The 144,179-nt window shown below is 44.1% G+C and overlaps 1 protein-coding gene across 1 annotated transcript; it reads right to left on the reverse strand.

Moving 5' to 3' along the window:
- Nucleotides 1-4,696: 4,696 nt before the first annotated feature.
- Nucleotides 4,697-80,678, reverse strand: TMEM254 (transmembrane protein 254). Its single transcript, XM_069240193.1, has 4 exons — nt 80,462-80,678; nt 54,314-54,417; nt 36,167-36,226; nt 4,697-6,359 (listed from the first exon to the last, which is right to left on the reverse strand). Exons 1-4 carry the CDS (start codon nt 80,546-80,548, stop codon nt 6,236-6,238), a joined length of 375 nt encoding a protein of 124 aa, XP_069096294.1. The 5' UTR covers nt 80,549-80,678; the 3' UTR covers nt 4,697-6,235.
- Nucleotides 80,679-144,179: the final 63,501 nt, after the last annotated feature.

Raw genomic sequence — 144,179 nt, forward strand, 5'->3', positions numbered from 1 at the left:
TGCATCCTGGCTCGTCACTTCCAGTGCGGAATGATATTGTTGTGAAGCCACACAACACCAGGAGTACAGCTTTGAATTTTTAGATTTGGTCTGACAATTGGAGAATATTCACAAGATGAAGAATCTGTGGTTAGAAATATTCATCAGAAATAGAATGTCTGCTTTACTCTGTGATTAGTTAGGGTTGTTAAATACAGTGGGTGTAAGAAACTTAAGAGTCACTTGAAGCATAATGGAGTGAGTGTTTGACAGTGCAACAAGGATAACTGTACATTTGCCCTGCATTTTTCAATTTCTTTGGACACCTCTATGTACACCTCATCTTTCATTTGTTATCTTTCATATAACTAAAAGAACAGTTCATACATACCCACCTAACCTCACTACCATTGGAAATCAGCCCTACCATTTTGGCACGTATACTTCTCCAGGGATTCAAGATTAATACATGTGACTCTAAATGGAATTCCTGCACAATGATCTGCGCCCAATTCAACATGCATGCAGAGGCAAAGGGGAACCCTAACAGGAGGTGGATGAGGTCTATTTGGAAGATGGGGGCTTCAGGTTCCAATATGTCTTTGTCCTTGCTTTTGTGGCCATATATGGTGTTTGTGTCATACTTCATTAGGTGGAGTATAACCCAATATGTTTCAGCATGCCACTAGAACTGGCATAACGTAGACAAAAAGCAAGTATTGGCAAAGCCAATTTTATTAAACAAGGTAATAAATCACACCAAATCAATGAGCAAATCGACCTTTACTGAGATGAATTTTGGTTCTCAATTCATCCCCTTACGAAGGGAAGTAAGGAAAACAGGTTTAGTGATATTGATAGGAAATTAAGTGACATAATGGATAAACACCATAAGAAAAGGAGTAGCATGGAATGCTATGGGGGCAACAGAGTCTACATCTTTCACTCCAAAAATGGAAACATTTGAATTCTATGGAAGGGAACTTATGCCACGGAACCAGGAATTCAGTATATACTCACCTTCATAGGGAACCAGACAGCATGTTAGACTCTGATTACCAAGGACGAGTAAATTCCAGTCCCTAAGGACAAGTCCTGTTTTCACAGGGATCAGAATTCCAAAAGCTGCTGTAAACTGCACACCTCTCACAATGTTCTTGTGATGAATGTCGGGAGGATAAAGATGCTGACACTTACTAAAAGAAATGCATTTGGTATATTTCAATTGGTGTGGTAAACACCAAATTCTACATAGAATTCCTTATTTTCAAGACTAATACTAGACTAGGATGTAATTACAGCATCCATAATATGCTCCATTCTTTCCAACCCATTAGAAATCACGGCCTTTGTCACTATAGGAACGCCGTACTGCAGATAACCTAAGAAAGACTTATTCCTCCGTTTGTATATTTCATAAGACGCTTCTGGTTGTAGGGTTCCTACTCAGATTTTGAAGTTAACTTCAGTTCCAAAGGCTGTAGTGTGTCCTACAACCCATGTGTCCCTTAATTTAGTTTGGACTAGCTGCAGTGTGTAAGCAGTTTCGACCGACCCTCCTTCTTGCAGAAGTTCTGCAGGTGGTTGATACAGCTAAAGAGCTGGACAAGCCAATGTCTACGTTCGACCACCGTCAGAGGAGCAATGTGTTGAAATGCTACGAGGAGATTTTTCGGCCCTCATCCTTCTTGCGAAGACCAAATTCCAAACCAGCAGTTAACTCTTCAGATAAAATGGGAGCTCTCTGGGGCTTCTGTGAAATGTCTGAAAGCCAGTCTCTACCTCCCCTGCCCCTAAACACTACACTCAGAAGCGCCCCTTTTGATCCTTTCATTTCGATGCGACCACAGAATTGTTTGGGGTCTGGAGGCTCTTTCTAGTTATATAAGGGACAAAATAACAGTAATTTTGTAAGGATAAAGGCTGGGTGTATGGAAAGTAGTCGCTTAAGAAACAGACTTGGTGCCTGTTGAAAGACATATGTACAATATACGGATTGCATTATGTAAATCAGTGGATTGAATACGAAGGAAAATGAAAAATCTTAGCACTGAGCAGACAAGTTAATCTCTGTCTTTCCATATGACTTAGTGATAACATTTTCGCAAAACGCATGTATGATTGACTTATGAATTTCAAATTAATGAGCATCTGAATTGTCAGGCTGAAATATTGACTACTAGTACCATAATTCCTGGCAAGGTATAAAAGCATTACAATGGAGATCACATGGATTTCAGACTCAGCTACCATGAGCAATGCTGTAATGGTTGAAATGCATTGGTGATATGCTGATGTCAATTAAACCAATTTGAAATTCAAAGCCCCCGAGAGTGCAGCGTTATTGACTTTGGTGGTCATTTATTTGGGGATACTGGTCATATCCCCACAACTGCAACAACAGCAAGAGTGCGCCGTTTTTCATGACCAGTTTGCTTTGAAATATATATGTATATATATATATACATATATATATATATATATATAAACACACACACACACACACACGAAGTGGCACTCCACGAATGGCAAGACCCTCCAGCAGCAATTCTTTACACTGTAGTAGTTAAGTAAACAAGAGCTCTCAAAGTGGTGGGAGAGAAAGACACTGCAAACGTATATAGAAGTTGGAAGGGTTGCTTTGAATAAAATTTGCCGGTTTGGAAAGCACAGAGCATGATTGCGAGGAGTGGATGCAGGGATTGTTGGCTGTCACTCTGTAGCTGGCACCAGTGATGGTGAGGTGCACGCAGTCACTGCCGACTTTGTGGGATGATAATATATATATATATATATATATATATATATATATATATATATATATATATATATATATGTACACACACACACACACACACACACACATATACATATACATGCGTACCAAAAACAAATCACCTCAGCCTCACAAGCCATTAGGAGGCTGCACTGGCTACCCGTAAAGAAGCACATAGTCTTCAAGGGCCTTTGTACGGCCCTTAAAGCACTTCATGGCATTTTTCCCATTTATCTTCGGGAAAAGTTTAGATGGTATCAGCCCGGCAGGACTCTCCACTCTAGCTCTGCCAGAGGTCTGGTAGTTCCCACTTGCAAATTGTCCACTTGGGGGAGCCAGGGGTTTTCTCAGCTACACTGCCCACATTAGGAATTGTCTGCCTCTGGAGCTAAAAGCGGCCACCTCTCTATTAAGGTTCAGGAAAGCTCTGAAAACCTTGCTTTTTAGGTATGATTAGCCATTATTTTGGTCATCAACTCACCTGTCACTGGTAGTGCCAAGATGCCACTAGGTATACGATGCACTTTATAAATTATAAAATCAAATCAAATTATCTCATGTCTGGCCTATTCCAGTTTTGCTTCTCTTATTCTGGTCACTCTACTCTACTCAGAGAGGAACCAGCCATATGCAAATCTGTCTTGTACCTGCTATGACAGGAACAGGTCAGCCTAAACTCTCAGGCAAGACCCCTCTCCCCTTCCCCCAAAACATGAATATAAGCTACCCAAGGTTATGGATGGAAGAAATGCTTAAATTAATCTCAGCCACAGGCAATCACTTGCACTGTATCCCTGTCCATCATTTTCACCCCTGTCACTACAGTTTTGACCCTACCATAGGCAAATTAATATTGACTTTGATCCAGTGGGAACAGTCAATTCCAAACTGCCAAACTAGGCCCTACCTCACCCAAAATACAAGCAATCTAGGACCGGTTTCACTATAATAAAGGCTCACCAGGTAGGCATAGCTTTGATTCCAGTGGCACAGTGAGCACGAGACCCAACCTGGTACCAAGCTACACCTGGCTGAAGAGTTCTAACTAGGGCGAAACTGATCCTAGATATCTTGTGTCGTAGTTCAATGAGGACCTGGCCTGGCGGTTTAGGCTGAGCAGTTCACATGAAGGGCAGGGTCAAGACTGATTCACACAAGCTATTCCCCGTCAATGAGCCTTATCAGGGAAAAACCGGTCCCTGGCTGCTTTTATTCAGAGAGGACCTGGATTTTCCTTGATATCAGAGACTGGAACAGCTTTCGAAGCCTACTCCGGTTTGTGAATTCCAAAAACTAGTACATTTCCACCTATTCAAGGAGTTCTTCTATGAATGCATATTCACTATTGTTTTGATAAACCAGCAATATATACATTTACGTTTCTGCGCCAAACAAATGAACAGGTTTAAAGCTCATAGAAAAATGAGAACCACAAGAAAAACAGACATAGCAAATACAACTCAATGCCCCCAAACCAAACTACCAAGCAAAGAATGCATTTGGAGGGTGTCACACCACAGACCCCACATTAGCCCCCAAGCCCGCCTCAACATGGTATTTGTCCCTGGGAACTCATGACTAAGGTCACGTACAACACAATGTCCTGGGTCCCTGCCCCTCGATCACTTATTTCAAAAGTATTCTCACTGCACGTATTCTTCTTTATCTTTGTTGTGAGAAGCCTTGACAGTAAAGTTGAGAAATCGGGGCATCAATGTTTCCAGTCCCCCCCCTCTTACAAATCAATTTAATCAAGTGACTAACGGACTCATGCACTAAGCCTAAGTTGCAAATAGAGGTGGTTGTGCCTGCAGATTAATAGGGAGAGTTGAGTAGGAGCCGAGCCACAGGACTGGGAGCTCTAGGAGTCTATGCACGAGCCAAGCCATGAAAATGTTTAGCATGTATATCGTGCAAACATAATGTAAAACTATGAAAGCCTTTTCAAAGTTCAAAAAAAGTGTATTTCTTCAACATAAGGGCGTGTTACACATCAATATATCAAATTATATCACTAGATAGACATTTATTAAAAGCTTTTAACTATGAATTCAGAAACATTAATGGTTCTCCCTCAATAACAATGCCATTAATGGACTAAGAGGTAAGTAAGTGATCATGTAACCTTAAACATGGCCTAGAATCGGATTATAAATGGAACAACATTAAATTCAATTAAATCAAACAAGATAGGTGTTTGGTCAGTTCACATCTTGTACTCAAGTATTTAGCCCACAGCCCGATCTACCAAGCCAAGAATGCATTTATCAGCGGGGGATAACACCCCAAATACACCCCCCCCCCTTTAAAGCTACGTCCCTGTTGCCATTAGCAGGTAGTACTGTAACTAAACCACAACCTTTGTTCAATACATAAAAAAATACTACCACGATGTTACAGTCAGACATTTAAAGATGCATCTTTTAAAAATGTGTTTAATAAATAAAAAAGAACCACCACGATGTTTACAGCCACGTATTTCCAGACGCTTTTTTTTTTTTTATTTATTTTTTTAAGAGGAACGCTTACAAGTCTATGCTTAAAGTAATACATGCATTGTCTAGACACTTCCAGCAACCCAAAATGGCAGCCGCTTCCTGGGTACTGTGGCCCTGAAACACTCAATGAAGACTCTGCTTAGTTGTCTCAGTCACAGTGGAGTGTGACGCCCATAACACCATAATAACGAACACTGCAGAGGAATGTACTCTACGGCTCTCTCACCACAAATAAGTAATGAAATAACTTGCAGAAGTGTAGTGTTTTCTTCAAGAACATTAGCTTTTGGTGATGAAATTGGAATGTGTGAATTGCAGGTTTTTACTCCTAAGTGGTTTGAGCTTTTTTATTTAGCCAACTATTTTATTTACCTCACTGACCTGCAATATCCCTTCACGTTTCTTGGACCTGCTACGGTAGAGGAGGGCTAGTAATCCGGACATTCCCAGCTCCATTAAATCTAATTTTCAAATTGATCTGCCTGTGAGGACATGTTTAAGACAGCGTATGAGTGATGGGGGAGGGGTGTGCTAGAGAGACCACTATAGAAGAGGACTGAAAATGATCCCATGGCGTTCCGGGTAGGTCTGGTCGGTTTGCTGAAATCTATTTTACACCATGTATTGCAGCAGATAGTTTACTTTTGATCCCATTCCTGAGGAAAAAAAGTATGCCTATAGTAATGATTTAATATTGATATTAATCCTAACCATTGATACAGTTCTTAAATTGCATCAGGTGCACAACATAGTGAGATTCTTCAACTGAACTTTAAATCTAAAAATATACTATTTTTTCAGTTCATCCAGGATTTGATTGTCCCTTTAATTGGAACACTCATGCCAAGGCATAAGAGATGGAGCTAAAACCTGCTAGGTATACAGAAGTCACGGAGGGATGCAGGTTCATTAGCGGTGCGGTCCTTTGCTCATGGAGTCCGGCAGAAGCTTATATCATTCAAAGTTCTTCACAACTTCTGAATTACTTATGTTTCTTCTGCTGTCCAGGTTTGTAGGCCAACAGGAGGGAGAGGGAAGCTATGCCAAACAGCAGTGTTTGTATCAGCCATTTGGCACAAACCCATCCATTTGTGATGCCCTTCATGCTGCATGGAGACAAAAAACAGGCAAATTTAGAGTCAAGTATGGATTTGATCCAAAAACAATATCCTTCTAATCAGGATGTCACAGAAGCACGCCTTGTGCAATAGAGCGAACCAATCATATTACATTATCAGTGTGTGCAACTTTATGGCTTTGAATCAATGAAGAACCAGATACAACACAGTATGGTACCAGCCTATCGTAACCAAAATATTGTGCCCTAAATATTGATTACAAAAATATCCACCCTTCTGAGAAAACCTACATCCTATAGAACAATATTTTAGTGAATTATAATTTTGGTAAAGATATTCTAATATATAACCATAAAACACAGCTGGATGGAGTGAACTGCTTTCAGGCATGATGGCAGAAATCAATTTGTTTCAACGCAGGCAATCAAGAGCGTGGGGTTGAGGCACAAAACAAGTGTGCAGGACTGAAGCGGCTACATATGCCATTGTAGGCAGATGAAAACCGCATCTGAACTAAACTCCCCCCGGGCCCGAAACTCACTCCCTTTCACCCATATACATAACAGTGTGCTATCTCCTACTGGAGTGGTTCTGGTACATGCATGGAAGGATGCTGCACAAGAGGACGCAGACATCTGGTGTGGTTATTCCTTTCCAGGCAATGTATTTCACTTTATAAAAAAAAAAAAATCAGGATCACATTTGGAAGGATGAATAAGTGTGCTGCACCATATGCCATTAAGTGGCTTTATTGACCTATCAGAGTTTGAGCACCCTTCAGGTCCCACTCTTGTGTATCTGCTTTCTTACAGTTCAAGAGGGATCATCGATCGCATAAATGAGCTGAATAAGCTTCTTTCATGTATATATTTGGTGGCAGGTATGTTAGTAATGGTTAGTATTGTTTAGTTTGTGTAGCCAATAATCTTTATCCAGTTGTGTATGTATCATATAGGAAGACAGGTATGTGCATTGCACAGCCTCAAGTAAGAATTGGAGGTAATTGTGAGTGATAGGTGTCCACAGCATCTGTTTGAATCAGACTACTTTCATACTTGCAGGCACATGGTACTGACTTCAGTGCCTGGAGAACTTCACCACTTTGGAGCTGTTGACGCCAGCAAAGGTGAGAGTGTGTTAGTGTGAGAATCATATGGGTGGGTGGGTGTCAACATAAATTACACAGTATCAATCACCACTGGGTAGTAATATTTATGTCGGAATACCCATATGAAGGCTTTTTCTGTTTCTTAAATAATTATGGGTTCATTATATTAATTTACAATAAACTTCTAAATACAAAACTTCATCCTCCCAGGATTCTTCATGGAAAGCTTCATGCGGATCTGTCAAGCAGGGGCCAAAAAGTGAAAGTCACAAAAATTAGATATCCCATGTTAATTCCAATAGGAAATGTTGCTCTTCAATACAGAAAAAACAGCTAAAGAGAGTTACACTAGATTTGGCAAAAAGTTAGAACTTGACGCAGAAAGCATAGTTTGGCGATTTGGTGTAAGTCCCTTCAGTAGTTCAAGAAAAATAGCATTTGGAGATGGTTCTGGCTTGGGCATGAAGGGGCTAGCCCTCTGAAAATATTAGGTATATATGGACAGTTGGTTCTGTGGAACCAAAAAATGGCTGCATCTGACTGGCTGAGGAGCTGGTTGAACACTGAACAAAATGTTGCAGTCATCAGGCTGAGCCCAGAGTCCTGAATTTCAAGAAAAGGCCAAATAAGGTGTATAGCATGAAAAAAGTCTGACACCATAAGGCCCATGTGGGAGATGACCAGCAGTCCAGAGGGAGCTACTTGTAATTAACCTTAAAAACAAAAGTAGCAGATTTTTTAACACAATACTACCTACTAACACAAGGCGTACAGGAACTCCTGTGTGGTACCGCACTACTCCTGCGGTATTGAGGAAGCACTGCAGTACTAAAAATTATAAATAAATAAATGCTGGGAGCAGCCGGGGTTGGGTGTCCTGCACCAGGTAGGGCCTGGCTCGAAGCTGCTGGGAGTACATAGCAGGACTTGCCCGCACCTGGGTCAGTTCTTGCAGTACACTGCTGAAGGTAGTGGTTAACAGAGGTTGGCTGTCCCACAGGCGGTTTAGTGCGGGACTTGATTGCACACAGCCCAAAAAAAAAACCTGAAATATATTGGAAAGTAAACATGACCACAACACTTTGCACTGCGTTTGTGTTAGAAACTGTGCACAGAGTGTTAGTAAATCTGGCCTCATGTTTGTAAGCTGCACAACATCGCCCTCTGAAATATACTAACAATTTAACATTAAGACACATCCATGACAAACAACAACATAAATGTTTCTATTTTTTAACCAAGAAAAGTGGTTCTAACAAGAACCTTTTTTGTAATTACAATACTTTTTCTTTTAAAGTTTCGGAGTGCGCCTGGCACAGCTCAGCACCTTGCATCCACTGCCAACTCAGTAACAAGACCTGGAGTCATGTTTGTGTTTTGACAAATTGGACCTCCCAAGAGCCAGCCCTTCAACCTGGTGTCAGTCCTAAAGCACAAAAATCCTAGGTCACACTGTTCTGAAATAAAGTTTAGGGCCCATTTCCCTCAAATACTAAGACATCATGCAAATGACAAAATGTTCAATTGGCAGTTCCTGGTTCCTATTACTCCCAACATGTTGTCCTTCTTCAATTGCCATAGTTTAAGTAGATTTAATAAGTGCATTTATAAAGCACAGGCACAGCTATAAAGCAGGGCAGTCTGGTATATTGTAAGGGAGAAGGCAATCACTGGCGCAAGTGGTACTTAAATTAATTTTAGCAGCTCATAATGTAGAATCCGAGGACACATGGCACAGATCTGTTTAGTTATGCAGGGAATGTACATTGGAGAGACAATGGTTCAGGATGGACTTCAAGATTCTAGATCTATGGCAGGAGACCTGTCAGGAGCTCTACTTGCATTATCCACGTAATGCTTAGCAAAATTGCTGTGGCTTGTGTTACGCAGTCCACTGGAGATTTCAAATTTACTTCACAGGTATAAGTAGGGGTGTCTTGACATTTACAACTGTGAAGAAGCATAGTACATAGTAAAGATTATACAGGCCTAAAGTGCAGGCACATTCAGGTTTCATTTTGTAGTTGCTTCCCAAGATATTTTGCTACAATGTGAATATGATTTAAGGAAGTCAAGGTTGTAGTCTGGGAAACCAGAAAGCAGCCTGAAGTCCATGCCAAGTGCAAAACTAGCTACAGTTAGCAGGTTGTTCTGAAACCAGGTTCCAACAGAAATTCAGTGAATGCATGAAGTAGCAATAATTGCTACCAGTTGGCCTATCTATAGGGATTAAGATTCTGAAATCAATTGTCCCAGTATCATTCTTAGGAATGAAGCTGTGACCATACCAACATAGGGACTGGAACATCACTGACAAAGAAGAAACATCTTGCACACTTGGCTCACACCAACAGTGGTGCATGGACTACACCGACACTGATGGAAGAGGTTGACATGCACATAGCAACTGTAACACAAAATCCGATGAAAGTACAAGCAGGGGTTCGGTGGATGGCTGCAAAACCTTTCTTCCCTAATGAGCACATCTATTAAGAAACCAAAAGCAGACACCTATACAAAAGGCAAACACTACCCTATTTAAAAAAAAAAAAAAACGCTTAGCACAAATAGTACTAAAATCATGAATGGAATACCTGAATTAATCTCAGCCACTGGTAATTACTCGTGACTGCATCCCAATCCATTGTTATTTTGCCAGTCATAGAACCTCAGTTTAGGCGCAGCTATATCCAAATCAGTCTTGACCTCTACTCTTCTTCCACCCATGTACTCCCGTCACTCCCTCACATTCCAAAAGTCGTGATCCATTTTTTTTATTGACACGTCCCGGCAAAAAACAAAAACAAAAAAACTAAAAAACTTTTTAAAATTTATCAATACATGTGGCATCAGCAAACTTGGATCAGTAAGTAAAAAATTAATGCGAATGGCACTCATGACATTCTGCTTATACATTCTAATGAATGCATGCCTCAGTGGAATGATACAACCATCATCTGACTTTTTTTTATTTTTACTAATCTGCACAGTGTAACTCTGCACAGCTTCACTAAAAGCAATACACAAACAAAAGTGAGAACTATTTGCTTTACCAGTGTGTATTCATTTTTCTAGTGAAGTTGATGCTTCACAACACTTTCCTCAAAATGCTAATCCGATTGCAAGTTTTGCACAGATACGTCAGGCAAAAATAGGGGTGGTCAAAAAGGGATATTTTTCATGTTGAACTCTACAGAAAGCTATTGATCGAGTTAGAGATAAAAAAAACAGCTGAAAGATTATTTTTTAAAAATGGGCATGAAAGTGGAAATTTACTCAAGGAAGAGCATTTCTTTGTTTTGGTGTAAATTTGTTGGGTAATTTTGAAGAAATTAGTATTAGAAAAGTGGCTTTTAGAGGCCTCAAATTGAACTAACCTGTTAATCAAAATTTGGTAGATGGAGATTTCTGGCCTGTCAGTGAGCGGATGCTTCCTGGACCCTTATTTTGGATAGTAAATTAATCAGGTTGGAAGAAGAAGCTTTTCTCCCCGTTATTCATTTCAAGATCGTGCACCTGAAGCGGTTTTGTTGGCTGGGGGGCAACTCGAAAATAAGTGTTGAGGCTGCCATTACATGGTGCAGGAACTTCGTTCTGTCATCTTGGAAACTAAAAAAAATAATTAAAAGAGCCATAAGGGAGCAGGTAGTTATCTCCTGACCACCAGCCTCAGGTTGGAGGCCCCAAAGTGACCCCTTCTGGTATACTTTTTTTTAAATGCTGACTTTGCTGCGGAGTTCGCAGACCCACAGGCTGGGTTCTTGGTGCCTAGTGTGGCCCATGAGGTCTGCAACCCAGAAAAAAGATCCTTAAAATCCCAGCAAGGAGTCTGGACCTGTTGCATGCTTTGCAGATCTACCAGACATTACACAGAACCTTGATTTTTTAAATTATTATTATTAAAGAAAAAACAGGGTAGGGACACAAGTCAGGCCCAGAGGTCAAACTCAGCTACACAAGGCCATGCCAGGGTTGCCCATAATCCATCAGTCACTGCCTTTTTGGTTTTGCTAAGAACTTTGATGCTGTAGGACAATTCTTCTAAAAGGCGTTCTTTTTTGTCTATTTTGTGCATGGAATGTTTTGGGGTGATCCGTCAAATGGGTGCCAAGAAAAAGCGGATCCAAAAAACAAAATCTCTATGCATTTTCGTAAAACTTTTCAAACATGCTACCACAAAACCTGCTGAATGCAATTACACCAAATTAGGCAGAAAGCTAGATCTTGGTCCAGAAAGTGCGCTTTTTGTGATTTGGTGTAAATACGTTCAGTAGTTTTTGACAAATAAAGGATCAAAACGATTTGTATATATGGACAGATGTGTTTGAGAGACTCTTGAACCCAACTTCAAAAAATTGAGTGTTCTGCTTGGGATAGGGGGTATTTTTTTTTGGACATCTTCACTCCCACATGAGTGAGACTTCTGCGGGAATGAGCGCTCTGACTGGCTAGCTGCAATATGAAAAATGTTGCAGCAGCCATTACAGCACACTGGAGACTTACAGCCTGATTTGGAGTTTGGCGTAGAGGCTTACTCTGTCACAAACGTGACGGATATCCCTTCTACAGTATTACAATTCCATTACAGCCTATGGAACTTGTATTATGATGGATGGGATATCCGTCATGTTTGTGACAGAGTAAGCCCTCCTCCATACTCTAAATCAGGCCCTTATGTCCCTGTCCAGAAAAGAAGCAAAATAAATAGGATATAAGGGTGCAGGGTAATAATTTCCTGCACCCTTAGACCTGGGGGTGGTCCCAGTGGGGGGTCCTTGGGGCCAAAAATCAAAAGAAAAAATTGTGACAGGATCCTGAGGTTCATCTGCGCAATCATGGGAAAAAACCAATATGGTGGGCTCCATTTAATTTAAAAAAAATATTATTGGGTCAGGTCCCTGATGGGGTAAATGTAAATAAGTGTATGTGGAAGGAGGCGTGCGTGGGGCACCTCTCCCCAATGCTATTTCAGCTCCAGGACCCCTATTCACCCAGGGCCTGCACTTTTAATCAAAGGGGAGGGGACGTGCGCCTCCCCCGCTGAGCCTATAAAGGCCCACAGCAACCCCATCCTCCGTTTTCGGCAACACTATTGAAGGAAAGGGGGCACACAGCCACCTCCCAGAGCCTTTAAAGAGAACAGAAAATCATATAACCCCCACCCTCCGCTCTACTGTGGTATCCTGGGGATCACACACCCATGACATCATTTCCCTGCCCACAACAGCTCAGCCAGGTAAAACTTGCTTCTATCTGATGGGACCTTAAAAAAATGCACCTACTGGGTGGAAGAAGATATTTTTTTCCATGCCCGCGCTCCTGCTCCAGGAGGGGTAAAAAAGGCAGGCCCGATGGATGATGTCCTTGGGCTGTAAAGGCTTGTGGAGGGGAGCAGTTTGCCCCTTTCCCTTAATTAAAGAAAACAGCCCAGGGTTATGTTGGTACCTGCAGCCCTGGGAAAGGGGGCTGTGCCTCGCTCCCCAATATTTAAAAAATATATATATACATTACCAGCTACTGTGATCGGTGCTAGCAGCAGAGCCAACGGGGCTGTGGGGCCCAGATGCTACCCCCATCAGCCACCACAGAAAAAAAAAAGAGAAAGGATCTTGGTGTCCCGGGTCGGCACCAGGACACCCAAAATAAATTTAAATTAACAAATGAGCGACAGAAGCTGCTTATTTGTTCTTCACAGGTTCTAGGAAGGCATACCCAATAAGTTCCTAGGGCAGTTGTCCGCAACCTGTGGTCCAGGGACCCCTGGGGGTCCGCGAAGCCTCCTCAGGGGGTCCGCGACAGCTTAGAAAATTAAATAAAATTAACAGATTAGGTCCCCAGCTTTCAGTAATGACTTAGTGGGGGGGTCCCCAGATTCCAATAATTATTCAGTGGTAGTCCCGGAGTTCCAGTAATGACAAAATGGGGGTCCACAGAAGTCAAAAGTTTGGGAACCACTGTCCTAGGGCATTCGTAATAGCATATTTTCATGCTAGATATGCCCCTAGAAGAGGCAGAAGCCCAACCAAGCATTTATTTTAAATGTCAAGAGGTGCTGGAAGGATTGCAGCAGCCCATAGCAACATAAAAAAACAGGAACCACCCTGGGCCATTTAATTCATGAATCGAGGAGACCTTGCCATTACTTGAATTTTTTAAAGCACTCCTAGCTGGAGCTCTATGATCTTCAGCAGGAGTGAAAGGCCCTCTTGCAGTTATTTTTATGATTGTATTTTGTGGGCTGAAAAATGTTAAAGACAGTCTCAGAGGAGACTGTTGGTCTTATTTTATATATATATATATATATATATATATATATATATATATATATATGTGTGTGTGTGTGTATCCGACTGTATTTTAACATGGAATCATAAAAACAATTTTAAAAAAGACTCACAGACATTTAAAAATCTGATTTTTTTTAAGCATTTTTAAAATAATTACTATTAATAAACATTACATTTTGTGAATAACTGAAATGTACATCAAATTAAAACTATTTATGATTTTTGGAGAGGAGGACAGATGTTGACCGTGAGCTTGGGGGTGCTTGCATTCGAGAGGATGGGTGCAGGGCCTAACTGCAGGCCAGGACCTGTGCCCAACCCTATACCGCACACATCTAAAGGCCAGGGACAGCGGAGTGTTAGCTTTACTTCCTGTAATAAAATATTACTTTACATTACATAAACTCCAGTAATTCAGTGGAAAAAAACAAAGGTTAAAGTGACGTTATAATTAAGAATTGTACTTATAGCTTACTTTGCTTTTTTTTTTAAAACAGAAATTTAATATATTAAGTATTGTTACATTTAGAGAAACATTTCAGTTACGTTATGCTTTAAACCCAATAAACCACTGCCATTCAAAAGCTAGTTAACTCTAGTAACTATAACTTGTGCCCTAAGTAATTATAATTTGCCCCACTGTGCACAGCTAATTACCCCTCATATTATATCACTCATGACATGTTCTGTGACATCACTGATAACATCACCACTACATTTGATATGACTTCAATGATGCCAAGATAGGGCATGGCGGGGGTGTGACTTATATCTCCTACAGATAACTATAACTGGAGGATTTCAGTGGTTTTGTTTTAAAACATTACATTAAGTAAAAAGAGTGAGATCACCTTTTAGGATATACCTTAAAGGTTTGAAATTGAAAAGAAATTAAATTACGCAAACGACCAGAGACACACCAAGACTTGAACCCTCAATCTTCAGTGTGAAGGTCAGAGACTGTAACCACTATTCCATAGATGAATCCTTCATGTTTAGCGTCCAGACATAACTTTGACATTCAAGCCAAAGATTGTTTGGTGAAAAAGATTTACAAGGGAACAAGACTTAAGTGTGCCATCAATGGGAAAGTTTAACAGTCTAAACACTAGAAAATAAACAGACACTGCCAAGAGATACAAGGATTTGAACCTTCAACTTACTGACAGTCCAAGAGCTTGACCACTAGGTCAGAAGTGACCATGGTCTGCTGTCCATCAAAACGTAACTATAACATTCGTGCCAACATCTTGCTAGTTCAATGCTTTGAGGTCAATCAACCAGTCAGTCATTTGTACAGCGCGCTACTCTCCCGCTATGGTCTCAAGTCGCTGGGGAGTGTTACTGCTCGAACAGCCAGGTCTTGAGGCGTTTCCTGAAGGTCAGCAGGTCCTGGGTCTGTCGTGGGTGGACGGGGAGGGAATTCCAGGTCTTGGCAGCGAGGTGGGAGGACGATCTGCTGCCGGCTGTAGTTCAGTGGATGCGAGGAACAGTGGCGAGGGCGAGGTTGGCGGAGCGGAGTTGACGGTTGGGAACGTAGAAGGTGAGTTGCTCGTTAAGGTAAGCAGGGCCGGCATTGTGGAGTGCTTTGTGAGCGAGGGTGAGAGCTTGAAGGTGATCCTCTTGTTGACGGGGAGCCAGTGTAGATCTCTCAAGTGGGCTGAGATGTGGTTGCGGCGTGGGATGTTGAGGATAAGGCGTGCGGAGGTGTTCTGTACAAGTTGCAGTTTTTTCTGTAGCTTGGCCGTGGTTCCTGCGTAGAGATCGTTGCCGTAGTCCAGTCTGCTGCTGACGAGGGCCTGGGTGACCGTCCTTCTGGTTTCGGTAGGGATCCACCTGAAGATCTTGCGGAGCATGCAGAGGGTGTTGAAGCAGGAAGATGAGACGGCGTTGACTTGCTGGGTCATGGTGAGTGATGAGTCCAGGATGAAACTTAGGTTGCGTGCGTGGTCGGTAGGCATCGGTGTGGTTCCTAGGGTGGCTGGCCACCAGGAGTCATCCCAGGCAGAGGGGTTGGAGCCGAAAATGAGGATCTCCATCTTGTCTGATTTCAGTTTCAGGCGGCTGCTCTCCATCCAGTTGGCGATGGCCTTTATTACGTTGTGGAGGTTGATTTTGGCAGTGGCGGGGTCCTTGGTGAGTGAGAAGATCAGCTGGGTGTCATCGGCGTAGGAGATGATGTTGAGGTTGTGTGATCAGACTATGTTGGCGAGCGGTGCCATGTAGATGTTGAAAAGGGTCGGCCTGAGCGTGGATCCTTGGGGAACGTCGCAGATGGTCTTGGTGACTTCAGAGAGGAAGGCAGACTCTTTGGGTTCTGCCGGAGAGAAAGGAGGTGATCCAGTCCAGGGCTTTGTGGTGGATCCCTGCATTGTGGAGGTGCATCTGAAGGGTATGGTGGCAGACTGTGTCGAAGGCAGCCGAAAGGTCTAGGAGGATGAGGGCCGCAGTTTTGCCTTTGTTGAGCATGGTCCTGATGTCGCCGGTCGCGGCGATGAGGGCGGTCTCGGTGCTGTGGTTGCTACAGAAACCAGATTGAGAAGTGTCCAGCGTGGTGTTGTCTTCAAGTAAGTGGGTCAGTTGGCCGTTGACGATTTTCTTGATGACCTTCGCCAGGAAGGGGAGGAGGGAGAGGGGCCGTTAGTTCTTGAGATCTCTTGGGTCTGTTTTGGGTTTCTTTGGCTTGGCTGTGACTTCGGCGTGCTTCCAGCTTTCTGGGAAGGTGGCGGTCTCGAAGGAGCTGTTGGCGATCATTCGGAGTTGGGGGGCGATGATGGAGCTTGCTTTACTGAAGACATGGTGGGGGCAGGGGTCGGAGGGTGAGCCGGAGTGGATGGTGCTCATGGTTTTGATGGTATCCTCGTCGTTGATGTGGGTCCAGGAGAGCAGGAGAATTGTGTGGCTGGGGTCCGTTGAGTCGGGGTTTGTGGTGACAGCGGCTGTCGTGGGGGGGGGGGGGGTCGAGATGTTGAAGCTGTTGTGGATGTCTGTGATCTTGCGGTGAAAGAAGGTGGAGAGGGAGTCGCAGAGGTTTTGCGAAGGTGGGGTGTCGTTGGAGCGGGACCTGTGGTTGGCGAGTTCCTTAACAATGTTGAAGAGCTCTTTGCTGTCGTGAGCATTGTTGTCGATGCGTTCCTTGTAGAAGGATCTCTTGGTGGTCCGGATGAGCTGGTGGCGCTTGCGGATGGCGTTCTTGAGGGCGGTGTGGTTGCTCTCCGTTTATTCGTGGCTCCACTTCTTCTCGAGTTTTCGGCACTCCCGCTTGGAGGCCTGAAGGTCGGTGGTGAACCAGATGGCCTTAGTGCTGGTGCGGTTGTTGGAGGGTTTCTTGATCGGGGCAAGGGTGTTGGAGCAGTCGTCTATCCATTGTCTGAGGTTGAGGGGGCTATTTTGGGGGTCGGTGGTGATGGGTGGCAGTGCTTGGGCGAGGGTGGAGACGAGTTGGTCTTCAGTGATCTTGTTCCAGCTGCGGCGGGGGATCTGTTGTGGGTGGTGGTGCGTGGTGGGTTTCTTGAAGGTGAAGTGGACGCAACGGTGGTCGGTCCAGTGGAGTTTGGTGGTGTGGCTGAAGGTGACGTGGCTGCTGGCGGAGAAGACGGGGCGAGCGTGTGGCCGGCGGAGTGGGTGGGTGTCGTGATGAGTGGTTTGAGACCGAGATTGGCAAGGCTGTCGAGCAGGGCGGTGGAGTTGCTGTTGTTGGCGTTCGAGGTGAAAGTTCAAGTCGCCGAGGAGGATGTAGTCAGTAGAAGCAAGGGTATGAGCGCTGATTACGTCGAGTCACTCAACTGCAGTCAGAGAGTTCCTCTGAGGGTTTTGCTGGCATTGATGTGAATCTGGAAATGTAAGTGTTCAGTGGCGTCTTCGGCGCAGGTCGAGATTCTGATGGTGTTCTTGTGGACTATGGCGATCCCTCCTCCTAGATGGTTGGTGCATTCTCTGCGGGTGATCTTATAGCCGTCCGGGATGGCTATGGTGATGTCAGGTTCCGACGAGGGGTTTATCCAGGTTTCGGTTAGGAAGGCAACGTCTGGGGATGATGAGATGAGTAGGTCCCAAAGTTCGACTGCATGTTTGTGGTTGGAGCGGGTGTTGAGGAGGATGCAGCTGAGGTGGTTGTGTTTGGTTCTGGCGGGATGCTCGGTGGATCGGGGGCTGGTGAAGCTGCAGTTCCGGCAGGAGAAGGGTCCGTGGGTGAACTTCAGGGTGGCTTGGAAGCAGGTGGCAGAACGGCCGGTGTTGAGGGCGTGGAGGGCGTTGGCACTGTAGCAGCGTCGGGCGGTGTGGGGGTCACAGGGACCAGGGGGTCTGGCGCTGGGCGCGGTCCAGGCACGGACGGGTGCAGACGGGCTTGCCTCTTGAGTACCTCCACCGCGCCCACTGCGCAGCTGTGCAGCGGCCGCCATTAAGAACGGGAGGTGGGAGGGAGCGCGAAGGCAGAGGAAAGGTGAAAAACAGTTGAAAAAGCCAAACACAGATAGGATGAAGGAGAAAAGGCTTTAAAATAAGGAATGAAAGGCAGAAAAAGGAGACAAAGAGCAATGAAAATACATAAGAGACAAACAGTCACAGGACAGACACACATTACTTACGGCAACCACTAGACACCAGGGATGAGGCGCAGGCGGGAGCCTGCGGTGGTGGAGGGCCTCGAACTTGCAGCAGCAGCGAGGGTGGGGTAGAGGGCATGGGCGCAGTCAGGTGGAGCTGTGCGGCATGGGGAGCAAAACTCGACCTTAAAACTGTATAGAGTGATCATTCAAGAACAATTTCTCTCTCTCTCTTCCATCCCATTTTGGGATGGAAGAAAGAGAGAACGTGAGAGAAAGGGATCGATTTAGAGAAAGAGATTGAGAAAGACAGTTTGAGCGAGAGAGAGAGAGAGCGCGAGAGTGAGAGAGAGTTTTCTTGATAGACTCTGATGATATACTTAGAATGATATATTTCCGGACAAATTAAAAAGAAAATTATTTTTTTACAATTAAAAAGAGTGAGATCACCTTTGAGTATGTACCTTAAATATCTGAAGTTGAAAAGAAACTAGAGCAGGGAAATGACCACAGACACACATACACTTGAATCCTCAACCATCAGTGTATGGGTCCGACACCTTAACCACTAGGCCAAAAGTGACTCCTTAGCATGTGGTGTCCAAACTAGCTTGGACAATGAGCCCAAAGATTTTGAGTGGAGAAAGACTTCAATGTTACATCACTAGAAATGTTTAACTGTCAAAACACTGGAAAATAAATAGACACACTGCCATGAGATACTATGATTTGAACCTTCAACCTACTGAGGGACAGTCTAAGGGCTTTGCCATAAGGCCAGAAGTGACCATGGTCAGCAGTCCATCAAAATGTAACTATAACTTTTGAACCAAATATCTTGCTAGTGTGACACTTTAAAGTTATTGCATGGAGAGACCATTGCAATAACGACCTCTGTCTCATTTCCATCCCATTACGGGGAGGGAGAGGGAGGACTGCAGGGGGAACCTCAAGGGCCCCATGGTCCTCGCAGGCTGCAGACTCTTGTGGGAGCCGCATTGCTCCCGCAAGCAGGGAGCTGCTTGAAATAGAAGCTCCCTGCTTGTGGAGTGATGTTTTCATCTGTGTCCCTGCATGAACATTTGCACACAGGGAAACTGATGAAAAAGACACTTTCTCAAGCAATAACTGTTGGGACAGCTCCCGCTTGCAGGAAGCTGAGATATGTGGGCTTTTGCTTGGTGGGAGCGGTCAGCTCCCTCCAAAAAAAGCAAACCGCTGTGTCCCAGTGATGGGACATAGCAGGAGCCGGCCCTTGGTGATGGCAGACCCCAGGACCATCTATACCTCCTTGAAGGGGTGTGGGGGGGTGGTTTACGCAGCCCCCCCTCCAACTTAAACAGTCCCAGGGAGGTGGTGGTCCTCCGGGCTGTGGAGGGGCCACACAGCCCCACCCACACACACACATTCATAATGTATTTAGCCCCGGGGAGGTGACAGTCCACAGGGCTGTGGGGGTCACACACCCCCTGCATTCATAATATAATTTAGCCCCAGGGAGGTGGCGGTTCCCAGGGCTGCAGGGGAGAGTGCATGCAGCCCCCATTAATTAACATGAATAGCCCCAGGGAGGTGGCAGTCCCCAGGGCTTCAGGGTGTGGGGGCAGGTGGCCCCCCAGCATTCGTAATGTCTTTACCCCAGGGAGGTAGCTGTCCTCTGAGCTGCGGGGGGCCACACGGCCCCCGTGCATATAGAATGTCTTTAGCAACAGGGAGGTGGAGGTCTCTGGGCCATAAAAATGCCCAAGGAGGGAAGCCCCGGGCCCCCCCTCCTTTATTTTTACATGCCGACGGGACCTGGCCCACCCAGGAGCTTCATTAAAACAGCACAGGAGACCGTGCTTTTTCTTTTGCCGCAGCTTCCTGAACCCATTGCGAATTTGAGACAAATTTTGCAAAAATGCTTTTTTGCCCTGGGGTGGTCCCTCCGGGACCCCAGCAACAGAGCTAAGGGGTCAGGGTCCCTTTTCTTATTTTTTACGTTTTTTTCCCAGGGGCTCAGCTGAAGCAGAGTCCCAGGATGGCTGCCAACACTTCCTAGTTGAAGTGTTGGTAGCCAATCAGAGCTCCGTAGATCTCTTCAACTTGGCAAAAATCCTTTGTGCCTCTAGATATTTGTATTTCTTTTTCTTTTACGGTCTCAAAAACTACTGAACAGATTCACACCAAATAACAAAAAGCACTCTTTCTGTACCAAGGGCTACCTTCCTGTCAAATTTGGTGTAATTCCATCCAGAGGTTTGGGCTGTAGTCGTGTCTAAAATCCCTATGGGAATTACAACGGGAAATTCACTTTTTTGACCCCTGCTTTTTCTCGCCCCACCACTTGACGAATCACCCCATAACTTACCATGTACAACAGGATTATCAGGAACAATTTGTTAGCAACGTTTTGTGAAGGTTTGTCAAAAGGCACTAAAGATATAGGCAAGTGAAAAAACGAGTTTTTCAATGGAAACATGGTCCCAAATATAACTACCTACTGGTGACCACCAGTAAGTAATTTTATATATTATATATATTCCTATCTATTCACTTAAAAAAACAAAGGTTACAGGCTCACATTTTAAACGTACAAAACCATAGAAATTCACCAGTTATAGTTGGAGTTAACTCAAGTAACTATAACTCATGCCCTAAAGTAAGTATAACTCGCACCCTCGCCATGCACAGTTTTTTCGCCAAAGATTTAACTGCAAATATTACATTGATATTATTAATGATGTTATCGAAGGTGTGATGAATGCTGTAATTTGTGGGGTCATTAGCAGTGCATGATGATGCCCCAAGTTATATTTGCCTTAGGGAACGAGTTACAGTTACTTGAGTTAACTCTAACTGGTGAATTTCTATTTCGTGAGTTCAAAATGTGAGCCTAACTAGAACTTTCTTGTAACCTTTGGTTTTTTAAGTGAATTTCAATGTTTTATTTTTAATTTTATTTCCTAACTATAACGTCCCTGTAACCTTTGAAATTCAATGAAAAAAAACAAAGGTTTTTTTAACGTATAGTAATTTTCATTACTATACGTTAATCCAACCACCCTTTGGCTGTGCGTGGTGGTGGTTAGCCACAGGGCCTGGCCTCCAGCCAGGCCCTCAGGCCTACCCTCTATAAACACCCAAACTTGCAATGTGCACAGCCTTCACCCGTGAAAAGAGGAGGTTGCCAGCAAGACCTGGCTTGCAGCCAGACCCTTCGGCCAACCTCCGCGCGCCCAAACACATGCTGGGCACTGCTCTTTGTCCATGAGCGTTGGGAGTTGGGTGCAGCATCTCTTGTTGTGAGAAGAGGTGTGAGAGGGGGTATCTAGGGGTGAGTGGCTGTCAGACTGTCTGGGTGTAAGAGTGCATACATCAGTGTTTTAGTGGGTGTGTCAGTGTCTGTGTGGGTCTGTGAGTGGGTGCATGAGGGTGTCAGTAGGTCTCAGAGTGGGTGTGTGACAGTGTGAGTGGGTCTGTGAGTGGGAGAAATTGACTGAAAGAGTCAGAGAGAGAAATAAAGTGAGAGGGAGAGAGATATAGAGTTGTTTAGGCTTTGATGTATGATATACTTAAAGTGAGATATTTCTCTACAATTTAAAGTAAAAACTGTAGTTGTCAATTTTAATGATACAGCTAATTTGTACTTTTAAAAAAAAAATTGGAAGCTAGCCCAGCTGGGCTCGACCCTGACTGCTCATTGTAAGGTCTGCCAACTTCACACTGAGCTATTCAGGTTTTTTTATTATTATTTTTTTTTAGCCCTTTATGGGCTTTCAAGGATCGCAGGGGGGCCTCAAGGGCTCCCCGGGGTCCCTACAGATTTTTGTTTTTTAATTTAATTTTCCAAAATGCCCTTTATAGGTTATCTGGCACCACTGAGGAAGCCTTAAGGCTTCCCTCGCAGTGCCATTGCTTCAGCAAGCATGGAGCTGCTTTGACAGCAGCTCCATGCTTGCTGAAGCATTTCATCTCTAACCCTTGCACGTGTGCAGGGGACAAAGATGAAAGCTTTGGTTTTTGGCAAAGGGACCTGCTTTAAAGGTCCTGCTGTCAAAAACCAAAGGGTTTGTCTTGGGGGTGGGCACATTGGAACATAGCAAGAGCAAGCCCTGAGTGGTGGTGATCCCCAGGGCCATTAGAGGCTCCTCGAGGGTGGCCGCGCAGCCCCCCTCCAATAACCATAGCCCGGGGGAGGTGGTGATCCCCAGGGATAAAATGGGTCTGAAAGAGAACCCCTTTGTTCATTTTTATTTATGTCCTAGGGAAGTGGTGATCCCCAGGACAGTGGGGGGCTATGTGACACACCTGGCACTAAATATTAATTAAGCTCCGGTGAGGCGGTGATCCCCCAGGCGCAGGGGGCGTGCCCCCCCTCACAAGATCACAAATGCCCCGGGAAGGAGTTGATCCCCAGTCAATAAAATGAAGACCCGGGGAGGTGGTGGCCCTGCGGCTGTGTGGGAGGCCACTGGGCCTCCCTCATGTTACAATCTATGTTTGCCGCGGGTGGTGGTCCCCGGGGCAGGCCGACAGGCCTCCCCCGCGTCAGTCTGATTTAGCCCTGGGAAGATAGTGATCCCTGGGACTTCAGGGGAGTCCATGTGACCCCTCCATACATAATTTCTACTTTGCCCTGGGGACATGGTGGCCTCCAAAAAACAAATGCCCCCTTGACTTGGCCCACTCAGAGCCTTAAAAAAAAATTAAAAAAAGCGCAGGAGCCCGCGCTTTGTTTTTGTTTTGATTTTACAGTGGATCCACTGAGACTCGGGCAGTGTAATTTAAAAAAAATAATGCTTTTTAGACCTGGGGGGGGGGGCCCTTTGGGACACTACCACCAGAGCTAAGTAGACAGAGTGTTTGTAACCTGGCCCCTTTTCCTTATTTTTTACTTTTTTGGGGGGACTCAGCTTTAGCTGAGTCCCAATATGGCTGACAACACTTCAACGTCTTCTGTTGTTGAAATGTTATCAGCCAATCAGATGTTAGCACAAGATCAGGAGGGGTCGCGCGCACCCTTCACGTCCATATATGTATAAAAATTTATTTTCCCCTTAATATCTCAAAAACTACTGAATGGAATTACACCAAAACAAAAAAAGGTTGCTTTCTGGAACAGGAACTCCTACCTTTCTGCCAAATTTGGTGTGATTCTGTCCAGTAGTTTTAACGCTATCACTTTCAAAATCCTTATGGAAAAATGAATGGGAAATACGTGTTTTGGGACCCCCCACTTTAGACATGCAGCAGATGATGAATTATGTGGCAAACATGTCACATTCATAATTAACGGAAAAAGCCACAGCCACAATATTGCCTAATTCTAGAGAACCTGGTGATAGGTTATACATGTTTATACTTAATAGTATATGTGCCTGCATTCTAGCTGTTGCAGGATCCACCGGAAGTATGCAGGATGTAGGTTTAACTCCTAGTAGAGGTATCACAGGCATTTTCATCCTTCTACAATTTATAAAATAAAAGATTATCACAGAGTTGTCCAATAGGAACACGTGTTGTTCACAGCACTACACACATCTGTTGAAGCAAGAACTGCATCAAACACAAGTAAATATAGGTACGGTAAATGGAACAAAAACATGTTTTAATTCAAATTAATGTTATAAGTGCAGAGTACAACACTGAAAGTATCAAAAGTACCATTAACACATCAGTTAATGTGCTTTTAAAAGAAAAGGTATGTGTGCTATATAAATAAATCAACCTCAGTATTCCAGATATCTTTTAAGTGTTGTCTGTACCCATGGAGACCTCACTTCTCATTAGTAGGCGTGTATTAAGAGAATAAATTACATAACTTTCTCAGTCAAAGTCACGCCATCTCCCCCTCTTACTGCTGCTGCTTCAACACCCTCTGCATGCTCCGAAAGATCTACAAATGGATACCCACCAAAACCAGAAGAACAGTCACCCAAACCCTTGTAAGCAGCAAACTGGACTACGGCAATGCCCTCTACACAGGAACCACGGCCAAACTCCAGAAGAGGCTGCAACGCATTCACAATGCTTCTGCACGCCTCTTCCTTGACATCCCCCAACACTGCCACTTCACAGACCACCTGAAAAACCTGCACTGGCTCCCAGTCAACAAGAGAATCACCTTCAAACTCCTCACCCACGCTCACGAAGCACTGCACAACACCGGACCAGAATACCTCAACAGACAACCCTCCTTCTACACCCCGACCCAGCATCTCCACTTCGCCGACCTCGCAACCGTCCCACGCGTCCGCATAACTACAACCGGTGGTAGATCATTCTCGCACCTCGCCGCCAAAACGTGGAACACTCTTCCCACCCACCTGCGGCAGACCAAAGACCTCCTTACCTTCAGGAAACTTCTCAAGACCTGGCTGTTCGGGCAGTAGCAGTACCCTCCACTCCTCCCTCTGCCCCCCATCTTTTCCCCCCTCCCCTCCTCAGCGCCTTTAGACCCTCACGGGTGAGTACTGCGCTTTACAAATCCCTGATTGATTGATGGAGCACAAGGTACAAAACGGTCCACTCTGAAGATGTATTCTTTTGTATTTGCTTAGTAGAGTGTAAGTTTGCAACAATGTATTTGTCATGTATAATGAAGCTTATTTTAAGGCGTGATCACTCCTTCCACGTTTAAATAGATTCCTGTGAATGTGATGCAGTGTAGGGATCGTGGATATGAATTTTAGTCAATATTTACTCATTGGCCTGAACGTCGGCCTAGGTTGGATTAAGCTTTCATAGATGTAAAATAATTTTGTTGGTGCCAATGTGCCTTGGTTGAAGTGATTTTAAATTTTTGGGGAGGACTATACATTCGTTGGGATTAATATATATTGATTTAGTATCAGGAGAGTGTGTTCCAGATAGTAAACGACATAGTTTATACTCGCTTCTTCATATAAGGACCATTTCATTTTAGTCAGATGGTAACAGCTTGTGTAAGTAACGGCCTTGAAGAGTAGTTTGCTTGGTGAGCTAGTGTGAGTGAGAGTAGGTGTAAGTGTGTGGGTTTGTAGTTAGCCCAGGAGGTACATCGAATAATAACTGTTTATAAGCAAAATAATCGACTATAACTCACGACGCCTCGTAATGCACGAACAGGTTTTACCTCCAGCTCTCCAGTGTTATTGGACCTAGAGCGCCTTAAGGCTTCCAGCAACGAATGAATAAATTTAACAATAAGGCGAACTTGCACGGAATCAGGCACCAGGATCAGATTAAACCCAGACCCTTAAAACTGGCAGCGACATCTGAGACGTGTGCATTTGCAACAATGACTTAAGCAATGAGTGTTTTTTTCCGGACTCAAGAAACAATTACTCCGTGCAAAAAAACAAGTCATGTTGCCATGAGGACGACAACACCGGTTTAAGCAGTCCAGCCTGCATCCTGGGGGCCACGGGTGGGGCTGCACATGGGGAACTAGTTACTGGCGCATTTTGCTGCACGCGGAAAAGGTGACGTAACCGTTGCTAACGCGACCACTCCCACGCGATCCACGCGATGACATTCAGCCCTCACGAGGCAGGGGTGGGTGGAGGGCACCGACTGTACCGTTAATCTATGAGATACGCTCCTTCAAAACCGGCCAGACCCCGTGTTTGCCACATAAATTGATAAATAAGCACGGAAGAGCCATCCGATGCATTCTCTTTATTAATTTGACAACAGGAAGAAACGTAGATACGAACACCAGACAACCAGCACTGGCTGAAGCTGCATCAAGGTGCATAAATAACAACCAGAGTTGAAAGTTTCAAACTTCCAGTTTGACAGTGAGATTTAAAAAATATATAAAATGTAAAAATATATACTTGTATAGTAAAACATTGAGTTCGAAATTATGAACGAAATTTTGCAAAACAAAAAAAAGTCAGCTCCTGCTTCAGGCTGTAACCTGTTTGCTATCCCACTATTGTAAAGTACCCCAGCCAGATCTCACTCCTATGTTCAACCACCTATCTCTACCAGTACCCATGAAACTCTCACCTTTACGTAACCTTTGTCCTAAACATAAATCCCCACACTCTGCACTAAACCTTAACCAAACCCTTACCTTCTACCTCACCGTGTACCTTAACCTATCTCCAAAATATAAAATAAACCAACCCTCAATTCATATCCTAACATTTTGCTCATTTTGACCTTTTGCATTGCCCCAAAACAAAACCTGATTTCTTACTGAAACCAGTGTTACCTTTTGGTATTCTTTGATAAGAATTGCAATTAAAAGTGTGCATGCTTTTGTTTTTTTTCAAACTTGTAGTTTCTCAAATTTGGTTTCGAACTTCTGACCCACACGAACCGACACAATCTCAACCCACTGAAGAATAATTACACCCATAATAAGTACCTTAAGGAAAGCTATCATTCACACTATACCCAATAAAGCCTACTTAGGGAAAATTTAACTCAGGAGGTATACTATCTGGTACAATAAGTGATGGTGGCTTGACTTCTGCCAAACAAACAGTTTTACTGGTGCATCAAAAACATGATCATTGGCACAATAAATTACCTCACCTAACAGGATGATTAGCAAGCAACTGACTAGTGACTAGACCACCACACTAAACCAGAGTTTCTTAACCTGTGGTCTGTGAATCCTTTTGGGGGAGGGGGAACTTGATGATTATTCAGGGCGTTCTCAACTATTCACAGAATTAAATAAATATTACCCGATTAATAAAGTATATACAAATGAAAATGCAAAATTGAAAACTGAATATTACTGAATTTAAGATGCTCTGTAAAAGTGAAGTCATTTGAGGCTAAAAAATAAAGTTGGTTTCCTTAGCTTGATTTGAGGGAGAGGTGCAAATACAGCAAACAATACTATGGATGATTGGTGGGGCCTCAATTGAAGCACTAGAATGAGCTGACAAAATAGGATACCTTAGGAGTAAAAAAAGACAGTGATAGCGAAAATCTAGAATATCGCTCTGAATTCTTTAAATAAAATCAGATTTTGAAACGCTCCAATCTTCCCATTAAAATTAAAAATTTCAATTTTTGTATTTTTTGTTTGTGAATTACAGAAAGTATTTATATTTTAGTATTAGTTCGATGTATACATGTTTCTGTAGTTGTGTATATTTCCTTGAGGTCACACATATTGCTTTGGTCCAGGCGTTAAAAGCTTAAGAACTGCTGGACTAGACAGGCTACCACCATATAACCTCTGATTACCAATTCGTAGGAGCACTATTTACCTACCTGGTACCCAAAAATGTGAACAGTAAAACATGCCCAAAACTTCTATATAACCCAGGGTCCATCAAAAAGCGTTCCGATATTTCGGCACCATCGCTGACCAACATAGCATGCTACAACACCATCCTCAACCATAATTCTGGGATAAAATATGCCCCTATCTGGCCAACTATAGCCGTCTCCTTCAAGAATGTGTCTCCTTCATGGAACCCATACTCAACTAGCCATGCTATACTCAACGTTAATGACCAGATTCTTTGAACGATTTTATCAATAATGCCATATCCCACATGTTTCTTTCTTGCACTAAAACCTCCTGTGGAATTCACTCTTGTAGATTACCTGTACTTAATGCACCAACATCTGACCTCCTTGGTAATCTTTTGTGTGAACAGTTGACTTCAACACTACCAATCCATCTCGTCTAGGCATCTCTAGCTCCTGTCACCTGCTATTTGGCTCATATTAATTCTGCACCTTCCTTGCCCCCTACATCTTGCTCTAGAGGTAACAGCCAGTCCCTCTCAACTACCATTCACTGTTCCCCTCCAAGTTACTCCCATAGTGGCCACATCCTTGCATCTGCGCACTACAACCCCCATGTTAGTTATCATGCTCAGCCACCATCTGTACTCTGCTTTTATTCTGTAACTTCATAGTAGGGGGTGGGGACTTATGAGAGCCTTCCTCAGCACTCTTGGGGCCAGATGTAGCAACTGTATTACACTTTTCGCTGTTTGCGACGCGCAAAACCCACATCACAATGCCATATTCCTGTTTTGTGAGTCAGTAACCTGGTTACCGACCCGCAAAACGGGACTGTGAGTCGCAAGTAGGAAGGGGTGTTCCCCTTCCTATTTGCGAGTCACAGCGCGATGCAGGATTGCTTTGTGACCGCGAATGCGGTCGCAAAGCAATCGCAGTTACCACCCGTGTCACACTTGTGGTAACCGATTCACAAAAGGAAAGGGGGTCTGCCAAGGAATCGACTGCTGACCACGCTGGAAGCCTGCAAAACTGCAACATAGTAGCTAAGACGACTACTGCAACTCTGTAACACTGATCCTGCCGCCTGTTTTCCTGGTTGTGCATGCTGTGGGGGTAGTCTGCCTCCTCTCTGCACTAGAAGCTCCGAAGAAATCTCCCGTGGGTCGACTGAATCTTCCCCCTGCAACCGCAGGCACCAAAAAGCTGCATTACCGGTCCCTTGGGTCTCCTCTCAGCACGACGAGCGAGGTCCCTCGAATCCAGCAACTCTGTCCAAGTGACCCCCACAGTCCAGTGACTCTTCAGTCCAAGTTTGGTGGAGGTAAGTCCTTGCCTCACCTCGCTAGACTGCATTGCTGGGAACCGCGACTTTTGCAGCTACTCCGGCCTCCGTGCACTTCCGGCGGAAATCCTTTGTGCACAGTCCAGCCTGGGTCCACGGCACTCTAACCTGCATTGCACGACCTCCTAAGTTGTTCTCCGGCGACGTGGGACTTCTTTGTGCGACTTCGGGTGAGCACCGTTTCACGCATCCTCGTAGTGCCTGTTTCTGGCACTTCTCCGGGTGCTACCTGCTGCTAAGGGGGCTCCTTGTCATGCTCGACATCCCCTCTACCTCCTGGTCCAATTTGCGACCTCCTGGGCCACAGCAGCGTCCAAAAATGCTTACCGCACGATTTGCAGCTAGCAAGGCTTGTTGGCATTCTTTCGGCGGGAAAACACTTCTGCACGACTCTCCACGGCAAGGGGGATCCGTCCACCAAAGGGGAAGTCTCTAGCCCTTTTCGTTCCTGCAGAAACCTCAGCTTCTTCTGTCCAGTAGAAGCTTCTTTGCATCCACAGCTGGCATTTCCTGGGCGTATGCCCATCTCCGACTTGCTTGTGACTTTTGGACTTGGTCCCCTTGTTCCACAGGTACCCTAGATTGGAAATCCATCGTTGTTGCATTGTTGGTTTGTGTCTTTCCTGCATTATTCCTCTAACACTACTTCTTTATCCTTAGGGGAACTTTAGTGCACTTTGCACTCACTTTTCAGGGTCTTGGGGAGGGTTATTTTTCTAACTCTCACTATTTTCTAATAGTCCCAGCGACCCTCTACAAGGTCACATAGGCTTGGGGTCCATTCGTGGTTCGCATTCCACTTTTGGAGTATATGGTTTGTGTTGCCCCTATCCCTATGTGTCCCCAGTGCATCCTATTGTAACTATACATTGTTAGCACTGTTTTCTAAGACTATACTGCATATTTTTGCTATTGTGTATAAATATCTTGTGTATATTTCCTATCCTCTCACTGAGGGTACACTCTAAGATACTTTGGCATATTGTCATAAAAATAAAGTACCTTTATTTTTAGTATAACTGTGTATTGTGTTTTCTTATGATATTGTGCATATGACACTAAGTGGTACTGTAGTAGCTTCAAACGTCTCCTAGTTCAGCCTAAGCTGCTCTGCTAAGCTACCATTATCTATCAGCCTAAGCTGCTAGACACCCTATACACTAATAAGGGATAACTGGGCCTGGTGCAAGGTGCAAGTACCCCTTGGTACTCACTACAAGCCAGTCCAGCCTCCTACACCTACACAACCCAGCTATCTACCAACTCTAGTCTTCCCACAAACACCAAAGCCTACGTAGGCTGTCCCCACATAGCCAAAGCCCCTAAATCCCATTTTCCCCAACAGCTTCATGAACTCCTCATCCCCTGCACCTTCGCTTGTACCAACAAATCCTGAAAATGCAGTCAAACATTCTGCTATCGTCCCACTCGTCTTATACATAACCTGACCCTTGTCCTATGGAGTCTTTTGCCACTGTCCATCTATTCTAGAGCCTGATCCCAATAGGTCTGGCTAAACTTCCTCTGTCCATCCCTCCGAGGACACCCTGCTTGTTTATCTGTGCAGGCTATGACTCCCTTTTGCTCATTGCCGTCTTGCCCAATGCTGTCATTACCAGGCCACATTTCCCTCTGTGGGGAACTTGTGCCACCCCTCACCTAAAGCACGAGGTCACCACCATCAAAGGAAGAGCGCTTTGGCCTGGCCTAGGCTTAGGCCACCTCACCTTCAGCACAACACATCCCACCAACTGAAGGCCTGTCATGAGTGCCTACCAATACAGACACCGCAGCGCCCTGGTTCTACGTACCAGCAGATCTCTGCAGATGTGTTCTGCCCCCACTCCATCTGCTCACTCCCCACTGTTTAACCTATAGTGGTGCTGCTTCTACACGCGACCAGGTGTGTTACCCCTCTTAAACACCCAGCCCTCTGGCTGCGCAGTAAACCCCAAAGAATCCCAAAGCAGCACCACAAACATGAGCTCAAGGATGGCTGCCTTTCTAGGCAGACTGCGCCAGTCACCCAAGGTCCAGGGTCAAGACAAGTCTGCTGTTCTGGTGCTACTTGTAAGTGAAGCTTGCACTGCTGTATCTGTCTTGTGCAGCTGCGAATCTTGCACGGCTGACCCACGATATACTCACTCTACTGCCATTCATTCTGTAGGTTTCCCTCTTCGAGGGGAGCATGGATACGTCCAACCCTCGTCTTACCTGTCCTTGTGCAACACTTTCAAACAATACAAACACCGAAGCTACTGCATAGGTCAGGGCTGGCTTTTCTTTGCGCTATGGCTAGTGTGTCTTCTTTTATAATAAGCAAGGAAACGACAGGGAGAGTCAAAAAGGATCCCATTAAGTAGGAGCAAGTCTTTCCGGGAGCGCGACGAAGGGGTAGGTGGTACTGCCGTCTACATGGTCCAAACAAAGCCTTGGGGACCAGGTATATGGTCCGCGTTATCCCATGAAGCCCTGTCTCAGTGTAGGAGGGGCGACGAATAGGAACGAAAGACTGGGTCATAATGGACTCATGTAAGTGACTGGTGATAATTATACTCCTCCCCTTTCTGATTATCAGTTGACAGAGGCAAGAGTCACTCTAGTTTATTTGTAGAGAAGCATCATTTCTTGTAACTAGGTCCTGAAGAAGCGTCGCTGGATCCTGTGGGACCTCATAGACGCGAAACATGTCGACCCATTGTTGAGGTGGGTCTTGTAATACCTTGACTTCCTCGTTATGTATAATACAGTCTGAGAGTAGTCGAGCATTATATCGACTCTACCCTCCTGTTTACCGTTTTAATCTTGTCCAAGACCCCACATTAATAAAAAGGTAACTTTGAGTAGGTTCTTGAGCCAATTTTAATTTTTCCATCTTAGTTTTTGCTCTCTCTTTCTCCTTTCCCCTTCACCGATTTGTGGGAAAGGCTGGCATCATCAAAAAGATCTCCGGCAAAGAGCCCCCCGAAAGGGTGGTGCCCGCCAGACATTGCAGCGCCAGTCTGGCGAGGAGCTGGTCCAATGATGAAGCATGACACCTAACTAGGTGTGTGAGGACTCTTGCTCCTACTTAATGGGATCCTTTTTGACTCTCCCTGTCGTTTCCTTGCTTTCTAGGAACAGTGTATCACATTATAAATAACCGTTATTGGAGGACATACACTGGACCTCATAACCCTCTGAATCCCCTTATTTTTTGATATTCTTTTATAATAACACATTTTCTTTTTTTAATAACAAATTCAGGGCTTCTGGGTGTCAGGAAATATAAAGTTATTAAGCTACTTAACATGCGAGATTGAGACTAAACACAATTCTTCGCAGCTTTTTATTGGTTTTAATATTTCTTGTAACCCTCGTCTATCGATTTTTGTGTCTGACCTGCCTCCAACCCAGAGAAGAACCCGAAAACTATACCTAGGGCATGTGAATACAGAATGAATAGGCTGTGCGGTGCAATAGAAAACCCAGAACTGCGACCCTCCTCCTGGGTACCCGGTGGGAAGACGAGGCACTAGAGAACGGTAGACTGCTCACACACAAATGCCAATACCGAAATGCTACACCCGTAGGTGCTTTTGTCAGCCATTCCTATTGCGCCTAAGGGGCTGTGTGGGGCGGTGCGCGTCCTGATTGGTAAGCTCGCAGTGCTCTCTGGTGGCGGTTGTTTGATATTGCATTCAAAACAGAGCTTATTCTTTAGATTTAAAAAAAATGAAGAACTGTTTTCTTATTGGGCTTATTAGACGGGGGCCGTTCAGCCAGTGGCGAAAGGGGCGGCACAGGGGCACCTCTTCAAGCGTCTTCTTGCAGGTCGCGCATCCGATCCTTTAAAGCACTGCGGTTCGTCGGTGAGCAGTTTTCTGAAAGGGCACAGTGGGGCGTTCTTGGTAATAAATTATAAACCTGTCGCATAAAGTATAAACTATAGAAGATAAAGGAAAACAAACACTAGCAAGGGGCAGGATTGTGTTCCCAAAATGCCCATAATGGGAAAAAACTGACCGTATCGCCGACTCGATTTTGTTTTTTACATCCCCTGACTGGACCGGCGGCAAGTGACTTACAACCATGGAGTGAAAAAAACACTGTATTAAACGCGAAATGTCATGGAAAATATGTATACATTACGCGTAATTTACAACGAAAATTGACCGCGAATGAATGGGTCCGGTTCAAAACTCGTTAGCGAAATCGGCACTGTGACTGATTTGAGTAGAAAAGGTCTCCATAGAGGCACTTTGTGGCCTAACCAGTCTTTTGGTGAATATTCTCCGATCGAACTAGTGCCCAGAGTAAAACAAAAAAAAAGTGAAATTGCACGCCTGTGTAAATATCCCAATTTCACACAATTCACATTATGAAAAATTGGCCAATTACCCAAGCATGATGAAAATTTCGCAGAAGCCTGTGCAACTGCCCCAAAAATGTAAAACACAAAAAACACTTTGGCAACAGCCAATAGCATTACCTTTGCACGGTGTAATGCATTTGTAATAATTTTTTAATTTATCAACAGACACCACAGCGCGTAAATAGCAGCATTAGCAGCTCGCCCACCAAGTGCTGCACATTGTGTATCATAAAAACTCATTTTAGGCCAATCCCGACCAACGGTGCATTAATAATGCGTAATCTTCCTTTTTTTTTCAAGAGAACCCATGGTTTCAATTCATGCATTGCAATAATGACTTTCAACTGCACTGCGGGAGACGGTCTGGCATCTGTCTTAGTGCACCCTATCCGAGCAGGGCACTCGGCAGAAGTGACCACGATTTAGCCATGATGGGCATCGCTGCTCTCCCCTGCATTCAGAGAACGGAATACTGCACTGACAGAAATAGCAAAGATGAAATGCTACACCCGTAAGTACATTTGTCAGCCATTCATTCGAAATCTACAGAGCAGTGTGAAGTGAGCCCTGCTATAGCTTTTAGGGCATGCTTTACTAACTTCTCTATCTTTAGAGGTTCACCCAACTCTTTCCTAAATAAGCCTGCAGCAATGGAAACGCATGCCTACAACTCTACCCTCCATCTCTACCAGGAAACAGGCCACGTAGAAATCAGTGGCGGCTGGTACCCATGGAAAGTGGTGGGGCAAGTGAAGTGCACCCCCTCCAAAAAACAAAAACAAAACACAACACCTCCCAGAAACCCCCCAAAGTAAACCAACCCCCCTCCAAAAGCCCAAACCATAACACTAAGTACAAACCAAAACTACACTTACATGGATTACACACACATGCACTAAACATTTAAAATATAAAAACGGCACTTACCCACAGGCTGTGCATCCTCCTTGGTGCTCTTCTTCTAAGCTGGAAGAGCAGCCCTAACCAATCTAGATGCTGCTCTCATGCAGTTAACCAGCATGAGTGCAGCACCTGGACTGGATGGACTGGCCTGGCTGGGCGCTCTTTCAGGCCCCAGAGGCCTTTGCTGGGCCGCCACCCAGCTGTCTTAAGACAGCTGAACGGAAGCTTCAAAGTGCGCATGTCACTTAGTCCCGTGCAAAACAGCCGGTCAAAGTGACATGGGCACTTTGGAGTGCCCCGTCAGCCCTGCGCCTGTCCTCTGATGTAAGTCAGCAACAGAGGACACAGCCAGCTCGTCTCTGGGCTGGTGAACGATGCGCAGGTAAATATAAAATGGCAATGAAAGCTTTTGATTCCCATTTTATTTTTGTCTGTGTAGCTCACAGTGGGCAGAGGGGCGCGCTCCCCCGCCATCGAGAAGAAACTGGTATACCAGTGGTAATAGCCCAAATGAAAGACATGAAAGTGTTGCTAGTGAAGAGTAATTAGCCGAAAGGACTTCTATTTATCCAAAAATGTTTTCTCTTCCATACGATTGTTTTCAGCGGGAGCACAAATGCTTCCTATAGTCCTAAATCTCTATCCGTTGAAAAGAGCCTTGAAGCCAGCAGCTCTCTGGGAGGAGCTACATAAATTCTCTCACTCAACCCCAGTAGTGGTTAGATGTGTTAATGATTGATGGGCGAGGGACAGCAAAAGTCTATCACGTCGATCAATATTTTTATGTAAGCATTGGTATTTTTCTAGCTTACCCCTTTATGGGAAGCATGGATAACCCCAATAGGGATTTTTGGAGATTATGTCCAGTAAGCAGGATCAACATATTTGCATTCTAAATGTACGCTATTCAAGGCAAAATTAAGAGATGTGCCCAAAACGGCACGATTACTACCCATGGGCATAAGTGAGATTAACCTCCAAGTTTTGAGTTCCAGTGTCAGCAATTTAAGTACAAGTGTCTTCTCAACAAAATGCAACTCATGCAGTCGTGGCAAGGCCCATTACGTATGCAGGCTGTTGCCATGCTGAATAAAGCACACTTGTAATTTTATTTGGCCTTGAAATACGCTTTGGAAATGAAGAAAACATAACATATTACACATCTCTGGCTGAAGGAGGAAGCATTGATGAAGAAGACAGTGAAAACCTTTTAAAGGAACACATTATTTGATATGGTTCCTCAATGTATTTATTAAATCCATCTCTACCCTCTCCAGTCGGATTGGATGCTGTTAACAGAGTTCAAACTTCTCATTAGTTAATCCCAGGGGTCTTCATCAGGACTTGAAATAGGTTAATATGCTTTACCTGAACTTTGTGGTGCTGCTAAGACGCACCTTGAAAAAATGACCTATTCATGTTTTTTTTTTTTACATTTTGCAGTAACTCATGAACTTTTCAGATAGATCTTTCTTTCGTGTGTTTTTTGCCAACCTGCTCTCCCAGAGCACCCCTCTTTTTTGGGCTAAGGTGCCGCCATAGCTTTGGCAATGCAAGGTGTTACATACACTGGTGTATAAACAACTAGACTAATTTTAGTAATTAATCTGTAACAACCTTCAAGTTATCAAAACCCACATACATGGCAACAGTTTAGAACAGGAAAGTGGGAGGTTTTGAAAAACAAATCGGGGGATGAATTTTTCCTATTGACTTTTATTGAGGTACAGTCAATTTCAAGCAGGAGTCAGCCAAAACAAAGCCAACTTTTGCTTCAAAAATCAGGAATTGGAAAGTATAGACCCATATGACAAATTCAAGGTTAAATGTGCCTGGCAAATCGTAGTACAATGGTGTTTCCACTTCTTTTTTTTCCGTTAAAATTTAGAAAGAGGTCATTTAATTTGTGCTTCGCTTCTAGAAATTGTCAAAAAGTCCATCGATGGTTCATCCTGGTCTGATTTTCGTGCTGAAATCTTTAGTTGTTAGACCAGTTAAAATACTGGAATAAAATGGCTTGTTTTACTATATTTACATTAGTCTTATGCCGAGAAACACACTTTACAAAATCTTAACTATTTACAAGCACAGTATAAATATTTACCTGCATAGTCTGATGGCGTACAAGCTCTCTAAGACATGAACTGCCCAGGCTGCCCAAAACCTGAAGACATACAAGAAACCAGATTTAGGTTATTCACATCTGACGGATAAAAATAACTCAAATGCAAAACTATTGCACGATTTCAACGGGGCCAATAAATTACAGTATACACAGTAATATCTCATAGGAGGTATAACAAAACCTGGTAAATACGTCACGTGGCATCGGTACTTGTGGGATGCCGAAACAGCCTCGGTCCATTACAGGGGGGTAGCTATTTCTCAGAGTCCCTTCTTTATCAGCCAATGGAGCTTGTACTGCGACATATTTATAGATTTTAAAACACAGCTGCTACATCTTTATTAATGAGGAAAAAGATAACTCGGAATAACACCACTAGAGGGAGCTAGATACCGAATCTACAGAGTTTTCTCTCTCACAAAAGGACATATTCTTTTAAGCGTTCTAACAGGTACTGCTCATATGAATGTCCCTGTACCAAGCTGATGGCCTGGGCCAGTCGCGGCTTGCAGGAGGGAGAAGGAGCGGGGTGGGGTGGGTGGTGTTTGGGGAAATTGGGGTGAGCGACCAAATTATATATATATATATATATAAATATATATTTTAATTACCTTTCTTGCCACACCACCAACGTGCTGCTTCTCAGCTGCAAGCACAAACTCAGGCTCCCACCCTGCCCTGCATCCAATCCGACTGCTGCTTTCATGCTGCTGACAGCATGAAAGCAGCAGTAGGACTGGACGGAGCAGCCAGCCAGGGCGCTCCGAGGCAGAGTGGGAGCCACTGCCTGCTCTCTCCAACTCGGCACTGCATTGCGGGTTGGAGAGAGCTTAGTGTGCATGTATGTTTGGCCGGCTCGAGACCGCCGGCCAAACATACATGTGCACGGAGAGGAAGTGCTGTGCACTCCCCCTTTGTCCCTGTCACACATGTGGCCTCGCCCCTTTTGCAGTAAAAACAAAATAACATCTGCCATGCCTGGGAGACAAGTAAGCACAACCTTTAAGAGAGAGTTTCGGAAAGCCAACATTGCTTTGGGGGAAATGAGACAGAAAAACTCTGGATAGCTATTACCTCTTGAAAGAGAGAATCAGTGCGGAGGACTGTGCAGGAGTTTCAAGTGCTCTTCCATTAACAAGAGCATTCTCTCAGCAGCAGACCACACTTTTGGGCTGAGGGGCCACGCCCCACACCTTTGCCCCTCAAGAAGCATGTCTGTCAGGCTGAGCAAAAGTCAGCCTCACAGACACTTCATTTTCTGGTCAGGCAGCCAGGAGCAAGACAAGCGCTATTTGTGCATGCTCCTGGCTGCCTGAACTGAACTTTGCTGGCCTGAAGAAGTCACAGCCCTATAGTCGTGACCTCTTCAGACTCGCAAAAGTGCTTCAAGGCCCTCCCCCTCATGACAAAGGGGGAACGCCTCTGATGGCTTCTGACCTGGGCACTTCAGTTTTAACAACACACAGAGAGAGCAATTGTGGGAGTGGGGGGTTAATGGAGAACTCAACCATACTCAACTCCCAAAAACCAACACAAAAACACAATTGGGAGTACGGGGTTCTTGTAACGATGGCAGGTCAGTAGTGTATCATTTGTAGCACTATGCCCCTCGTGAGCCTCAACTAGAGGCGAGCCAATGGTGGACCAAGGTGTATGGAATGGAAGGGGAATTTCCTTTACGGACTAGGTGGTCTCACACACTCTATGGTGTCATGCTTCATCATATGACCACCTAGCCCCACCCAGGTAGGACAATGCGACCTGGGCGGACTCAACCTCACTGTTAAAGGAACAGTAACTGCACAGTAAAACAAGCATTTGCAATGCAGTAGGGCTTGCATTTGGGAGAGTTAGAGCTACTGGCGGTGTAAATGACAATGCCTTTTACCTATGTGTTTTGGTTTGGAGTGTAGTGGATTTATGTGGTTTGGAGTGGAAATATGTGGGTTGAATTGTAATTGTTAGTTTTGGAATTGTGTGGTGTGTAATGTACTTGAGTAGTGGAATTATGTGGCACGGTGAACAGATAGGGGTGAGAGCTGCACACAATATATATAAAGGAAGATAGAGAGGAATAGGGAAGTTTGTGCACAAAGTGTTGAATGAACTCCAGCTAGGGGATTAGAAAGAGTGTGCAAGAGAGAGAGAGAGTGAATGAAGGGGAGAGCAGGTCATAGACGCATAAAGAGGACGCTTGTGCGTTCTAACTTTTAGAAGTTGGTCATTTATAAATCTAGGAATAGTATCAAATGTGTAGAAAGTTGGTAAACTGTTTATTCTAAACTTTTCAAAAGCAGCCTAATGCTCAATAAACAAGCTTCCCTCATGGAGAAGGTACAACGCAAGCTTCCCTCACAGAGAAGGTACAATGCAAGCTTCCCTCACAGAGACGGTACAATGCAACCTTCTCTCACACAGAACGTATAATGCAAGCACTTCTCACACACAAAGGTACAACGTAAGATTCCTTTACAGAGAATGTACCATGGAAGCTTCCCTAACACACAGCAGATACCGCAAAGGCAGCAGCAGTGCAAGCTTCCCTCACACACAACAGATACAGCACAGGAAATGTGAGGTGTGGAGTCGTATAGTGGAAAAATGTGGCATGGTGTGCTGTGGAATTATGTGGATAATAATTAAATGGTATAAACAGTCATGGAATTATGTAGAGTGAGATTGTATGTTATGCATTTATTTATGTGTAATCGTATTGTGTGTTGTGGTGTGGCATGTTTTGGAGTCGAACTCTGGTGTGTACTGGAGGTATGTGGTGTGTTGGGAAATTGTGCTGTGCAGCTGAAATATGTCGTTTGGGGTGGAATTATGTGGTGTGTTTTGGAAAGGTGTGGAGTTGTATTGTGCGTCATGGAACTGGGTGACATTGAGTGAAAGTATACTAATTGGAATTATGTCATGGCGTGTAGTGCATTCATGTGAATTGCTGGTATTAGGCACAGAATGCATTTATGTGGGGTGTTCTCATGTTGTGATGAGTAGAGCATAATTATGTGGAGTGTAATTATGTGGAACTGCGTGGTAGTATGTGGAGTGTTATGTTGTGTGGTGAAGAATTGTGTGCCATTGACTTGTGTGCTGTGTGGAATTATGTGGGATGGTTTGGAGTGGTATTATGTGGCATGGTGTGGAGTAGTAATATAAGATGTGTAATTATGTGTCATGCTGCGAATTTGCATTTTTTGGGGAGTGTAATTATGTGTTTTGGAATTTAATGGACTGAGGGATGGAAAGACTGCGCCCGGCCATTAGCCCAATGTCTCCAGGCCCGATAATTCTACTACAGCATCATGGGAGGAGCATACAATGCTCCTCCAGCCTAAACCTACCCTGCCTTGGATTGGCCTCACCCACGATCAATGGTTGAGTAAAAAGCAGTTCAGTGTGGAACGATTTTTTTCCGCAAACGGCCCTCCTAACCATAGTGTGTAATGTGGCATATGTTGTGTTTGCATAGGTAAATAAAATTTTACAATGGAGTAAGTGATTACAGAAGTATACATCCCTTAATAACAGCTATATTTCTAGATCATAAACACAATTTCAAACAACCTAGAAACCATTTAATGTCCCAATGTCTTTGTAATAAATAAATGTGCCCTTAAATAAAGTAACTGGTGACCACATAACACGCTGCAGAGCCCCAGGATGAGCTCACCCGTTCAAAATGTAAATATAATATTGTGATACACTTTCACAAACATATTAAAGGAGGATTTTACCTTGTTAAAACAATGTTTTTCAAATAACGGGTATGTACTCCAAAAGCTGAGTCCACGTGTCTTATTATGGCATCAAGCCTAAACCCTAAGAAGGCTTCTAATAATTGATGACTGTGTGTCCTAGCAAGTAGCGGTTTGAGATTTTTATGCACTATTGCTGATTGATTTTGTGAAGAGAAATACTTTGAACTACTGCACAGCGTGTGAATCTAAAAGAGTTCCATGCTGCAAAACCTGAGATCACCGTCTCGGCTTGTAAAACAAATTATTTGTGTACTTTAAGGTGACTTACATAAGCAGTTACTATTCTTCGGTACTCTAGCTCCTGTCAGCACACACCTGCCTTGCAGCTAGTCCTATACTACAGAGACTAAACATTTACCTCGCCGTCCACTCTTACTTGCATAAGAACACCTTCCAATATTGTACGATAAGGAAAGTAACTCCACTGGTATCTGCAGTTCAAAGTCTATCAGTGCACTGTTATGAAATTCACGAGTGCTTTAAATTCTTTTAGTAATTTTGTTTAAAGCATGAAGTTGTGCAGTGCAAGTGGTCAAGATGTTGCCTTCTTGATAGTATAAGAATATAAAATGCAAGAGCGCAGATGAAAAATAACAGCATAGCATAAAATCAAGGACTAAGGTGAGGAATACTCAAAATGTATTAATAAGTAGACAACCGAACTTCGTACAATTGATGCTAAATAACCTTAATTTATTTCAATTTCAATTAAAAAGTGAAATGTCAAATAATAAAGGCTGCAACCTTCCTTGCAGTTATTCCGAATCGGTGAATTGGATGATGAAACCACCTCACTTTTCACTAATTTAGCAGGTTACTTATTTAGTAGCATTTAAAGTTCTACGGAACAACATGGTAGTGAGCAGAGCAGAGCAGATATGTGGCCCCTCAGGAGTGAAGGTTATGAAGACCTCAATAGTCGTATGTGTTTGACAGAATGCAGCACAAGTTTCATTTGGAAAATTCACCCACTAATGGAACAAGTTATGGATCAGCAAAAGTGTTTCCAATAGCCTCGGACGCCACGTGCAGGCAACTAAATGTGTGATAATGCCAGTACTTTTACAGCGGGTATTAACTTAACGTGTAATGCTACATGAAGTGGGGCCCAAAGCCACAATATCTGATATTTGTATGCGAACATTGTGCAATTACCTCATTAAAGAGGAGGGTTCCTCATTTTCTAAATCCACTGAGAATAAGCATGGACGCCTTGAATCAGCGCCGGAAAAGTCTTGGAAGTAGCAGCCACCATTTTTCATGAAAACCAGCTCATTAAACTCAAAACATGTAGATAAAGCATGGCACTCGTGAAACGGGTGCAGCGTTGAGGGAACTGGAGGTAGGTGCGCCGTGCAGAACAAAATGAAGTTGCAGTCGCCAAACTTAAAGATAAAATGCAACATCGCACAAAGTCACTAATAAAAATAAAATAAACAATGCACTGTATCAAATTAAAGCTCCATGGAGCATGAAGGGGAGAGGCAAAAGGAAACAAGAGAAAGAGAGCGAGGGTGAGCAGGCCCTGGAAAAGACCCCCTCTGCTGTTGGTTTTATGTTTGCAGAGGGAGCTTGGGGGAGGAGGGACTGGCCTGAGGAAGCGTGGCTGCTCTGGAACACACACACACACAGTTTAAGATAAACAGGCAAATACGATAAAAAAAGCCCCATACAGAAGAGATAAACAGGACATAGCGTAATTATTCAGTTGTTAGTCCCTGCTCTCAAAAAGAAAAAAGGTAGGACAAAGAGGCAGAACTGACCACTAGCAAGCAAGGATTTTTAAAGGACACTGCAACCAACAAATGAAATAGCTTTGAACTCACAGTACAAGTATACAAGAGGTCGAATGCTTATGCTCGACCTAAAAATGAGGCCTGTTCCACTTGACGTTACTCAAATAACTATTAGCATGTCTTCGTCACCCTCATCAAGTTCAGGAAACCTTTGCTTTAAAAGCTGGGCCTGCTAATGGCATATACCTTGGAGGGGTATGACTTCTTGAGAAGACGTTCTCAAGACTTCACAACACTACAGAAAAAGCACTCATTGGCGTTTTTAGGAGGGCCCACATTACACCGGTTCTGTGAAGCCTTTATTTTCTCTGGAGGTGGGGGTGGCGCAAGTACTCCTTTTAAAATATTATATAAAGCCCATCGTGCATTGAACGGACACCATGATCGCCTACTACGACTGAAGATCCAAATAGGGTGCAGGCGAGCCCCCACTCATCATTCAGACCACCGCTTCATAAAAACAATCTCACACTGCACCATTAGCTCACCAGTGTTCTGACCCTGGAATTGAAGGGGTGATGCCACGAAAAGGAGATGGAGAGGGAGCTGGATTCATTTTAATACACAATGCCCCTGGACTCGCCTATCCCATGGTGTGTGAAAAGAGTATTACTGCAATGACAAAAAGCTTCAGATATCGAACATTAACCAACCCTGGAGCAGGCTTATTTTATGGCATGTGAGGATTAAACCCCCAAGCAACCGCAGCCCAGGAAAAAGAAGACACTGATGTACTTCTGGGCTTGATTCTTGAAGAGCCAGGAGACAGGAGACAGTCCGCAGAGGGTAAGGGTAAGCTCTCTAGGGAACAGATGGCATTCCTGCAGACAGGGGGAAAAGTAAAATGGAGAGACCTTTCTTCCCATTTGGAATATCCTACGAGGAAAGGTGGTACTGCACATCTTGACATGTCACTGTTCAGCCACACCTCCTGTCAATCACAGTCACGAACGTACACACTGACATGCATAAATATCAGGTAAGGGCTAGCACTACATCTCAATATGTTGGTTTGAACCCACTTCACAAATAGTAGTGAAATGAGGGCAGCCTATCCTAAACCAACGAGAGCGGGGTGTAAAAAAAGGAATTAGGAATCAAAAGTTTGCTGACAGGAGGTGGAAGATGTTGCCCTGACAACCTTCCTCCCACACTTCTTCTGCGACTGCCGATGTCAACAAGCACTGACAAACTCATAAAGTCTGGCTTGCATTTTGAGCCCTGTATAAAACATTCTGTTTAAATCAGCTGCTGTAAAAAAAAAAAAAAAAAAAAAAAAACTCATTAAACAAAAAAAAAAATTTCGCCACTGATGGCATTTGTGAGCTGAAGGCAACAAAGGATGTTTTACGAATCTTTCAGCTTGACAGTCATTAATTAAGCTGCTAGGTTGATATTTGGCCAGAGACCACACTTCGAGGCTCTTGATCTATCTTCATTGGCTAGGCATCACAGAACACAGTTTAGAAATGTTTGTTCACAGAGCTGTTTATTCGGCCAGCAGTTCTGTTTGCATGGTATCACCTGTTGTGCTCTTTAAGAACTAGTGACAAGGCCTTTCCTTATGGTTCCCTAGTTTCACCGGTCCTCGCCGAGATATTGTGGCTGCCCAACGCTGGAATGCGTTTTCGGCTTATCTTTGGAAAGTATAAAAACTTTTTAAAGTTTAGGAAATCTTTAAAAATCTGGTTAATTCTCAAACTATCTCGTTGATGAGACTCTTGTCTGTTACCCTTTATTTGGATCTCACTGCCACTGTTTCGGGTTTTATGGATTAGCACCATAAGACACAGCAGGAGTGATAGCCCACACTTCACAAATACAAATTACAGTTACAAAGAATTTAAGGTGTGATGATTCCATCTTTTCAAAATAGTCCCTCATGCACTGCAATGCAAGTACTCCGAAGGAGGCAGAAAGATCCACCAATCAGCTAACATGATAAGATGAGTGTAGTATGTATATATAGTACCCTTGTTCTCATGATTGTATGTACCTGTGCTTGTTGTTTCTTATTTCCTTTCCCTTACTCATTGTTTATATTCAAGTTGGTAATTCCATGTCGTTGGGGAAACAGAATCTTTGTTATTGGGTTCTGGATTCCTGACGGGCATTGCCAGACTGACTTCCATCCAGATCAGATGTGTATGCCTGCCGTGGATTTACAATAAACATCTTACCTGTTTTCACCTACTTTCTGCGTGTGAGGAGTTCATCATTTTCCCCTTCCACTATTCTACATTTTGGTACCAGGAGTGGGATGAAGTTTTCGTCAGAAAAAAATACTTTGGAGCGGTTTGGAGTTCACTTGGAGAACAAGTCCACCGACCAGCATATACATTATGGCAGAGTATGTTGCCTCATCGTGATCGTCAGTACGTAAGGTTTGCGCAGTGTTTATTTTCAACACATCCTGCTTTTAAATTTGGCGGATTGCTTGAAGGCGCGAGGATTGTTGGAGCGAGGATTGTTTTATTTCAACTCTCCGCGTGTGAGACATTTGTTGTTTCAACAGATCCTTGTTCTTCTGTCTGTCGTCACACACCACGCGTACTTCAGCACCAACGTGTCTCCGCGCCAAGTTTCCGTGTCAAGTTACCTTGGAAACGAAGACGCTTACGTACTACGCCATGTTTCCAAATTTTGGAAACTCGTTACCAAGGAGACGAGACGCGCAGAGGGCAGCGCGCGAAGGGCCTTAGTAACAGTTTCCCGGCAATAAAATGCCTGTTTAACACACGCATTTTACTACATTATGCAGGAGTTTGATAATTGAGAATCCAGACTACAAATTTTGTGGAGAAAGTGTTTTGGCCTTAAGTATTTAGAACGGAATTTGTTTACTCCACTTTTGATTTTATTTTCATCATAATTTATGGCGACCAGCAATTTAGTAGTTCAACCTCCACCTTTCTTATCTAAAAGTGGAAAACCGGACATTAAGTGGAGAGACTGGATAAGGATTTTTGAAAATTACTTGGTTGCTATTGATGCTAATGATTTTACTCCCACCAGGAAGTTGGCCCTTTTATTTAATCATCTTGGGGTGGCCGGGCAACGTGTTTTTGACAACTTACCGATTATTTCCCCACCAAGTGAAAGTAGTGGTGACACTGCAATATGGAATGTTTATAATGAAGCGAAAGAAAGAATTGGAAAGCAATTTTCGGATGAGTACAATGTTTTATTAGAAAGGCTCAACTTTGCAATGTGCAAACAATCTATGGATGAGACAGTGGATGAATTTGTGGCTAATTTGCGTGTGCTGGCTGCAAGATGTGATTTTGGTTCTCATGTAGACATGCATATTAGAGACCAGTTTGTGTTCCACTGTTATTCTAAAAAAATTCAAGAACGGTTATTAGCGTGCCGAAATCCTACCTTGGAGGAAACATTGGATATAGCTAAAGCTGTTGAAAGATCTATTGTTACCTCTAAAGTAGCATCTGGACACTTAGAGAATGTAGCGGTTGGTCAAGTAATAGACAACTCTGAAGTTAACTATATTAAGGAAAGAATGACAAAATTCAATAAGAGCACACTACTTTGTTTCCGTTGTGGGTCACGCAATCATCTAAGCAACAACCAGTTGTGCCCAGCTTTAGGTAAAAAATGTTTAAAATGTCAAAAAATTGGTCATTTTCAAATTGTTTGCAAGCAGTCTTACCGTTCTTACAAACCTAGTGGCAGTAGCATTAAAATGAAAAAGTTAACAATTTGTATTCCAAAGGGGTACAGTCAGATGACTGTGCTAATAACCTATCCAATGTTGTCCTAAAAGTGGATATTACCGTTGTTAGAAATATCAAGGGTCCCATCTGCCAAGCAGTTATTGACTCAGTTGAACTTTCCGTCATGGCTGATTCTGGCTCACCTGTCACCATTATTGCAGATGTCACTTACCGGAGATATTGGCCAACTACGAAAGTATTGAATGATGCCGACATTAGCCCCAAGGCTTTTGGAGATCATGACATTGAGCTCTTAGGGTATTTTTTGTCCTCTTTATCTATTTTAGGTAGAAGCGTTGTGACCAAAATATATGTAGCAGTGGATGGCAGAGACATCATAGGATGGAAAGACCTTGCAAAGTTGGGCATAGTATTACGTCCCGGTTTTGATAATCCCATTAGTTTAGGAGAAATGCCTATAGTAGTGTCAGAAATCAGTGTACAAGTTACCAAAATGTCAGAATCTTTTACCAAGAAATACCCTGAGGTATTTGCTGATGTTATCGGAGTTGTTAAAGGTTTTGAACATTGTATCAGGCTTAAAGATGGAGCTGTTCCTGTTTCACATAAGGTATGACCAATTCCCATCTCTGTGAAAGGGCAGCTCAAAGATCTTTTAGAGAAGCTGGTCAAAGATGGCATCATAACCCCCACAGACTCTTCTGAGTGGGTTTCGCCCATTGTCCTTACTAAAAAGAAAAATGGGGATTTGAGGTTGTGTGTGGATTTAAGATCTTTGAATAAAAACATTATTATTGACTGTCATCCCCTTCCTCGTATACAAAAGATGATTGCCAGCTTGGGCACCTCTAAAATTTTCTCCACTATTGATCTACACTCTGCGTATCATCAGATTGCTCTTAGTCTTGATTCTCAGGAACTCACTACTTTTGTGACTCCTTTTGGGGCATATAAATATCTTAGACTTCCTTTTGGACTAGCGTCTGCAGCAAGCGTTTTTCAGAAGTTAATGGATTCTTTGTTTGGCGATTTTAAGAACGTATGTGCTTTTCAGGATGACATTTTAATTCACACTAAAGACATGGAGGAACATGTTGTTGTCTTGAAAAAGTATTCTCTATACTCAGAGATTGTGGTATCAAGAGTGAGAAATGTAAATTCTTGGTTCAGAATGTAGAATATTTAGGACACTCTATTTCTTCTGATGGCATTAAGCCCAAACAGGGAAATGTGGAAGCTATCTCAAATGCACCTTGCCCATCGAATAAAGATGAGTTACGTTCATTTTTAGGCCTTTGCGAATACTATTCAAGGTTTGTTGATGGGTACGCAATGTTAGTACAACCCCTTAGAAATCTATTGAAGAAAGGCAGTAAGTTTCAATGGGATGAGCAAGTTATGGCAGCGTTTAATACCATTAAACAACTAATATTATCCGCTCCTTTTTTGAAGCTGTTTATACCCTCAGCCAAATCTTTTCTAGCGGTGGATGCTAGTATGAAAGGCTTAGGGGCGGTCTTTGGTCAATGGGTGGGAGGGCAAGAACGCACTATCGCTTTTGCCTCTAGATCTCTTTCAGAAGCTGAGATCAACGACAGCACTATTGAGAGAGAAGCCCTCGCCTGCATCTGGGCAGTATATAAGTTTAAAACCTATATTTGGGGTATGGCCTATACTCTGTTCACCGATCACAAGCCACTTGTATTCCTAATGGATGGGAATGGCTTAGCTAAAGCCTCCTCAAGATTAGTAAGGCTGTTATCTAAGTTGCAAGAGTTAAACTTAGAGGTAAAATACCTTCCTGGAGGGAAAAATGTTAGGGCGGATTGTCTCTCCAGGTTGCCTTTGCCTTTACCTCTGAATGTTACAGAACATGAAGACACGGAGTGTGTAATTGGTACTGTAGACGTAGTTTCAGATTACGGAGGTTTATTTTCTGAGCAGGATTGGAATTCTGCCATGTCAAGAGACTCTGTCTTGTCAGAGGTGATGTTTTATATTTCTCATGGTTGGCCCAAAAATCAGAAGTTCAGTGGGGATCTTAACACTTATCACCAACTTGCTGCTGAACTATCGTGTGAGAATGGTGTGTGTATGAGAGGCCCTGTTTGCATTCCTCCTTACAGTTTGAGGCTTTTGCTTATAAAAGAAGCTCATGAGGGGCATCTAGGTATTTCAGCTACTTGTAAAAGGTTAAAAGAAAGGTATTGGTGGCCATGTTTAGACAAACAAGTATCGAATTTTGTGGACCAGTGCACTTTTTGTGTGGTGTCTGATAAGCATTGGAAGTGCCACAATGAACCCTTGCACAATATTCCTTTTCCTAATGGTGCTTGGGAAAGCATTGCCATAGATTTTTCAGGTCCCTTCAACCTCCTGCCTAGAAATATGAGACATATGATTGTTGCTATTGATTATTTTTCTAAATGGATATACTACACTTTTGTGGAACATGCTGACACAGAATCTGTTATTTCATTTTTATCATCTCTGTTCTATTTAGAAGGCCCACCGTCTAACATTGTCACTGATAACGGAGTTCAATTCATTTCCAGTAAAATAGAAAACTTTTTGCTCAAATTTAACATAAAACACTCATGTGTGGCTTTATACAGTCCAATTTCTAACGGACTCGTGGAAAGGGCTAATCGGATTCTTAAAGAGGGCATTCAAACAGCAATTGCTACCAATTGCAATGTGGAAGAATTCTTAAATGAGATGGTATGGGCATACTTGAATACTCTGCATTCCACCACAGGTGTTTCGCCTTTTGTTTTGCTCAGAGGGAGGGAATCTAGATCCAAATTAACACCTTCATGGATGACCTCTTTTCATAAAGGTGTGAATGTGGATGTTGAAGAACTGAATCAGAAAGTTTCTGAAAAACAATTTATTCAGAAGCGGGACTATGATTCTTGGAAAAATGTGAGTGAGGTAATGGTTAATGTGAATGATTGGGTATTAATCAAGAAACCGTGTAGAGTATCCAAAGGAGCGTCTAGATATTCGTTACCTGTTAAAGTTGTAAGAGTTTCTAAATCCGCTGTGTTGCTGAAAGGCAAGGGGTGGTGGAACAAAAACTCCATTATTCCAATTTCCTCTTCGCAAGCTGATATTTTCAAACAAGTCTATGCTGGACGTGAAGATGAAGATGATGCCAGTTCTAGTGCTGCGTTCATTGACAGTTCTACTAAAGACAAGATGTCCAACCATGCACTGAATGATTCTAACTGCCAAGCACGTACTTCTTGTCATAGTCTGGAGAGAGAGGATGATCCTGCTGTTTCTTCTTCTTCTTTGTTGTGCCCAGCTCCTGAACCACTGCGTACACGCAGCCATAGACTGGTTAAACTCCCTTCAAAATACAATGATTATCTCTTAAAGTAAAAGCATATATACATAGTTGTTTTACTTTTGCTTTGTGGAGGGGGAAGATGATGTAGTATGTATATATAGTACCCTTGTTCTCATGATTGTATGTACCTGTGCTTGTTGTTTCTTATTTCCTTTCCCTTACTCATTGTTTATATTCAAGTTGGTAATTCCATGTCGTTGGGGAAACAGAATCTTTGTTATTGGGTTCTGGATTCCTGACGGGCATTGCCAGACTGACTTCCATCCAGATCAGATGTGTATGCCTGCCGTGGATTTACAATAAACATCTTACCTGTTTTCACCTACTTTCTGCGTGTGAGGAGTTCATAATTTTCCCCTTCCACTATTCTACAATGAGACAGTCATACTCTGCTGGGTAGGTGCCAAAGGCCTCTTCAGGTATATTTTAAAGAGGTAGCATTAGTTTTTACAGACAGCTCTGCTGCAAAGCCAGACCTAAAAACATGCCGTAAAATGTCACTTTTTCTTACCCTTTCATGTACATTCCGTCTCTAGCATCTTCCCTGGCGGCTTTATCTCGGGGTAGACCACTGTGCTCTGGGCCAGGCCGTGGACAGTTAAACGCCCCTTTGTTGATCTTCTCGAAGGGGACACTCCCAACTTGTGCATACTGGAACAGTTTTTTTTGTTGTTAGAAAGGTGTATTGAGCTGGTGAATGTAGCTATCTGTATCTGAAGTCGCAGGCATCCATGTCCCAGGTACTGCTCTTCTCGCGCTGTCCACCGGGCTGCCTGTGTGGGTTTCAGGGAGTGTTCGGCCATAATCGTCGGGTTCATAGCATTGAAACTGCTCGTTATGCTGCCGAGAAGAGGATTTCTGAACGTGTGTAAGGAAATGCCTCCTTGGCATGGTTGCCCCCTGACTTTTTGCCTTTGCTGATGCTATGTTTACAATTGAAAGTGTGCTGAGGCCTGCTAACCAGGCCCCAGCACCAGTGTTCTTTCCCTAACCTGTACTTTTGTATCCACAATTGGCAGACCCTGGCATCCAGATAAGTCCCTTGTAACTGGTACTTCTAGTACCAAGGGCCCTGATGCCAAGGAAGGTCTCTAAGGGCTGCAGCATGTCTTATGCCACCCTGGAGACCTCTCACTCAGCACAGACACACTGCTTGCCAGCTTGTGTGTGCTAGTGAGAACAAAACGAGTAAGTCGACATGGCACTCCCCTCAGGGTGCCATGCCAGCCTCTCACTGCCTATGCAAGTATAGGTCAGTCACCCCTCTAGCAGGCCTTACAGCCCTAAGGCAGGGTGCACTATACCATAGGTGAGGGTACCAGTGCATGAGCATGGTACCCCTACAGTGTCTAAACAAAACCTTAGACATTGTAAGTGCAGGGTAGCCATAAGAGTATATGGTCTGGGAGTTTGTCAAACACGAACTCCACAGCACCATAATGGCTACACTGAAAACTGGGAAGTTTGGTATCAAACTTCTCAGCACAATAAATGCACACTGATGCCAGTGTACATTTTATTGCAAAATACACCCCAGAGGGCACCTTAGAGGTGCCCCCTGAAACTTAACCGACTGTCTGTGTAGGCTGACTAGTTCCAGCAGCCTGCCACACTAGAGACATGTTGCTGGCCTCATGGGGAGAGTGCCTTTGTCACTCTGAGGCCAGTAACAAAGCCTGCACTGGGTGGAGATGCTAACACCTCCCCCAGGCAGGAGCTGTAACACCTGGCGGTGAGCCTCAAAGGCTCACCCCTTTGTCACAGCCCAGCAGGGCACTCCAGCTTAGTGGAGTTGCCCGCCCCCTCCGGCCACGGCCCCCACTTTTGGCGGCAAGGTTGGAGGGAACAAAGAAAGCAACAAGGAGGAGTCACTGGCCAGTCAGGACAGCCCCTAAGGTGTCCTGAGCTGAGGTGACTCTAACTTTTAGAAATCCTCCATCTTGCAGATGGAGGATTCCCCCAATAGGGTTAGGATTGTGACCCCCTCCCCTTGGGAGGAGGCACAAAGAGGGTGTACCCACCCTCAGGGCTAGTAGCCATTGGCTACTAACCCCCCAGACCTAAACACGCCCTTAAATTTAGTATTTAAGGGCTTCCCTGAACCTAAAGATTTAGATTCCTGCAACAACAAGAAGAAGGACTGCCTAGCTTAAAACCCCTGCAGAGGAAGACCAGAAGACAACAACTGCCTTGGCTCCAGAAACTCACCGGCCTGTCTCCTGCCTTCCAAAGAACTCTGCTCCAGCGACGCCTTCCAAAGGGACCAGCGACCTCTGAATCCTCTGAGGACTGCCCTGCTTCGACGACGACAAGAAACTCCCGAGGACAGCGGACCTGCTCCAAAAAGACTGCAACTTTATCCAAAGAAGCAGCTTTAAAGAACCCTGCAATCTCCCCGCAAGAAGCGTGAGACTTGCAACACTGCACCCGGCGACCCCGACTCGGCTGGTGGAGAACCAACACCTCAGGGAGGACCCCCGGAATACTCTACGACTGTGAGTACCAAAACCTGTCCCCCCTGAGCCCCCACAGCGCCGCCTGCAGAGGGAATCCCGAGACTTCCCCTGACCGCGACTCTCTGAAACCTAAGTCCCGACGCCTGGAAAAGACCCTGCACCCGCAGCCCCCAGGACCTGAAGGACCGGACTTTCACTGCAGAAGTGACCCCCAGGAGTCCCTCTCCCTTGTCCAAGTGGAGGTTTCCCCGAGGAAGCCCCCCCTTGCCTGCCTGCAGCGCTAAAGAGATCCCTTGATCTCTCATAGACTAACATTGAAAACCCGACGCTTGTTTCTACACTGCACCCGGCCGCCCCCGCGCTGCTGAGGGTGAAATTTCTGTGTGGGCTTGTGTCCCCCCCGGTGCCCTACAAAACCCCCCTGGTCTGCCCTCCGAAGACACGGGTACTTACCTGCAAGCAGACCGGAACCGGGGCACCCCCTTCTCTCCATTCTAGCCTATGCGTTTTGGGCACCACTTTGAACTCTGCACCTGACCGGCCCTGAGCTGCTGGTGTGGTGACTTTGGGGTTGCTCTGAACCCCCAACGGTGGGCTACCTTGGACCAAGAACTGAACCCTGTAAGTGTCTTATTTACCTGGTAAAACTAACAAAAACTTACCTCCCCCAGGAACTGTGAAAATTGCACTGTGTCCACTTTTAAAGTAGCTATTTGTGAATAACTTGAAAAGTATACATGCAATTGAAATGATTCAAAGTTCCTAATGTACTTACCTGCAATACCTTTCAAACAAGATATTACATGTTAAATTTGAACCTGTGGTTCTTAAAATAAACTAAGAAAAGATATTTTTCTATAACAAAACCTATTGGCTGGATTTGTCTCTGAGTGTGTGTACCTCATTTATTGTCTATGTGTATGTACAACAAGTGCTTAACACTACTCCTTGGATAAGCCTACTGCTCGACCACACTACCACAAAATAGAGCATTAGTATTATCTATTTTTACCACTATTTTACCTCTAAGGGGAACCCTTGGACTCTGTGCATGCTATTCCTTACTTTGAAATAGCACATACAGAGCCAACTTCCTACAACGTGCACGGGAGCTCCAACTCTGTCTAAATTCCAGTAGCTCTGATCCCTGTAACCTATTATGATGGTGTTCGAATACCACAAAGGCTCACCGACTGCATGTTTACTGGACTGAGAGGCTGCTGCTTAGAGGTGTGCGCGAGTCAACTGGGTGCACTGATTTGCACACAAAAAAAAAAACATGGGGATACTCGTTCTTGTGAAGGTTATTATGTGTTCTTCAAAGTTCTGATTCACTGGTGGATCAAAAAAGTTCAAATCCGGATTCAAACACCTGGAATTCATTTGACTTCACTACTTACTTAAGGTCTCGAGACATAAAAATAAAGTTCCAACCAGGAAAGGTCTCAGTCTTGTTTTTGTACTAAATGTGTTAAGCAACTAGAGCTGGCCTGGGCATATGGGACACCAGGAAAACCCTAGTGTGCTGTACGACAGAAAGGAGGGCTTCTTCCATTGCTGGGTGAGCGAGGAAACATTCAGCGCACCCTTTCTGGAAAGCAGCCCTCTGATGGGAAGTACAACATATATTATGGAAAAAAAGCTTTCTCCCATAAAGTGAGAACTTTAAAGCCTTTATCTCAGCCTGGCTGGACTACTGAGCTCAGTGTATCTGGACCTCCCTTTAACCGTAAACTACAACTAATGCAAAATTACATCACACAACTTCCCTGAGTCTGAAATTAAGAGACCATGGGGGTTATTACAACTTTGGAGGAGGTGTTAATCTGTCCCAAAAGGGACGGTAAAGTGACTGATATACCACCAGCCGTATTACGAGTCCATTATATCCTATGGAACTCGTAATACGGCTGGTGGTATATCCGTCACATTTGGGACAGATTAACACCTCCTCAAAAGTTGTAATAACCCCCCATGTCTCTCTGGCTCATGCCCCTTGCACTGGCTACCGATCAGGGAGCAGGTTGTTTAAATCTCTGGGTTTGATTCCTCAAGTGTTTTTCGCCCCTACACCACACCCTCTAAGTTAACCTTTCCAATGGGGTCAGCCAGGTCATCTGCTAAAATTTTTGAGTAAATTTCCTCTCGAGGTTCCTAAATTTAAACGGTAAGCCCTACGCGACCAGGATTTTTCAATGGCTGCGGCTACCAGAAGGAATTCTCCGCCTCTTGCCTTGCGTCAAGATATGAATTTGTCAAAGTTTCAAAAGGTGCGAAAGACCAGGCTTTTGGCTTGGTCTTTAAAATGTGATTTCTATCTTTTCCTAAATGGCAGGACAATGATGGCTGCACCTTTTGTTTTTTTCTTGCAGCATCAAGACACCTCACCGAGTGAACGTTTTGCGCTTTTCATACCCAACCTAAGATTCAACACCAATGCTGAAGAGTAATAATGCTCCTAGGCCTATACTGGACGTTTAAATTCCGGAACATTTTATGGATTGCTTTTCATAACAGCATGTAAAACCTTTGGCATTAACAAACAGATTTTGAAAATTGCAATTTGGACTGGTACATTAATCGAATGACACCAGTTAACAAATTGAATTGAAAAAAAGACGCTTCCAGAGACTGTCAAGGTTCAGCCCTAGACTTGGTCAATCAGTTGAATAAAGAGCTCGTAATACAACATTTTAAAGGGTTGATTATAGGCCCCAACTGAGCGCCACATGTTAAGGACCATTATCTGGGCGCTTTACAAAGTATACTGCATGTCCAGATATGTAGCTCAAAGTTTACTAGGAGAAAAGGGGTATTATAAAACAGTGAGGCACCCAATCCCTTCCTTAAGACTTCATACTGCGTTTGTCGTGAACCTCAAGTTTCAGAAGGAAAAAAAAAAAAAAACATTTTGGTATTTTGACAATTTTCATTACTGACCATCTACGATAATTACAACCAGTGTCTTGACCGTCGTACAGCTGATCATTTCGTCAGCTGAAACACTTTTCTATCAACAGATGCCACTATATGTATTTGTACTATTTGCATGATCCAACTTACCCGTAATATAGCCATGGGTAGTGGTTTCTCACCAGGTATTTGACGAAGGACCCTAGGGGACCGAGATGCTGGTAGGGAACGTGTTCAGGCCAAAAAACTGTCAACTGAAAAAGAGCGAGAAAGTTTATTTGTGACACAGAATTAGGTAAACTGTTGTATCTCTAAAATTACCTGACTAGAGGTGTGTGGTAATAACCTATATTGTGGGTAAATGCACAAAAAGCAACAAAGGGCTTTTCAAAATGCAAGATCACCCAATTGTTCGTGGATACCAAGTCTTGTCCATAGATCACTTGAATAAACAATGTTTGATGCAAAATATTAAAAGTTATGTTTAATTGCATTTTTTAGAGTTCATTATCATCAAAAGTCTCTAGGCGCTCTTTACTAAAGGGAAAATCGAGCTTTTAAAACTACAGAAAGCGGAGTCAAGGAGAAAAAAGACGGCTTGGTCAAAGCCCGATTTTGAGAAGACGTCTGAATCTGGTTAATGGCTTTTAAAGACACACCTTTTGGGGCAGAGAGTTACAAAGTTTCACTGCACAGTTTGTAAAATTATGCCCACCCCTCAAACCTAGGAATAATTTATATGTTGGATTGAGTAGAGAGGAGACCCCTCATAGAGCAATAGTTTAGAAGGGAACTATTAATAAAAACAGGTTAATCATCTGATAGCACCCAATACGCAATACCGAGAATCTTAAAAAGTATCCGTTGTTTAACTGGGAGGAAGTGTAGTTTCTGAAGGGTGGGCAGACCTGAGTATAGCAGTGAGTGTCTACTACTAACCAAGTCCAATGTATTCTGGATCCCTTGCAACTTATTTTATTGTCAGATCCCATTCTAAGGGCCCAGGGTCTGGCAGGGGTCACAGCTGTGAGGGTTGACATTGTTTGCCTCCATTATCCTGGGGTCCATCCTACTAGGCCCCTGAAAAACTTGCCCAAGTTTAACCCCTTCAGCACTTGATTCTCAGTGGTAGTGATGGCAAGCAGCCATAGGCTTCTCAGGGAGGTTAGTGTGAGCTCAATTCTTAACAACACCCATGAGAAAAAGAAAAGTTCTTTATTCCACTATGAGGAGTGCCACTCGAATTATGTGCCAGGGCAAGACCAAATTATGCAGCAACATTGTCTATATTATGCAGTGTGAAAAAACTAATTTTGCGGCATAATGAGGCACATTTTATGTTAGTATTATCTCACTATTTTGGAAGACTTATACATGTTTACACTGTCTGGACAAAGCTTTCACCTAATACATACCACTTCGACACCCAAACACATAAATAAAACAACAGAAAGATGAGCAGTCAACTTTTGCAAATTGCCTTCCACTGTGCGCGGCAACAAGAGTAACTGCAAAGTTTTCTGGTTTGAAATCGCAGATTGCGCAGAAGATGATGGGTAATGTGGCAAATCTGTAATTATGTAGAAAATGCAATGGCGGACAAAAAAAAAAAAAAAAAATTCCAGGGGCCCGACTATAAGACAAAATACTACAAACACCACAAAAGTTATCAGATACCCAATGGGTGGTGCAAGTTCACTACGACCAGATTGGCACTCTTTAACTTCACCTACCCCCTTCTGGTAGCCTACAGGCCTACAGTATTGTGCCATAGTAGCTATTGCACCTGCAGCACTTCTGCTCTGACTTCATGCATTCTCTAAAGCTGGCAGTCGAATCGTCTCTCATGCATTTTTTGGCAGGAGACCCTGAGGAAGACTTCTGTTCTCATTATGTGTTCACAGAGTTGTGCAGGGCTGTGGTCCAGTGAAGCACAAGAGCCACTTGGGGTAGGCAAGCACAAGCCGCAGACTCCCAAAGACACAGCCAAGGTGGCCATAAGCCAACCGGTGCTTTGGCACACACTGCCCTGAGCCAGCAGCTTTGCCTTCAGTGCCACATAGTTTGCTCGGCACACTCTGGGTCACTACCAGGCTGGCAAGGGAGTCCGTCAGTAGGACATCCTTGGATTGAGGCACCATAGTTAGTAGGATTCTTCTTTGGCAGCAGGAACAACACACAGTCACACCAAATATAACCACATGACAGGTGCGGCAAGGCAGGCTAATCCCTGCGTCAGTCGAGCATACCGATGAGGCCACTCGGGCAACTGCCACCACAACGGTGACAGGGAAGGTGGCGGGAGCCCTTGGCCATGATTCAGAAGTTCTGTGGATCCCTCAATGAGTTTAGAGCCCAAGTCACGCTACTAGTGAGTCTCTGGTAGACGGGCCACAACAACAGGGTCACTGTCCACATTCACTGTCAGCTCCCCCTGTAGGGCTGACTTGCTCCTTATCTCTCACTCAGGCAGGACTTCTCAGGTTTCCAGGACAAGAAAGGAGGTTCTTCTCCAGATCAGACTCCTGCTGACGTCCCTTCACATCGGAGAAGCTGGCTATCTGGCAGTCACCAGCTCGGTTTACTCAGTAGTCCTTCTCTGGCTGTCCTCCAGATTTAGGTTTCGTCTTGACTGATGCACTTCACAGCATGGTTGTCTCCAGGCTGGAACAACCACACCATAGACACAAAGAGGTGTGAGCAGTCTGTACCTGACTATCAACAGCCATTCCTCACAGTGATCAGGAAGAGAAACAAAGGGCTGTCCCCCCTTTAAACAACCCTTTACACCTGACAACAGTAACTGCATTCTCACCGTTCACCCCACCTTTCTCCACCAAATAGCCGATTCAGGAAGACTAATCATCAGCCCTCTTTGTCAGAAAGATCTGATCGAATTCTGAAGGGAAGCCTGTCTCCTCTTTCACTCTTCAGTGTCAGGGTTCCCTCCTACCTGTCACAGCAATGACAGCAATACGCTTCCACTGCCTGGGGAAATTAACCTCTCCACCATCTTGTGAACATGAACAGTCTAGGGGCTTCCAAAATGTGGCCCACAGACCTGTGTCACTCTGATTCACTCATACAGTCATAACACTACTTCCACACAACACTCATTCTTCAACACGCTCAAGTTCTCGCCGCTAGGATTCCTGGTTCACTGTTATCAGTGGAAATCTACACGAGTGGGCCGGTAGGCTTTCACTCCCTTTATACAGGTAAAAAGGGTTTGCTCTTGCTAAGATCACTAAAAACACGGTTGTCGTTATACATATGAACATGTGATGGGGACAGTAGTTTTCTGTCACTACTGAGGGCTCGCTTGGTGCACTGCTGTAGGCCAAGGCAAGTCTAGGGCTAGTCTCATGACAAAAGCAGGAACAGGCCTTCATGCACATACTAGGATAGCAACATTCCAGAAACCGGAATACCAGATACTCGCAGTTCTGTACTCTGGACAGGAGACACAACTGAATACCATGCACAACACATTCCTGTCCCAAACATCTGTTAATCAAGAAATGGGGTAATTCCACCTACAGGAAAATGGCATAGTCTAGGCATGAATCTACCTGGACAGTATCTTCTGTGTGTTGGCCATTAAAAGGACTGATAAGGTTGAATTTTTCTCAACATTGTGATGTGGCTCAAGCAGAAACTACAGCAGAAACTTGCACTGACTAAAACAGAGGACTCTCAAACTTCACACCAAGACATTTTACATTCTTGGCTGGTTCTGAAGTCTCATCTGGTTCAGCAGGCAAATAAGTGTTGATCAGGATGGCAAGCACTAACAAGTCATAGCTGTTGCAATAATGCATCGTTTTACCAGCCAGAAAGAGACCCCAGTCACTCACTCTGAGAGCGGTTCAAGCTAAAAGAATTAGTAGAGTTCAGCTTTTAGTTCTTTTGAAGAATGACACCTGCTTAGTGCACATACAGCTGCCTAAACGCCAAAGCCAACCTACTGGCCTCGAATAAGAAGCTGGGACACAATACTTTCAGAAGCAGAAACAAAGGTGACTGGGTAGAGCTTCATATCATGGGAAATACTCTGTGCTTTCCTGGTATGTTAGCTAGAGAAGCGTTGAGTATAGGAGAAACCTTTAGACAAGTCTGTGCAGATCAGAGAGGGTATCGATTTTGTGTGCTTGTAATGATGTGGTTATTGTCCAAATGGATAAAATAGGAACGATGTCAGGATGGAAAAGGGCTAGTATTTGATTAGGGGAACTGCACACAAAAATGGCTAAAAACCCTCTTATTTCTGGCTATCTGCTCCTTTCTAATACCGTATACCAAATCTATTAGATTTATAATCGAGCAAAACATGAATATTTTGAAAACATATCCCTAGACTCACTAAAAGAGTTTACTTCCAACTCCAACTATTGAGGAAATCAAAACCCTCCATTCCACCATCAGACGTCAGAGCTGCTGTGCAGGCGTTAGTGGTTTCACATCTGGATGGTGAAAATACTCTTCTTGCAGGCCTCCCTAAATCTGCCACTCTATCCCTCAGTGCATATGTTGCAGCGAAGCTGTCACCGAAGCCGTAAAATAAGACTACATTACTGTTACATTAAGGCCACCACTGCAGTCAAGAATTCTTGATTAACATCCAGATTTCACTTGGAATACTTTTTTAATTCACACACGCATAAAACGCGATGGGAGGATTGCTTGCAAATAGTCTAACCCCTGGCAATTGCTTGGGCTTTAATTCCAGTTTGTGCTGAATTGCTACTATTATCACAGGACCAAGACTGATGTGTATATAGCTTGGTCTAATCAGAGGTGGGGTGGTGGCTAAAAAAAATTAAAAAAAACGATGGATTGGAATGCTACCCAGAGCGATTGCCAGTGGTTCGTAACTATTCCTCCCTTGAGTATTTCTAGTGTTTGAACTGCCAATAATTATTTACATACAATCACTAGTTAGGAACTCAGAAACTTTGAGCCAGTATAAATCACAGACATCCTTCACAGTAAGTACTGAGACCCTGCAGACCGTTCAGCCCCCTAGAGCTGGCCATACAAAGAAGGACACGACTTGGGTCAAAAGGGGACATTGCTCACAGTAAAGCACAATTTAACAAATATGTTAAGTCTTGCTCATGGGACATTATATGCACAGACAAAGGGATTTCTCTGCAACACTGCATTTAAGTAAACAATGAAAATACCCAATGGTCATCTTGCAAACAAAATATCAGCGGGATAACCTCCGGTGGAGGAGACTCTGCCTTTGAGCCTCCCAAGGTCAGTAAGTTCAGTCCTGCGGTGTTTCACAATAGCAACCACAGACGTATGCACAGCACAACTGTAGCAGCAGGAGCTATATATAAAACAAATCAGGGATGTGGAATTTTATAAAAAATATCTACTTGTCCAAGTGAAGTAATGCTTCATGATCTATTTACCCTGCATAAAACCCCACTTGTCCCCTCCCATGCAATGGCATGCAGTAGGGTGAAAAATTAAACCAATATTTTCATTCCAGTGTGTGATAAGTCTCTCTGACTATGCCAGGGCTCACGTGATGTATGAGTATAGATTCTAGCAAGGATCTGATTATGCCACATGTCTGATTATACTGAATGCTGAAAATATGAAGGTTTTATTTCTGTTAAATATTTTAAATGTTCACTGGTTCCCTTTATGCATGGCCTTTGTTAAGGACAGATATTCGTTATCACAGTAAGGTGTGGAATATGCAAACACCTTTGATATGCAGAGTTCTTATTAGACTAGGGTTCAGTATATGCCATTGTTCTAACTGTAGCACTGCTCTTCCTTGCTTTACTTTCGATGAAGTGGTAGTGAAATAGTTTAGTGAACGTAAAACATTTCACGCAATGTTACTGTCAATAAACCCTAATGATATTTGTTGTTTAGTGCAAAGTAATGATCCCCAAGACCACTCACAGTCTTACCTTCTCCACTTGAGCACATACTGTGATTTATGGCCAAGGTACCTCACCTAACTGTGCCTTATTTCCCATACTTGCCATAACCATGAATATATACAGATTTATAGTTCAACAACCAGTTTATATTTTACCACAAGACGAAACTTTCAGAATCTTGCCACAGTCAAAATGTTATGGGCCTAACAGTCGAAGTGATTTACCATGTAAGCATGGCTTGCAGGTTCTAAAGTTGGTTTTAAACTTGTAAAAGGATTAAATTGTTTGAAGAGTTTTATGTGAGCAAATATAATCAGAGTATGAAGCAAGCCAGAAGCAATAGTTTGAGGGTTTGAATGCCCTATGAGCCCTCTCCAACCCTTTCTCACCTTGGAAAAGCCAGAAATTCACTCCTGCAAAAAAGGCAGGAGTAAATGACGCGCTGAAGAAAAAACATTTGGAATCGTCAGAATGAACCAACCTTTCCAAAAAAATAAGGTGAGGAAGTAGGGAAATGAGTGACCACATGGAGGAATTTATTTTCCCAACTAACGAAAAAAAAAAAAAGTTTTAACTAGTGAATTTGTACTTGCTCAGCAGGTTGAGAAAAATGCACTTATGTATAATTTACTCATGCCAAAATAGGATTTAAAAAGGTTTGCTAGAAGAATAGTTTCCTGATATAAAGTCTTGTGAGTTATTGCAAGACGTACATCTGAAGCATTACAAGGTCATTGAAGTGTGGGTGCACTTTTGTTACTTTAAGCATAGGGACCCTTATATATATTTTTTTTTTAGATGTTGCGCATAATACCTCGGGAGCAATAAATGTGCTTGACATGTCTGTAGCACAACCTCCAGCCCCGCCACGTGCCCAGCCGCAGCCTGCCCTTTGGGGCTGGGGGCCACGCCACCACACTTTCTGCCCCTCAAGAAGAGTGTCTGTCAGGCTGAGCAGGCTCCTGCCAGCCTTAGCTGAACATTGCTGGGCAGAAGAAGTCACAGTCGTGTGGGCGTGACCTATTCAGCTTAGCAAAGTTGCCTCGAGGCACCATTTTTAAGCCCTGAAGCTCCCTGGGCCAAATGTCAATCAGCGACACCTCATCACAGAGTGGCATGGGTTCACTGTGAAGAGTTGAGACTGCTGCCTTACCTCATTGGTTGACCTTAGGTTAGCCAGTGAGGAAAGGCAGCAAGCAGTCCCAACCCTCCTGGGACCTCTGAGGCAGAGCTGAAGGTAAGTGTGTATGTGTTTTTTTCTTTCAACTAATGTTTGCTGCGTGCATGCATGTTTGAACACTTGATGGTGTGTGTGTGTCTCTCCGTCCCCCCCCCACCCGCCCACCTCATGACTGAAATTACCAGCATCTACTGCAAGTGCCACACAACACAGGTGAGATTAACGCATGTCAGTGCTGGTTCCTGCATCACAGCATGGTCATGCATTAGTCACACATTTAAAGCATCTCTCGACCCATCAAAATTGCTTCAAGCTCAGTGCTGCTGCATGTTTCCCAGTGTTAACTTTTAGCCTACAGTGACCGGGTACACAGACTGAGATACAAAACTGTAGATTGTTCAGTGGGTTAACACAGGCAAAGCCTCCCGGGTTGCGAGAAGAAGAGATTGTCATGGATATACTGACACTTTGTCAAGACACGTCATTTGGTGGTGGCTGGGATTTGGACATGGATTCTTCCTCCTCACTTTACTGCTATATGGCACAGCCTGCAGGGAATAAAAAAAAAACTCCTGCTCCTTTGGCCTTGGTGCAAATGAGGGGCCTGCGTTGCTCCCTGGCTGCTACAATCCTTCATGGAGCTGGGCTTCCAGCAGTCACGTAAGTGTTCCACTTGGAGCGGAGACTGGTCGTGTTCACGCCATGTGTAGCCTACATAACTGTTATAGACTGAACAATGTTATGGGGGTCATTATGACCCCGGCGGACGGCGGAACTCTGGCGGTAGTACCGCCAACAGGCTGGCGGTGTTCCGTTGGCGTATTATGACCGTGGCGAATGCGCCGGTCCCGCCAGGACACAGCCAGGCTGCAGCCGGGTGGTTGTAATCCACCAGGACAGCGCTGCCCTGGGGATTATAAATCCCCAACCGCCAGCCTGTCCATGGCGGTAAACACCGCCATGGAAAGGGTGGCGGTAAGGGGGACTCGGGGTGCCCCTGGGGGCCCCTGCACTGCCCATGCATTTGGCATGGGCAGTGCAGGGGCCCCCAGGCACAGCCCCATTGCGCATTTCATTGCCCAAATTACGGGCAGTGAAATGTGCGACGGGTGCTGCTGCACCCGCTGCACATCAACATTGTCACCGGCTATATTACAAGCCGGCTTGAATGTTGATGTGACTTTTCCGCTGGGCCAGCGGGCGGAAACGCTGTTTCTGTCCGCTGGCCCAGCAGAAAAGTCATAATAGGGTGCCACACATACCGCCAGCACTGGCGTATGTTGGCGCCTGTTGCGGTCTTTTGACATGACCGCCGAAGTCATACTGAGGGTCTATATTACATAAAATCAAACAGAAGAACAGTGTACACCTTGAATGCACATTTGAATGCACTGTGGTATGTGATAATGGCCCCCTTCCCCTTTGTGAATGTTGCCAAAAAGATTTTTTCAGAGCAGGCAGTGGTCCAATGGACCACTGCCTACTCTGAAAAAACTAAACCAAATGGTTTCGTTATTTTTTTTTTGTTTGCAACTCGTTTTCCTTTAGGGAAAACGGGCTGCAAAATAAAAATAATAAACTGCTTTGTTTAAAAAGCAGTCACAGACATGGAGGTCTGCTGTCTTCAGCAGGCCACCATCCCTGTGAGAGCAGGGAATCGCTATGGGGTTCCAAAATGTGACCCACCTCATTAATATTAATGAGGTGGGTCTTTGCGACCCCATAGCGATTCGCAGACGGTGTCTGAGACACCGTTCTGCATCAGGATTTGCGATTCAGAAATTGCAAGTCGCACCAACTCGCAATTTCAGAATCGCAAATTCTGACATTGCTACATCTGGCCCTTAGTGTGTGCAAGTGGATGCTTGCGCTGCTGTTTATATTCTGTTGCATTTAGCGCTGAAAGCACATTTACTCTTCTTGTGCAACTGCACAGATCTTTTTTTTTTAGATAATTCCAAGTGATTACACTACACAGAATTATTCTCACCACCAATTGGCATCACACTAATTTTGCAGGGTCCATCTTTTGACCAGTTCAAATACTGCAGCTGCCCACATGGCTAGAATGTATAAATTAATTTGAAAGGAACCATTTTTATTTTTCCTAGTTCCATTTTAGGGCATTTACCATCCACACAAATGGGGCTCCATTTTTTACAGAAAAATGTGGGAATACGGTATACTAAAAAAATTAATTAAAAAAAAAAAACTTGCTTTTATCCATTCATTGTCACTGCATTTTTGGCTTCGAAATGTCTAAAGTCAGTGTGCATGAAAGTACACATTTTGCTAAATTCTGTCTGAACCACATCATTATGGGTAACTTCAAAATCAGAGTTGTACAAGTAACCAATATTCTTAAATAGATTACTTCAGAGAAATTTAAACAAGCATTTGCAATGCAATGGGGTCTCACATTTGCTTGTGTTGGAGCTATTGGCATTGTAAATTCATAACTGGACTTTTCTTGCCACATGAATTGGTCAACCCTGCCTCATATCTGGTAGTTTCCTGATACAAAGTTGCAGTGGCCCTGCATATAACTAAAGCACTTCCATTTGCCTTCTTCCTCTATCTGCAGCCAAAAATGAAAATGTTGCCATTTAGCATTCTTATTTAAATCTGCCATGCTAATTCCAAAAGAATACCACTTTCACCACCCCACCATCAGAGTTGCTGGCCAGCTAACACAATTCCCAAAACAAGGCAGCCACGGAGGAGTAACTAGAGCAATAAACTAGAAGGTTCACCCAAACATATCAAGAGTGTTCAAATAGTTATAGTGTAATAAGGAAGTTGAGTTGGCCTGAATCATGGTCATAATTGCAATAAGGAGAGATTAATAAAACATGTATGAATATCATATAAACCCAATAAAAACCTTTATTGGAAATGCATCAAACCGCCCTAAGAGGACATCCCAATGAAAATAGCATTTGTAAGAAATATGGTCATGTAACCATATAGTCAGCCCCTAGAGGGCATAACCACATGAAAAGAAAATGACTGAAAGTATTGCAGTGTAACCATATATTTAGCCTCTAGAGGGCATAGTGCATTACACATTTTCAGGGCTAGCAGGCCTACTGAAATGATATTACAAACAAGACCCTTAAAACACAAACTACTCTCAGCTGTAAAACAAAAGTTCTAGTCATGAAAGAGGTTAAAGAGACACTGAATGGAGGGAGGGGTTATTATTTTGGGATCCCTACTAACCTAGTGTGGGGACACAGAGATGATATAGACAGAAAGAGCAGGTTGTGAATGTTTTGAAGGTGGTTCCATTGGCCTAGGACCACCACAGGCTGAGTTATAAGCAAAAATGTTTTGTGAAAGAATGCGCTGCAAAGGCTTATGGGACGACCGAGTGCAGTAAACATTGTAGTGTGTTGATTGCAATGCTCAGAGCAGCCCCTAGAGGACACCACAATAAAAATATAATTTGTAAGAAACATAGTCATGTAAACATATTTAGCCCCTAGAGGAAATAACCACATGAAAATAGAATGGCACAAAGTAAATGTAGTGCAACCATACATTTTTAGGCCTAGCAGGCCTACTGCAATACTAGGGGGTATATTTATGGAAAAGTGGTGTATCATTCATGATGCACCACTTTTCTAGCGTCCCACTGCATCCCCCTAACGACACCATGTGTGCACGTATTTGCAATACGGCGCACCATGGCGGTTGTGTCCACACTAGCATCATAATTTATGACGCTAATGTGGTGCTTTGCTGAATTGAGGCTAATGTGGCGCTTTGCTGGATTAGCGCCATAATTATGGTGCTAATGCAGCAAAGCACTGGAAGGCCCATTGTTTTCAATGGGAGAATCCAGGCGTTAATAATGATGCTAAAACTGGCACAGTGAAATCTAGTAAATTTCACAGCGCTATTTTTCTGAGCCCCCTGCGTGAGAACGCCCCACTTGCACACATTATGTCTGGTGAAAGCATAATGTGGTGCAAGGGTTTACACTGCACCACTTTGTAAATATGGCACGGGCGAAATGCTACCTTAATACCACATTTGTGTTAAAAAAAAAAAAAAAGGATGCACATGTGGTGCAAGGTGGCGCTAGGAGCATCATGAATATGCCCCTATGTCCGCCAGAACACAAACTATTCCAAGAAGTAAAACAAAAGTTCCAGCCATAAGAGAGCTTAAAAAGGGACTGAATGGTGGGAGGGGTTTTTATTTTGGGGTCCCCAGTAACCTAGTGTGGGGACCCAGAGATCGCCTAAATAGAAAGAGTGTCTTATGCTGAACGTTTTGGTGGTATTCCCATTGCCCTATGACCACCACAGTTATGGGCAAAAATGTTTTGAAAAAGCATGTATGCAATGTGTTATGGCGCAACTTTTCCGAATGCAGTGAATATTGTAGTGTCGGCTCTACTGGGAGATCCGCGTTGTGGATTTCTGTGGTTTTTAGTAAAGCATTTATCAATTATAAGTGTTTTTGGGAAAGCTATGGAGCGTGAAGGGGGAAGAGCCAAAAGAAATGACTCTGATTAGGTAACAGTGTAAACAACGTACAGCGATCCAATACCCCGATGAAGTTTGTGATGTTCACACGGACATGGCTGCCATGGAGCACGAAGTGGGGAGAGAAAAGAAAAATATAGCAATTATCCATGAAACAGGGTCCGTCTGCAAGGCGGTAACAAAACCACCCCAAGGCAGGACAAACCTAAAGCAATGCCCCCATGCAGCTCTTTATCAAATAATCCCAAACCAGGGTAATGGTAAAAGCTGTACACATACAGTTTTACAGAGGATCACTCCAAGACAGACAAAAGTTTTAGGCGGGTGATGGCTTTACTATTAGAGAAGGGTGGTAGTTTTTAAATATAGTTTAGGTGGGTGTAAGTTAAATAAAGATGTTATTTAGAGGATGGCAGCTACGTAAATATGCCAAAAAAGGCACATTCCCCTACCACACCTTCAGTCCATCAACAGATGTTGACTGGTCAGTCACTATGTGTGGCAGATTTAAGTCCACCAAGTCCACTATGGAAATTGTGACTTATTAACAGGAAAGCAAACATATAGTATCCTAATTATGGAAGTAGTCGCCTTAAATGGGTGGCAATACCATCCGGTCACTAGCTACATTCCACACTATATTGAGCATAAGTTTTCGCAGAAGGTAACAATAAAAATAAAACTACGTGCAAAATTAAAGTTGTCAAAACAATATAAAACCCTCCCTAAGGGCACCTAATAACTATTTTCATAGTGCAAAATACGGAAACCCCTTTCTTATGGGCGAACGCAAAGCGCTCAGTCTATTCTGTAATCTCTCTTTGGGCTTCAAACCACACCCATGCTACGTCAGTCACTTATATTGGTTTGTGGGCTTGACTTTTAAAATCCGCTTGCTTTCATTTGTGAAAGGCATGCACACGTCATGCCTTTTCTGGTGTTTAGCCCACCTACACAGCACCGGTAAAGTACCAAAAACATACGAGGCTCGATGTTTTCAGCCTGGGGTCCGGACTACTTTATCTTTTTATTTTCCACGCAGCGCAATCGCGCTGCAGTTTACATAGCGCAATCGCGCTTCGGTTTTTTTTTGCTTTACAACGCTAATAGCTCTAACTCGAACAAATGCGAGACCCATTGCATTGAAAATGCTCGTTTGAGTGAGTCATTATAACCAAAACTCAGTAATTTGTAGTATTCCATGTATAGAACAGTGTGTCAACAATCCACCCTTAAAAACCAACTGGCTGACACATGCGTTTTGAGTAAGTAAGTCAAGCTACTGGTTTATCATAAATGTTCATAATAAACATATCACACCTACAGAATCTGTTGTACCTTTTCACACTGAAACAATATGACATCTAGCCTTTACCGTAGGGTTTTCACATACCCAACATGGATGCATAAGCAGGCAACTATCTGGCATGTACTTATTATATTCCTTGGTTTTTTTCCATTTGTATTAGATGCATTATAATCAATCAATATTAAATTCGTTACGAGTGTCAAACAGAGAGGGGAAATAGAAGCAAGAAAAAACGAAAACAGCCTATACAATTAACACATCAAGAGAAAAAACAAAAAAAAGTGCAGAAGTGCAACAGCAGCCTAAAAGTCAGCGGGACATTTAAGCATAAGCATAAAAAAATACCAGTGCTCGATATAAGCAGGAGCATGAATGTCACCTTAAAAAGCAAAACAGTTAAAGCAAACCATTACCGACAATCAGAACTTCATTAATATAAATATATAATCTCAAAGAGTATCATCAGCATTCAATAATCATATTGCCAAAATCCCCAGCATCAATTTCAAACTACCATTCCCTAAAGTGCTTTTCACTCCATAAAGTGCTCATTATTTCTAAAATACTGAATGTTAATTAGGTCAATACGATGAAAAAAACAGTGCATGAGCGCAGCCAAAAATAATTTCACCTCTCCGACTACTCCTTCGCACTGTAGCCGGACAACGAGAGTTAATCCACTCCCCAAGCAGCCCCCATATGTTTTTGCCCTTCCGCATAGCATTCTTTTCCTTTTGTTGATAGAGCGTCTTCTCCAGATTATGCAGCGAAAGGAGATGCCCCAGCCATTGCTGAAAGGATGAGGGCTGTGGTTCGAGCCATGCCGCAATTATACAGATACGACACACAGCCACTGCAATACAAATTAAACACCTTCTCTCCGTGGTTTCTGATGTCTCGTGTACCTCCAAGAGCATATTTCTCAAAGCAAGCATCAAATCAAAATGTGACACTTTCCTCAAGATTTTAAAGATCTCTAACTTGAATGGATACAAGTCTGGACAAACTGAAAACATATGTAAAAGATCCAATTCGGGAGATTGACATCACGGGCAACGCGTCACCTCAGTTCTCCCCCTTGGCAATTTTTGCAGGATAATATATATATTATCAAAAATCGTCTTATAATGCTGCACCTGCAGCCCCGACGAGCAAAGTATAATGTGACTAAGCTCCAAAGATTCATAAAAACTAAGATCATTCACTTCAAGTCCTAACTGCCATTTGTCATTATGCTTCTCTAAATCATCAAGCTGTCTGGAGCTAAGAATTGAATGTAGCAAGCTAATTGAGCACTCCCCGCCCCTGTCAAAACCTCCTTTAGCAGGATCTTATAAAATCCAGCTAGCCGACCCATTTTCTTGGACACACAATCACGTATCTGAAAGAACTCACAAAAATCTCTGTGGTCTAGGGAGACCCTCTCATCCCGGCCCCATGAAAAATGTCCCCTAATTTTCAAACCTCTTACCACCTCCATCTAGCCAGACATCCATCCTAAAACACATCTGGTAGAGGGGGATTACTCAGAACTGGCATACACAATTAAGCCTCCTAAGTCCAGCTTTTTCCGCCAGAAGGTCCAGCCCCTGAACCCAGCCTTTGACACCTTAAATCAAACTTTTTTGTAGTAGCTGGGCTCTGTCAGCATTAGCAGGCTACCATTTAATATTGACCAATTTGCAGCTCAAATATTTGGTGTGTAATCTAAATCTATGCCCAGCCTCCTTTCTAGCGATAAGAGGCCTCATATATCGGAGGGAGGCTGCCAGCTGATATAGCTCCAGATTCGGGGGACCACCAGCCTCTTTCCCTGGGTAAAGACAAGTACTTACTCCTAATCTTGCCAAATGAACAGATAAATCTAGTAATCAGGATAGCCACAGCGGTGAATCATGATCTTTCAAATTCTACAGGAACAGCTCAGAATAGATAAAGAACTTTTGGAACAAATAACATTTTGACAATATTGCACCGGCCCATTAGATCCAGATGCAAATGATTCCAACTGGTGCATTCCTGTTTTGCTTGCCCCATAATCGGTGCCAAGTTTAACTTGACTATCTGATCTACTTGGCACTGATACAAACCCCCAAATACACCACGTGCTCTACCAATCGGACATCCTGAGTGAAAGTGTGGCTATTTACAACCAACTTAGTTTTACAACTATTCAGAGAATACCCAGAGAACTCCCCAAACATATAAGCCTCTGCTTCAGTTTCTCACAATGCAGCATCTCGATTAGCTGTTGCCACTGCCACATCAACCGCATAAGCTAGAATTTTAGTATTCCAGGCATAGCGCCTTACTGAAAGTATGGCTGGATTAGGCTCTAGCTGATGAAGGAGAAGGTCAATGCATAATGCAAAACTAATGGGGAGCAGAGGCATCCTTGCCTAGTACCTCTTCCAGTACATATGGGGCCACACTAACCGCCCATCAACTGTAGAAGAGCAACTGGCTTATAATCAGGTGCGGCTCCTCCGCTGAGGCAGAGAAGCATCGCCCCATTGGATTGTGGGCAAAGGAAAAATTAAATTATAATAATGCAATGTTAGTATCATTTTATTTTTCCTGAGAGTAAGGGGTGGGGCTGGGCTACAGGGGGAGTCCAGAGATGGGCTTTTACAGCACAAAGTGCTCATCTGTTTGCATGTTCTCTACCCAGTTTTATTCCACAGCCGAGTGGAGAACATGAACAGGCTCCCACTCCCAATCAGTGCGGCGAAGCAGGCCGCTCAGACCAATCACAACGCTGCTGTCATGCTGGAGAGAGCAGCGCCGTGATTGGCTCAGAGCCTGTGTGCACCCGGGAAGAGGACAAGGAAGGAGGGGAGACGACTGTGTCTCCCCGAAGATAAGCATTTTTTTAATTATTTTTGAGTGGCAGCTGCCTCTGCTTATAATAAATATCCTGCACAGTTTTTATGAAGCGCCCTCCTAACCTGAACAAGCCTATTGCCTTCCACAGATATTCCCAAATTGTCTAACACTTTCTCTGTGTCCAACAGGGACAAAGCCATGGGATAGCCCGCAACAGTGGTCGCATTAAATGATGTTATGACCCTACAAACCTGACCTTTGTGTCACTCCCCAGAACAAAGCTGTGCTGATTCACAGGGTACAATTTACTGATAATAGGCAAGAGCTTTGGAATAAATCTTGGCATCACTATTAATCAACATTACAGGCCGATTTAACCCAGGTTCATGAGGGCTTTTCCTTTCTTTAGGGAGACTACTATATTGGCTGTTGACGAAGATTCTGGGGGCCTCTGACCCTGTTGCACTTGAATAAAAAGTTCAAACATAACCAGAAGAAGTACCACACTAAAAGTCTTATAAAATTCCAAAGGAATTAGATCTGCACTCAAAGCCTTCCCAGGGTGCAATTCACGGATAGGAGTTTGTAATTCTTCGATAGTAAATTTGGCTCCTAAACCCTTGCGCTTCTCCTGGGTTAATTCTATCCACTCTCACATTATTCAAGAATGATTCCATAAATTGTTCCCCCAAACAGAAGGCTTCTCTTATTTCTCCAGTGTCTGAGACTAGACCGCCCGTGCAGCCCTTATCTCATTAATAAGGACAACAGCCACCTTCTGAATGGTACAAACTGCTAAAATGTGACCTACCCTTTCATTACATTCATAACATTCCAGCTGTCTGGAGACAAACTTCTCTGCTACCTTTTTGGCAGTAATATCATTAATTGCAGCCCTGGCGATTGCAACCTGCTGCTGGGTGATAGCGAGATCCAACATTTCAGCTACTGCTGGAACAAGAAAAGCTTCCACCTGACCAAGATTCTGGTGTTATTCCCTGATTGAAGATTGAGTCTGCTTTTGACACCCAAGACTAAACCTGAGGGTTTCCACCCAGACAACCACTTTCAAAGCAACCCATACAGTTCCCCCCTATTAAATTCCAAAAAACTCAGCTATCCAAAATTTCATATGTTGGACATATGTGGGATCGGTCAAGAGCCCCTCCCCCCCCCTTGATGGACCATCTCTTCCCACTCCTTCTAAACTCCTCCAGGGAAAGTTCTGTAACCAAAGGATTATGGTCTGACACAAAGTGCGGAAATAAATCTAATTGTGCCCCTGTTAATAGCTCTGCGGACAAGAGGAAATAATTTCAACGTGCTAAAGAACCGTACGGGGCCAGAGTAGAATGTGAAACAGGGATCAGGCGCATTGAGCTTCTGCCAGGCATCCACTAGGCAGATTTCTTTCTCCAAACTACAGAGGGCCCTGAAGACCCGGGGTTTACGACTAGTATAATGGCCAAGATTAAGACTTACAATCCCACTCGAGGTCCTAATGAAATTCAAATCATCACACACTACATAGGGATCAGGCCAGACGGGAGTTCCCCAGCTAAGAAATCTAACACGTCTGGCTCATCTAATACCAGACCATAAAGTGAACATAAGGTAGAATACTTCATGTTATAAAAACCTTCTGTTATAGCCCATCTTCCATATTTGTCTGCCGCACAGCGGGTAAAGTCACACACCTTGCGACGGGCGAGAATAGCCACCCCCTAGTTCTAGTATTCTGCGTGGTGCTAACCACAAGAGTCAGACCTAGAGTTTCTAGTGATTGCCTATTGGGATAATCTACATGTGTCTCATGAAGACTGTAAATATCTGCACTCAGTGCTGTCAGGTTCTTGGAAACTCTTCTTTTGCCAGCATCATTGAACCTGCATACATTAATGGAAGCTATACGTGTGACTGGATCCTCTTTCCCCTCCCCAAGCATCTCTTATCTGCAAACCCACTCTACCCTTGTCCCTGCCGACCCCAATCTCCCTCATCCAGCACCCTCCACCCAGCCGGATCCCTTCCATCTACCTACAACCTCTTCCTCCACTTCAACCCCCCTTCCCTGCCCCCCCCCAACCATCTGAGACAATCAGGCCCCCATGGCCTGAATGATGGCTCCCCTTTGTGCCGCTGCATGCTCCCCTCACCGGCATCCGTGTAAAAAAAAAAACCTCATATTGTCTAAAACATTTTTATGTAAAGAAGAAAATATTGAAAGGCTATGGAGACATCTTTGCTCTGCAGGTATTTGATTAGAAAATATATATCATTAATTAGCTACTCCAATCATAATCTGAATGTGTTCCATCCAGCTTCGAACCATGACCCACCCAAACAAATAGCTGAAGTACCTTAATTCATATTATGCCTACTTGAGAGCGAAGCAACGCTAACCCCCCCCTCCCAAACAAACAAAGGCAGAAGCATAAATATATGGTCTTCGACCCAGCAGGACCATTCAGCTGCTGCCAACAAACACAAAAGTCCTCAAATTACTCCAACTTCTGTGGGGCAAAATCATATAAATATTCTTTAACCAAAATCTCAGATGAAAAAAAACCTCTAATTTTGCCCTTAAACATAGTTTTCAAACAGGTAGAAAAGCTTCTGCCACAGCTTCTTGAAATGGTGTAATTAGCTGTCTTAGCCTCCATCGATGTTCGACCGTAGTCCTGGCATAAATCAGGAAGCGCAAAAAAAGTATGACTCTTATACTATTTCTGAGCATAAGGGCAGGCTTTTTAAAAAAAATAGCTTCTCTAAGTTAAAAAAAAACAAAAAAAAGTTGTGCTCTTGGATGCTTCTCATTTGTACTTACAGCGGCGCCCTGTTTTTTCCACATTAGCGGAAACCTGTGTACCCGCTGTACTTCTTATTCCCAGTCCAAGAAGTGAGCTCTGGAAATGCATTTCTAAGGAGGTTGAGCATTAAAGTACAGATGTCACTGCCTTCTACCCCTTCCTTAATCCCAAGGAAGTGCAAGTTGTTCCGCTGTTAGCAGTTCTCGAAATCTTCCAGTTTCTACATTATGCCAGAAAGCGGTCTATCCTGGGATTCAACCTGCCCCTTTAAACCCTCTACTTCAGCTTCTATTGACAAAGCTCTCTCTTCGATCAAGTTAAGCTTTTCCTCAGTCTCTCCACAGGTATTCAACACTTTCTTCAATGCCCCCTGAAGAATCTTGGTAACCAACTGTGCCCTCCGTCTCTCTGCCAGGGTTTCTGTCTGAAGAACTTTTATTGTGCCATAAATAAGGCATAGCATTGAATTACCTGTCCCATTGGTGAGGTTGGTATCAACGTGACCTTTCCCTTTGGATGCTGATACATTCCCAGGACCCCACCTCTTGATATAAAAAATGTTGTGTCCTAATAGTCCGACTTCAGTGTTACTGCTCCCTGCTGTTCTTTATCCTTCACTGCCGTTGATCTTGCTTTCAGCCTTCTACGCTGCCTCTGCTGCTTCACTGTACACTCACATGCCGTAGACAGACTATTTCCACTTTTGAAGGACAGACTGGCCTCATCTTCACTTAGAATTGGGATGCTGCTGATGGTCCCTGGGCCATCAGTGAGGGAGTAAAACTTATTTCCTCCTTCGTGAGACAGCTCTGAACTTTTAACACTCTTCCCTGTATCTTTATACAACTTCCTTTATTTTCAACTTCTGTGGGGACCCTTCGGCTGGGCAAATTAGTACCATTATCTGCATTCTGCTCAACACATGAGCCCAACGGATTACCCTGGCTGTTATTATGAACAATGTATTTGTCTCGCCCTGGCAAAAACAGATTCCCCATCCTCCGAGGGCCAGCCAGGTAGTTAAGACCGCAAGCAGACTCAGCCTTAACCAAGTTACTTTCCAGGCTAGTTCCCTTAGATGGCTCTGATTCAGTCTCGGTCAGCATCTGAATCTCTTCCGAATTTATTCCAGAGGACTTTAAGCTCCACCAAAGCTACCCTCTACGCTGGGCCTTCAGTGAGGTGAATTAATTGCGTACTCTCAACGGGTCCCCCACTTGATGCCACATCCTCTTCAAATATGCAGTCCCCACTTTTCCCACATGCCGAAGGGACCACTCTTTCTTTCACACAGTTTGCAGCTCTTACTTGCAATCCCACAGGGCAGGGGTCCTACATCCTGCACATGCTAGTCTGTGTCCCAGCACGAAAAAAAAATGTGTGATAGCTGGCTGCGGCCCCTCCCATTGCGTATGTAATGCACCAGGCACCACACAATCTGTCTTCTCTCTAGCGCCGCAAGTGCTTTTTTGGTGCCATGACATCCCTGGACGGTTCAGCCACCACTTCCCCGCTGCTTCACCACGTCACAGTAAGGAGCCCAGAAAGGGAGGGGAGCGAGCAAACAACGGCACTACACTGCCATTTTGCCTCTCTATTTATAATATTCCAAATATGTACAAAACAACATACACCATCTCACAAACGAGATAATAAGGAATATCATGGCAAAACTCTTCTAACCTGAAGGTTTGTCAGATTAGTGTATACCACCAAAACCTTTCACTACTATGGTAATCTGTGGGAATTCATGTGACACATCTGTCTACAATCGTAACTGTGTACTAATAATTCACCGTTAAAAGTCCACTAGCTTCAAAAAAAAAAAAAAAAAACACTCACTATAAATAAGCCAGGCCCACTGGCTTGGTAATAACTTTTCATATTAAACAGATCAGACTTACGACATCGCACATAACTTGCCAAGTGAACCAATAAGATCTATAGACTTTATCATTGACTTATCAACATAACTATCTCAGTCCTATCATACTGAGTGTAAATGTTTATGGCAAGGCAACCATCAGTTATACAGTCATAACCCCCTCCTTATTTACTCCCCTCAGACGGCCCAACAAGGATTACCAGAGAGGAAATCTTCAGTCCCCAGGGTTTATGAGAAGGGTTAACCAACAAAGAGTAATAACAATCCACCCTTAAATGCTAGCAAAGATCGTATAACTTTCACAATGAATACATCACCCCTACTGCCTTTATGATAACTTTTTATAATTAACAGAGCAGACCTACAGTCTGTATCATTGGCTTGCCAGAAAAACAGCAAAGTCCTACCGTATAGAACCACAATATTTTCCCACAAGGAAAAAAATATAATACAGGCACCTTTTGCCAACAGAAGCACACACCTTCTGACCAACCAAATGTTGTACTTGAGACAATCAACGTGTGGGAGGAGTCCAGGCCCCTCTCTCAGCATAATTTTAGAAAGCTCTTTTTCTATTGATCACGAGCCTGACCTAATAACGACTACATGGAGATCCCAAATCTTTTTGCATTGGCCTCTGATAAAATAATAACATACTGGAACAAAATATGTGAACCTTAAACTTTACTGGGATTTGAGTTACATGTTTACTGTCAATCAACTCATTTTATTCTCTAGCAAACTCTATGGTCATCGAGCTGCAATAAAAAAAATAAAACATTTTTTAAAAAGGCTCGTGCTTTTGCAGCTGGACTGGACTTCCTACATAATTTTTGTGAAACTGCTGCTTTGATCACAACTTCTCGGTAAACGTAGTCATGGCTCATATACACTCTGATAACAACTAAAGATAACATAGGTACTTTGGACCGCTATTCCACACACACAGCAAGCGGACAAAGGTCAATGACATGGGAAAGTTCAGTCATTGGTGGAAACCAGCGGACTAAGCTGCTCTGGATCTGAAACTCAATCGCCCTACATGCAGAACCAGCAGACGCCACCATACGAATACTAACATGTTACTGTGCCCAGATAGCGGCTACGAAGTGCCGAAGAATCACTGGAGACCTGCCAAGCGATGAGCACCCAAATTTAACATAAGGAGACAGGGTGAGAGGAATATTAACTGTTTTCGGATTCGCAGAGCAGGTTAATGTAATAACTTAGCAAAAACAACAAGTGATGGACGGAATGCTGAACATTGTCAGACACTCACCCCCAGTCACAGATCTGGGTTTAATCCATCGTTTTTTTGCTCACCATGCCACCCCAGTTTGGACCCAGCCATATGCAAATCAGTCTTGACCCTGTTCCTCATGGGATCAGTCCAGCCCGAACTGCCAAGCCAGGTCCTCACTGGACCAGAAACAAGCATCCTGGGACCGGTTTCGGGGTTTCACCCCTCATCAGCCAGGCTAGCTTGAATACAGTGGCATGGGAAACACGGGACCCACGTCTGGGTATACCCTTCCCACTTAGGGCGACAAAAAAAAACAGGGAAGACCTGGCCTAGCAGTTCGGGCTGGACTGTTCCCATGGGGAACAGGGTCAAGACTGATTTGCATATGGCTGGGTCCGAACTGGAATGGCATGGGCAGCAAAAAAACGATGGATTAAACCCAGATCTGTGACTGGGGGTGAATGTTTGACAATGTTCAGCATTCCGTCCATCACTTGTTGTTTTTGCTAATGTAATAACTTACCTTTAGGGAGGTCTGAAAACTCTTCTGATAGTGGACTAACTGGCGGTTCCTGCCTAAAAGTTATCCTCTGAGCTTTATGTTACCGAATCCAGATACAATAACACAACTGACATACACCAAAAACCAGACTGTGCTGTTGGCTTGGTCAGTGGTTACCTGTGCGCTCTGCAAAGAAGTCAAAGATTGGTTGGCCATGTATTCTGAAAACCTTTCTGACCAAAGGACAGGCACTGCAGGACACGTGCACTAGCCTGAGCCTGACCCGGAACACCAGCGCTCTCTAACTTGGCGTTATAAACTCCTGGAGGCGATAGAGCTGAAATACATTATACAAGAGTAATTTGCTAAACGGGAAAAAACACAACATCCTAGGACTATCCAACGCTCTGATGGAGTGAAACATCAAGATTCAGCAAAACGTGAATATCAACGGCTGAATAACTGTTTTTAATAACCTGAACTTGTTACCTGTTCAGAAATCAGCAGTGTTTTCTCTGTAAAGTTAAGGGCTCGAATATAGGGCCCAATAAGAATCCAGTTCAATGTTCATACTAAAATACTGCCAGATCTGAGACCCAGAGGGACCCAGCCCAGGTAACGGCCTGGGTGTGAGGATTAAATGTGGGTACGGTATGAAGAATAGTACGCGCAGATACAGCACTAACAACCATCAGATAACATATTTCAGCTTCTGCATACTTTCAGACAGCAGATTCTTAGTCATTGAAAGATTACCAAAGACCACTTTATGAACTTGGATGGTGGGACCAGAGGATGATCAACAAACCCCATCTCCACCAACCCGACTGCTGATGTGAACAGTCAAACCCAGTGTAAGGATGCAAATCCAGCAAGTAATGTGACGATGGCCCACAAAGAAGACTTGAGAACCTCATCTAGGTTTTCCGGGGGGCACAAGCCCCTAAGGACATGTCCATCCTTTCCACCTACAAAGGAGACAAAAAGGGAATGCGGGAGCACAGGCTGACATGCACATCAGGCAGTACCTGAATTACGAGCCCACCTTCCACTTTCATTCGCATCTCCCAGGAAGTCTTAAGCTAGAGGAAGACGAGAGAGGTGCTTGTTTAGGCCTGCTGCAGACCCACAGCCAGGAGAAGACCTTCTCACACTTGGCACAGCTCCACTGTAAAGCACCCTCAACAAGTGCTTATCCTTCACTTCTTCACACAATATTATAACGAATGCACTAACGCACCACAAAGAAGCACATTGAACCACCTCAACATTCTACTTATCCAAACAGATTGCTGCTAAGAACCTCAAAGCATGTTTATTAAAGGAACTTGCCCCAGTGGGACCACCACTCAATTTAATAAGGTCTTGGTTCGACAATCTGCCAGTAACCCAAAACAAAACAATGACTAATCGGATTTCACCACAGCGCCCTCCACTAGCTATGGTAACACTACTTTTACTTTCCCAACTGATGCACTGACTAAGAGCACGAAGATGCCTTTCTTGACAGCTGGCCATCTCTAAAATTACACAGTTCATCCCGATGCCCACTCGCACCAACCCAAATGTTTTGCACCTTAACACTACTTGAATTACCACCATCACTTGCTACCTCTCACTGCATGTCAACTCTCCTGGCAGTCTACGATCAACCCTCACCTTACACACACCTTACTTACCGAGGCCTCTCACACCGATTAAAAAAAAGGACTTCTACAAAGATGTTCTACATAATGAACTCATTGCACTGGTACCCATATCTGACCTAAACAATTACATATACATGTTTGATAAATTCACCTATATTGCACTTATAGGGACATTTTTATTGGACTTGATGTCACCAAAAGGACATATCGGGGGGATCGTAAGGCACTGTGCACAAAGTTGTGTGATTACAGTAGGAGAGTAACTCCTTTCAGGAGATGCTACTCAATAGGCACCTCAATCAAATATGGATCATTGCAAACCTCTTTGTAAAAATGCTATTCTGCTAGGGCTACTGGATCATCAATAACATTCTTATATGCATTCTCCTTCACTTGTACACACTGAAACAGTTTCACCGTTCTGAACCAGGTGTTTTTTTTAGGAGTCCTCAGAATTGTCTTTATAGGACAGTTCGGTTCCTGAGGCTCACATGTAAATTGTTACTGCCTTTCAATCTAACAAAGTGAGTTACTTAAATCCTTCTAATCTGAACACGTCGAATTGCACTTGTTTTGCACAGTTGAATGATTTCTCTGAAAAATAACAATATCCGCACAGATTGTGTGTATTCATATATATGCTGTTCCGTGAAACAAACTAAGGGCCTGATTACAACTTTGGAGGAGGTGTTAATCCGTCCCAAATGTGATGGATATACCACCAGCCGTATTACGAGTTCCATAGGATATAATGGACTCGTAATACGGCTGGTGGTATATCCGTCACTTTACCGTCACTTTTGGGACAGATTAACACCTCCTTAAAGTTGTAATCAGGCCCTAAGTGTTTGAACAGCCACGTACCGACCAACCTTACTGACATATTGGAGTCAACTTGCATTTTTGGAAAAATTATTATACCTGATAAGAAGTCAGTGCCGGTGTAATTTGCAGAAATAAATTATCAACAACCCTAAATGCTTTGAAATGCCTGCTGGTGGTGGATTTACTAAAAGACAACAGTGCAGATAAACTTGCTGATGAACAGACATGTTAATAAGGTTAAGCTTGGCAGCACTGCTCAAAGGTCACCGATTTGTGTCATGTCATTTGTTGCTCACAAGGCAGTCTAAGTAGTGCACGGCAGAGCAGAGTCCTCTAATCTAGGTCCCATCTCACGTGAGGCAATTGCCTGAGATTCTGGAAGTCTGACGATGTAATTTTCATTTCAGGCATTTTTATGCATTTGTTGATTTTGAAACCTGAAGAATCCCACATCTTTTTAGTCACGATTTGATGCCAAGTACACATTTGTATAATTTAATAAAACACTTCTGTCATTTATAAGCGCTGCACCTATCCGGCTTTTATTAGCTAATCTAGTGGTACCCAATTAACCCACATTAAAAGCCGAGACAGACTTGCAGGGAACGGATCTTTGTACAAAAAAAATCATAACATTCAGTAGGGAACTTTCAAATCACTGATCCGCCCTGCCAGCTTCCTTTCTTAGTATCCTGAAGGATGCTATTGAGATCAAATATGCATCTCAATGGCAGTATTTATAGTGATGTTAATGAGGAAATCAAAAGTGTTGCTTCTATTTTTTTTAAAACGTGCTAACCAAGGTAACTTGCTGTTTGTTTCAAGGCAGCTTCACTTTGTGTGAGTTTGAAGCTTAATCATTCAATTAAGTTGAGTGAGATGGGAAGCAGATGGTCATTAGGCATTTGTTACCTTACAATAGGTTTACAGCCCGCCCATTTCTTAACACTGGTAGGTTACACTGACACTCTCATTTGTTTGCATACAATTCGTTAGAGCGTGTGGGTTTTACTGACTCTTCTTGGGTTTCACCCCTCCCCTGAAGCATTACTTGTGTCCTTACACTGCTCCGTTTTCAGGCGCTACCTTTTCCTGTTTAAGCACTCTACAAGAGTATGTGTTTTCCTGCTCTCTCACTCGTGTACACCTCCCCTCTGCCACACTCACTGCTATTGTGCTTCACACTCCACCATCCAGCACTTTTTTTTTTTTTTTACATTTCCTCCTGTTTCTTCCAGTCGGTGTTATTCCCACCCTCCCACGCTTTTTTGTTTGTTTTTACCCTCCCTACAAAATGACGCGGCCAGTCGCATAAAGCTTTTTTCCCTTCTTTTAAAAAAAAATCATGCTGTATGGCTTGGCTATAACAATTGGAAACGCCAACATGTCCCAAAGAAAAGGCCTATTGACTTTGTCAATGCATGATTTCACTTGGCAGCGCGCTCACGTTTTTTTTCTTTGCTACTGGGATTTGTAGTCTTGTTTAACGAGCATAAATCCAGGACTACAAGTACCAGAACTGAAGGAAAATAGCTGGATTGGATAAGATCCTCTCACACGTAACTGGGAAAGTTCAGATACCTAACTTAAGTTACCAAAATCTCCTGGGCCAAACCAGCTCTGAATCAGCTGTAAATGTCGCTCTGTTCTGACGGTGCACTTACTGCAAAGAAGCTCATGGAAGAGCTGATGAGCACCATCCAAAACAGACCGGCCCTCCGGAAGTAAGCGCTTTCTGACCCGGCCGACATCCTTGTTGCAGAAATAAGTGAATAAAAAGAAATCTAGATGAAGCCTCGGAGGTGCTGGTGCCCGGATACGTTACAAAGGTAGACTACACATAGTAAGAGACTGCAGCTAGTTTGCCTACCGGGAGATGTGGCTTTAGCTCAGTCCCTATTGGCCAATGTCACCGCCTTCCGGTTGGCCAGTGGCAGGAGAAGCCATGCTATTGGCGGAGTTCACTTCCTCTTCGGTAGCCTCTCCTTTTATTTGCTTTGTCGTCGTGTAGAGCTCATTGCTTGTCAGAGGTGCAGATTTAGGCGTTGGTCCTGCGGGGAGGGAACCCCGAACACTGACCATCCCTGGCTGCTGTTTCAGAGAGTGGTGCCGCTCAAGGCTGTGTATGATCACGGTGGCAGGGGCCTTGTGTGCTCAGCCGGAAGAGGAATAAGGCGATGTTCACGGATGCTCCTGTTAAAGGGTCGGGTATTTTTTTCCCAGATGGATGTGCACAGCTGTTGCATGTCGTGGCTTGGGGAAAGGCTGAGACGAGTGAGCCAAGTAGTGGATAACTCTCGGTTTTAATAAAGGCAGGACCGGTTGCCCTGTGCCTAGAGCTCCTATGGTACAGCAAGGCATTGTTGGCTGCCCACCAGGTGGCGCTGCAGCACAACGCGCCTTCTAGAGATTGACGTCTCAGGTGGTTACAGGAGCCATCCGGTGAAAGAGGTCATAGTGGTTCTTAAAATCCAAACAAATATTGTATTGTATTGCAACATATATATATATATATATATATATATATATATATATATATATATATATAATGCTTACTTCTCCTATGTGGGGCACTGAAGCTCGTATGTGTGGTTGGAAAGTTGATGGGTTTTTTGTGATCGTGTATAGGAAATGTTTCCATGGTATGTGTGATGACCACTGCGGTGCGTTTATTGTGAGCGGGCAGTGTGATGGGTGATGAGGTGAGAGAGAGATGCACAGTTTATTGTTTTCAGTAAACTTGCCGGGCATGGCCTGTCCTTAAGGGCCACCACTGAAGGTTCCAGCTTTTGGCAGCTCTATAAGTCCCATTGTAGTATTTCTTGTGATCATAGGCTCCTTAGCTGGTCGTTGCATTGGGTTGTCCAACGTAAAACCTTGTTTATTGTTTATATCCCAAACTGTCATGATTGGAGAGAAAAAAGTAGCAGCGTGATCTGTTGGGATGGGCTTTGTTGGTATCATCCCATATCTCAGTATCATTGTGAGAAGTAAAGAAGTCATCATAATGTGCAGTTATTTTGGACCAGCACCGGTAGACTCAGCAGTTGATGCTGCATGCAATTGGGGCGGGGAAACTGAGTGTGGGGTCAGGGACAAATGTGTGGCAAAAAAAATATATATATTCTGCTTCAGGTAGCTACATATAAAATAACTCACAGCTTAAATGAAAAATACATTAAAAAAAGTTAAGTTATCAGTGGTAAGTGCACTATTGTGCATTATGAAACCTCTATTAGTTAATGCACTGAGAGGTCTGTGTTTAACCAGAAAACCACGGAATACAATCTTGGTTGGTGTAATAGATAATTGTGGCTTGTGTATTGTTAGTGTTACAAGGCCCCCCGTGACAGAATGCACGGAGAACGTGTAAGTCATTTTGTTAAACTTGCATTACTCGCAGTATAAGATAGACTGTTACCAAATGTGTAAAAAGGTTTCAGTGAAAATGGTGCTTTCAAAGTATAGGTTTTAGTAACACCCAGACTGTATGTAATGATTTATTTTTATTTAACTGCTCTGAAAAGTGCACACTTCACAGCTCAGCTGATAATGCTTTTGGGATATTAGTTGAAAAGAATAAATAAATATAAGCCCCCTTTACATTTGCAAATTAGTCAGTTGTGCACATTTGCATTTCTTGCAGGGAAGCAGGCACCCTGGCAAGGAGGCCTGTTTATTGCTAAGCTGTTTGCCCCTCTCTTGGGCTCACAGCACAGGAGACTCCCTGAATGAAACTTAAGCCGAAGCATACCCACAATCAGAGTTTACCGTCCTGGGACAGTTGTCTTTTCATAAAAAGCAGGGGAACGTTTTTTCTTAAATTAAAAAAAAAAAAAAAGTAGGGGCACATCGTGCCCCTCCGATCCCACCAAATTCGACCACTTGGAGGACTAGATTAAAGTCTTGCGATTGACCATCAGTATGTGACAGATCTCTTCAGTTATTCCATGGCAGTTCATCTTGTGAAAGCTGCTTTATTGGCTAGTAGATTACTGTAGATGTATAAGCATCGTAGCAGATATGTCTTATATAAGTGTAAGAGGGATAAGTTACAGTTGGCTGCTGCTCGCTGTGTGTTATGGTATTAGCATGGGCTAGGAATGTTATGTGCGAGTAAAAGTAACTAGATAATACCCAGGTGAATCATAGGTCAGCTCAACTTAGCTTACTTGCCTATGAAAAGTAGTTGATTGGGTGTAAGCTGAAGATTGAACTTGAAGATGCAACTGTCTTTCTGGGTTCTATCCCCGGGATATGGTATGATGTAGTTATATTGGAGATGGCAGTGTTTTCAACTGCCTTCTGAAGTGAATATGTTCCTGGATGCTTCAAATGTTCCCTAGTTGCAAGTTCAGATTTTGGCGGCTTGTACTAAGAAAATAGTGCCTCAGATGAATTTCCTATGGTAAGGAAGTATGATGATAAGTGGTGCAAGCCTGCAGTGCAGTGTCCTATTTTGTTTATATTGCTTGATTTTTAACTTGTAGGTCTAGTAGTCCTTTTCCTTGGCAGGCTCTGTGGGCAGTTTTGAGTCCTTGATTATTGTTCTTTTAGCTACAAGGAGCCAGTGGAGTGATTGCAAGACTGGAGTCATGCATTCTCTTGAGTGAGGATGGAGAATACCTCTTGCAGCAGCATTTTTGAGGAGTTGTATTTTGCGTCTAAATCCGGGTGTACCAAGGTATAGGCTATTAGCGTAATCAAGCTTGAAGATTACGAGTTTGAGGATGGCTTGCAGTTTCTATTGGTAACCAAAATATGGGATGATGCAACACTGTATTTTCATTTTTTTAGAGGTACTCTTTGTGACATTGTTAGCAAGTGGTATAAAGAATGAGTCTGAATCAATGGTTACATGTAAGTTTATAAGTTCTCTTGATGTTGTTGGCGTCAAGTTCCTTTGGTCATATGGTGATGGACTAGAGCTCACCAAACAAAGGAATATTATTGAACGCTTTTGTCAGTGACTATTAACAATGCAGACCTGAGGAAACAAAACTTTTTTTCTCTCCATGCTGGAAGGCCCTTTCATGCTTATTACTGTAATCCTGAGGGTTTGGAAGGTTCCATTTAATTTGCTGTTGTTGGTCAAGAGCTTTTGATTTTATTTAAACTTATGTAGACATACATAATACACATACATACAGATAGAGGTTTACAGCCAGCCATCTACGTCTATTGTTCTATCATTCACATTTTTCTCCCCACCCCCTACAGCATGGAGCAATGGGTCAGCTCACTTCAACTACTGGGTTCCTTCACAGGGTTCTGTTCCTGTAGCAGTGGAGGGACTACTGTAGTCCTTAGTGTCAGGGACTACTGCAGGAATGTGCGCCTTTTGGGATCAAAAATATTTTTACTTTCAGCTAGTGTTTTAATTATACTGGCTAGGTCAAAGCAGCTTCACTAACAACACATTTCTACAACAAAGAATGACAAAACAAGCATTGACAAAGCCAAGAGGTTGGTAGCCAATGCTCAGTAATGTTCTTAGGCCACAACCACTGTACCTGCAGATGCAAGGTGAGGTGTGCTTATAAAGCACTTCTTTCCCTGCAAATGCAGGACAGATTGTGCCCTGAATGTACTCCTATCCCCTCAGCATCTGGGAGGATTGTGAGCTGAATACACGCATATTGAGACAGACTGCATGAGGGGGTGAATCTGGAGAAGGAAGGGTAGAAAAAGAAAAGGAAACACAGGGTCAGAGAGAGGACTTGAGATACTGAGAAGGACAGAGACCGAGGCACAGAGAAGAACAGTGACAGAGCTGGATGACAGATGGAGTGATAGATATATAGTTGGATCGAAATAGGCAATTAAAGACGTAAAAGTGCACAAACGTTCATAAGTACGCCGAAAGAGATACATTATTATGCTGAAAAAGAATGCAACGTACGCAGTGAGGAGAAACGAGCAGTACAGACATAAGTGCCCTGTAGTTCTGCCAAACCGTTGTGGAGGTGCCAGCGTTGGTGGGAAGAGGCACTGCAGCTACAATCAGCGAGGGGAGCCCTGATTGAGCATCCCAAGCAGCAAGAGCTTAGGCCGCACACTCCAGTTGTGGTGTGACGAGATCCGCCATCGCCTAAGAGAGGAGGGGTCAAGATCCTGTGTCAGGAGCAGAGGCTGCGGGCAACGGTGGTGGTAAGAGATCCGCTGCCGCAACAAGCTAAGGAAACGACACCAAAAGAAGCATCAACATAAGAATGCGTACGGACAATAAGTGGGAGTCTGTCTTTGCAGCCCGCGCAATCAGCTGGGTTACGTGGCATACACTTCCTTGGCCTCTGATGGATGATGGTGTAGCAGAGGACCCAGCACGGGGCACAGAGATAACCAGCTAGTCCAGATCTCTAGGGCAGAGGGTGAGGTCTCAGCAACACTGTCTCTTTACCTGTGCAGTCATGCCATTCTGCCATTACTCTCCATCCTAGCCCCTTTAATATTTATTGCCATAGACAAAAATTGTATTATGGGGGTGGATGTTGGGCACAGTTTATTATTCATACAAATTAGGGTTCCTCTCGGACGTGGGGACGTCATCACAAACTTTGCATTGTCATTTAAAGATGTCTACATAGTTTTTTATGCCTGGCATTGTTATTTATAGCGGGTGTCTTATCCTGTTTCTCATACCCACAGACCCCCAGCCTAAACTTGCTAGCATTGGTTTGTTTGCTCCATGTGCATGGCTCAATCTGCCAACCCCCACCATACTTTCGATCCAGGTTCCATCTGAGTACACACATTTGGACTCTAGTGACTGTGATGAGTCAAGTGTGTGGCTTGATGTGACAACGAGATCGACCAGGCCACACACAGTTCTGTGACATGGACAAAAATGGGTCACCTCGTAATTATGTGTCAGGCTTCTCTTGCTAGGTATTGAAGATACCCCTTATTAATAATCTACTTTGAGAAGGAGGTCTGGAATGGAAACCATGACAAACTATCAACGGAGTGATCTTTTCCAAGTTTGTGGACTGTTGAAATACAATAGTTCTGAAACTGTAGACTGCATCTCTACTCCTTGGTTGCATGTTCGCTTTGGGGTTATCAAAAGCGTTTTTTGAGGATCAGTGAAAACTGTAAACATTACTCCAAGCTGCAATGTTCATACTCCCAGACTACTGCTATATTTCCCTTCTCAGTTCAGAATGCTGTTTTGGGTTTAATCAAACTGCAACTAGCATATACAGTGATTCTAGGTGGTGTCCCTGTGTCACACTTCTGGTGCACATAGATGGCAGCTATGTACACATGACTGGCGTCTACAACAAATTCAGTGTTGTGAGAGGGATAAAAGTGTGCCATGTTGCCGACTTTATCAATCTGGGTTCGGATGTCTTCAAAACCTGCTTAGCACTGTTGAGACCAATGAAAATCGTGTCCATCCATAGTCCATTTTCTCAGAGGTGTGCCTATGGAGCCAATGCCCTTTGTGTATTTCACACAATAGGAAGAAAGAAGAGAAGCCATAATAGGATGTTGTGGGCAAACACTCACGCGAGGGGAGCTCCTTTGTCAGTATAAGACCTCCTCGTGAGACCTTGTGGGGCCCTAGAATTTCAGGACCCTCTGTATAAACTCACACTTTTCCTTTGGGCATGTGAAATTTGCTACCTGCGTGACATTAAAGATTACCACATGCATTCATCAAGCTCCAGCATGGACTGGCAAACTGTAGAATCTCGTTGCTTTAATGCATGCAGGTTGAGACACTTACTTTTAGTTTCTCTTCTTGAAAAACGTTGGCAACCGTCAATATATGTGTAGCGAACTAGGCTCATGTCAGTGGCAAAAGTAATCTACTCTAATGATTGCCCATAGAACCCGGAGACCGCCAGCAAGCCCTCACCCCCACACCACCAGCCATACGTAGACCGACAAACTTATTGGTTGGAAGAAGTTTTTATTACAAGTTCTTTATGATATTTTTTACACATAACTGCACCATAAATCACTTCAAATAAACTTTTTTCATATTTACAAAAACATAAATCACATCCATAAGATATATTCAGTAACCATAAATCATTTACTTATGACAGGATCCCTTCCTGTCCTGAACCACCATTGGACCACACAAGTGAGCCGTACCTCACCTGTATCCAGAAGATGGGCGGTTGCCCTGACTACACCGTCCCTTGTCCACACGCTCAGGGTTCCACCCCCCCCCTCCAAACACCAATTTGCCTAGGGGTGTAACGGGGCGGCCAGGAGGGGGAGCCCAATGCCCCCCCCAGCGATCTCGGCTCCCTACCCCTTAATCTGGTGTGTACATCCGCAGGTTGGTAAAGGACTTCAGGATCCTATCTCTGGTGTTAACCCGGGGTCCCAGCCTTGGGGACCCCTCTGTTGCTCCTGGTTACTTTAGTACCTCACTTTCCGCCACAAGGGCGACCAGGGCCCCAAAGGTCCTTCGTCCTCCCCACCCGCAAACAGAATGCGATCCGGGTGGTGCCCGAAAGTGCCACACGTGATCTCCCGCAATTCTAGCTCTTCTGCCCTCTCACCTCGCGCTAGGGCGGAAGTGACAGGCCAGAAAACATATGACCAGCGTACAGGGCTCGGGCCCTGGCTGCACTGGGTCCCAAACCCCCTCTCCCACCCCCCCCCCCAGTTGGAGAGGTGCTCTGCCACAGAACCCAGATGCCACCAGTAGGTCCCTGCCCCAACCCCACCAAATGTAAACCGACAAAGTCTGATTGTTTTTCCATTGTAACAATTTTTGTAATCATAAAAACATATGCTGTAAGTCGACATCCAATCCTGTCCTAAACCATGATAACGACAAACCCAAGGATCCTCCTGCGTCCCGAACACCGTTGGACCACACAGGTGAACCGTACTTCCCCTGTATCCTTGGGGGGGTGGTTCCCAACACCTCACTGTCCCTTGTCCACAAGCTCAGGGTTTCGCCCCCACCCCAACACCAAGCTGCCATTGGAGTGCAATGGGGTGGCCAGGAGCGGGAGCCCCGTGCCCACCCCAGCGATCTGGGCACCCTAACCCCCAAGCTGGTGTGTACATCCTCCGGTTGATTCAGGACTGCAGGATCCTACCTTCGGTGTTATCCAGGGTACCCTGCCTTGGGTATCCCTCTGTTACTTAGGGTGTATTTATTATCTCATCTTACGCCACAAGGGCGACCCGTGGCCCAGAGGTCCTCCACCCTCTCCACCCTTAAATGAACTGTGGGGAAAAAGGCCCAATCAACCACAGTGCAACGGTCTGTGCCCACATCAGAGAAATGCACCCTGTTCTTAGCATCTGTCTGTACCTTCAACAGACTGTGTAGGGTATTCCCCGCACACCCTGAACCGGGGCATTACCACGGTATACTTGCCTCACCCATATCCATGTCCCACCTCTATCCGGCCATGAGGTCCGGGAACAGAAGTCCCCCGCACCCCTTTACCCTCTGGACTAGTCGCTGTAGCTGAGTGACCCACAACCCATCGATCCCACATCACTGGGTATGCTGCAAAACCACTGCCGGCTGAAGCTCGCGGAGCGGTGGCAACCTGGAAGTCGCCTACCGGACAAAGGAGTGACTGAGCACCCATAACACGTCCTGCTACTGAAACAGAAGAAACAAGCATGAGTATGTTGTACAGAAGTGAAGCATAAGCAAAGCAAAAATGGCTTTTGTTATTGCAGCACATGCCGATTATAACGTCAATAGCAGACAGGGGACCACCGGCTGTTCCTAAGTGCCTTGCTTGCAGCTACCCTTAGAAATGAAAGTGCCACCAACACAGGACAACCTCAGCCCAAACATTGTTCTTTCCCTTAGGACAAATGAGCTGCTCACCGTGGACTCAGCAGAATGTTGCTGAAGCATCAGAGGTTATGGCTGGCTGAGGCCTTTTAGGGAGTGGGGGCCCGGGGATTCCACTGACAGGGCGAGAGAGAGCCGGTCCGCCAGCCAAGGAGAGAGAGGAAGAGAGAGAGAGGGAGACATCCTGTGCTTGTCTCTGCGAGGGTTTGATATGGCCCCATGCCAGGCTTGCATTGGGCAGGGAAGGAGCCACGTGGCCCCGAGATGGGTGTGTCATGTGTACACTGTGCATTGGCACCTGAGATATGAGTGCAGCACTGCTGGCACACTTCGATGCACTTCAACCAACCCAACAATGATGAAGCACCGCCATTGTATGGAACAAAGAGATATGTACTTGAAATACATACCTATCACCATAAGGGCAAGCAAATGCAAAGGTATCACGTTTGAATGAATATGCTGGGTTTACCATGCCTGTTCCCCAAAAATCTCCGTGACGACTAGGCACCTGGTGTGTAGCTTTTCATGTATAGGGAGTAAAATTTTAATAACTTAGCTATACTTTTCATTTTCCCCTGTTCAATAAACATGACAGCATGTCATGAACTGTGTTCTCAAATCTCGCCTCTCTATGAAATGTGTCTGAAGCATTTATTCAGTGCGGTATGCTGACAGAAACAATTCAACATTGTTTTATTTTACAGACATGAAGAGATCATCCCGGCTTCTCCTTCTGTAGCGCTCCATACCTCTTTGTAAGCGCCTGTGTGATTTACGGACTCACAGTAAAATTGGTACTTATTTTACCGACCTCGAAAGGATGAAGGAATGAGCGAACTTTGGTCATACTGTAACTCTAATTTTAAAACTCCCAAATGATTAGGTTTCTCACCTGCCATAGGGGTGCAACGGGGTGGCCAGAGGCGTGAGCCCCGTGCCCACCCTCCAATCAACAGCTGAGGCAATGAATACGTTCGTACGGAAGCCTTTTTACACAGTGATGCATCCCAAGGTCAACAGAAGTTCCTTCCAAAAGCATCCATGACTAGTTACCTATGATGCAACATTGCGGTCCAGCATGCATGACAGGGAGCCAAGCCAGTTCACCAGATGGACATTTTTGCCATTGCTTTGTTCTTTTGGCACTAGTCGAGATACCTTTTTTTTTTTTTTTTTTTTAGACAACGAATTGCAGTCTAAAGAGGTTATCTTGCTCCACCAATTGCATGCATTAACCAGACCAGATGCGCTGCGTAGGGAGTAGAGACGGTCCAAGCAAACCGCAGCGCATGCTGTGCATGCTCCGAGAAAGGATCCCTGCAAGGGAAAGGGGTCAAGCAACTTTTTTGTTTTGTGGGGTACATTAATGTAGCTCACGCCGATCCAGCCCCAGAGCCACGTTACTTCCACGTTTACTGCTTGTAAGCCCCTCAAATTGTACCTTTAGCCTGTACATTTTAGCTTAAAATGATCTTTTCCACAATCTACCTCAGTGTGACAGCGTGTAGAGTTCATTGATCAGCATTCTATAACACCTTACGCTGCAAATGCTGCTTCTGGGTGCTTGCAAGACAGTCAAGACCACTGGAATTATGTTGCAACTTGATCTGCAAATGCATGTGTTTTGCGCAAATACTCTTCCAATTCCTGCATCATTGGCAGATTTCAACAAAACATTGTTTCCAGCTCAAATAGATCACAAGGTACACATTGTGTCGCACATTAAATGACGCTTTGCAAAGACTAAATGGTCACCTTTCAGTTAAGGGTTACAGTATGAAGGCGTTGAACTGGTACTATTGAGGCGAAACTTGCCTAGAAGTCATTTGATTGCACCAATGTGATAACATAGTGAAACATGCCATTTATCTTCTTGCCACTTAATTCTATCAGCCCTGTTGCATAATCTGGTCCTTTAGTGCTGCAAAATACCAATGACCCTGCCGAGAGACAGGCATGAACAGATGGAATAAGAAGAGAGTGCCGGTGTCGAGGGTGAGAGCTTGAGACAACCCTCCCCACACAGAGCCATTCTCTGATTCTCATTTAACTATCACCCCGTGCCCCAAACCCCACCACCCTACGCATAGGAGCTGAGGTGATGCCCCCGTGGGACAAAACTTGCACTTCAGCTATTTTGTATTTATTATGCACACTCTATATTTTAAATATACAATATGTCTGATTAATTATCCCCCAGTATGAACTAATTCTTCACCAATCAAATGTTAAATTGACACTCTGGACCTCAGCCGGCCGCCACGATGCAAGAAGGCCGAGCCTTCCTGGGGGGGCGCTTATGTATCCCCCCACTGGCATGCAGCTGCTGGAACCGACTCAAAGACCAACAAAAAGGACTAATGACAGGGCAAAGCTATACAATGAGAGTATTCATGTGCGCGCAGCAGGGAGCCACTGGAAAGCAACAAATGCTGCACCTCTTTTTGGATGTCACCGTTTAACAAACCTCGGGCCTACACCTGTCTCGAGTCGCGTTCGATGAATTTACTCGACTTTACAGCAAGCATCTGAGAAAGGACAGGCAGAAGAAACCACCTCTAAATTTGTGACACGCACTGCAAACATAACCAGCATGAGCATCTCCATTGAGACAATACTATTTAATTCTATGTCATTGAAGCATCCTCCCGTCTTTGAAATTCCCAATCAAGGCCTGGATAACTTAAAAATACTTTTACAGCTATCCCAAAGCGGTGGCGTCTCTACAACAGTTACCCAGACTACCCAGTGCGCAAAGAACCGCTATTGCAAGCGCATGCGTGACTTCACTCCTGTTCCGTGACACCACAAATGCGTTTCTATTTGGTGAGGTAAAACCAACTGGGTTCCTCTAGTTCTGAGAATAATAAATAAAACGCAAACATCTATTTTGTTCTTTTTTGGTTGTCGCCGCTTGAGATTTATATTAAAGTTATCCAACCCCGGGAAATCAACAACATAGCTGCAAGTCAGTGAACCACAAAGCTATCGCTTTGAATTTATGAATGCGTGTCATTCCTGATGCTCAAACCGCGCCACAAGCCGGGTTTCAAATCTGAGATCTGCAGGCTGCTCACAGAGCTCGACGTGGGGCAATCAACAAAAGAGGCTTTCTGGCCTCGCATCAGCGATAGACACACAAATGGATGTTTGCAAAATTGGTTTGGTATTTAAAATTAACATACTCCAGTCTAGGCTTCTACCATTAACACTCAAAGAGCTGCATGAGAGCAAAAAAACTCCATTTAATCGAAAACTCTGAGCATAAACATCAGTGCAACGCTGAAATTTGGGTCATCTGGAATCCCTCAAAGTAGCTAATACTGAGGTGCACTTAAACAGAAATAAATACATAGTCGTACCAGACACGACTCGGGCGGTAATCTCGTTTCTGTACGCTGTCGACCCTGGCACAGAACTTTTAACTGTTACCGGACCTACATAGCCTACCAAGGTACCTTCCCAGGGCTGGTGCCGCTGAACGTGCAGTAGCATGCACAGAAAGCGCCTGTGTGCGGTATTGTGTTTTATACACAAATGGCACACTTTCCGCTCTATCACGAAAGTTTTGAGGACACTCACCCGGTCAGTATAAATCTGCAGTGTGCCATCCCGGCCTCGGCTCCGCCAGTCCTAGAGTGCAGAGATGCACACAGGGTGCCCCGGCCAGGTACCCAACTGCGAGCCGACCGCCACAATGCAAGAAGGCCGAGCCTTCCTGGGGGGGCGCTTATGTATCCCCCCACTGGCATGCAGCTGCTGGAACCGACTCAAAGACCAACAAAAAGGACTAATGACAGGGCAAAGCTATACAATGAGAGTATTCATGTGCGCGCAGCAGGGAGCCACTGGAAAGCAACAAATGCTGCACCTCTTTTTGGAGGTCACCGTTTAACAAACCTCGGGCCTACACCTGTCTCGAGTCGCGTTCGATGAGTTTACTCGACTTTACAGCAAGCATCTGAGAAAGGACAGGCAGAAGAAAACACCTCTAAATTTGTGACACGCACTGCAAACATAACCAGCATGAGCATCTCCATTGAGACAATACTATTTAATTCTATGTCATTGGAGCATCCTCCAGTCTTTGAAATTCCCAATCAAGGCCTGGATAACTTAAAAATACTTTTACAGCTATCCCAAAGCGGTGGCGTCTCTACAACAGTTACCCAGACTACCCAGTGCGCAAAGAACCGCTATTGCAAGCGCATGCGTGTCCTCACTCCTGTTCCGTGACACCACAAATGCGTTTCTATTTGGTCAGGTAAAACCAACTGGGTTCCTCTAGTTCTGAGAATAATAAATAAAACGCAAACATCTATTTTGTTCTTTTTAGGTTGTCGCCGCTTGAGATTTATATTAAAGTTATCCAACCCCGGGAAATCAACAACATAGCCGCAAGTCAGTGAACCACAAAGCTATCGCTTTGAATTTATGAATGCGTGTCATTCCTGATGCTCAAACCACGCCACACGCAGGGTTTCAAATCTGAGATCTGCAGGCTGCTCACAGAGCTCGACGTGGGGCAATCAACAAAAGAGGCTTTCTGGCCTCGCATCAGCGATAGACACACAAATGGATGTTTGCAAAATTGGTTTGGTATTTAAAATTAACATACTCCAGTCTAGGCTTCTACCATTAACACTCAAAGAGCTGCATGAGAGCAAAAAAACTCCATTTAATCTAAAACTCTGAGCATAAACATCGGTGCAACGCTGAAATTTGGGTCATCTGGAATCCCTCAAAGTAGCTAATACTGAGGTGCACTTAAACAGAAATAAATACATAGTCGTACCAGACCCGACTCGGGCGGTAATCTCGTTTCTGTACACTGTCGACCCTGGCACAGAACTTTTAACTGTTACCGGACCTACATAGCCTACCAAGGTACCTTCCCAGGGCTGGTGCCGCTGAACGTGCAGTAGCATGCACAGAAAGCGCCTGTGTGCGGTATTGTGTTTTATACACAAATGGCACACTTTCCGCTCTATCACGAAAGTTTTGAGGACACTCACCCGGTCAGTATAAATCTGCAGTGTGCCATCCCGGCCTCGGCTCCGCCAGTCCTAGAGTGCAGAGATGCACACAGGGTGCCCCGGCCAGGTACCCAACTACGAGCCGACCGCCACTCCAGCCGCCACGATGCAAGAAGGCCGAGCCTTCCTGGGGGGGCACTTATGTAGCCCCCCACTGGCATGCGGCAGCTGGAACCGGTCGGGGGCTGACGCAGCCGAAACATTCACCTTCCTAAACTTCCGCCCCCACACCTCGTGAGGCGTGGAGGTGGAAGTAACAGGCCAGCCCATCGCACCACTAGTGCGAAGGGGTTCTTGGGCCTCGGCGGTCCCGTCTCCTAAGGGGCCACGCTCCCCCATCTTGGGGGGCGCTCTTCCCTTCTGCTTGTTAAACTCAAGCATGGAAAGTATTTGAGCACAGTTCAACTCAAGTTCATAGATTTAATTCTGGGGTGGGCAGGTAGCTCCGCTATCAGAGCTAAAGGAGTTTTTGGCGTTCAGAGGTCACCAAAAACTCTGCTTGACCCTCCAGCGGAGCGAGCTGATCCTGGTGTGCACTGCAGCCCAGTTTTGGGCCACACAGCCCAAGCGCAGACAGTCAGCGCTTGCACTGTGAAGCCCATAATTGGGCTGCAGTGCGCACCGGCGACCGATCCAGGGAGGGCCAGGCCTCCCTCTGCCATCAGTGGAGCAGGGGGCAGAGGGAGTCACAGAGCCAGGCCGCTGGGGGAAGGACAGTGAGGACCCAGGTAAGTCCTCGTCTCTTAGTATTTCCTTTTTTTTTTCATTGTTTGTGCATACTGGTGGAAAAACAAGGACTGAAACTGCAGCTTTCGCTGCCTATGGCCCTGGCCTGGATTCAGGCCTGGGCCGTAGGCAGTGAAAGCTGCCATTTTAGGCCTCTTGTGCACCGTCCTGTCCCGTGTGCAGTGCCCTCTCCTAAATGCACTTAGCTTAGTGCTTTAGAGATCAGGTACATTCAGGACTCTGTGGGTCACGGAACTCCGCCTTTGCCGAATTCCACGTAGTTTTTAATCAACTTTGCAGAATTCAATGGAGTCTAACTCCGTGAACTCCACCCAGGCCTACCCTAAACCAGAACAAAAACAGCCTGGCACCGGTTTCACCCTGATTGGGTATAGCTTAGTTCCAGTGGCACAGTGAGCATGGGACTCAGTGTGGGCATACCTGCCGCAATTAGGACATTATATAAGGAAAACAGTGAATATTCCAACCTTTAACTGAATAGCTGAGTACAACTTTACAACAAATTCCATTTACCTCCGTAAATCTTTAACTAAATTTTGAACCTTGACTACAAACCTTTGTTCATTTTTTTTGTATTTAAAGATATTAACTTTTGCATTATTCTAATTTAGGTTCATATATGTATTCAGATAATGTTTTCCTCAAAGCAGTTCCAGACAACATGGCAATTTCTCGGGAGCCACTTAAATTTAAATCAGTGTGAACTCAAAAGCTACACTGAACTCGCCCTGAAAACATGCTCAACATATCTACTTAGAAATTGTAAGCATAAGTACAATTGCAATTTCGTTAGTGTGCAAAGCAGCCTGTACGTTGGTCAAACAATACCCAAGGATTATATGCAAAATAAAAAATGCTAAATGGAGTACAGGATGCCGCAATCGCTGTAACATATAATTATTGGACTTACCTTTTAACCCCCAACAAGAGTACCTCTGTGCGTGGCACTTGTTTTCAATCTATCTTTTTGTATAGCTATTCATAGCTGACCCTCGTTTTGTAAACCCCAGTCGAGGTGAAGTTTGGATGCCGACTTCAGTAGTTGCATGCTTTAGTGTAACCTAAGGTCTCTGCACGATTCTAGTATATTCTTAGCGTGTTCTTCCGGTGGTTACTAATTCGAGTTGTTGCCCATGATTAATATGAAAATAAAAACGTGCCGCTTCCCAAAGCTCTCCTAAGGAACACGCGGCTGCTGCATTTAAATGTGCGAGCACAGAATAAGCATAACTCTAAAGCCACCTCGGGAATCTTTAACCCATTTAGAGCTACTCCCTGCCCCTCCAGCTCACTCTTGCAGCTTTCTACCCTTGAGACACGTTTACGTACTTCTTTGATGCAGAAAATACGTGCTGGGCCTTAAAAATAAGTGCCGGTGCCACCGGCTCAAATTAAGCACTGGTTGTTGCTGCTTTCTTTCCAGTGCTCTGTACCTCCCGTATTTCCGTAATAAAGTTGATGCGCGGTGTTGTAATCTCAAAAACCGCCGGTTTTTACTGCCGGCATGTCATGGCGTGATTTTTCATGCATTAATGCAAAATGCAGATCTCCGTTGGTATTGTATTGTAGTTATTAGTGCACGATAGTGTCTTTCAAGAACCATTAGTATACATGTGCACGTTATAAGGAAATGGCTGTGATAGCTTTGCAAATTTAGTATCCGCCTAGAAGCCCATCTATTACCGAGGAAGGGAATCATGTTGCCACTTAGATTACTGCGTAACACGAGTTGTGTGAGGTTTTAGTCTTCAGTCATTACAAAGTTGGGAATTTAATTGAGCTTGATGTCTCTTAATTTGGTGAAATCCAGCAGCACTGAGGATCCAATCATGGATCTGTTTGGACTGTGATCTCCTTAGCATGATTTGAGCTGGGTGACTCTCAATGCAATAGCACTCTTTGCAGTGATAGTAGGTGTTTGGTGAAAACCCATGGTGTCCTTGCTTAGGTCTACTCTTTTGAGTTGAATATTCCTACAGCAGCAATGGCTAGTGAAATCTGAGCAGTCCTGTAAAAGTTGATACTGGCAAAGATTGCGCTCTCTTCTAACTGTTTTTGTTATTATGACTCCACGTCACACACAACACACCTCACTGAGCTCTTTGTCAAGGCTCACACCACTTATGATCTCACCTTGAATGGTAGTAGTGTCGAGCATCATGTGCCACTGCAAGGATGTCCTCAGACTGTCTTAATTTCTAGAGTAGACGTTTCTAGAAAGTGGGAGACTCGCAGCCTCGCATTAAGTGGTCAAAGGCACATTCCTTGACATCTGCTTTCAGTCTTAACGCAAATGCATCCATAAACTCATCAGACTTCTGCCGCATGGAGTGAAAACTGTAGATTGAGTAATGTTGTTTATCGGGGGACTGACATACTCTTTGAGAGCTTGAAAGTTAAATACTATATTTTTCTTTTCACAGCCTGCACAGAGCAGCAGGAAAACACTCTTGCACTGATCACCATGACTCCCAAAGCAGTGATGTAGATATTATTTTGATTCATCACATCCACCTTGGACCCAGGTTCCTGGATTTGCTGACATCTAACATTTGCAGAGGACTCCACACCATTGTGTGTACAGCTTGTTCCACTTCAGCATCAGGCATCTCCTCCAACTCGGCATAAGCCAACATGATGGTGGAACTTTCAGTTTTTCCAGAGACAAAGCCCCATAGCAGAGGGTGTGTCGTTATGGGCCTGAGGTGCTGACTTTGGAACAAGGGAACCAGATTTGAGCCACAGCATCGGCTCAACATCCTGTGATTCGGGGCAAATCAGTTAATCTCCACATGCCTAAAAAATGAATTTGACCTTGTATAATGTAACTGGTGCTCATGTACAGCTCTCCAATGCCCATGGGCCGAGTTTGCACTATATAAGAATGCAAAGAAAATAAATAGGAGTATCCTGAGAGCAGTGTTGCTGCCACAGACAGAGTGGCAGAATACTCATCAATGCATACTGCAGTTTATGAAGGGCAGAGCGGGGATGGTACCAAGCATAAGAGGAGACTCCCCAGAAATGGATACTGTCTAATGTTATAGGTTCTAAAGAGCACCGTAAGAAGAAATGGGTGGAATACAATCCATAAAGTGGAACATTGTCATATGTGGGTAAAAAGAGTGGCTCACTGGTGGCAGACAAGATACAGGCAGGACAAAGAAGCGGGAGACCGCCCCAGTTAACCTCCATTGATGAAATGTGTCAGTGTCTGTTAGCGTGATGCCATCGCTTCTCAGAGAATCGCTTAAGACCAAACATAGATCCCCATACTGGTGCTCCACCAGCTATTGCAGGATGCAAGCATCTGTTCAAATAAAGCATACCAATGTACCAAAATACTCCAAATTGATGCTTCACCATCTATGCATTTCTATTAAAACCATTCTCTTATTTGGCATTTTAAGTGTATGTGATAGAATTTGTGACCAACCTCATAATTCCTGTCAGACAAACCTTTTTCTCAAAGGATACAGTTGAATGGTTTCTCCCTAGAACTGGTAAAACCCACAACGCTAATTATAAACACCTCACAAACTGAGCAAATGTACAGTCAGCATAGCCTCCATGATCTGCAGGCAGTATGATACCCACACTGACACTGAACCCAAACATACAATTGGATCCAACTGAGAAGTCTTAACATCCCCAATCTAGTACACAAAATGAGTGAAAGCCTCAACTCCACAAGCAGTGTCACATGAGGACCCGACTTTGATTCTCAAATAAGTACAAAGGTTTGTAAAATCTAAAATATCTTTAAAATTAGTACATTTGAAATACTTTGTGTTATCCTGGGCTAGTCCTATTGTGTGTGAAACGCCTTTAGGGATAATTCAAGGTTAGATATCTCAAACCTTCGGGCACAAGCATTACCTCTGTCTCTTCAAAGTAAAGGGCAACATAAAGTTACTTCTCATTCCTCGTTTTGGATAGACTATTAAAAATATTGGATGGGTTAGGAAAATAAAAGACTTACCAGAGTTGCTTTAGTGGGGTACATACGAGGAACTGTCTCATGGCCACCCATATTCCAAAACAGTAGAGACACACATCTTTGTGTTAGATTATACTAATCAATGTCTGTTGTATCCCTAATTTATTGAGTATCATTATGAGTCCTACGGTTGTGGCACTAATTCAACCATGCGAGAAAAAATAACCGATCCCAACATATATGTTTCAATAATAGCAATTTCTGCGCCTTTGAAGGCCTCTTTCTCTGCATTGAAGGAGGTAAATTAAAACATCTTATTAAAGGTGACATTTTTATTCCTATTTCTGTTATGAACCTGTTTGAGACAAAGCAACCTCATTCAATTTAGGAAGTGTCATATTGGCATCAAACAGCCATAAGTCTTAGCAATGTTTATCATCAGAATGACTTATTTGTCGGTACCAGGGGTGAGGATTAGATTAGTTCAAAGCTTACTCCATAAAGGTAGAGATATCCACAGCAGGTTTAAAGTAGACATTCTTGAAAGTAGAATATGAGAACCAGTTCTGAAGTCTTCAATATTGAACCCAAACAAAAATGATTTTGAGGCTATGCAACCTCCGGTAGAATGAGTGCCAAATATGAAAGTATGCACTCCTGCCTAGGCCATAATCCATTTCACCCGGCAAGCTCAACTTTGGAGAAAAGACCAGAGCAAAATGTTTCTTGAATAAAATTTGCTGTATTGCTCATATGCATCTGATATCTTCTGTCTTTCATTTTGTGTTTTTAAACACCTACTACATATCATTTTGCCTGTTCTGGACAATTTGGATACGAAATGGGATGGGTACTTGTAAGGAAATGCCTCTTTTTGCATGTTCACCACCACATTTTTGGACTGATGCTGCTGGTTATTCAACTCTGAAAGAGTCCTACTAGCCAGACCTCAGTGTCAGTGTTCTAACCTTTTTCAAAGTGGTTGTAGAATTGGCTATTCTTAATTGGCAAGTACTGACTTTCTTATAAGTCCCTAGTATATGGTACCCAGGGTACCAAGAGCATGTAACACTGAGTGTCCAGCCAGGGCTGCAGCACTGATTGTGCAACCCTGTGTGTGTGACAAGGTGCAAAATGGCTGCCAGCTGGCCACTGCAGAATGGAAGGGCAGTGTTTACACTGGCAGTTCGACTTTGCTGTTTAAACCAATGGCAAAGCCAACCCTTCCCTAAACAATATCTGTAAGCCTCCCTAAGGAAGAATTATAGAGCCGTAGGACAGGGAGCTATATATTATTAAGTCAGACAAATATTTTTCATCTGTCTCAGCAGCAACACTTCCTGGATTGCTGTTTTGCTGTGGAAAAGTTTGTAGTGCCCTTGGCTAGTACAGGGTTACTGACTGGCACCTCAGCCTGGCTGACTCCTGAATGTGACTGTAAAGTATTAAATTAATCGTGCCATTAATCTCAACCTGATGCCCTGATCAAATTTAATGTCACTCTTAAATTAATACTACTTTTAGAAAATTGCCACTCTGTGACCCAACTGGTCCAGTAGCCTCACACGGGCACTGGCCAACAGACAGCTTTGTGCCTGCCTGGGGATTACTGTGAATGACTCACATGCTTAGGAACAAACAAATAGCAGCCTGTGGAAGGGTGAGGTGTTACCTCCTTGTAGTAGGAAGCTACTTGGACTGTTAGCCCAAAACGTGAGCTTCAAAGGGGAAGCTGCCTTTGGTTGGCAAATGCCAATAACACTCGAGAGAGGCTCACCTTAATTCAGATAGATTGACTGGAGACAGTGCTAGCGCGGGAAGACCAGTGCCCAAACCGGTTTCCTGTGGGTGTGCTTCCCCAGATAGCCACACCTCCAGGGTGGGCGACCAAGTGCCTCGCAGTCAAGGGATGGTTCAGACATATTGAGGTTGGCTAGAATAGTGCACCCTGGGATTGCCACATTCCACACTTTGTCAGAAATCCATAACCCCAAGGGAGAAGATCTGGTAGCCCCTTGGCTAGTGACCGCATGATCACCTCAGAGCACTTTCCTTGAATAAATATGACACCCCTGACACCCTGAACCTCAGATCACTAGGGAACTGCAACAAGGACTGAAGGACTGCCCTTCGATCCACACAAAGAGAGGCTGTGCTTTCTGCTCGACTGCACCTCCTACACTATGGTCTAGCAAAGTTGGGACTCTGCCTGGGGCACCTGGCATGGGGAAAAGTTGAGCCCCAGACAAAAGCAGTGTCTCCAGGGATCAGAACCCAGAACCAGCTCAGGTAAAGGGACAAAAGAACTGAAGAAGCCCAAACCAGCAAGTTGGTGGCTACTGCAGAAGATCCATGACTACCAGCTACTCGACACCCCAAGATACTGATCCTCGATGGCCAAAAGTTTCATCTGAGTAAGCCGGACCCAGGTGTACCGCCAGAGTCCAGATTGGTAGCCCAAGAAGGGCACCAGCCTCCACCAAAGTTTTTCGCTCCAAGTGCTGTGAACGGAGACCAGTAGCCAGCAGTAGCTGTTCTTCTACCGGCTCAAAAAGGACTTAATGGGACCCCGACCTCTGTGGCTACAGTCGCCTGACATCACCTGTGGACCAAGAAATCGCCACAAAGGCACCCGTTGACCGCTCAACAACAGGAGCATCCTTGAGCATCTTTTCATCCTGCATCCCCAGCATCTGGACCACTCCATTATAGTCTATAGCGGTCATGCTATAACATTTGGAAGTGGACTGTAAAATGCTCTGGTGACCAGGAAAATGTCCAAATCTATCCTATTGCCCCCCCCCCTTCCAGACCTCACTCTTGTCCGATTGGTTACACAAAAGGCACCATACTAGCTGAACTAACTTTTACAAACTTTAAAAAGTTTCCAAACTTTTTTTGACCAATGATTGTTTGCAGTTAGATTAAAAAGTGATAATCAATGTCTCTAAAAATTCATAAAATAAAATCTATTTTTATAAATTGGTGTCCTGGTTCTTCTGTGTTGTGTGACTTTCTTTTTTCTTTGTCTGGTACTGTTAAATGTTTTACACTACATTCCTTTGTGCAAGCCTTGCTGCTCTGAAAGCCATAGGTGCTCAGGGTTGAGTTTATGGTTGTTCAAATGAGCCTGATTGATCCCAAGATAGTTTTTGTGAGTGTATTCCACGATTAGACCTCACAGCTATATCATATAATACACAAAAATCCTTAAATTACTAGATTTCACCCTCCTGTCCACTGAGAACATTTGTCTATCTGGAGTGAAGACAGGTCTATCTAAATCCATTGCTCTGATACAGGACACCCATCTACAGGGTACCAGGAAAGGTAAAACTGTAGGTGTAGCTGACAGTTGTTTTCTTAAAAGATTTTTGTTGGCTGGCCACAATTGTGAAAAATCTGAAGAATCACCTTTGTTTCCCACAGATTAGTATATTTGGGCTTGGGTTGATTTGATAACTGAATACATTTTATGAATTCATATAGCAGTAACTACTAGAATCCCTGGAATTGGATTGTGTACCACCGAAATTGTGACCAGTAAGTACTCATGTTTATATAGTACAGACGTTCCTCAATCAATGAACAAAGAAAATTGTAGATGTTGATCCTGACAATGTTTAGTTTTCTAGATAAATATAAACTGTATGATTGTTTCTAGGTCAAATTATACTGTTAACTGGCATCTCTACCCAGCCATATTGTAAAGAAAATAAATCTTTCTACTTTAACTCCTCATCACTCCATGAAATCTACTTTCTCATTAGAGGAAGTTGGCTTGACAACAACAAAGGGGGATGTTTGTCATCAGAGCCAAAATGCAACATCCCTAGAATTACTGAAAGGCAAATTTGCGGTATCAAGACTTGTGTCAGCAACTACTGCATCCTTATTTGTGAAACTAGCCTTAGAGCCATCATTGAAATGGGAGGGAGAGTATAGTTCATAATTGAATCCCAGTTTGAGAGAAGATGTCAGTCACTATACTCTCTGGGTCTGTGTCCAACTATAAAACTGGTAGTCAACTGAATATTCAGGCAAGATGCAAAGAGGTATACTAGATGGCTCCAGCAAGTTCATGGTCTCTGAAAAATGTACAGATGCAGTCTTCTGTCACCAGAATCCAATAAGTACCTTGAGGTCTAGTCTGCTATCACATTACATTTCCCTGGGATGTATTCCATTGTGACTAAAATCTAAAGATGTAGGCTGTAGCAGTAGCCAGTGTCTTCTACCACATTCCTTCCAGATGGTTAATATATTGAACCTCAAAATTGTTGTCTATTTTGAGACGGAAGCAGCATTTCCCCTTGTTTTTACACCATGCAATTTACGGCATGGAGCTGTAGAAAATGAATGAGCAGACAGAACTCCTTGCCCGACCACTCATGTATACAGGTTACCAATCTGGAGCCACATCCCAGGCTGCTGGCATCCCATTCTGTGATCATATCTAGTGCACTTCCTAAAAAAGCTGTAAGGTGTCAAGCTTCCGTTTGTGTGCGCCATCACAGGATCTCATTTTTTTTTCTTCTTATAGTTGAATCACCTCTGAATAAGCAAGACCATTGTGAAGATTAAAGACTTAGGTGGTCATTCCTACCTTGGTGGGCGGCGGTCGCCGCCCGCTTGGCAGGAACCGCCAGAAGACCGTACCGCGGTCAAAAGACTGCAGCGGTCATTCTGTCTTTCCCGCTGGGCTGGCAGGCGACCGCCAAAAGGCCGCCCGCCCGCCCAGCGGGAAAGCGCCAGCAACGAGGAAGCCGGCTCCGAATGGAGCCGGCGGAGTTGCTGGTGCGCGACGGGTGCAGTTGCACCCGTCGCGATTTTCAGTGTCTGCCAAGCAGACACTGAAAATCAATGTGGGGCCCTGTTAGGGGGCCGCTGCAGTGGCATGGGCACTGCAGGGGCCCCCAGGGTCCCCACGACACCCGTTCCCGCCAGCCAGGTTCTGGCGGTGAAAACTGGTGGTGGCCATGTCCAGAATCTTGGTCAGTGAGACGGACATCTGTAGCAGTCTCTCTGGACAGGCTTTCCATGACCTGTCAGTGCCCTTCTTTGAATCTTGAGACTATTTCCCTATGAAAATGGTAATTGTGGGTCTAATTCCCTATCAGTCAGTGTGACATGGTATGCCGGAATGCAACAAGCCACCTATCCCAGTCTGAAAATCTGGAGTGGGCGATGTTTTCAAGTTCAAAAATGGTTTTAATGCTGGTAGCAGAAGGCAGTGATGTATCCATGTGGACCTCCACGGGCTTTACCTCATGTTCGAGTCTCTCCTAAGGCACCAGCAGGGGCCCTCCTGTCTGGGTGAGGAGTCATCCTCACTAAACTCTTCCTTGTATTCAGAGGTCAAGAGATCTGCGATTATCTTCTTCCTCATCCTGGTCATGAAAATGTGTAACCCTTCCAATGGGATTACGGGGCATCCTTTTCCAAGGCTAGAAAGGCTCTTTTTAGGTTCTCAATTCGACCTCCATTGCATTCTTCAGTGTGCTTTGTCTTGGATTTAGCTTAGTATGCAGAGGTCATTCTGAGTCACGGAAGATGCAGGGAGCCAGGGAGGATTTCTCCATTCTTCCTCAAAGAGAGTGGTGAGGAGACAGCAGGAAATCTGAAGGCTTCCAGCCTGTTACCCTGCAGTTTTAAGGCAGGTGGGACCACGTTTTTTACCGACCCCTCAACTGAGAAGTAGAAGATATCAGGTAAACGTCCTGGGCATACACTCTGCAGAGTTCTTCTGAGAATGAATCCTTTTGTAAACTTGTAGCCATATTGCATCCCCAGTTAAAGAAACGCCGGCCGTCTTTCTACGCAGGGTAGCCTCGCAGAGAAAGAATGACAAAAGTATGTTTAATTTACCCAATCCGACTTACACCTAAGAGTAAAGGTATAAGGCTTAATTGGGTTTTGTGAACAGATATACTCAAATTGTAACGAGATCATAATGGGCCGCGCTGTGCAGAGGAGCTTGGTGCATGTGAGTCCTGGGTTCAACACACATCGGTGCAAGAGGGAACAGCCCCCTGGGGGAGGTAGTGTAAACCTGCTGACGGGGGAAGACTAAGGAGAAAAAGAGAGGGAGTCCTTCCTCCGGACGCTCCTGGCTAACAGTGATAGCTACTGATACAGCGGAACGTGGTAATAAATTTACCTACGTCTGGACGCTCTTTAGGCCGATGAATCTTTTGACTAAGTGGGAACTCTCTGTACTCTTAATCGATCAATCACCTTATCGATAATCAATAGCGAACATAAGCAACACCTTGAACAACATAACACTTCACAATTAATCCAGAATACATTTCGGCAAAACCCTGACCTTTCAGTCAGGAATAACCACACCAGTTTATTGCAAAGTTAGTGAATTTATTTCCCTATATTAACAAAGCTAGCACAATGTAAATGTGTCTCAACACCAAATGATAAACATAAATGAACATTAATAGCTGTCCATAACGTCGAAACAAGTGCAATCTATGAAACATTTGAATCACAAGGCATTCGATAATGGCAATGCAAATCACTAATACGATAATCTGTAATGAACTAATTGCGTGCATTTAGTCAGCATAACAAGATCTCAAATTGCATCGTGCAACATATGGAATCCTCGTCTAACCTCAAATTAGCATCGGCATGTGGGACTTCATGCAAAAACAATTTAGCAACATTAATTTAGAAAACTCCTAACTAGGGCTCTTACCAAAATCAGCAGTTGGTTACCTAAAAGAAACACAATGCAATTTTACAATTTCCTTTCATATTTACCAATTACGATCAGCATACAAGGAAGTCTTCGTCTCACAGGTACCGTTCTTCGGTCAGCATGGGTACCGTTTCTCGATCAGCATAGGACGGGACAAAGGGGCAGGGGTGAACGGGACAATTGCCTCACGGCGGCAAGGTGAGACTATTACTTCATGCAAAGGGATCAAATCAAAGTTACAGTCTCTAGGGCAAGAATCATTAAAGTCTCTTTCTCTCGATTAGAGAAAGAATCAAAGTCTCTCAAAATGGCGTCGCAGCAAAGTGGGCCATAATAGCTACGATGTCCGAATGTTCGTAATCGCGGGCAAATGGCATCCCTTCTTCTCGTGAACCTGGTTTTTATAGACAATAGTCCAAATCCTGTAGGGTCTCCATTGGAGGGTTCATAGGTTAGCTTCAAATTGACCAATCAAAAACGACAGTTCTCAAGCTTTTACTTAAGCATACATTATCCTTGGAGATGGGTAGGCAAATCGCAACATTGTCTCCCAATTAGCTTACTCTCAGAGCCTCCATTGTCCGCACCTGCAAGTCGACCTTGAATTAAAGAGAAAATATGCCAGGCTGGCACTAACTTTAAGATAAGCATGTGAATGGTTTCTGTGGAAAAGTACAGCTTCAAGCAAAAATACACGTCTATTAGCACAGTGGAAAAATACGAGCATCCAAACCGTGAGACCAGGCAACTAGGCCAAAGCCTCCGCTAAAGTCAGGCTAAGCTAAAACATTTCAAACAAGCAAATCGTAGCATACGTTTGATGATTATGTCGGATTAGTGCAATTCTAATTCACCACGTTATATAAAGCACGCGTATAAATGATGGCAAACTACTCTGAGGGCACATTTTGTCCCCTTACAATCTTTATTAATTCGGTTACAGTCACACATGATTATTCCAGCACTACGTTTAAGCGTTAATAAATCAAAACCTTCATTTTCTGCTTCATCAATCCCTCCTCTGATGACTATTTGTCATCACACAAATCATGCCCACAAATTTTATTCCATTAAAATTCTGTCAGTTCCCTTTTCCTTTTAGTACCCCTAGTTTGCGCTTTGTATTCTTCTGCCATTCTTTTCATAATTTTCTCTTCTTTTCTTCTTTTTATTCTTTCCATAATCATTATTATTCCCCTTTTTATTCCCCAAATTCCAAATACACAAATTATTACTATTAATATTCCTTCTATTATTTTCAATAATATTCCATTCCAAATTCCCCCAAGCCAATGTCCCACTGAAGCAAGTCCCTTTCCAACCTTCTCCCACACTCCTGGTTCTTTCAATTCCTTCAAACCTGCACTTTCTTTTGTTAGATTAGCAAGCATAGTTTTAATCTTCACACTATTATCCGGTATATAGGTGCAACAGTGACGTGCACCAATCATTTTGCAAACGCCTCCATCCTTTGCTAAAAGAATGTCTAAAGCAAGCCTATTTTGAAGAGTCATAGCTCTTTCCGCTGCAAGCTCAGCATCTATCAGGATTATAGCACCTGAAAACTTTGTCAGCATGTTATCCACTATAGTAGACAACTTTCGTATCTTGATGGAATTCAACACAACTTCTAATGAAGGAATCATGGCTCCAAATATATCACCTACCACAGCAGCTGCGGTCTCTCTTTTCTGGATACGATGGGATCCAGATGTCTTTTGTATCATCGATACGTCATCCAGTTGATAAACCTTTGGGAACACTATACCCAAATAACATCTCCCCCACCATCCCTTTGGAAGACGATAATAAGCATTATGCCCACAAATGTAATATACACCTGGGATGACAGGGTCAAGTCCGTCCATCATGAATGTCCATTTGGCCTTAAAAATTTTGCATTCACTCGCTCCTACAAAAATATTGTCATAATAAGATTCTCCTCGATATATACAAAACTTCCCTATGTGCCAAGCATCTAAAGCTATTTTCCCTTGTGTTTTTATAGCAGCAAAATCATAATTATCTACTGAAGTCCTCTTATGTAGCTCCTTTTCTAATTTCGCTTTCATTTGAGCCCTTCTATCATCTGTGCGATCTAAAAAACGTATTTCTACAGCAGAGACTGAGCAAGTAAGGTTTTCCCTATGAGCATGAGCCGTTTCAAAAGGTTGCATTGGCTTGAAAAATTCCCCCATCATTTTATAATCCCAATATTTTGCAGTCTGGCTTAGCTGCGCTATTATAGGAACATAAGCAAAGGTAACATCATAATTCGAGTATGTTAGTTTGACCATAAAACCTAGACATTACTATACTACACGTAATCCCATATGTAAGAGGCATGTGGTGATATGTCACCCCCTCCTTCACTGATGTCGGTATCTGTGTACACACATAACAATCCTTCGCATCCATAGTCTCAACATACTCTGTTAGCAAGCGATAGAAAACGTTATACGAAAGCTCTTTCTTATCGTGCAAGAGCCTCTCATCCAATGCTAGTCTTTTCAATGGTGTTAGTTCAGTGACAGTAACAGGAACAATAGTAGAAGCCTCGATATTCTCACTTTCACCCTTTCCATGCATTCCAAACACAATTGCCATTATTATTATCACACATGTAATTACCAAGCCTATACACACGTATTTACAATATTTCTTTCTATTATTTTGCGTAGCGTACCTAGTCATGATCTGTATAGAATCAGAGAGCTAGAAGCACTTATAAATGAAACTATTTAGCAATTCAGTTACAAAGCTGAACAAGCGCAATGTTCACACCGTCTTCTTCAAAAGGCCAGTCACTTATCGGTTAGCAGCATTTGTCTCAATTCGGCAATAACTCAGTCTTTATCAGTTTAGCAAATGTCTCATCCAGTTTAACAATGTCTCAGCTTGTTGTTTCTTTCACGTTATATTGTAGCGAGCAATATCATTTACTACTCTTTCAATCGACAGAGTCTATGAAACTTTTCTTTTCTATTGGTATCTCTTCTTCTTCGTTCTCGATGCTTAGAGATACAAACTCGTCAGTCCAATCATCATTGACTGCATATGCCCATTCAGGACCAGAATACCTCCTGTTCGGTATCCTTTTCCTTTTCAATTTTGCTTCCCTTTTCGACTCTGCTTCGCTGGTACTTTCCTCTTTTGTCAAGTCTTTTTCTTCACTTGACGATTGATCCACAACAGTCACTTCTTTTCTTTTCTCTTTCACTTTCGGCCTTCCTCCTTCGTTCAAACTTTCTTTACCCTTTTCTTTTATTGGTGAGATACTTAGTCTTCTCTTTGCACCATGTCCATTTGATGGACCTGCGATCTTTTCTGTAGAGGCTTGAACTCTTTCGTTCTGTTCTGCCTTGTTCCCTCCTTCTGGGGAATCAATCACGTTCTCTTTTTCTTTTTCTCTATCGTCTGCTTCTGGGAAAGCCCTCCTCTGATCAGGCTCTCCTGCCTTTTCACCTTTCTCGAGCCCTTCGTCACCGTTACTTTCTTCAGGCTCTGTATCACTTAAAGCTGCTTCAGGTTCTTTGTCACCTTCAGCTGCTTCAGGCTCTTTGTCACCTGCAGCTTCTTCGTCGCTGTCTGAACTTTCTCCTTGGTCTCCCCCAAGTGAGTTGGTGTCTTCGTTGTCGGAGAATATCTCCTTTTCTCCTGCTTCTGCCTGTTCGCTTTCAGTTCGCTTTTGTTCTGTCTCAGCACTCGGCACTGCTTTATCAGGCACTGGTACTTTCAGCGCTTCAACTTCCTCATCTGTGGGACACAACACCTTCTTTGTGTGACTGGCGTGAATCCAGTTGGGAACCCCCGCACACTTCACAGCGGTAGTTGTCGTCAGGATCACTTGGAAAGGGCCTTTCCAACGGGGTTCCAGACACGATTTTCTCACGTGCTTCTTTATCACGACCCAGTCACCTGCTTTCAGTGCGTGTCCTGGACCTTGGATCGGTGGCAAGGTGGTCGCTTCCACCTGGTGAGAGAAAGAGCGAACCACGTCAGCCAGTCCTTTGCAGTAGTCTAACACCATATCATCTGTAATATTCAAAAGCATGTTTGCGGGAACTGCAGGAAGTCTCATAGCTCTGCCCATGAGTATTTCATGCGGAGACAATCCAGTTTTTCTATCAGGAGTGTTTCTCATTGACATTAGCACTAAGGGCAATGCGTCAGGCCATTTCAAATTTGTCGATGCACATATTTTTGCCATTCTCAATTTCAGCGTACCATTCATCTGCTCCACCAGTCCTGAGGCTTCAGGGCGATAGCTACAGTGCAGCTTTTGCTCAATGTTCAGTGCTTCGCAAAGTAACTTCATCACCTCATTGTTGAAGTGACTTCCCCTATCTGATTCTAAAGAGATCGGGAATCCGAAACGTGGTATCAACTCCCTCAACAATAGCTTGGCAACTGTAAGGCTGTCGTTTCTACATGTGGGGTATGCCTCAATCCAGTGACTAAAAATGCACACAATCACCAACACATATTTCAGACCCCCATGCACAGGCATCTCAATGAAGTCCATCTGCATTCGGCTAAAAGGACCGCTTGCCCTACCAATGTGACTCGCGCTCACAACTGTTCCCTTTCCTGGGTTCATCTGCTGGCAAGTGACACATCGATGGCAAACTGCTTCTGCAGCTTGGCGAAATCTGGGGTTAAACCAATCAGTTTTGAACAATCTTATCATGGCATCTCTCCCTAGGTGAGCCTGCCCATGATAGAACCTGAAGAACCAGAACCTTATGGGCCTGGCGGCGCAGGGTACGCCTGAAATCTCCTTGGATTCACCTGCCTCAACTAACAGAGACACGGGACACTCTGTCAGGCGTAAAAGATCAGATTTTATTAGCTGCAGCTAGTACAGTTGTCCAAGAAGTACACAAGGTATGTTCTCAGGAGACTGCCACTTTACTTTGTGGCGCACAATCCTATATACCGTATAAAAACCATTTATTAACTACATACACTCCCAGAACACATAGAAAGGAGCCAGTAAGAATAATGTAAAGATAGAACAGAGCCAATAGAAATGTCGGAAAACAAGACAGCACCAATAGAAGGAATTGGAAAACAAAGTATCAAGTGACTTAAGGTTGCCTCCCCTCCAGCTGTGTTTGTCACCCCTCCCTTGAACTAATTCATTAACCGATCCACAACGAAGTTGCATGTGGTGTGATAAGTTTGTGTGCGTTTGGAGGACAGTTGTGAAATGAGAGAATACTAGCAAAGGACAGTGAAGGCCAGACGATAAGATAAGATCGGCGGAGAATAGTGTGAGCCTACAGATAGTTGAAACAAGGATTAGAAAACCAGACAGGGATTAGTGTACTCGGTCAGACCTTAATACCAGCCTTGTAAAGATAGAGGCAGAAGGCTGTTTTGAACACCATGTTGCAGAATAAGCAGAAAAGGCAGAATGGACTTCGTTCGCTGTGCTGCCTGAGTGAAGGCAACATAAAATGGCGGCGGGCCACAAAATGGCGGGTCGATACGATCGTATTAAAAATCGAATTTCCTCAGACCCTCCTTTTGCCAGAACTCAGGCAAGATACACAAACTCATGTTAATCTGAGTCGATGTCTATGGCCATGAGGTCATCAAGCTGTTGCTGTACCATCATTTTGATATTCTCTGCTCTTTGTGACTTGGGTTTGGGAATACATGCAGTAGCACATAGGTTGCAGATGGCAGGACCGCAGTGCATACAAAGACAACAAGAGAATATAAAAGCTAAAATTACTCCAAAGAATGTCAATACCTTCCAACCCCATTTGGACAGTAATCCCCAAAACCACTCTGAAAAGGACCAATCTCCTTCGTCCTGATGAATCGACTCGGAGATTATGTGTAACTTAGAGATAGCTTGGTATACTGTCGGAGCGTCATTAGGTATGAAAATACAGCAACTTGATCCGATCAATTTGCATACTCCACCACGGTCCGCAAGAACAAAGTCTAAGGCAACACGGTTCTGCAAGGTCATAAGACGATCAGCCTGTAGTTCAGCTGTAATGTTACTTAAAGCTCCTACAGTGATGTCTATGGTGGTTTCTACGACACAAACCAATTGCCTTATATTTCTGCTGTTGGCCATTGGACCCCAGAAGGGAAGAAATCCTTTGAGGAAATCTCCTCCCTCTTGTCCTGCTGTGTCTTTCGAATCCACAATCCCTCTGCCATATCTATTTTTATGATGGTTCGCAGGAGCGGTGTATGTAGGGGGAAGAAGAAAGGCTATATAACAAGTACCAGAGAAATCAGCTGGCAACCATGTATAAGCCCTATCGTGGCAAACGAAGTATGTACCTTGAGATGGTACTAACGGCAGTGAATTCAGGGCTGAATAAATATATGTATGGGAACATAAACTTTCTCTTTGTACGGTGTTTGGAGTTCTACCATTTATTTGCAGACAGAAATTTCCTTGTTGGGGTATGACCCGTATCGGAGGAGATTTTCCTTGCTCAACCTTATCATTGAGGCTGGAAATGTAATTAGTTATGTTCCAATTGGTATATGCTTTTCTTTCATCTATGGAAGCTTCACTTTTTTCCATGATTTAGCCATAGCTACCATTCCCTTTATCAATAAACTATGACTGAAATCTGAACCAACACTATGTGAACTGACAGGTTGTTTAATTTTACTTTGATATGCATTATTGAAAATGACAAAATAAGCCCAAGCGGAACCTTCATAGGAGAATGGAAGAACTAAATATGGCATTCCTTTTTCTACCGTATGTGGTATGAGTCCACACACCCAACAGTCAGTTGTATTGATCACTAACTGATGTTGATGTAACAACTGGACGAAGGAATTGTTAAAGTATTCAGTTCTTCTGATGAGTTCATGCTGGGGAAGAGTGTGAAATAGGTGCGGAGAGATAGTAGAAGAAGATGTAGAGGTAGGAGAAGAGACAACTTTTTGCTGCAGAGTAATAATGATCCAGTTTACAGATGCCAAAAGAATACACGACAATATAATGACGCATAGAGCAATACTACCACGACTATATATTTCTTTACAATTATTCTTTACATTTTTACTTTCTCTTTTATCTAATGTAGCCTCCATCTTTCTAAGTGGATGCTCACGGCAATCTTCCTCAATCACTGTAGTCACGATTATCTACCGTCCTATGACACTGTGAGGTCCTGCAGGCCTATTGCCACTTACTCAGGTCGTAACTAAGACTCCTACCGTGACCCTGCAACCGGGATAGAGTACTACATAGGAGAGAAATTTACAAGTTCTTTGGTCTTGGTCTCAAATTATAGCGTTCCTGTCCAGAGGCAGTCTGGTTTTGAAACAATGTTCCTGGATTTGTCGTGTTCAAGCGACGATGCGATGGTATTGCTTCTTGAAGGATGTCGTCGTCCTCTTTCTCAGAAAGTGTTCCAATTAGACGCGCATCACTGAATGGTACAAATTGCGGAACTTTCTCACTTTCAGAGTCACTGATGCCTCTACGGACCCACTGATCGAAAGGCAAGGGCAAAGGCACTTTCTTGCAGTGCACGGCATGCACCCAGTTTTTCTTTCCTTCGACTTTAACTGCTGTTCTTGTGGTCAAAAGAACCAGGCGTGGCTCTCTCCATCTGGGCTCCAAATTTCTCTGTCGTTGGAAATTTTTCGTGCAGACCCAGTCACCTGGTCGGATGGAATGACCTGGGTCTGTGGAAGCCTCTGGTAGAGCACTCTGAACCTGTTGATGAAGAACACGCAATTTAGTTGTAAGGTCATGCAAGTAGTCAATCAACATCGGGTATGGCAAGTCTGAGTATTTTTTAGGGCGAGGAACTCCCCATACATTAGCTGGGCGACCAAATATCACTTCGTAAGGGCTAAGCCCCAAACGAGAGTGTACTGCTGTTCTGGTGGACAGAAGAGCCAATGGTAAAGCATCAGGCCAATTAAGTCCTGTGCTAGCTTGCACCTTAGCAATTTTAAGCTTCAAGGTTCCATTGTAGCATTCTACTAAACCAGCCGACTGTGGGTGATTCGCCGCGTGGAACTTCTGTTTTATGCCAAGACCTGCACAAACTTTTTGCATGACTTGACCCACAAATTCGCTCCCATTGTCATTCCAGACAATGCGCGGCAAACCAAACCTAGGGAAGAATTCTTTCAAAAGTATTTTGGCAGTTGATAAAGCAGTATTGTCCTTCAGAGGGTAGGCTTCTACCCATCTAGAAAAAGCACATACTACCACCAGAACATATTTGAGGTTGTTGCATCGTTCCATGTGAATATAATCGATCTGCAACACCTCAAATGGATATGTTGGAGGAGCAAAATGACCTGCTGGAGTTGGGGTTCCCTTTCCCGGATTGTACATCAAGCAAACAATACAATGTTTTACTACATTATTTGCACACTTTGGGATCCCCTCATTTTGCCACACTGGAGCCAGAAGTTTACATATTCCTTTTGCACTTAGGTGAGCTGGACCATGTGCCATAGTAACTACAGGTAGTACATAAGCATCTGGTAACAGCCAACGTTGATGTTCTGATAATTCAACCCAACATCCCATCTCATCTAACATTCCTGTACTTTCCTTCCACTTTCTCAACTCATTCTCCGTAGCCTCTCCTTGAATTGATTTCACACTCTCTACTGTATCTTCACACATTCCCTTTTCTTTTACGCAGTTTGCGGGACCTGCAACATACATTCGACTTGTGTTGTCTCTGGCTGTCTTTTTCGCTACCTCATCTGCAAATGCATTTCCTCGACCAACATCGTCCACAATCTTTTTGTGTGCACTACACTTCACGATCGCTATCTGAGTAGGCATTGTAAGTGACTCAAGAAGTTCAGTCACTAATGGACCATGTTGTATCTTAGTACCATGGGAAGTAAAGAATCCTCTTTCCTTCCATAAACGCCCAAAGTTAAACGCTACACCAAAAGCGTATTGGCTATCAGTGTACACGTTTACTCTTTTTCCTTTGGATAACACACACGCTCTAGTTAAGGCTATCAATTCAGCTGCCTGAGCTGAATTATGTCTAATGCGTGCTGTCTCCACAATCGTATGCAAAGTAGTAATAGCGTAGGCTGAAACTGTATCTCCATTCGGGAGCTTGAAACAAGAACCATCTACCCATAGTGTTCCATCTGGATTCACTAATGGCGTGTCTTTTAGGTCAATTCTACCCTTAGTCTCTTCTTCAGTACGGAGAAAACAATCATGCTGTTCAGAGACATCTCTCTCTTCTGGAAGAGGCAACAAAGTAGCTGGATTCAGGGTATTACATCGTTTGATGTGTATGTGACTAGCCAAAAGCGTCAGCTCATATCCGGACAACCGAGCACTCGTAAGATGCTGCGTTTTTGTCCTATTTAGTAAAGTATCCACTGCATGTGGCACCATAACAATGAGAGTATTATCTAGCACTACTCCAGCAGACTGTCGAATAGAAATTGCTGCTGCCGCTGTCGCCTTAAGACAACTAGGCAATGCTTTAGCTACTGGATCTAACGTAGCTGAGAAATATGCGCATGGTCGCTGTTGATCTCCAAAACGCTGCGTTAAGACTGACAATGCACAACCCTCTCTTTCGTGGACATAGAGCGTAAAGGGCTTACTGTAATCAGGAGTACCCAATACAGGAGCAGAACACAAAGCAATACGCAAATCAGTAAAACTCTTCTGACATTCGTCAGTCCACGGAAGAGGCTGAGGCGTATCTTTTAAAGTTAGCGCCAACAGCGGTTTAGCCAATAAAGAGAAACTCGGAATCCACTGTCTACAATAAGAAGTAATGCCCAAAAAAGCACGTACCTCTCTTTGTGTGGATGGCACTGACATTTGTGCAATTGCCTGAATTCGTTCGGGGGTCAATCGTCGTCCCTCCTTTGACAAGAGATGACCCAAATAAGTCACCTCGCGACAGACATATTGTAATTTAGAAGGAGAAACCTTGTGATTCAGATCAAACAAATGACGCAACAGTGCAACGGTCACGTTTTTGCAAATCTCCTCTGAATCAGCGGCAACTAATAAGTCATCCATGTACTGAATGAGAGCGGCACCGGACGGTAAGGAAAAGGCATCAAGATGACATTTTAGAGCTTGACTGTAAATAGAGGGACTTTCACAATAACCTTGAGGTGCGCGTTTAAACCAGAAGCTTCGGCCTCCGAGGGAAAAACCAAAAATATCTCTACTCTCTTCGGCGATGGGAATACTAAAGAAAGCATTCTTTAGATCAATAACTGAAAACCAAGTCGCTGTAGAAGGTATCATCGTCAACAGAGCAGTGATATCTGGGACTACAGGAAACTGCGGTACGACAATCTTGTTTACCTCCCGAAGATCAATTACAAAACGATAAACAGGAGGCTGAGAAGGATCAGTGCGTTTAAGAACCGGAAGAACAGGACTGTTACATGTATTTCCTCTCGTTTCCTCAACCACACCCTTCTGAATCAAATCATGGACAATTTCCAGAAGTGCTTTCTCACCTTCAGTAGAGATTCTGTATTGCGGAATACGTGGCATTTCAGCATTGGGCTTAAGAGTAACAACATAAGGTGGGATCTCAAGACAACCAACGTCATTCGGACCCGTAGCCCAAAGCGTTTCGGGAAGAGAAAGCAATTCAGGTGGGAATTGATCTTTTGATAAGTACATTGGACTAGTCATTTTCTGTCCTAGAGTGAGGTATACACCAGAAGGTGAACAATATATCGTAGCATGCATTCTTTTTAATAGATCTAAACCCAACAGATTTTCACCACAACCATTCGTCAGAAGAAGCGGAGCTTCTAAATCATAAGGGCCTATTGAAACAGGCAAAGGGCAAGAAACTGGATTGCGAACAGGGGCGCCAGAAAATCCTACAGATACATTCGTTAAGCCAGACAAAGGTGCGCCAGGGAGTTTAGAATGAATGATAGAGCTTCTCATGGCACCAGTATCTAAAAGAAATGGCTCTGAAACACCCATTGTAGTGACATTAACATAAGGTCCATTCTGATCCACTGGAATTGACGTAACCCCCTTACTTTGTCCATGGCTGTCCTATTCAAAATGAAGACTTTCATTCCCTCCTTCGATATACTGATCCTCACTGTAATACTGTGTAGACCTAACATTTTGCTGGTCAAAGTAATTTCCGGAATTTGGAGGAACAAAAGAACGCTGCTCTTGGGTTAACACACCTCGACCTCTACCTCTATTTGCTGACTGAAGACCACCACGACCTCGTGAAGCAGATGTTGCTCCATTACGCTGCAACAATGCCGGACAACTGTTCTTAAAATGACCTTCCTCCCTACAATAAGCACATTGATTGGGACCTAGCAAAGGTCTTGGAATGAATGGTTCAGGCTTTTGATACAACCTCTGAAACTGCGGAGGCTGTTGAAACTGAGGCTGAACATAACGAGGAGGATAAGCCTGTTGCAAGAGAACTTTAGTTTTTAATTCTTTCGTCTTTTTCTCTTGTTTTTCCCTTTCTTCTTTGTCTCTATTTTCATAATATTGTGCAGTAGCCAATATCTGGGTGGAAGAAGAAACTGCCCATGAACTCTCGGAGTCTTTTAGCTTGTGTGATAGTTCAGGAAGCAAGTTATATACGAACTTATCCACAAATAATCGCTGTCCCCCTTCTGTAGCCATATCTTGACCACTGTGATCAATGAATGTCTCCTCGAATCGGGTAAAGAAATCGGAAACACTTTCATCTTTCTTTTGTTTACATACTGCTAGCTTATCCCAATTAACTCTCAAAGCAGGCATCATTGTTTTCATTAATGTAATAATCCTACCAGGGAGTTCTGAGATCAAAGCGTCGGGCTTTGCACCACCTACTTGACCTCTATCTGCGGCAATAATAGCGTTCCAATCGCCGCCTAATTCTTGAGCGTGATCCTCTCTACGAATTTTAGCCCATATTGTCTGTGGAACTACATTTCCCATCAACATGTCAATATCTGCTAGATTCATAGTACATGCATCAACTGTTTGCGACAACTCTTTATAGTAACCAGCAGGATTTTTGCGTGGATCTCGTAGTGACTGTTTAAGTGCTAAAACTTCAGACCTTTTCCAGGGGACATGTATCCATATGCGCTGAAAATGCGCAGGAATAGCTGGATTAGCACCTGCTGCTGCAACTTCTTCCTTCCATATTGGAGAAACCTCTCTCATGGGATAGTTTTTCAGTGCTGTCCTAACTGAAGGATCAGAATCAGGAAAAGTCTGTGAGAACAATAGGGATCTGAAAGAAATAAGTGTTCTGACAGCGTTTTCAACCTTAGTTCCCACAATAAGTCCTTTGTCAAAGTCAGCCTGAACATCTAACAGATCCTGTGGGACCGAACCCAAATTCATATCCTCCCATTCTTTAGCGAGAGTATCGCACATAACTTTAAAAACATATCTCTGCGTAGGTGCATTCCATTGCAGAAAGGTGGACATAATATCAGACGTACTATATTGGGGACCCTTCTTGATCCATCTACAAGCAAGTGAGTCCAATTTTTCTCGCTCTTCGGAGTCTGGGAATTGACTACGAGACTGTCTTCGAGAAAAAGCTGGAGACACGTTTAAAGCTTCAAAGAAAGGTGATAAGAGACCAGAGACAGTATCGGCAAATCGCTTACGCATAGATGGAGAATTTGACATAAGGATAGGGGACAAGGTATTAGGTGAATTAACTAAAGGAGCATTAGGAATTGCCAAAGGAGCAGAAGGCAAAGGAGTTAAAGGCAAAAGCTGGCATAGGCAATACTTGAGGAGGCAAATGTGGAAAAGCTGGAGCAGGCGGAAGCACAACTGGCGGCTGAACAGGCTGTAACATCGGGGGTGCATTAGCACCTTGTACATAGGGCGGAGGCAATTTCAATAAGTGGGACATTAAGGAATCTTCCTCAAAATCTTTTCTCTTATCAAGGGAAGAGATAGGCAACGTCGGATAGCATTTATCTATTGCCATTCGATGCTGTCTGTCTGAAATTTCCATTGCATTATCTATTTCATCATCTTTGAATTTCTGAGCAGCCTGTATAATCGTCATTCCCTGTGTTTTCCTATCTCGTTTCGCTTGTTTAATTTCTCTCTGTTTGGCTTCCTTACGCCAAAGGCGAAAAGAGTCAAACATTGCCGGCCGGGCTTTTCTTTTAAATAACGTTGCTTCTAAATTATCTAGCACATCAGTTTCGAAACTACCATTTTCTGGCCATTTTAAAACACCATCTTTCTTTGTATATCGGGTCCATGTCTTATAAAAGGCAATAGGACCAACACCATGTTTAGAATAGAGCTCATATGTGGGAGTTCCAACCGAAGGAATCGGACAGGAGTCCTCAAGCTGGGAGTCCCTATTACAACCAAAGCAACAAAGTTTTCCAAACTTAGTCAGACCAGACATCTCACGATTTTTACTGGCTGTTCACAAACATCAAGGGGGTAAAACTTTCAGTTTACACAGCACAAATGCACTTACCCCTCGGCTTTGGCCACTGCAATGGCCAAATCTAAGGACCTAAGGACAAAACAAAGACCAAAATTTGTGGGCGCGACCCACCAAATACTTAACTAAGGATGTCTTCTTACACCAACAGAGGCCCGTCTATCGTCTCGCTTTACCATACATCATCAAAGAAAGGGCCAAGGCAGGGCGGCAGTCAGGGCAGCAGTCGTCAGTAGCCGTCAGGAAGGAGTAACCGCGCTGAAAAAGACCTTCGGACCACTTCGACATACAGGGGTCGCTTGACGTGGCTCGCGATTCCTCCAGAATTTTCTTGCGGGGTTCCTCACGACCTTCAGGCAGAACCGGTACCGCTGAAGCCGCCCCACGTTGGGCGCCAGTTGAAGAACCAGAACCTTATGGGCCTGGCGGCGCAGGGTACGCCTGAAATCTCCTTGGATTCACCTGCCTCAACTAACAGAGACACGGGACACTCTGTCAGGCGTAAAAGATCAGATTTTATTAGCTGCAGCTAGTACAGTTGTCCAAGAAGTACACAAGGTATGTTCTCAGGAGACTGCCACTTTACTTTGTGGCGCACAATCCTATATACCGTATAAAAACCATTTATTAACTACATACACTCCCAGAACACATAGAAAGGAGCCAGTAAGAATAATGTAAAGATAGAACAGAGCCAATAGAAATGTCGGAAAACAAGACAGCACCAATAGAAGGAATTGGAAAACAAAGTATCAAGTGACTTAAGGTTGCCTCCCCTCCAGCTGTGTTTGTCACCCCTCCCTTGAACTAATTCATTAACCGATCCACAACGAAGTTGCATGTGGTGTGATAAGTTTGTGTGCGTTTGGAGGACAGTTGTGAAATGAGAGAATACTAGCAAAGGACAGCGAAGGCCAGACGATAAGATAAGATCGGCGGAGAATAGTGTGAGCCTACAGATAGTTGAAACAAGGATTAGAAAACCAGACAGGGATTAGTGTACTCGGTCAGACCTTAATACCAGCCTTGTAAAGATAGAGGCAGAAGGCTGTTTTGAACACCATGTTGCAGAATAAGCAGAAAAGGCAGAATGGACTTCGTTCGCTGTGCTGCCTGAGTGAAGGCAACATAAAATGGCGGCGGGCCACAAAATGGCGGGTCGATACGATCGTATTAAAAATCGAATTTCCTCAAACCGCGCAAGCTGTGATAAGAGACTATTTGGCAAAATAAATTTTCCCTCATGTGAAACCCATAACTCATCTTGTCTCTTTATACACTGTGATTTAATCCAGGAATCTCTTTCATCCTCCCTGACATTATTCTGTAGTGCTTTTAGTTCCTCTATTGTATCTACAACCTTCAAGGCAAATGCTTCAGCTGGTTCGAGTTCTGGTTCACTTATTGTATTCCAATCATCCCTTAGTAATATACAGTTCAAAGCACAAAATCTTGCGACTTGATCTGCATATGCATTTCCCAGAGACACATAGTCCTGTCCTTTCGTATGAGCACTGCACTTTACCACTGCAACTTCGGCTGGCACTTGAATGGCATGTAACAATTCCCTTATCCTCTCCCCGTTCTTCACTGGGGATCCTGAAGAAGTCAGGAAACCTCTCTGTGACCATAGCTGTCCAAAGTCATGCACAATCCCAAACCCGTATTGACTATCAGTGTAAATGGTGACTTTCATCAATGCAGACAGTTGACATGCTCTTGTAAGGGCAACAAGTTCTGCTACTTGTGCAGAATAGACTCCTTGAAGCCATCCCGCTTCCAAGACACCTGTTACAGTACATACAGCATATCCTGCTTTCAAAATCCCCATCCCATCTCTTAGACATGAACCATCAACAAAAAGAATTTGGTCGTTTTCATCAAGTTTAGTATCCTTGATGTCCGGTCGGGGTTTTGTGCAAAATTCAGTCACCTGAAGGCAGTCATGCTCGACGTCTTCAGCGTTCTCAATTTCAGCATTTTCTCCAGGAAGCAAGGTAGCTGGATTCAACGTAGTGCACCTTTTCAGCTGCACAATCGGTGAGCCCAGAATTATCGTTTCATACCTTGTGAGTCTTGCTCCAGTCATGTGTTGCGTTCGGGAGCGGGTCAAAAGTATCTCAACTGAGTGAGGGACCATGACTGTTACTGGGTGTCCCATCACTATTCCTTCACTCTGAGTGAGGCTGATACCAACTGCTGCTACGGCGCGCAATAACCCTGGGAGTGCTGCTGCAACCGGATCCAAAGTAGCTGAAAAATACGCTACTGGTCTGTTTACGCCACCATGGGCTTGGGTCAAGACAGACAAAGAACATGCATCACGTTCATGGCAAAACAACGTGAAAGGCTTCGTGTAATCAGGCATACCTAAAGCTGGAGCCCTGCACATGCATTCTTTCAGTTCAACAAAAGCATCCATCTCATCTCCTTTCAGTTCAATTTCATCCAAGGCATCCTTCTGGGTCAATTTCAGTAGGGGCTTCGCTAGAGACGAAAAGTTGGGAATCCACTGGCGACAATATCCCACCATTCCCAAAAACTTCCTCACCTCCTTCCTTGTCTTTGGTGGACTCATTTGGAGTATACTTGTAATTCTTTCCTTCATTATTCTCCGTGACCCTTTCTCTATTTGGTGACCCAAGTATTTCACTTTCTTCTGACAGAACTGTAATTTGGAAGGAGACACCTTATGTCCATTCCTTCCCAAATGGTTCAACAGAGCAATGGTATCGGCTGTGCAGCCACTTTCTGTCTTTGATGCAACCAGTAGGTCATCAATGTACTGTACTAGGGTTGACTCGAATGGCAGTTCTAGTGCTTCCAGATCTTTCTTTAGAATCTGATTGAAGATTGACGGTGACTCAGAAAACCCTTGAGGAATTCGACACCAACTGTATACTCTGTCTAGGAATTTGAAGCAAAAGAGGAATTGGCTGTCCTCATGAAGAGGCACAGAAAAGAATGCTTGTGACAAATCAATAACCGAGAACCATTCAGCATCGCAAGGAACTTGAAACATTATCACAGCTGGATTCGGTACGACAGGGCAGCACTTGACTATGATGTCATTTATTTTCCTCAAATCCTGCACGAGTCGGACCTTTCCACTCGGCTTTATTAGTCCCATTATTGGTGAATTACATGGACTGCTTAGCACTTCTTTCAGTACCCCCTGCTTTACAAATTCGTCAATAAGTTGAGCAACTTTCATGAGGGTGTCTTGTGGCATGTGGTATTGTGGGGTCTGGGGAAAGATCGCATTGGGTTTTACCATCACTTTTACTGGTTCCACTCCTTTCATCAATCCCACCTCTTTCCCTGTCATGTCCCACACTTCCTTTCCGACTGTTTCCCGTAATTCTGCTGGGATATCTTCTTCAGTTATCATCGGGAAGAGACAAATCAGAGGATACTCTTCGTCGACTGTTTCCATCTCATCCCCCTCTACACTGTCCTCCTCCTCCCCATCATTGCTCGTTTGTATTGTTATTCCTTCGTTTGAACACATGATCGAACAACCTAATTTGCACAATAGGTCTCTCCCTAACAGTGCTATCGGGCTTGAGTCACACACCACAAACTGATGTACCCCTTGATAGTTACCGATGCTGACTCGTACCGGATCTGTTATTGGGTTCGTCAGATGTCTGTTTGCTACTCCCACCACTTGGACTGTCCTCCCTGAGAGTGGCAAATTTGGAACTTCACTACTCTTAACTGTTGAACGTGTGGCTCCCGTGTCAACCAAGAATGAAACACGATGACCCATTACTCTTCCCTCTACGTACGGACCCCTTTGATCAACTTCCAAGGATGCCGCAAGCACACAATCTCCTTCTTCTCCTGAACTTTCACTCTCCCATACGTTGTTTATTCCACTCTCACTGTGTAAGGGGAACTGTTGTACGGTGCCATTTGTACTCATTACCTGACCCGTTACCTGTGGAGGAACCATCACTTGCTGCTGACTCATTGGTGCCAAGGGTATTTGCATTTGCTGATTAGGTACCATAGGTAACTGCTGTTGCATCGGCTGCATTTGCGTCATCTGCATACGAGGCATCTGCATCTGCTGCGGCTGCATAGGTTGCAATCCCTGCAATTGATTTACAGTCTGAAAATTTGCGTTTGGACCTCTCATTTTCGGTCCTCTCATTGTCTGAAATGCATTGACATCATTGTTTTGCTGACCAACACCTACACCTGCACCTGCACCTGCACCTACACCTGCACCTTCCTGCACCACCATCGGGCACTCGCGTTTCCAATGACCGACGATCCCGCACACGTGACACGGCATCACCTTCTTCATCGCCTGTACACCCGTCACAACAGTGTTCAAATCCGGACCATTATTCACAAAACCTCCTCGACCTCTGCCTCTGGCCTGTGGCTGAAACGCCATGTTTCCCTGCAACTGCAACTGCGGTTGTGGTACCGGCTGTTGGAACCCTTGCATCCCTTGCAAGCCTTGCAGACCTTGCAAACCTTGCAAACCTGTTTGAGCTGCCTTAAGCTGCATCATCATCACCTTCTCTTTCAACCTTTTCTGTTTCACTTCAATTTCGTCGCTACAGTATTTCGCATAAGTCAAGACCTCATCGATCGGTTTCGACTGCCAACAAATCAAATGCGACTTTATCATCTGACTTATCTCTGGCCTCAGCCCTTCCACAAATCTGAAAACAAAATGGAGCATGTCCTTAGCCTCTATTGTTTCCGTGCCACTGTAGTTCTTGAACGCCTTTAACAACCTCTCATAGTAACTATGAATTGATTCTTTAGTCTCTTGGGCAGTTCGGTCAATCTTCTGCCAATCCACGTTTTTCGCGGGTACCTTCGTTTTCAAATGCTCAATCACCTTATAGTACAAGCTCATCACCAAAGGTGATGGTGCACCTGTCTCCCTGTTTCTCTCTGGTTCACTCGTCGGCCAACCTACAGCTCTTTTGCAATCCTCCCACAAATCTGCCGGAACCACAATCTCAAAGAGAGTATTCAGGTCTTCCCAGAGACATTTTGCAAGCTTCACAAACCTATCAGTCTGCTGATACCATTCAATCGGCTTCTCTCTTAGTTTGGGAAAATCATCGGTAAAGGACTGAATGTCGCTTCTGTGCCATGGTACATGTACTAATTTTCCTCCTGCTGTTTCCCTCATTGGTAACATTGTTACTGTATCACCACTCTGCGGTCTTTTCTCATTGTGCTCTGTAGCACTGTCCCTCCTCTTATCCTTCCTCTTTACCCACCTGCCTTCCCACTTGTCTAAGCACCTCCACACTTGTGCACTCTGCAACAATTCTCTAAGGTGGGTCTTCATGCCTGCTGACCTCATGTGTTCAAAATCTGTGGTCCCAAAATCTAGCCTGTAGCTCCTTCTCAAGTGCTTCGTCTTGTCTATGTCAACCCCGTTTCTGTCAGCTGCTTCTTGCAAGCTCTTATGTATCTTGTTCACTTCCTTCGTAATCCTGGGACATAGATACCTCAGCTCTTCTTCCGTGTAGGACTCTAACCTGTTCACACCCATAGTCCCTTCCACCAATTCTTGTGCTTCCATGTTCAACCTGACCCTATTCATGTAGTCTTCTCCTTTCCCACTAGCTGGACTTTGTGTGGAATTCAGACTGTTGAACCACTGTGTCAACTGTTGCGCATTCACCCCCATCAGGGTAGCGTTCACATCAACTGCCATCGATGGTTGCGGCAACTTTTCAGTGTTCGATGTTAATGGTATTATCAGTGGGGGGCTCGACCTCACCAGTGTTGACTGAGCACATCTGGGACTAAACTCCATCAAGGACCCAGACCCAGTTGGCTGAGCCGCTATCGGAGTTATCCCTGGAGTGTTTTCTATGCATCTTCTTTCTGTCCCATTCTGCAGCATTGATCCCTGACTGTTCAGACCCGAATTAGGCTGACTATACAGAGGTACCGCTGGACCTACAGTAATGGGTAAGGATATCGCGTCTGGGTTCTGTCCATTCCCCATGTTCTGTGGCATGTTCATTCCCACACCATAGGTCATCATTGTTGGCATGCCCATCTGGCTCCCCGTCATTTGAGCATATGCGTTTCCTCCCTGCATCTGCTTTTGAGGCATCAAAAACTGAGTTGATTCAGCTTGTGCCATTGTTTGGTTGTAACCATTCTGTACTCCCCTTACGGTTGGATCTAGAATCATTCCTGCACTGTTATCACTGTTGTAGTACCCTGGCATCTGCGGCTGATAATTTTCTGCTGGTTTCAACACGGGCACATCTGGATATATTCTCCTAACCTGCGGTATCTGCGGGGTGAGCAATAAACTCGGGTCCTTAGATCCCGATAACGCTCCTGGACTCTGTGTTTCACTGTTCTGTACCGGTGCCGGAGGGGCAGAACTGGTACTTGGACCTTGTCCATTCTCTGCATAAGGCGGTGGACGGTCGTTCAGCAATTGCATTATCAACTCCTCATCCTCTAACTCCTCATCTCTTCTCAACTTTCCCTCGTCCTCTCTATCCTTGGAACACTTCCTGTCTGTCTTACAGGTGGCTTTCTTACCTGTCTCCTCTCCTTCCTTAGTAATTGCGGGGAATAATTTTATCCCCTGCAATACATCTGACCTCCACACCTTCTGTGCATTATCCCACCTAGCGTCCGCTAGTGTCTTTTCTACTTTCCTCATTCTGGTCTCGAACTTCTTTTGCTGTTGCTGTCTGGCCATTAGTTCCCAAATTGCTAGAGCCTCAAACTGTGCTGGCCTCGGAGGCACCTTCATGTCGTACATCGCGAATCTCAAATTCTCTAGGATCCTTATATTGAATGTCCCATGTATCGGGAACGCTACGCTCCCATGTTTCTCTGTCAACTTGTGCCATTGCTTTAGCCAAAGGCACGGAGCTACCCCCTTTTCTTCCATCACAATGTAAGCTGGTGTACCCTCGGGTGGCGTCTCCTCTCCTACGCTCGCTTTAATGTAAGACTCCCCCTTCATCGCACTCCTAAATGCTTTAAGGAATTTCATGTTCCTCGTCTTTTATTTAACCAAGTTTACAACCAATATTTGACTTCAATTCCACAAACTTTAATCAATAGGTAACTTTAATTCCACAAAATTTGTAATCAATAGGTGACTTAAATTCCCGGAATACTCTTCACCTGCCTTTCCCCTTCCAATCGAGTCCCACGGACTGCGTCCAATCCGTGCGCTACCCTTCTCTGCAAACAACCTATCCCAGCGCGGCTCTTAGTGACGTCACACTCACTCACACTGCGGCTGACAAAGCCTCCCGGCTAGTCTTCCTTCACTCACCTCCTCTCGTAACAACTTCTTGCATGTATTGCGAGCTACCAAAAAATAAAACAGATCTGTCGGTTTACTACAGGAAGGGTAACACAGTCGCTTCAGGACCTTAGGGACCTTTCACTAGCCTCGGGACTTTTCACTAGCCTCTGGCCGCTATTCCGTCTTTCTCAGTCCCCACATTCGCAAGCAAATCTGACCCGCAGACCTACTCTCAACTTGTCAATGATCTGTTCTAGTACACTTTAGAATCTTCGTCAAAGCCCGAAGTCGAAGTTTCTTTCACTCCCTAATACACGTACCGACTCGTTGACCACGCCCGATCAACCTACTAAACCGCCCAGACCACAACATGGATCAACATACTCCGGAGTCTCTTGACCTCGCAGGGCCCGTCTCAACAACAACAACCACGTGGACCTTTTTTTTATGCACAAAGCGCCACACGCACATGAAGTTCGACGACTTCCCTACTCTCACACTCGGAGCCGCACCTCCGTTACTCTATGAAGTTCGACGACTTCTCTACTTCTACACTCGGAGTCGCACCTCCGCTATCCTTAAAAGAAAATCCTCGCAACCTTTTCACACACCCTGCGGCAATAAGCTGTGCAAGCGCAAAACCCTAACTTCACTCATACCATCACTAGTACCGCCAGCGCTGATTCCACACCTCCGTTCTCTCCATTCGCAAGCTCCGAGATCCCGGGAAAGTCGCGGTGGACCTAGCCCATCATCATCTTGTCAATCCGTTCTACCCAAGAAAATCTAATTCAACTTCTCGAATGGGGTCTCAAAATGCGTAACCGTTAATTCGACACCATGTACTTCAATGGTACAGGGTCCCAAAAGACGTAACCGTCCTCTGCTACCATCCACTGATAGAGCGGAACGTGGTAATAAATTTACCTACGTCTGGACGCTCTTTAGGCCGATGAATCTTTTGACTAAGTGGGAACTCTCTGTACTCTTAATCGATCAATCACCTTATCGATAATCAATAGCGAACATAAGCAACACCTTGAACAACATAACACTTCACAATTAATCCAGAATACATTTCGGCAAAACCCTGACCTTTCAGTCCGGAATAACCACACCAGTTTATTGCAAAGTTAGTGAATTTATTTCCCTATATTAACAAAGCTAGCACAATGTAAATGTGTCTCAACACAAAATGATAAACATAAATGAACATTAATAGCTGTCCATAACGTCGAAACAAGTGCAATCTATGAAACATTTGAATCACAAGGCATTCAATAATGGCAATGCAAATCACTAATACGATAATCTGTAATGAACTAATTGCGTACATTTAGTCAGCATAACAAGATCTCAAATTGCATCGTGCAACATATGGAATCCTCGTCTAACCTCAAATTAGCATCGGCATGTGGGACTTCATGCAAAAACAATTTAGCAACATTAATTTAGAAAACTCCTAACTAGGGCTCTTACCAAAATCAGCAGTTGGTTACCTAAAAGAAACACAATGCAATTTTACAATTTCCTTTCATATTTACCAATTACGATCAGCATACAAGGAAGTCTTCGTCTCACAGGTACCGTTCTTCGGTCAGCATGGGTACCGTTTCTCGATCAGCATAGGACGGGACAAAGGGGCAGGGGTGAACGGGACAATTGCCTCACGGCGGCAAGGTGAGACTATTACTTCATGCAAAGGGATCAAATCAAAGTTACAGTCTCTAGGGCAAGAATCATTAAAGTCTCTTTCTCTCGATTAGAGAAAGAATCAAAGTCTCTCAAAATGGCGTCGCAGCAAAGTGGGCCATAATAGCTACGATGTTCGAATGTTCGTAATCGCGGGCAAATGGCATCCCTTCTTCTCGTGCACCTGGTTTTTATAGACAATAGTCCAAATCCTGTAGGGTCTCCATTGGAGGGTTCATAGGTTAGCTTCAAATTGACCAATCAAAAACGACAGTTCTCAAGCTTTTACTTAAGCATACATTATCCTTGGAGATGGGTACGCAAATCGCAACATTGTCTCCCAATTAGCTTACTCTCAGAGCCTCCATTGTCCGCACCTGCAAGTCGACCTTGAATTAAAGAGAAAATATGCCAGGCTGGCACTAACTTTAAGATAAGCATGTGAATGGTTTCTGTGGAAAAGTACAGCTTCAAGCAAAAATACACGTCTATTAGCACAGTGGAAAAATACGAGCATCCAAACCGTGAGACCAGGCAACTAGGCCAAAGCCTCCGCTAAAGTCAGGCTAAGCTAAAACATTTCAAACAAGCAAATCGTAGCATACGTTTGATGATTATGTCGGATTAGTGCAATTCTAATTCACCACGTTATATAAAGCACGCGTATAAATGATGGCAAACTTCTCTGAGGGCACATTTTGTCCCCGTACAATCTTTATTAATTCGGTTAAAGTCACACATGATTATTCCAGCACTACGTTTAAGCGTTAATAAATCAAAACCTTCATTTTCTGCTTCATCAATCCCTCCTCTGATGACTATTTGTCATCACACAAATCATGCCCACTAATTTTATTCCATTAAAATTCTGTCAGTTCCCTTTTCCTTTTAGTACCCCTAGTTTGCGCTTTGTATTCTTCTGCCATTCTTTTCATAATTTTCTCTTCTTTTCTTCTTTTTATTCTTTCCATAATCATTATTATTCCCCTTTTTATTCCCCAAATTCCAAATACACAAATTATTACTATTAATATTCCTTCTATTATTTTCAATAATATTCCATTCCAAATTCCCCCAAGCCAATGTCCCACTGAAGCAAGTCCCTTTCCAACCTTCTCCCACACTCCTGGTTCTTTCAATTCCTTCAAACCTGCACTTTCTTTTGTTAGATTAGCAAGCATAGTTTTAATCTTCACACTATTATCCGGTATATAGGTGCAACAGTGACGTGCACCAATCATTTTGCAAACGCCTCCATCCTTTGCTAAAAGAATGTCTAAAGCAAGCCTATTTTGAAGAGTCATAGCTCTTTCCGCTGCAAGCTCAGCATCTATCAGGATTATAGCACCTGAAAACTTTGTCAGCATGTTATCCACTATAGTAGACAACTTTCGTATCTTGATGGAATTCAACACAACTCCTAATGAAGGAATCATGGCTCCAAATATATCATCTACCACAGCAGCTGCGGTCTCTCTTTTCTGGATACGATGGGATCCAGATGTCTTTTGTATCATCGATACGTCATCCAGTTGATAAACCTTTGGGAACACTATACCCAAATAACATCTCCCCCACCATCCCTTTGGAAGACGATAATAAGCATTATGCCCACAAATGTAATATACACCTGGGATGACAGGGTCAAGTCCGTCCATCATGAATGTCCATTTGGCCTTAAAAATAAACGTATGTTTGCATTCACTCGCTCCTACAAAAATATTGTCATAATAAGATTCTCCTCGATATATACAAAACTTCCCTACGTGCCAAGCATCTAAAGCTATTTTCCCTTGTGTTTTTATAGCAGCAAAATCATAATTATCTACTGAAGTCCTCTTATGTAGCTCCTTTTCTAATTTCGCTTTCATTTGAGCCCTTCTATCATCTGTGCGATCTAAAAAACTTATTTCTACAGCAGAGACTGAGCAAGTAAGGTTTTCCCTATGAGCATGAGCCGTTTCAAAAGGTTGCATTGGCTCGAAAAATTCCCCCATAATTTTATAATCCCAATATTTTGCAGTCTGCCTTAGCTGCGCTATTATAGGAACATAAGCAAAGGTAACATCATAATTCGAGTATGTTAGTTTGACCATAAAACCTAGACATTACTATACTACACGTAATCCCATATGTAAGAGGCATGTGGTGATATGTCACCCCCTCCTTCACTGATGTCGGTATCTGTGTACACACATAACAATCCTTCGCATCCATAGTCTCAACATACTCTGTTAGCAAGCGATAGAAAACGTTATACGAAAGCTCTTTCTTATCGTGCAAGAGCCTCTCATCCAATGCTAGTCTTTTCAATGGTGTTAGTTCAGTGACAGTAACAGGAACAATAGTAGAAGCCTCGATATTCTCACTTTCACCCTTTCCATGCATTCCAAACACAATTGCCATTATTATTATCACACATGTAATTACCAAGCCTATACACACGTATTTACAATATTTCTTTCTATTATTTTGCGTAGCGTACCTAGTCATGATCTGTATAGAATCAGAGAGCTAGAAGCACTTATAAATGAAACTATTTAGCAATTCAGTTACAAAGCTGAACAAGCGCAATGTTCACACAGTCTTCTTCAAAAGGCCAGTCACTTATCGGTTAGCAGCATTTGTCTCAATTCGGCAATAACTCAGTCTTTATCAGTTTAGCAAATGTCTCATCCAGTTTAACAATGTCTCAGCTTGTTGTTTCTTTCACGTTATATTGTAGCGAGCAATATCATTTACTACTCTTTCAATCGACAGAGTCTATGAAACTTTTCTTTTCTATTGGAAGTAGAAGATATCAGGTAAACGTCTTGGGCATACACTCTGCAGAGTTCTTCTGAGAATGAATCCTTTTGTAAACTTGTAGCCATATTGCATCCCCAGTTAAAGAAACGCCGGCCGTCTTTCTACGCAGGGTAGCCTCGCAGAGAAAGAATGACAAAAGTATGTTTAATTTACCCAATCCGACTTACACCTAAGAGTAAAGGTATAAGGCTTAATTGGGTTTTGTGAACAGATATACTCAAATTGTAACGAGATCATAATGGGCCGCGCTGTGCAGAGGAGCTTGGTGCATGTGAGTCCTGGGTTCAACACACATCGGTGCAAGAGGGAACAGCCCCCTGGGGGAGGTAGTGTAAACCTGCTGACGGGGGAAGACTGAGGAGAAAAAGAGAGGGAGTCCTTCCTCCGGACGCTCCTGGCTAACAGTGATAGCTACCAGGGTCATCGGGAAAAAAGCTGCAATGCTGGAGGACGGTGTGTGACAATGAGGAAGGCCTCCACTCGAGGACAATGGAGCAAAGCGCCGTGGAGGACTCTGGGAAATTCATCACTTGCTGCAGACTTGATCGAGCTGGGAACCTAAGTAAACAAGATGTACAAGGAAAATAAAAGTTCACGTACAACACAGGAATGCATTACACAATCGATATGAGTAGGGAATAAATATGGCGATTCTCTGATCCGCTGAACAAAGAAAAATGTGTCCGACAAGGGAACATATATTACTGTTATTGAGACTTTCATGTTATAATTGGTCATTTTTTTCAAATGGTTGATTTGTTGTAACAAACCTATGAATGATGTAGTTCTTTGAAGCTGAATTGTTGAATTTACGTAAGCGATAGGTATGATCGCAGATGCACGCTGTGTGCCATGCGCACTGCTTTGCGCTGATATTCTACATCTTGCTTGGGATTGCCCTGGTGTGCATCACTTCTGGACCATGGTATTTGAGGCACTGGCGAAGATCACTTGGCCCTTACTCGAGCGCTCCCTGCGCGTGGCTCTTTGGGGCTACGTGAAAGATGTCCACTCTGACGTCGGACAATCACGAGCTCTGCCCTTCTTGGCAAAGCGCTGGGTGACAATACATTGGGGCCGACGCCGCAGAGAGCATCCTTAAGCAGAGGCTTAAGAATGCAGCTTATTGCCAGGAACCATTGAATACTTACTTACTGAGAGCTGATGCCGACCAGGTCCCACACCAAAGATGCGTGGTCCCCCCTGGATTAGTATCTTGACTCCCAGGCTGGGATGAGGCTATGTGTAGGCGGTTTAGACTGACTACAGCACGTAGTGCCTGCCACCCTACGGTGGAGGGCTGACCTTTAGGATTGCCTTGCAGCTATTTTCTTCCCGGGCTGAGTGGATCCGCCCCACAAGCTTTAGTTTTCGGTTCTATTTGCCCCATTCTTTTTTTAGCATTGTAAACAACGATGCAGTAACTGCAGATATTATTTGCGGGACTTGCTTTTATTGCAAATTTCTGTGACAGTACTGGCTTCTACGTTGTTTGCCTGTGACGTGCTCGGAATTTTCATTAAAGAGTTAAAAAAAAAATACAGAAGCAAGAAAGAAAACATAGTTCCGACCTTTTATACAGTTCCCATTATTACGTGGCCTTGTTGCTGAGCCATGTATTACCGCCCTACGTGACCACTGCAGACGTGGTGTTCGTCATTACAGTATTCAGCCAGGCTCAATTTCTCCCAGCAACAGGCCTCTCTCCTTCCTTGCTAACTGAAGGGAACTTCAAGGCCCTAAACTCCATACAATTTCCATAGAGCTGTTGAGAGCACCTTCGGCTCGGAGCCCCTTATTGGGAAAACCTAAAGAAGCAGCATTTCCTGGGCACAATGATTTTATATGATCCACCCGAAGCGTTCGTATAATCGGGATTGGAAACCGGTGAGCTTGCAAGGACACAGCAAGGAAAATGTTATCTTCATGCTCCCGGCCATGGAACTGCTAGAGAGCAAAGTTTTATTTTCAAGCTGCTGTCTAATAATAAGCACAGTGAAAGAGAAGCAGCAGGTGGCAATGAGCACATAAAATAAAAGCTTTTATTCTGAGATAATTTGCTCAAGTGTAGCAAAACTCACACACATGACCATGACATAACTATAACGCAAGAAACACCCAAAGTAAATTAAAGCATAAGAAAGTTGTGCAAAAGGGCAACAAGTCTGGTACCCTAGGATCATGCTCTCAATATTTTTGTGTGCTCTGTGCAACCGGAAGTTTTAATCTTTGCAAAAAGAAATACATTATGATCACGCCCACGGTGATTTTATCAAAATTTGCTGTACAGGTCTATAACCATACTTCTAAAGGGTGTTAGTACAAAGGCTATATAGAGATCTTGGCAGTAGATTGCAAAAAACTCTTCAAACCGAACGGGCTCCTTTGTTGCATAACCTACGCCTGAAGCCTCTATCAAGAAGGAACAAAGAAAAGGACCTGAGACTAACCAGCAGCAGTAGAGCACTAGCAACAAGATTTAAGCCACCATCCTTGGAATGGCTGGAAGACAGGGGTATGAAAAGTGGCTCAACGAGAAACAAATTGACCAACCCGCCAAACATAGACTACTATTAAAAGAAAAATGTATCCCATTGCCTCAATAGGATATGTCTACAGAGACCTGCAGCCCTTCCTGACTTATCTCATGGTGCATAGAACAACACTTCTTATGCAAGCAAAGATTCCAAGCTTAATAAACGATTTCTGCGACACTGCTTGCAGAGAACAGAAGCAGCATCGAGAATAACCAATCTAGAAGCTCTTCTAGACCCGTTTGAATCACTTATCAAACATTTTGTCCTCACAGGTGAAATAAAAGGAACAGCATCAGAAGTCATAGTTGTCATTTATATAGGGGGGAAAGACCTAATATACACTAACATCTATTGTCCCATCTTTGATAAGTGTAAATTGCAATGTATATGTAAAATTCTTGCAACAAGACTGGAATCAGTACTACAAGCACTAATCCAAGCAGCGCAAGCAGGTGTTCTAAAAGGTAGACATGGGAACAGTGTTAGACTATTCAGCCATATTACAGAAAAATGCCAAATCAGTGGCTCTGGTACTGGATGCCGAGACGGTTTTTGGCTAGTTCCTGTGGGCCTTTCTGCGATCAGTATTACTCTGATACGATGTGGGAGATGTGTTCATTAAAATGACACTTGCAGCTGGCTATCATGGATGACAGAGTTTCACAAGGCCATCCAGAAAAAGGACAACTGATGAGTTCTATTCCAGCTCCTCACGTTAAGCCTTCTCCCCAAGTTTATACAGGGAGTATCTATAGCTTACTGTAGAACCCCCAATATTCAGAGAGAGCAGTGCCAGCCCTAGTGAAGAATGTACACATTTATTTTTCAGCTTATGGATTCTTCTGAGCTTGAGGGCGATAGTAGGAGCAGGAGCCAATTTTATACTTCTGAACTTGTTTACTATATAGACGACCATAGAAATAGTGATGGCAATGTATTTTTTACTTTGAGTGATCAAAGGTTAATGTATCCTCTTTTGGCATTAGCAGGCATGGGTGGTGTTCTTTCATGTATCGTGCACAGATGAGGATATTATTGCTCCTTTTAAAAAAGTGGAGTCCCATCAAGAGGTCTTGCACTGTTATGACATCCATGTAGCTGAAGTAATCACAAAATTCCGTCTCTCATATTTGTGGAGCCGCAAATAGGTTAAAAAATGTCATTATGTACCTGGATTTAGGTGCAATTTCAGTAAGCGTGACTTTAAACAGGTCTCGTAGTAAGAAGACATTTGATTGGAGATACTGACGATTATATTAGTGTGCGCATCGAGATCTTTCCCTTCATATGACCTTATAGGGCAGCCAGATATCCAAATACTGTTGACCAAGTCGCCTTACAAACTTACACAATCAGAGATGCCCAGGAGATAGGACCATTCACCTTTTGATACACACTTTTTCTTACGCTACTAGCACCACCTTGTCTTTGGATTGAATAAGGAAAGCAACACTACATTTCACAGATGTTCCAGAGTGATTTAGCGGGCGAAATGCAGGTTGATATTTTTTTTTTTAGGGATGGTGTTGAACTTTGGTGAGAATAGTACCAATGTAATCATAGCTATTTGCTAATGCTAATGCTTCAGCACCCAGACCCCCGGCAAACACCAACACCACAGATTCACCTCCCACCAACCTCCTGCTCTCCTGGACCCCCGTCAATGACAACAACACCATCAAAATCATGAACATCATCCACTCCGGCTCTCCATCTGACCCCTGCCCTCACCACATCCTCAACAAAGCAAGCTCCATCATCGCAACCCAAATACGGAAGATCATCAACAGCTCCTTCGAGTCCGCCACCTTCCCAGAGAGTTGGAAACACGCCGAGATCAACACCCTCCTCAAAAAACCCAAGGCGGACAACTAACCCGCTTCCTAGAGGAGAACCGAACCTTGGACCCTTCCCAATCTGGATTCCGCAGCAACCACAGCACCGAAACCACCCTCATCGCTGCCACCGATGACATCAGAACCAAACTGGACAGCGGCAAAACCGCAGCCCTCATCCTCCTGGACCTCTCATCCGCATTCGACACCGTCTGCCACCACACCCTACGCTCACGCCTCAGCAATACTGGAATCCGCGACAGAGCCCTGGACTGGGTCACCTCCTTTTTCACCGGCAGAACCCAGAGAGTCCGCCTCCCCCCATTCTGCTCAGAGGCCACCAAAATCATCTGCGGCGTACCCCAGGGTTCATCTCTCAGCCCGACCCTCTTCAACATCTACATGGCCCGCTCGCTAACATCGTCAGATCCAACAACCTCAACATCATCTCATACGCCGACGACACCCAGCTGATCCTCTCCCTCACCAAGGACTCTGCCAAGACCTACCTCCATGAAGGAATGAAGGCCATAGCTGAATGGATGAAGAGCAGCTGCCTCAAACTCAATTCCGACAAGACAGAAGTCCTCATCTTCGGCTCCACCCCCTCCGCATGGGATGACTCCTGGTGGCCTGCCACTCTCGGAACCGCTCTGACTCCCACCGACCACGCACGCAACCTAAGATTCATCTTGGACCCCTCACTAGCCATGACCCAGCAAGTCAACGCCATCTCCTCCTCCTGCCTCAACACCCTCCGCATGCTCCGAAAGATCTACAAATGGATACCCACCGAAACCAGAAGAACAGTCACCCAAGCCCTCGTAAGCAGCAAGCTGGACTACCGCAATGCCCTCTACGCAGGAACCACGCCCAAACTCCACACGCCTCATCCTGGACATCCCCCGTCACTGCCACATCACAAACCACCTCAAAACCTGCACTGGCTCCCAGTCAACAAGAGAATCACCTTCAAACTCCTCACCCACGCTCACAAGGCACTGCACAACACCGGACCAGAATACCTCAACAAACGACTGTCCTTCTACACCCCGACCTGGCATCTCTGCTATGCCAACCTGGCTCTCGCAACCATCCCACACGTCCGCAGAACTACAACCAGCGGTAGATCATTCTTGCACCTCGCCTCCAAAACGTGGAACACTCTTCCCACCCACCTGCGCCAGACCAAAGACCTCCTTACCTTCAGGAAACTTCTCAAGACCTGGCTGTTCGAGCAATAGCAGCACATCCCCCAACCTTTTCCCCTCTCCCCTCCTCAGTGCCTTGAGACCCTCATAGGTGAGTAGTGCACTTTACAAATCCTTGATTGATTGAATGCCAAGAAAACTATGTCAAATCTTTAAGCAGAACAGCAATGTAAGACAGTCTCACTGTCTACAACCGTCTTGTATAATTGGACACGGGGCCAAGCCGCCAGGTCACAGGCCCCGAAGACAGGTGTGGGCCGGATCGGACCGGTCAGAGGCAGGGGCCAACAGTGGCCACTTTTTGTATTTTTCCTATCCCCCTCGGTGAGCAACCATTGGTTGCTCACATCGGTGGAGGGGTCGCCTGGGCAATCCTCAGGGAGCAGGGTATGTTAAATACCAGTCCAAGGTCGCCAGGCTACACATCGGTGCCTGGGCCCCCACCCCCTGACGATCGCTGCCGCCGCCAACCTGTTTTTGTTTTTCTAACAACGGAGTGCTCCTCTTTATTCCCCACCCTCCCATCCCTGTGCTTAGTCCTTTGGGGGAATGTTCAATCATTGTTTGGCAGAGGAGGAGTCATGTTTGGCCACAAAAAGACTGGTAGACAACATTGGCATCAAGAAGATGTGTAGGCGAATTCGGGATAGAAATTGATTGTTTAAGCATTTAGCTCAATCCGGGGCAGGGGTACTACGGTCACTACTGGAAGGCTGGGGACGCCCGCTACCGCGATTGTCCATAGCCAGCCGGGGTACTACATCACACGGCCCTGGGGATACGGGGGATGGTGGGCTGGTATAGGGACCAGTACATGGCCCCAGTTGGCCAAGGCCCACCTCCCAATGGGTGCCAGGGGGAATCCCTGTATTGGGTAGCTCTGGCATGGTTGTTTGGGGGTACAGCTGTTATGCTGGCCCAAGCTCCCTCTGTCTTGAGGGGGCAAGTGAGTTCGACTTGTAGAAGACAACTTATGGAGAGACCGGCAGGGGCTTGCCCTGGGTCCAAGTCAATTAAGTCAAGTCAATTGAATCAGTCAACACCACAAGGGGCCTGAGGGTGGTCAAGCATGACTCCTTAATTTGATGTAAATTAATGTATTCATGTATTATTTATGGACTATTTGTTAGGAGAATTTATGTATTAGATATGGCCATGTGGCCACTATGCAGTACTTTTACTTATTGTTGTATTTATATGGAAAAACAAAACATTTGTTGTGTTTGGGATTTGTAATAAATACGGCCGGAGAATGTTATATTCTCTAAAACGCAAGAAAATCAGCTTGCATTGGATTCTTCTTGTATAAATTGCCATATGAATGGTGAATAATTGTATGTCTGGTTGGATATGACTGGTCTCGCTGCGGTCCCCCACCTGTAAGATTAAGCCTTCCAGTCTTTACAAAAAGGGGACAGATCTGGTGCCATCAAAGTTGTCTAGATCCATGGAGGTGTCCTCGAGCATCAGAAGAACTTGAAGTCACTGGAACTTGTCTCTAAGCATCCTGTTGTAGTGTACTGTATTGTAATATTATCAGGGCTACTGGAAGTATGCGATTGTGAAACCATGGTGAATTTCACATAATTATTTTCCGCCTTTACCACCGAAATTCATCACCTGTTGCATTATATGTAGATGTTAACAAAAAGAGTCTCTAGCTGAAATCATTCAAAAGTTACTAAAAATGCAGCCGAACGTTTTGCAGCCCAGTGGAAGGCCCTTTGCAAAGGTTGACCGATCACCTTTTTGTTGCTTATTGCTTTATGTTACTGCTTTACACTGGTACTAATGAGGCACAGGTCCATGCCCAGGCAATGTTAATAAGTTTAAAAATGGCAAAATAATTAGGAAATACTATCAAAACATGTGCTACATTACACGCAAAATTACCCCTTACTTGCTGCATTATTTACTCAGCCCTGTTGCATAATTTAACCCTCCCCTGCTGCATAGTTCCAGTGGCCTTGATTATTATACTGTGCTTGGGATCACTATGTGGGGCTCTGAAGCATTCGTCTATGTAACTATTATGCTACAGAGTGTAGAATTTAGTTGGAAATGTGTTGTCTTTGTTTTGATCCTATTTTGTAGGTGTTTCCTTGTGGTGTGTGTTGCCTACTGAGGTTATAATGTTATAGGACAGAGAGCTTACCAGAGTTATGTATGAAGCAGCGTGAGTGATAGGTGTGCAATTTATGAATTTTCATTAAGCTTGCAGCTTGGAGCATTGCCAATCCTTTAATGACATTTCTTATGCTATGGTAATTCTTTTCACTGCTGCTACGCTGAGCAATGTCCCTTCGGTTGCCAGCTCTGAAGTCTCGAGGTAGAGAATCATCACACTTTAGATGTTTTTCAAAACATTGTTTGGCGTAGTCCACGCTAGTGAATCTCCACATTTCTCTGATACTCTAGTGTAATTTGTATGTTTATTCCACATATATTAGGTAATTACTTCTCCTCGAATCACAGTTGAATTGTTAATCCCATAAATATGAAGGAACATTCAATCATTCCAATGCATTTCGGGCCGCAGCCCTTCTTCAGGGGAAATTATTTGCTTGCTTTGGTTATTGTAATAATGCTGGTGTTTCCGCTGTAGCTTGCATATGTCAGCACTTCATAATTTACCTGGACATAGAAGGTTGTGTGCTGGCTAAGCAATTCCATGTCTGTGGACTGGAGATTCTACTTGAAGGAGCGATTATTATTCCAAGTTCTATTACAGGTTTATGGGGTAATGTAGTTCCCTTGGAAATGGCTATTTCATCTCCATTCTGAAGTATAAATGCTCCTGAGTACTTTGAGTCTTGTCTTGTAGTGAGTTCCAGAGTTTGGAAGTGTGTACTGAGAAAGCACTGCCTTCTATGGATTTCTTATAGTAAGGTGGTATGATGGCCCATGGTGCAAGCCATGAGCTATTTCCTATTTTGTTTATTTTGCTTGAACTTAATTTGAAGGTATAGTGGTCCTTTTCCTTGGAAGATTCTTTGGTCGATGTGGAGTACCTTGGACATTGCTCAACTAGCTGTGGGTAGCCGGTGGGCGATATCAGGAAAGAAGTCATGCTTTCTCCTCGGGGATAGTGGGAAGAAGTCTTGCGACATCTGTTTGGGATTATCAGTGAAGCACATATGTGTGTCCAGCCATTAAAAACATGTTGTATAACTGTAGAGCATGAACTGCCACGTTGTGCCCCAAGTTTCTTTCCCATAATAGCATACACGTGCAGCTCATTTTATCGCATTTCAAACACAACAGGTACTTGGCGAAACAACATCTGCTGTCATACACTGCAATTACAGCATTTTCAGGCTACTAAGGCCCCAATTTGTGCTATGCTTCACCACTACACTGTTCAGGTTACCTGAAGAATAAAAAAATTAATTGCATTTAAGAGCGTTCCTCTAAGCAGCACAATAGGAATAAGCCAGGTATACAGCTCGAGAATGCTCACTGTTGTTTGGGGTTAATTCTAGTTCTCAAATATTGTACCCCTGGTGGGGCTGAGCCAACTGGTAACCTTCTGCCAGTAGAAGCGTCCCCTGCTTTCCAGTCAGATAGGTGCTGACTTACACAGCCCTCAGACAGTGGGGCGTAACATCCGTCGGTGCAGCCGGTGCAGTTGCACTAGGGCCCAGAGGTCTGAGGGTCCCATTGAACCCTGCTTAATGCTTTATTTTATAATTCACACAGCTGTCAGGGGTCTTATTTCCTTCCTTGCACTAAGACCTCAGGCACACCGGCCACACTACTCCTCTGGCAAGCGATTTACTGCTTCTCTGTCCCATAGTCTCCTGTGCGCGAGCATCATTTGCAACATCCGTCCATTTTGGGATTCATTCGCCGTCAGCATGCAAGGCACGTCCGCCCCCTCGTCGACAGCTACGGTGCGGGTAAGAAAACAGGCGTGCATTGGTGTGACGTCACCAATGCACGCCTGTTTTCTTACCCGCTTGAAATGCAGATTTGCGCTCAAATGCTCAGATCATGGGCGCACAGACAGCTTGATTAACTTCATCTTCGCGGTCACCTGGGGTACGGAATGCTGCACAGGACCTCTCTCGCAGTGTTAAAGTGCCATTATCACGGCGGTGGGTGTGTGTGGTGAAAGGGGAGAATTCTGCTGGCACAACTCGGTCCAGGAGCCGCCCGGACATGTCCACAGGAGTCTAGACAGCCAAGAGAGCGGGCAGCATTTCACCCTTGCCCAGGCATGCCTTGAGGAGATTGGAGGGCATCTGCTGAGAGGATAAGAGAAGATCCGTTTTACAAAATGCATTATTTCACAAAATCAGGGTTCAAAACAGATTTGCGTTGTCTGCAGACCAAGAGATTAAAATGAGCTGCAGTTTATCTAGAATCCTTCAGAATTCCCTATTTTCTGCACGCCTTCGACGTCCCCCGGCACCAACTACTGTAATGTCCACAGAAATGGTAGTTAAAAGAATAGAACTGCAATGATCTTGAGTGTGTTCTCTTGTAATAGTAACAATCTCAGTCTAAAAGTCACAGACAGGGGCGTAGCTACCTTTGGTGCAGCAGATCGAGTGCACAGGGGCCAAGTGAACCCAAATACTGGATTTTACTACCCAACCAGCAGTCAAAATACCACCGGGGCCACTTCATCCTTTCTGTGCTACTAGTCACACGGGCTTGTATTTACAGCCTGCAAATGTATCTCTCACACACGCTTCGCATTTTTTTGCATTTTCTTTTTTAACTCGCTCAGAAGTTATTGGAGCGTTTAACATGAGCACCAGTTACATTACACAAGGATACATTCATCTTTTTTATGGCAGAGAGATTACGCGATTTGCGCAGTATCACAGGCTCTTGAGCTGACGCCGATATTCGAACCTAGGGCCAGATGTAGCAAAAGTTTTTACCCATTCTGTGTCTATGGGAAAAAGTGTTCGTACATATGGCCCCTAGTTTCCCAGTTCCAGTGTCTGCAGCAATGACCGCTGCAACACTCAGTCCACTTCACAAGGATGATGCTTCTACGTTTTGCTGCACCACGTTTAAACAGGCCCCAACATGCAATACCAAACTCATTGCTCATGAGCGATACTGCAACCAACACCTTTCTCCGACCAAGCACAACGAGCAGAGTAATTCTGTACTCAACCAACCACAAAGTGCTTTGCAGCTTTGTCATGGGTAAGAAAGCGGCCACATAAATGCTACAATATAGTGCATCAACTGCAGTACAAAAGGAAGGCACGCGTGGATTGTGAATTGTTAAGTTATCCCTCAGATAACAATAGCTTGTGCAGGACCACAGAAACACATATTCGCATAGTAAAACTTACCCACCACTACCCAAATTTACCGAAGGCTGTTAAGACATTACTTTCAGAAAGCCACCCAACCAACAACAGACTTTATAATATAGTCAAGGCACTGGAATTATGCAAGTCTGTGTATGCTGCATTTTCAGCGTAGGCAGTAGCATAGTAAGGATCCCATAGGCCCTGGTTCAAGCAAGGAAACTGTCTGCTTTGCTATTTGTAGTAGTTACATACAGCAATTATAAGGGTTCAATAGGACCAGGTGCCACTGCTCCTGCTGTACTAATGGTAGCTATGTTCCTACATATATATATATATGACTTTTCTGCATTTACCACAAAATCCACTGATGCATAATTTGCTGCATAATTGTGTCAACCCTGTCAAACAATTTCACTGCAGCTTGATTCCAGTGGCCCTAAATATAGTGCAGAAGAAAAATTGTTGGAGACAACACACAAAAAAGGATTTCAGACTACCAAAAAATCAAAACAAACTAATCAGAGAAAGCCTATGGGGTCCTTGTGCTGAGACATATGCACCAGCTCCTATTAAAAATGTACATCAAGCATAAACCTGAGGCATAAGGTAAACTTTTGGGACCCCTTGCACAATGTGAAGCGGGACTCCCAAGTCTCCCATATCTCATAGATATCCATTGACCTTGGGAGTAATGGGGCACCTCTGAAGAGTTGGGCCCCCACTACTTTGCAGCAGTCTATGTTATGCCCATGGCACAAACTGCTTCCCATCCCATAAAAGATCTATGGATACCATTACAGAATTAATGCACAGCTCCAAGATCAAGCAACGCTCCATCGCCCAGACCCTTCTCCAAATACCCTACTTTTCCTGTGCTTTGGTGGGCAAACATTTTTAACATCTGGACCAACTAGCAAACAAGCTGACCATATCCATGGCTTTGCAAAATAATTCAGGATTCACCTATTCTACCAAAACCCCTCCATAGCAGCCTTTATACAAGGACTCATGACTTGCATGTTCCACTAACACTTCCAACCGTCTTCAGAAAAGAACTTGGGACTCACCTGTTCCTCAAGACTACCATTTACCAGCCGTCGGAGAAGGACTTCACAGTCACCTGCTGGCACCCTCAAAGGACTGGTCACTAGGGAAAATAACTCATGGCCCACTGGTTCTCCAAACACCCTCAAACTACTGGAGAATGAGAAATGAGCTCAGGGCTCACCGGCTCTAACACCCTCAATTACAACCAATGAGTAAATAATTCTAGTCTCAACAGACAGTTGACTAATTTCTCTTCCGGGGTGGCTACGGGGAGACTGTGAACGTGTTTATGTATTAATTTTTTTAATAAAACATGCTACTTTTGTTAACAAATGCATATATATGTGGCCTCGCGTCGGTGATCACTACTATCTAAAAAAAGCTAGCGCCTCTGACGACTGTTTCAATTCAAATAAACTAGTCCTCGTATTTATCAAGCTCGGCGGAATGACAGGCTGATTGGGTGGTGTCTTCGTTTGAACCTATAATTTGATACATAACTTGACCCTGCTGGGAAATCTAGATTTGACCGTATTGTTGGAGTTTGTGCTCCTTAAATCGGGAATTTCAAATGTTGCGTGGGTTAAAACTGCTGTCCAATAAGCCACGGGCGTTTTTCTTAGCGAGGGGAGCGGTTTATGCTTCTGACACTTTGTGTGACCCTGGCCAGTCTGCTCGTTCTGGCGCCGCTTCCCGTTCGTTTAATCTGTACAGATATTCAACTTGACCTTGGCAAGAGGCCCAAAGTCATGTCCAGCACAGCTCTGTGTACACGGTGGGGCCTATAATATGTCAAAATGTTCTGGAAATTGCAAGTCGCAATGTATTTTGTTGCACTCAATGACGAAAAGGGTGGGTCTGTGAAATTTTCAGAGAACATAAACACCTTTTATTTCTTTGAAACATGCATTGTGTACACACCAAAAAAAGTACATCTGTGCATCAATTAACATGAAAACGCAAAATACTGCACGAAACTACATACAATTAATTACTGGTATGTGTGAGCTTTTCTTGTACTCTGGTGCTATATATCTATATAATAATGTAAAATGGCACGTCACGCGGGGTGAAGGGGTAAGAGCTCGGAGGATACTGTACAGATAATTGCAAAAATACGTTATCTGACGCGCACCTGGAACCCATATTTACTGTATGTATTGAATTTAGTTTAAAATGATGGGTGTTTCGAGTGATTATGGCCTGAAATGCAGCCGTTGTCCTGTAGCTGGACACAATGATATCTTAAGTATAAACAGTATCCTGTTCTGCTGGACACTTATCGCCAAGCACAATGCGGTTCATTCTTTAGCAGAAGGGCTCGCGGGGCCCAATTATCACCTCAGCTTTTATCCCGGGGGAGGGGCTCTCGGCAGACTCGTGTCTGACACTGTGCTCCGCAGACGGGGAGGAGTGGGGAGCGCGAGACATTAGTGTCCGTGTTCTGGGGAGGAGAAAAGAGGTGGGGGGACGTTAGGGGTGAAAGCAACCCCTCACGAAATCTGAATTTTTTTTATTTTAAAGGAACTCAAGATGCCCCCTGCTCAACGGGAGGAGATAGCCCAGTTATATTTGTTCCTCTGCATTGTGGTACTTGTATTTAGGGAAAGACCCCGGATAGTATTTGGAAGAATTAGAAGGGCCCGGTTCCCCGGATCTATTTGTCCCTTCCACCCCACCGTAGCTACGGAATGTACTGAGAAGCAACACATAATTAGAACAGACATTGCCACTTGGTATGCACATATACGTGTCTACTTTTCAATAAAAAGCACTGTAAAGCAGCTTTTGAAACAAGTCACAATGCTTCGTGCTTTCTTAAAATATGAATTTCGACGTATGTATTTATATATGGCCGAAAGTTTCAAAAATTCACAATTCAAATGAGTGAAAACCGCGACAGCATTTGCAGCTTTTCATACGAAGATTCCAACCAAAGCAGTCAGGATTCCGAGTCTGGAGCGCGAAGTCTGGGGGCCCCTGTAGAAACTTCTCTTGTGGAACATCCACTTGACCAACTGTAAAGAACTTGTACT

The sequence above is a fragment of the Pleurodeles waltl genome, chromosome 6 (genome assembly GCF_031143425.1).
Source record: "Pleurodeles waltl isolate 20211129_DDA chromosome 6, aPleWal1.hap1.20221129, whole genome shotgun sequence".
Taxonomy (NCBI): Eukaryota; Metazoa; Chordata; class Amphibia; order Caudata; family Salamandridae; genus Pleurodeles; species Pleurodeles waltl.

Excerpts from the sequence above, each read along its gene's own strand:
- TMEM254 (XM_069240193.1), bottom strand. The coding sequence starts at position 80,548 with ATGTCGGCCGGGTCAGAAAGCGCTTACTTCCGGAGGGCCGGTCTGTTT. Across the intron at positions 54,418-80,461 it reads CTTCCATGAGCTTCTTTGCA|TTGACAGTTTTTTGGCCTGA; the intron begins GTAAGTGCACCG and ends GCTCTTTTTCAG. Across the intron at positions 36,227-54,313 it reads TACCCATGGCTATATTACGG|GTTTTGGGCAGCCTGGGCAG; the intron begins GTAAGTTGGATC and ends GTATGTCTTCAG.